The sequence below is a fragment of the Haliotis cracherodii genome, unplaced genomic scaffold (assembly GCF_022045235.1).
Source record: "Haliotis cracherodii isolate W230 unplaced genomic scaffold, xgHalCrac1.p SCAF_16, whole genome shotgun sequence".
NCBI classification, from domain to species: domain Eukaryota; kingdom Metazoa; phylum Mollusca; class Gastropoda; order Lepetellida; family Haliotidae; genus Haliotis; species Haliotis cracherodii.
The window spans coordinates 23,160,504-23,283,090 of NW_027266271.1; the positions used below are offsets into that span (position 1 = coordinate 23,160,504).

General features: G+C 39.0%; 2 protein-coding genes and 1 pseudogene across 3 annotated transcripts; 2 read left to right on the forward strand and 1 right to left on the reverse strand.

The window, feature by feature from the left end:
• The first annotated feature begins 24,278 nt into the window (after positions 1-24,278).
• Positions 24,279-72,069, forward strand: LOC139463627 (protocadherin Fat 4-like). Its single transcript, XM_071244900.1, has 46 exons — positions 24,279-24,386; positions 27,095-27,165; positions 27,491-28,205; positions 28,324-28,392; positions 28,522-29,768; positions 31,996-32,103; positions 33,169-33,291; positions 33,511-34,959; positions 35,721-35,907; positions 36,424-36,512; positions 36,684-36,821; positions 37,743-37,854; positions 38,099-38,404; positions 39,153-39,298; positions 39,591-39,765; positions 40,389-40,615; positions 41,339-41,500; positions 43,725-43,848; positions 44,260-44,384; positions 44,506-44,630; positions 45,235-45,411; positions 45,802-45,949; positions 46,416-46,459; positions 46,675-46,750; positions 57,513-57,807; positions 57,921-57,995; positions 58,124-59,376; positions 59,557-59,664; positions 59,970-60,092; positions 60,328-61,776; positions 62,150-62,336; positions 62,724-62,812; positions 62,960-63,097; positions 64,473-64,584; positions 64,862-65,167; positions 65,551-65,696; positions 65,942-66,107; positions 66,324-66,541; positions 67,223-67,384; positions 68,694-68,820; positions 69,265-69,389; positions 69,692-69,816; positions 70,097-70,264; positions 70,403-70,559; positions 71,036-71,079; positions 71,370-72,069. Exons 3-46 carry the CDS (start codon positions 27,953-27,955, stop codon positions 71,434-71,436), a joined length of 11,250 nt encoding a protein of 3,749 aa, XP_071101001.1. The 5' UTR covers positions 24,279-24,386; positions 27,095-27,165; positions 27,491-27,952; the 3' UTR covers positions 71,437-72,069.
• A 7,937-nt stretch (positions 72,070-80,006) lies between these two features.
• On the forward strand, positions 80,007-98,802 carry LOC139463949 (cadherin EGF LAG seven-pass G-type receptor 2-like). Of its 2 annotated transcripts, XM_071245413.1 has the most exons (20): positions 80,007-80,084; positions 83,211-83,271; positions 83,580-83,759; positions 83,878-83,946; positions 84,069-85,456; positions 85,855-86,041; positions 86,259-86,347; positions 86,495-86,632; positions 88,011-88,122; positions 88,511-88,816; positions 89,218-89,363; positions 90,573-90,738; positions 90,973-91,196; positions 91,532-91,693; positions 92,463-92,589; positions 93,280-93,404; positions 93,717-93,841; positions 94,108-94,284; positions 94,431-94,587; positions 97,495-98,802. In XM_071245413.1, exons 1-20 carry the CDS (start codon positions 80,067-80,069, stop codon positions 97,528-97,530), a joined length of 3,993 nt encoding a protein of 1,330 aa, XP_071101514.1. In that variant the 5' UTR covers positions 80,007-80,066; the 3' UTR covers positions 97,531-98,802. The 2 variants fall into 2 exon arrangements, with proteins under 2 accessions (XP_071101514.1, XP_071101515.1); XM_071245414.1 differs by lacking the exons at positions 92,463-92,589; positions 94,431-94,587; positions 97,495-98,802 and having other exon boundaries at positions 94,108-94,187.
• A 5,162-nt stretch (positions 98,803-103,964) lies between these two features.
• Positions 103,965-106,856, reverse strand: LOC139463628 (uncharacterized; annotated as a pseudogene).
• Positions 106,857-122,587: the final 15,731 nt, after the last annotated feature.

A 122,587-nucleotide genomic window follows, 5' to 3' on the forward strand; every position in this document is an offset into this window, starting at 1 on the left:
TTCAAGGGAACTCACATAGTGAATTTTTCAATTTGTCTAAATGACAATCTAGAAAAATGTAAGCGGTTAGAAATCTAACCTGACACCCCTCTTGACCACTATCAAGGCCACGGATAAGCCGATTGACCAATCACGTGGGTTCATGGACATATTTGATGGAGGCTGTCAAGCTCGTTTACGTCTAAACAAAACACTGTGCGATAACAGACTGTAACGCCTTTCAGCCGTTCCTCAGAATTTAATGACCACCATGATTCGAACATGGGTTTAATGTTTCCAGCAATGTTGATGTGAAAACAAGAAAACTTAAAATACTAAGTGAAAACGTTTGGCTGGAATTTGTTGATATCTTACATCATTTAAAAGAGGAACTGAATTAATATGTCTGGCCTTACAGTTAAATACTTCAATGGGTGGCATTTTGAAGTTGTGCTGAACAAAGGCACGCTGTCATCGGTAAACACCACTGGCTTGATAAAGGTGTTATCTAGAATCTAAACTAAAATGTAGCCTCAATTGTAATGAAGAGGTTGTTTATCCCTAAGGACTTGAACTATACATTAAACAAACACATGTGCCCGTTCCGCAACGCGATCTTATCACTAAGCCATAACTATCGATGGTTTGTTGTTTAAAGCTGCCGCCAGTAATATTCTAGCCATATGACGGGTTATAACTGTCCCATATGGTTTCAGCGAAGGTTATGCAAACCGTTGCGCTTAGTTATCATGAACACTGCTTATATTAATAAGACTTTCTTCAATTATAAAAATAGCGATAATTAATTATATATAATCTGAGGAATGTAACTAGGTTTATGATAAATGTATAAGGTGTTGATCGCTGCAATATTTTAAAGTAAAATCCCATTAACGGACAATTTAAAAAAAAATACTATTAAACTGAAAATCTTACAAATATTTAAATAAAACAGATTTTTGATAATTCTACTCTTGCTTTTGACCTGGAACTGAACATTGGACACGGGTCAAAGCACGCCCCCAATCACTAAAAATTCGAAAGGGGAAAGAAAAATATAAGGAATCAAACGAAAACACAGAACTGCCAAAAACTGAATACACTGACTTCATACCCACGCATGACTGGAAGTATTAAATATTTATCTTAACAAGCTCTAAGCCCGGCAATACAGGCCCCGGTACATTACTGGTCAAGTGAACACAAGCGGACAATAACTAGCGAACACATTACTGGGTATTGTGTAACCCACACTGTAAGGGAACAGGACCGTGAAATCACTCTGTCAGTCTTTCTATACAGTCTTGACATACGCTCACTCAGCCTGACGTGATGGCGAGGTCCTGTCATTTGTCACACGGGGCTGTGAGACTTGGAAAACTAGGATTTGAAATGTTTGACATCCATGTACGTGTAATTTACAGTGACCACGCGTGCATTCGTAAGTTTCTGTTTGGCTATACCATTGCATCAATTGTTGGATGATTTTAATTCCAAAGCCATAGGTGGTAGAAATAAAAAAAAACACACACGCGTTTTGCATATATTCGCTTCTGTGTATTGTGCGTATTGTCACTTATGTCAATTATAAAACAACAACAACTTTTGAAACAATTGTCGCGTCATATGTTATTTCCTTTTATTAAAAACACACTGCTCCCCCACCTCCCCCAAAACAAATGAAAAAAATGTATATGTGAAATAATAATATTGTATTTACGATTTTGTAATATTGGTGTATTATTAGTGAGTGAATGAGTATGGTTTTACGCCGATTTTAGCAATATTCCAGCAATATCACGGCGGGGGACACCAGGAATGGGCTTCACACATTGTACCCATGTCGGGAATCGAATCCGGGTCTTCGGCGTGATGAGCGAACGCTTTAACTACAAGGCTACCCGACCGCCCCTGTATTATTAGTGAAACGTACAAAAACGTATTATTGTGAATGCCACGACTGAGAGTCTGTGCTCGATTTAAAGAACAACATGGCATGTAACTGATAGAGTTATTTAGGTTTTTATCAATAGAAATGGAACAGTGCAGGTAACTAACTGCGCATCTCCTGGTATTGATGCCCCGAAGACAAAGGGACATACTTATACAGCCGTGTTCGGGCACCCCGTGCTTGTTGTAGAAGCGAACTAAAATTTGTTTTGTTGTTGTTTAACGCCGCACCCAGCAATATTCCAGCTATATGACGGCGGTCTGTAAATAATCTGGGTGAGGTGGAATTGGGTTTAACGTAGCGTCCAAGATAATTGCTCTTATATAGAGCATGCGCGCGTGTGTGTGCTGCTGCTTGTACAAGTCCGGACTAATGCCGATTTATAGTGCAAGCCCATTGAGATACCATGCCACAGATGCCACATTGAGATAACATGCATAAATATCCCACTCAGACACAGTATACTGACTCCGAGCCGACCAGTCCTTGTTTTAGCTCCTTAATGCCGAGCGCCAGACAGGATAACAACAAGTAACAACTCTTAACGGATTTGGTATGAATCGGGGTAGCACCCTTGACCGTCCGGTCTCCGCACGGACGCTCTAGATCTACCACTAGACCACGGAGGCGGGCGTTAATAATCTGGACCCTGACCTTCACGCGAGCAGCCATCTAAAAACATGACCTGGGCTGATAGTGTGTCATCGTATTCCTCGATGATCCCCGTGTATCATATCATCATTCCAGTTTGATGAGGCGCCTTGTGGTTAACGCTTTCGCTCGTCATGCCGAAAACCCGGGTTCGATTCCCCACATGGCTGCAATGTGTTAAGCCCGTTTCTGATGTCTCCCGCCGTGATATTGCTGGGATATTGCTGAAAGTAGCGTAAAACCATACTCACTCTCTCCCGATTGTGATCAATACAAGACCCGATTATTTACAGGCCACTGTGATATGGTGGACATACTGTGACACTGGCGTAAAACCATACTCACTCTCTCCCGATTGTGATCAATACAAGACCCGATTATTTACAGGCCACTGTGATATGGTGGACATACTGTGACACTGGCGTAAAACCATACTCACTCTCTCCCGATTGTGATCAATACAAGACCCGATTATTTACAGGCCACTGTGATATGGTGGACATACTGTGACACTGGCGTAAAACAACATTCACTCACTCTCTCCCGATTGTGATCAATACAAGACCCGATTATTTACAGGCCACTGTGATATGGTTGACATACTGTGACATTGGCGTAAAACCATACTCATTCTCTCCCGATTGTGATCAATACAAGACCCGATTATTTACAGGCCACTGTGTTATGGTTGACATACTGTGACACTGGCGTAAAACCATACTCACTCTCTCCCGAATGTGATCAATACAAGACCCGATTATTTACAGGCCACTGTGATATGGTTGACATACTGTGACACTGGCGTAAAACCATACTCACTCTCTCCCGATTGTGATCAATACAAGACCCGATTATTTACAGGCCACTGTGATATGGTGGACATACTGTGACACTGGCGTAAAACAACATTCACTCACTCACTGTTGCAGAGTGTGATTTCTCAGTAAGCTTTGTTGGCGTAGCCGTTGTTGGTGCTGTCAACTACGGGTGTTATGTCATTTCTACATTAGAATAGCAACTAAAGGGATCGGGTGGTCAGACTCGCTGACTTGATTGATGCATGTCATCGTATCCAAATTGCGTGGATCAATGCTCATGATATCAATTACTGGATTGTGTGGTCCAGACTCGATTATTTATACTGCTTAGTGCGGCGTTAAACAACAAACAAGCAAACAAAACTACATTAGAATAATCTCCCATCGGCCATGGTAAAATATATATTTATAGTGTTACCTCGCGATACCTTTTCCGTTCCCTCGCTGAACTATAACGACCAATCGCTATACCTTTTCCGTTCCCTCGCTGAACTATAACGACCAATCGCTATACCTTTTCCGTTCCCTCGCTGAACTATAACGACCAATCGCTATACCTTTTCCGTTCCCTCGCTGAACTATAACGACCAATCGCTATACCTTTTCGCGCTCAGTGTAGATCAAGCACGGAAGGTGAACCGGAAACGAGATACAACGTTTTTAGTATCTTTTAACGTGATCGATTTGCTTGTGATTAAATCTTGGGGCATGTAGGTATCTTGGGGCATTCTCAAATGGACAATGCTAACTAGGGATACACGATTCAGAATTCGACAATACTTTAGAAACTTTCTAATATAACATATGAGACCATGCGATGACACGTTGACTGCATTCTCATCACTAAGCACACTGGTGTAGTAAATATTTATTGCATCTTCAAGAATGGCACATTATCGAAATGCAATGTTCACCTTTGACACGCCACGTAAGCGCACTCAAACTGACATGGATGATGAGATATTTTCAAATGCTTTATATACAATGCCGAACATACATAATAAGACATGTGCATCGCTATGTAATAAAACAGAGCAGCATTGTCATGTATAGGATAGGAGAGCACATTGGTGATAAAGGATGTTACTAAATGATCAGCTGGGGCGGTCGGGTAGCCTAGTGGTTAACGCGTTCGTTCGTCGCCGAAGACCCGGAATCGATTCCCGACATGGGTACAATGTATGAAGCCCATTTCTGGTGTCCCCGTTCTGATATTACTTGAAAATTGCTAAAGGCGACGTAAAACCACACTCACTCACGCACTGTGATCCGCTCAAAGTGTTACTGCTATAGTACAACACCCAGTGCAAGATATCATAAAGAAACTAGCTCTAAGACCGCAGCAGGCCTCTGTACGATCTGAAGGTATTCAGTGGGTATTGATTGATGTATATAATACTCCACACGACTATACGGGCATAGGGTGTCCAGATGAGGATCGAACGTGGCGCCTTGCTTGAAGATGGTGTCGTTTGTAATATTGCCATGGAACTAACATATTAGGGGTCATTTCAAGTTAAAGTAATCATAAGTGTGGGAGTAGCGTTCCTTTACCATTATCATTGTACCCGATTAAGGGTTGAGAAGCACGTTGCATCACGCTCTGCTGAACAGAAACCACTAATTAGACGGAGGGAGTGAATTTGGTTTAACGCCCTTTGGAACAGGTTTTCGTTATTCCACGGCGAATCAGCTTGATGTTGGAGCAAAGACCTATGCAATTCTCAGACGAAACCTGTGAGATGCCAGAAAAGATCAGGGATTCAGGTTAGGTTTGTGGTACTGGAACTAGGAGACGCAATTCTGCACAGCGCCTTAGACGAATGAACAACTTAAGAAAGTATAACGGTGTATACTTTACAGCGTACAATGCTTGGACCGCCCCTCGTTTTACCACCTTGAAGTCTAATATAAGACCTGCAATACTTCTCTACTTATTGCGAGGGAACGAGGTGGTATAGAGAGAGAAGGTGAACATTATTGTGAGGGAACGAGGTGGTATAGAGAGAGAAGGTGAACATTATTGTGAGGGAACGAGGTGGTATAGAGAGAGAAGGTGAACATTATTGTGAGGGAACGTGGTAGTATAGCGAGAGGACATGAAAATTATTGTGAGGCAACGTGGTAGTATAGAGACAGAACGTGAACATTATTGTGAGGGAACGTGGTAGTATAGAGACAGAACGTGTATAGAGACAGAACGTGAACATTATTGTGAGGCAACGTGGTAGTATAGAGACAGAACGTGAACATTATTGTGAGGGAACGTGGTAGTATAGAGACAGAACGTGAACATTATTGTGAGGGAACGTGGTAGTATAGAGACAGAACGTGTATAGAGACAGAACGTGAACATTATTGTGAGGCAACGTGGTAGTATAGAGACAGAACGTGAACATTATTGTGAGGGAACGTGGTAGTATAGAGACAGAACGTGAACATTATTGTGAGGCAACGTGGTAGTATAGAGACAGAACGTGAACATTATTGTGAGGTGAGGTGAAATGGTGTTTAACGTCGCGTCCAAGGTTATTGCACTTATATAGCGACGTGCATGTACGTGTGTGTGTTTGTGTGGCTGCTTGTACTAGTCCGGACTGATGCCGATTTATAGTGCTAGCTCACTGAGATACCATGCCGCAGTTTAACACGAGTACCCCACTCAGACACAGTATACTGACTCCGAGCCGACCAGTCCTTGTTTTAGCCCCTTAATGCCGAACGCCAGACAGGGTTACAACAAGTACCATCTTTTAACGTCTTTTGGTATGACGCGGTCGGGGATGAACATTATTGTGAGGGAACGTGGTAGTATAGAGAGATAGAACGTGAACATTATTGTGAGGGAACGTGGTAGTATAGAGAGAGAGAACGTGAACATTATTGTGAGGCAACGTGGTAGTATAGAGACAGAACGTGAACATTATTGTGCGGGAACACGGTAGTATAGAGAGAGAGAACGTGAACATTATTGTGAGGCAACGTGGTAGTATAGAGACAGAACGTGAACATTATTGTGCGGGAACGCGGTAGTATAGAGAGAGAGAACGTGAACATTATTGTGAGGGAACGTGGTAGTATAGAGACAGAACGTGAACATTATTGTGCGGGAACGCGGTAGTATATAGAGAGAGAACGTGAACATTATTGTGAGGGAACGAAAACAGCAGATCAACTCCGATCACGAAGCTGCTCGCCGTAAAAGGCGACTATGCTTGTCGCCAGAGGCGACTAACGGGATCGGGTGGTCAGGCTCGCTGACTCGGTTGATGTGGATCGATGCTCATGGTGTCAATCACTGGGTGGTCTGATCGATGCTCATGGTGTCAATCACTGGATTGTCTGGCCCAGACCCGATTATTTACAGACCGCCGTCATATAGCTGGAATATTGCTGAGTGTGGCGTAAAACAACAAACAAACAAACGAAGCTGCAGGTGAGGGTGTAATGATAGAAGCACAGTTGTGTCCCTTTGATTCGCATTGATCTGACAATTATCATGAAGCTAGCCGCATCCGCGCTTGACCCCAAAATGATCAATATTCTGTCAGCACCATACCCGGGTTCATGTGATGGACGAACGCGTTTTCGATCTACAGCACATGGAGTTTCTTCTCCCATGGAATGATATGACTGAAATGCTGTTTGCTAAATACTGAAGGAAGTGTCGGTAAATCCCAGTTCATTCACGATGATCAAAGCTTCGCTCTCTGTTTTTTGTTTGTTTATGTGTATATGAGGATACTTTGCTGTTAAAAGGATTATGAAAGCTTCACATATGTATGTCAATAGGCTACCTGGAATGGTTAATTTAGTTTTATTTCCCAGTTATTTTAATGCTGACCAGGAAGATGATTTTGAGATACCGGGTGTTACATATGGTAGTTTTTCCTTAAAAAACATGAGAAAAAGAATAGGGCGGTGGAAGAATCAAAGGAACACTCAAGACGTTTTTCAAGAATTTCTACTCTATCTACTCTACATGTTATTTGCTTCTCCTATTCATAAAGCTAGACTTCAAGGATGAGACACAAACTCTCTCACATCTTTCATCTGGTATGCCTGGCATCTATAACATACACCTTTAACATTTATAAAAAAAAATATGTTTGGTTTTGTCATCATGTACACAATAATGAAATGGAGGGATTTTAAATAATTGTTACCATGAAATTTAACATGATAGTGATAATAATAATATTAACAAAAACATGTCTTTGGGACAAACAAAAATAAATACACCACTTGCAAGAGGGCTGTCAGGTTTTGGGGCTTAGAAATCCCTTGAACAGCGATGATGAGTATCATATTCTTTGTTTGGTGTGTAATGACACATTCAGTAGTATTCAAAATATTTATAATAATTATATTACTGTATATACCCTCCCACATGTATATTGCGAACACCATCGCCTATTGTACAATGTCATGAGTGTATACTCCTATACATTTGTCTTACCCGCGAAGAGCCGGGGTAGAATTGGTCTTCAGCAACCAATGTCAACCGTAAAAGGCGACTATGCTTGTCATAAAAGGCGACTAACGGGATCAGCTGGTCAGGCTCGCTTTTTTAGTTGATGTATGTCATCGTATCCCAACTGTGTGGATCGATGCTGATGATGTCAGTCACTGGATTGTCGGGTCCAGACTCGATTATATACAGACCGCCGTGATATAGCTGGAATATTGCTGAGTGCGGCGTTAAACAACATGAAACAAACAAACAAATAAACAAACAATTTGGTGTCACTTTTGGGAAGTAGGAAGATACCAGAAATGATCTGTTCGTATCTATGGTTATGGCTTGCCTTACACGGGAGAGCATTCATAGAAATCTCATTGGGCCAACTGTTAGTGTATACATGTACTAACATTCGTGACAATTCTGTACCAATCTGTACCAAATACGTTTGAGGAGTGCGGAGTTAAACAACAAATAAACAAACAAAAGAAATGCAAAACATTTTATCGTCACTAAATGTATTTATTACTACTGTGCTGAGGCGAATCACATAGGAGTAGATCTGATACATCTTATTTATATAATGTTTCAAAATAATTATTTCACTTGCCACTGAATTAAGACACACTCTTTCTACTTCTTTGTATGGTTTAATTGTACGCGGTACCGCAAACAAGGTTTAGGTGAAAAGTATATTGGATGAAAGTGTTTTATATTAATAAAGCGTCTAGATGGTACAAACTGAATACCGCTTCATTTAATTATACTGTTCTGAATTCTTTTCGAGCACACCAAATACATAATATACAGAAATTCGACCTGTATGTAGGGGTTGATGTGTGTGTGTATGTGCGTGTGTGTGTGTGTTTGTGTGTGTGTGTGTGTAAAATATACATCACTGTAGATGCAATGTAAGCTTAAAAACATGCTGAGAAGTAACATATCCAAACTGGATGTTGACGATTTTGTATCGAGATTGGATATTTTTCTCAGTTACACTTGTAATACCAGATATCTTTTTTAATTTTTGAAACTGAGAGCCTGTTTTTTTCAAAGAAAAAAACATCATGCAGCAATGTAATTTTTGTGGCAGACTGTTTCGTTTGTTTTCATAAGTACATATATAAAACGTGTATATCAAACGGTCGTTCCTCAGCTAGCCTAAAATCATGATTATCCAAAGACAGTGCAGTGTGTATGTCAATGGTGGACATTCCTGAGAATATACCCACTGATACGCTTGTGGTGTGAGGCGACTATCGATGGACCGGGTGGGCATGCCTGGTGACTTGTTTGATTGTGTGTCATGTACCCCGATATATATACATGTAATCGAGACTGGGCCAGTCAAACGAGTGGTTTTAGTATAACAACTTTCTAGGTCGACAGGTACGATGACTCGCAATCAACCAAATACCGAACTTGACTACCCGAGGCTCTTTTGTCGCCTCTAACGACAAGCACCATTTAGAGGTAACCGATTTTAAGTCCCAGCGCAAGGGTCGATCAAACCTCTGCCACTTTGCATATTGAACACTGTGTATATACTGTATATTTGTGCCTGTACAAAGTGTATCTGAAGTTAATAGTCTTCAATAATCATTGTCATAAATCAAGTGGCACCCTCATTACTGATGTTGACACCATTAACTACCTTAATAGAACTGTAGAAAAGACGCCAATAATTACATGTGTTTATCTGTAAGAACATTTTATGGCCAATATGTAGATCAGCTTCCAAACAACGAGTATCTGAAAAGAGTCTAAAGAGGACTGTAAGGAGAACCACAGGTGTGATGGTCTCAATCTTCAACTTTCTCAAAGCCGGATCTGAAAAAATAAAAGCTTTTATTTGAATAAACAATAGCTCATTCTTAACCAGTCTTGGGAGGTTTTATCATCATTTATCTTTCTCGTGTGGTGTAATCACCTAAGAATTTCTAATTCATCGGGTTACTGTTTCAAAATTAGTCTCTTGATATAAATGGAAAATCAAATTATTGTAAGAGTAAGAAATGTATTGAAAAAATTGAATTTTGTAGTATTTGTACAATTTCTAAGACTTATGTTTTGTAATTATTATGTATTTTTTGGAGGGGAGGGGGAGAGGGAGGGGAGGGAAGATGGCTTGATATTTATTTAAAAGTTTTAAAACTGTCCTTGTAAGTTTTAAAAATAGCTTTAGCAATGTACTGGAGACATGATTGTTGCTTTTCGATATGGAATGTTGTCAGTGTAGTTGGTTGAGGGTTAAAGTCGCATCCAGCTATATAACGGCGGTCTGTAAAGAATCGAGTCTGGATCAGACAATCCAGTGCTTAATATTATGAGCATCGATCCACGCAATTGGGATCGATGACATGCATCAACCAAGTCAGCGGGCCTGACCATCCGATCCCGTTAGTCGCATCTTACGACAAGCACGGGTTGCATTTTCAGACGTTTTCGGTGTAACACAATACATATTGAACATAAACAAACAAATGCGTATCATTATTTCTGAGGAAAATAATTATGAGTGATTACTTTTAAGATGAATGTGTCAAGAATGTTAAGAAAGAAAGAATGTAAACAAATTTATGACAATACAAAATATTTTATGACATGATATATTCGCAGTTTGTTCTATCATGATGACATTCGTATTGACACACAGATTCTAATTTCAGTAATCATCCATTGATATTTTGGGAAATTATTATGATTTCCCTTCTTCTCTATGGTTACTAGATCTTAAATTTGTTCTGTGATCCCTAATATAATATTGCTGAATGCCGCGTTAACAACAATCAAACATCACACAGAATGAGCTGCTGATACGTAACGTGTGTCCCTGGCTATTCCCGCTCCCAACAGCAATTAACTGGTCCCCACTCTAACTTCTACACTTGATCGGTTTACAGGCACCCGTAACTGAACCAGTTAAGTGGCTGGGATGTTACTGGGAGGGTAACGAAAGTGTCCCGCTAGGAAGGAACTTGTGGTGTAACGGTCAAAGGGAGGCAACTCAACGGTTTCACGCACTCATCCCGTGAATGTGGAAGTTATATGCTGAATATATGCATGAAGACACTACAGTGGTGTCATGGGCCGCGCCCAGAAGATTCAGTTTCATTCGGCTTATTCCCTCACCTACATACTTCATTGATACAACTCATTGGATGTGACGAACCTTGTCGTTGATGGTCAAAGGGAAGTAACTGTTGATATTGTTTACAATTTGCTGAACAGACTTATCTCCCTTTGAACAAGGAGCATCAAGCTCATTCCCAGCGCGTGATACCTTCGTTACACTCTTCGCGAACGGGCTATCGCTGTGAGGAGCTTGAAGGAGCATAACTCTTGATTAAGCTGGGCCCCGTCTCCAATATCACAATATAGGAGCCGGTACAGGCCAATGAGACAATGGCTGTGAGCGCCTTCGAAATATTAAACATACACTATGTTATGTAATTTTTCATTGGTCGCTATTTTTAGACGAAGCGCTACCCTTCTACTAAAGCCTCCACTGACAAACGTCACAAACTACTTTAGTCATTTTGTTAGATGTGCCACCATCTGGTGCGGGAAAGACGTTCAAACTTTAAATTGTAATTAATTGTAGGAAATTAAATTTCCAAAATTATTTTCTTCATCTATTTTGCGTACATGATATCAATATGTAAGAGAAATAATAGTGAATATTGTCTAGCGTATCCATTGCATGAACATTTCGCAGGTTTTCGAATACACCCCGAAATTGTGCTATGCGAGAAAAATATTTTTAATACACTTGTCAGAAAACTTTGAGCGAATAAAATATTCTCAGGTATTTGAACGAGATACGCATGTTGGAAATATATATATGTCGACATAATATGTAGAGCCACGCATACACTATAAATGTCGCATTGAAAATATTCCTAACTTTGCCTTTCCATTCCATGACGTCAAAAATGTTTATGTTTACGTGGGTTGTTGTTCAATTTAAGGAATAAGGAATAACTCGTAACATATATATGATGTGACTCTTCCGACAAAATAGAAATGTGTTGTACGACTCGTGTTGGGTTGCAATATATTTATTGGATGATTACGTTAAAATGATGAAACTTCTGTTGAAAACATTGAAATTGGAATAGAATAGCAAAAACCATGAAATAAAGGTGTGAAAAGATGTATAAAAGATATGCAAATAATAATTACAACTGTAAACAGCATGATACAATGATCGTGTTCACTCTCATTCAACATGTTCAAGGACCTTCACCTGAAGGAAATTACCAAATATGTACAACAATGTTGGCGTATGACATCACTACCTGTGACCGACTTTTACAAAATGGCGTGTTCACTGTCAACAGTACGCGGGATTTTAAGATGGGACTCAGGGATCGTATATACATAAATGTGACATGTAAGTAATCAGAAACATTCTGACAATCAGTCTGCTGTTATTTGTTGTGATATTTTTCATTTAAACCAACAGAAATAGTCAGAGATTCCGATAAATACCGTTGTCGTTGTGCGTGATTTTGCGTCAGTCATGGCGTCACACGTACAGGACGGAAACTTTGACAATATCTGTTGAAAATACCAACCATTGCCAGGTATCTATTTTTAGTTCCCTAATTCTTCATACGATTCTCTTCCCTTGCATATTCTGAAATTATTGAGCCAATTATTCAATGAATAGACGAATGGTTAGTTCAAAAAAGGAGAAAATGCTACACTGCGTAAAATCTGAATTTTGCTTTGTTTACATTTTAAACAACTGGAGTTTTTCGAGCACGTGTTGACACCTGATTTATTTTGTTTGATTTCATCTAAACACTTTGTATTGGTGACAAAGACCATGTGTCATTTGATTCTACTCTGTATGAGGAATTCAAGGATGTATGAATGGCAGCTGAGTTTGAAATTAACGTGATGTTACAGGCATCTCATAACCGGTATATGTGAAACGTGATTTTGTAAACACTATCCAATATTGTTCGGAAAGTTCACTTCGTCGTTCGTGTATTTTCAAAGACATTCTAAACGATTCTAGGGCTATTTATAAGACCTAATTTTCAGAGGTCATCTTCCGTAGTTTTGCTTGGCCCAAAATGCCAGTGGATGATATGACCAAACAGGGAATTTCCGACAGTATTCAAAACTGTGAAGTGTATCTATGTGCGTGGTGCAGTTTGAATATTGTATTCGACTTCAAAGTGAGGGTTGAAGAGGAGGGACATATATGACTGTCTGGCAGGTTCTCTACTTCATAACATTTTTAGGAATTGTGTAAGCCTTCTTTATGGACAAGGTGTAAATGGACCTCGTTGCCGAAAATCTATAAAATCTTCAAAGATCAACCATCAATAATGAATCAAACGATTGCAGTATACTATTTATATAATATTTACGTTAACTGTTCTTAGGCCCTTTACATTTTCAAGCAAATACAACATTAAACATATGGGTACCAATAGTTTGGCAACTATCATGAAACGTGGTAGCTTTATATATTATGTCAATGGAACATAGATTATTTCAGAGTTGACTTCGATAATTTAGTTTATAGAGGTATTTGCAAACGAAAAAGTTGGGGAGTGCACACTTTGTGTAAATCCGCAAAAAATATAGACGTGAATTCTTGTAAATAAATATGTCAACAATAATAACTTTGCAGCTCTTTTAACCATTTAGAGGGCATGATCTAATTGTTTTACGTTTATGGGAATATAGAAACGCAAACAAAATTATCGAATATCAGAAATGCATTTTTTATATATTTTCTGTCTTCACTTTAAATTCAACCCATGAACCAATTTTTGTCCGCCGTAGCGCTCCAAAAGATTAGCGATACTGTCAGTTGATTTTGTTTGTCCAGTTTCCACCCTATAAAATTGCCCGCCATCAGATTTTGGTTAACTACAGCAAACGCAAGATGACACGCTTCTCACAGGTGTGTCCCTCCCCTGTATATGGCATTCGCGTAGCCATTTTTGAAAATCACCGGATGTGACGTCAAATAAACACGCTGAGTGTTTTTTATTTTGGCCTGTACCGGCTCCTAGCTTGGCGCAAGTTGACGACGCGCACAGGGAGCCGGGAACCAGCTTAAACTCTTGATGTGTTGTACGCGGTTAGCGCCCTTTGTCAAGCTCCTCGCAGCAATAGCCCGTTCGCGGAGCTCTCTATACTATCGCTACCACCAGTCAAAACTCCCCACTGTGAGAAGATGGTCCCAACCATGCTTGGAGTTGAACTCGCAATCGAATGACCATTATGTTTACAAACAAGTGACGACTGTCTTGACGCCGAATACACTTACTCCTGCTAAATTACTTTTCTTTGTTTGTGAATTTGAATTTCTATTTCATTAAAACTATCGTGTAATTGATATGGTAAGAATGTAAGGGAGAAGTTGGTTGATTTTCCGATTGTCTGCAATCTCGAACCAATCTGATTATACAAACAACGAAGTAGGTATATCTGGAAAACATGGTCAGTCATCAACCCTTTCAAAATGAAATATGATGGCATTCCCAAAGACATAAACAAAAGTATAAACGTTACAACATTTGGGGTTAGAGGGCAAATTTCAAGATTCCTGTAATGGCCGCGCCCACACTGGTGGTTACCGAGACATTCGTCACCACTCGCCACTTTCCGTAACCTGCAAGAAGAATCGGCTTGTCCCGGAATAACACGAGTTGGACACGAATGCTTGACGCCGTGTCATTCGTCACCACTCGCCCCTTTCCGTAACCTGCAAGAAGACTCGTCCCCCTATGCGATGTGCGAAAATACGACAAACTAATCAGAATGCGCTTATCGTTTCAAGTTCTTCGTCAAAGAATCCCTCAGAAATAATATTTGATTTTACATACGTCTTGCATCTAAAAATATACCAAAGACACAGTTAAATGTGTTCCATCATACTGCATAATTCCGCACGTCCCGATGTGCTTTAAGTTGCATCTGAAATATATATAAAATATGGGGAAATGTGTGAACCATTACGCAACGAGTTGACAATGTTGTTTTATGTATGCCCGTTTGCGATAAGACGGAACCCGATCGCTAAAATGGCCACGAGATGGGCACGAGTCGCTATTCGGCTTGTCCCGGAATAACACGAGTTGGTCACGAAAGGATGCCGTGTGTGAAGTTTCAAGACAGACACTGTGTTGAGTTTAAGGCAAGGGAGTTAAACTCCTGTATAAACACGATTACCTCCCTTTGACCATAAATAAACAAGCTCCTTCCCATCGCGTGACACTTTCGTTACACTCTCGGTAACATAGAGATAGAGAGCGCCGCGAAAGGGATATCGCTGTGAGGAGCTTGATAAATAAAATCATCCCCCACGTGGTAGCGTCTTCCGCGAGGTCTTTTGCGAATTTTGTTCTATGCTAAATCCATTTTACGAAGAAAAAGAATCATATAAAGGGGGAAGAATGTTCAAATGTGCCAAGTATGTACCAATTCAGGCGAATATTCGAAACAATATTGCGTGAAGGCGACTGTGCAAGCTTTTCGATGGGGTTTCACAGTTCCAATTACTACATGAAGAAGACCCATCCCACCCCTTTTAAATGACTTGTCGCCTATATATTTTACAGGGTCGTTTCTGTGTGGGCCATTATTTATATCAAAAGTGGGTGTGAGGAGGTAGGAGCTCGGATTGGGGTTGAAACCATTAGCGTCAAAGGGAGTTCGTCAGTGTATATTTACAGGGCCCATTGAACAGAGAAAGTCAGGGATCATAAATATATATAGGAAAATGTGTGCTGTCTTCACTACACAAAACTATCCCCTAAAATAGTCAAGATGCCCAACGTTCTTTGTTCAGTATATATTTAGGAAATAAACGATGAGTGCGCCCCTCATCGTTATTCTCCCTGCAGTGTTTTATTGTACGATAAACAAGGACCATGAGTCTTTTATTTCTTATGTGAGATATATACATTTTGTACAACCTCTTTAATGGTGTTAATGAAACGTACAAGCTTTAAAAAGTGTTACCTGTATTTAAATATGGATGAATACGATCCGACATCGGTCCTTTTTATGTCGATTATCTGTAACCTTTTTTCCCAAGATCGATTATCATATCTCTCCGGCTTTTGAATGCGACCAATCGGTCATTGTGTTCATCTAAATCCGTAGAGGAACATCTCCATTTAAACAGAAGAAGCAAATTCCATTTTAACAGCTCTAAAATATCTAAAAAATAATTCATATTTTCAGATTTTTCATCGTGCCTTGAAATGATTAAAACATGTCACGTTTCAAACACCCACTTGCAAGTGTTAAATTATGTAATGACGTTGCTACTGGCCAATAAGAAATCGTCTTTAGTTGGTTTCCAAGCATCATGATATAGAATCACTGGTACAAGCAGCAAAGGCAGCAGTCAGGAAATCTCTGCCACCACTTCTTCCGCCATACAGTGATTGCAAAAGAAGTAGGGACACCTCCATAAAATTAAACCAACAATCGGTTACCCAGTAAATAATCGAGTTTGGACCAGACAATCCAGTGATTGGCATCATGAGCATCGATCATCGCAATTGGGATATAATGACTTGCTCTAGTACAGAATCTGTCACAAGTCCTCTACTTGTTTAAGAGCTGCAGCCCGTGTATACACATCCAACCATTACATAAATATAGATATCCTCCAAAATCAACTGTATTACACCTCCAGTTTATTATATAAATTCGCCACAAAAGTCTCGTTTCGAAAATGACTTAAACACCTCCATCTATCCTACAGCAACATAGGCTCTGTATTTCTTTCGCTCCCAGGTTTAATTTGATTTGACGGCTTTTTTTCGCGTCGCATATTTTGTAAGAGATTCAAAACGAAGCTATGGAGGCGAATGGGTCCATGGTGTATAGCATATTAGAATGAAATTTCACCAGATTATTGACGACGAATTTGTGTTTGTTAGCGCCACCTTAGAATCCGTTATAAAAGAGTAGCGACTTATTGTATCGATGTCGACATTGGGTTTTCAAGGTGTTAATTTTTTTTTTTATATATGCACACATTTGAAAAAATGAGTGGATAATTAAAGTGTTTTGTTGAACTGCCCTTGGTCGAAAATTGTCAAGCTCATAACTTTAAGAATTTATATGAGGCAGTGTAGAGCTGACGGTATTCATCTATTTCAGCGACCGACCACTCGTGAAAAAACTATTTTAGGCCAATAGTTCAAACTTAAATTATCCGATCACCTATGAAACCTCCACATGTATTTTTCATGCATGCTATTCAAAAACATACTCTGAGTCCACATGACTCTCAACGTCCCTCCCACTGATCAGTCAGATTCCACCTCTCATATCATTTGCATTTGCTTCAAACAAAATGGCGCCCCCAAGTCAATACGATTAAAAACATGAAAATATTTAAAAGTATCGAAAAGTATCTGTGGACGCCCAGTTGACGGCACACATGCTATGCAGATCCTGCAGTCGACCAAAATATGCACGGTAGTCACTATGTTGTTTATGAACCGGATGTGGATTTCGTTTCGCGATTTTGATTGGACTATGCATAGACTTGTAAGTCCAGCAAAAATGTAACTCCATAATTCCAGCCTAGTTCGACAAGTGTGGACTTTAATGGTCAGTTCACTCACTTGCCTCGGTAAGATGAGATTCAGGATACAAGACGTCACAATTCGCTGTACAGAGTTGCGTCCCATGGTCGTGCCAGAAATCTCACATTTGCACCGATTATGACCCTTGGTCTGACCGCCCCATACCTAGCATTGTTACCAAAGTGATAAAGAACTGGGTGACCTGAAGTTTTCCTCACAATTAAGCTGATACTCTGTAATATAACTGCAATCTTCATAAAAGCAATTAAAAACCAACTCTCTCGCTAATTTACTCATTCATGTAACTAATATTTCTACGAGCATTTCTAAAAAAATCATCCCTCAAAAAGTTCATTTCAGTAAATTTAAACTATTTTGAAAAATGGTTACAATACCGCAATGCTTTAACAACTGCAGTCATACAGCGCATAACATTTATATTTCACAAGGTCAAAACAGAAATATGTATTGTTAGCCAGTGAATTTTAGAATTTAGTTTAGAATTATACTAGAAACAACATTTAATAGCATATCATCGGCAACTGGTCTTCTAGTACAGAAGGAACCCCGTGTTTGTCGAAAGTGTACACTTACATGACTTAAATGAGGATTAGGTATAGTTTTCAACGTAAGACTTCGTAATGCAAAAGCATGGTTGTGCTCTTGCTATCAATGACCTGGAATAGGCATTGATAAAGCGCTGCTATGCACGCTTTCGCCAACAACCGCTACTATTCTCCGCCTATTTGCAGTTTATATGTCAGAATGTTGAAATCTCGTGTAATCTCGTGTAAAACTGTGATATTGTCTAATTAATCATTACCTCATTTGGGACAGGTAAGTGAAAACACGGGTTCGATTCTCCACATGGGTACAATGTATAAAGCCCTTTTACGGTTTCCCAATCTTTCCGAGGCAAGGGACTGGTCAGTTTTCACTGGACTTTTATACTCAGTTATCTCCCTTGCTACGGGAAGCTGGGTGTCCCTAGACGTTATATTGCCGGAACACAGCTTAAAGCGGTGTAAAATCAAACTCACCAACTCACTCACTATCACATTATTCTTAATAATTAATATCACGTCATGGGAGACCAGAATATGGGTTTCACACTTTGGTCTTTGGCTCGACGAACGAACGCTTTAACCGCCAGGCTACCACCCCCGCAATAACAATACGCCTGTGACCTAATTGACTTCTAACTGTGTCGGAAGTATCCGCTATTGTGGAAATCTAGTTTCTATGAAAATCTTAGTAACGAATTAATGTAAATTAACTGTCGACCCGTAAAGATCCAGAATAGGTCTTCAGCAACCCATGCTTGCCATAACAGGCGACTATGCTTGTCGTAAGAGGCGACTAACGGGATCGGGTGGTCAGGCTCTCTTAATTGGTTGATGCATATCATCGTATCCCAATTGCCTAGATCGATGTTCATGATGTCAGTCACTGGATTGTGTAGTCCGGACTCGATTATTTACAGACCGCCGTCATATAGCTGGAATATTGCTGAGTGCGGCGTTAAACAACATAAAACAAACAAACAATTAGGTGTAACATTTGGGAAGTAGGAAGATACCAGAAGAGATCTGTTCGTATCTATGGTTATGTCTTGTCTTACACGGGGGAGCACTCTTAGAAGTCACATTGGGCCGACTGTTAGTGTATACTCACATTCGTGACAATTCTGTACAAATCTGTACTAAATACGTTTGTAGGTGGACTTGAGAATGTAGATATACATATTAACAACCCGGAAGCTTGTTTTGGGCGATAAAATATATCAACAAGCTACTTTGCTAATGTTTTTTTCATGTCTGCTATTTTTTTCATACGATCGCGAGGAAAAACGAATTCGACCACCGCCTCTCTCCTCGTTTAGATAGACAGGATGAATGTTGAGTGTTGATTACGAACGAGATTGTATCCCGGTTTCAATTGTATACGCTGTGTATTCAGCTCACTGTGACTGTATCGCAACCCTTCCCATTAACTGATGTGTTTCATATTTTTATCACAAGGATATGTTTTTCGGAACTAGAATAAACATACAGGTGGCAGTCCCATCGTAACATCGTAAATTGGACGACTTTTTGAGAAGGAAGTGTCTGGTGAGTTGTTCTCCACAGATGTAGCTGATTCACGTTGATGAACGCAATGGCCGAATGATCGCATTCAAATGTTGGAGAGATATGACAATCGTATTGGGAAAAAAGGGACAGATAATCGACGTGAAAAATGAAATATCTGGGAAATACCAAACGTAACCCCCCTGTTCTTAAAATGGAGTTGTCCGACATCGCTGAGGTCGGACTGTATTCAGGGAACCATCATTATCTAAATACAGGTAAATATGTTTAAAGCTTTTAGATTTTACATTCTATTAACATCCTTAAAGAGGTTGTACAACATGTTGGTATCTCATATAAGAAATAAAGGTCTTCTTTGTTTGATTAATTGGAACTGTGAACACCCCCCATCCCATCCCCACCCCGCACACACATACACTCCTAACACCCACAACGCCTTCCACCATTCCCAGTCCCTTCGTCCGCTCAAATTGCACAGATCATGTTCGGGGCTTTATACGTTTTGCAACTACGTTACATATGCCCTTGACATTTCAAATTAACGCTAGAAAGAAAATCAGGTCACCTGTCTGTTCCACAGACAGGTAGGAACAATTAGAGGTCCGTCCCCAGCTGAATTACGCATTGCGTGCTCACTGTTGTGAGACACATTTGCTCATGGCTGATCAGGTTTCATGAATGCTGGGTGGTTCTCAATGCTTCGCGTCGAGCTCCAGAATAAAGAGTAAGCCAGTAACATCCTGGTAACACGGATTTATACTCAGGACAAGTATTGAAGGGCCACTAATATACTATAGGACTGAATAACAGGTCATATTGGCTGAATGTACTGTTTTCCAAATTCTTTCATATTCCACCTTGTAACAATAGATTGTTACAGAATCTGTTACAATAGAATCTGCCCTCATCTAAGAACTCTGATGTTGATGACGTCGACATTGTAGCTTAAAGGGGAAGTGTACACGCAAAAATCACTTTCTTTCTTTTTCTAAACAAAACGCAATTTTAGAATTAGTTAGTATCTGTGTTTGAAAATATACAAACATTTTTTTTCACAGTGAAAGTAGGATCTTACAATAGTGTGAAAGTGATATGCCGTTATGAGGCCTTCGTTTTACGAGCGAAATAGGCCTGAGTTATCCCCCTTAGATTATGACGTAATTGGTGCCAATTCAACTGGGTCCCTGTCTATTCTCAACGCAAAAGATATCAAGGACCAGTTTGCGGTAAAACAACATGGTCTACGACACACTCCGGCGCAGTGGTGTCTCAGCATAACACAATTCTGGCTGGCATCTGAGATGCTAGAATCACAAAACTGTACCTACACCACGTGAAGCGGCTCTAACAAAGCATGATGACGTCATAATGTTTATCAATTGGCACCAATGACGTCATATTGCAAGGGGCATAAGCCATGGTGTTTTTGTTATGGAAATAGAACACTTGGTAAATGTGAAAAATATGAATCGTTTTAGTGCAAAAAATATGTTAATTAAATATGATGTTTTTATATTTTTGTCTATGACACTTCTATGTTAACACTTTTAATGTGGAAAAAGTACAAGAAAAAATGGTTCATTTCCGTGTGAACTTGCCCTTTAAGGTGAGGTGAAATGGGGTTTTAAAGTCGCTTATATAATGTGTGTTTATGTGTACGTGCGCGTGTGTGTGCGTTCGTGCGTGTGTGTGTGTGTTTGCGTGTGCGTGTGTGTGTGTGTGTGTGTGACTTACATCTAGTCTCTGGAATGAACATATTTTACAGGAAAAACAGTGTGTCTACTTGTAATAGTCCGGACTAATGCCAATTTGATAGTGCTAGCCAACTGAGATACCAAAGTGTACTGTCTCCGAGCTGACCAGTCCCTGTTTAGCCCCTTAATGTCGAGCGCCAGGTAGGGTAACAACAAGTACCACCTTTTTAACGTCTTTTGGTATGACGCGACCGGGGATCGAACCACCGACCCCTCGAACCACCGAATACCCAGCCTCTCCAACCCCAGAATATCCAAATGGTCGGTCCTACAACGATGACATGTACTGTTCTGTGTCATGGGATATTACACATGTATGACATGTACTGTTCTGTGTCATGGCACATTTCACATGTATGACATGTACTGTTCTGTGTCATGGGGTATTACACATGTATGACATGGGACTTTACACATGTATGACATGTACTGTTCTGTGTCATGGGGCATTACACATGTATGACATGTACTGTTCTGTGTCATGGGGTATTACACATGTATGACATGTGCTGTTCTGTGTCATGGGATATTACACATGTATGACATGTACTGTTCTGTGTCATGGGGTATTACACATGTATGACATGTACTGTTCTGTGTCATGGGATATTACACATGTATGACATGTACTGTTCTGTGTCATGGGGTATAACACATGTATGACATGTACTGTTCTGTGTCATGGGATATTACACATGTATGACATGTACTGTTCTGTGTCATTGGGTATTACACATGTATGACATGTACTGTTCTGTGTCATGGGGTATTACACATGTATGACATGTACTGTTCTGTGTCATGGGGTATTACACATGTATGACATGTACTGTTCTGTGTCATGGGGTATTACACATTTATGACATGTGCTGTTCTGTGTCATGGGGTATTACACATGTATGACATGTACTGTTCTGTGTCATGGGGTATTACACATGTATGACATGTACTGTTCTATGTCATGGGACTTTACACATGTATGACATGTGCTGTTCTGTGTCATGGGACATTACACATGTATGACATGTACTGTTCTGTGTCATGGGGTATTACACATGTATGACATGTACTGTTCTGTGTCATGGGGTATTACACATGTATGACATGTACTGTTCTGTGTCATGGGGTATAACGCATGTATGGCATTTACTGTTCTGTGTCATGGGGTATAACACATGTATGTCATGTACTGTTCTGTGTCATGGGGTATAACACATGTATGTCATGGGGTCATGTTCTGTGTCATGGGGTATTACATCTGCATGACATGTACTGTTCTGTGTCATGGGGTATTACACATGTATGACATGTACTGTTCTGTGTCATGGGGTATAACCCGTGTATGACATATACTGTTCTGTGTCATGGGGTATTACATATGTATGTCATGGGACTTTACACATGTATGACATGTGCTGTTCTGTGTCATGGGATATTACACATGTATGACATGTACTGTTCTGTGTCATGGGGCATTACACATGTATGACATGTATTGTCAAACACACATACAACCCCTGACAAACACACACAGTCCCCTGTCAAACACATATACAGTACCCTGTCAAACACACATACAGTCCCCCTGTCAAACACATATACAGTGCCCTGTCAAACACATATACAGTCCCCTGTCAAACACACATACAGTCCCCTGTCAAACACACATACAGTACCCTGTCAAACACACATACAGTCCCCCTGTCAAACACACTTAAAGGCCCCTGTTAAACACACATACAGTCCCCTGTCAAACACACATACAGTCCCCTGTCAAACACACTTAAAGGCCCCTGTTAAACACATATACAGTCCCCTGTCAAACACACATACAGTCCCCTGTCAAACACACATACAGTCCCCTGTCAAACACACTTAAAGGCCCCTGTTAAACACACATACAGTCTCCTGTCAAACACATATACAGCCCCCCTGTCAAACACACATACAGTCCCCTGTCAAACACACTTAAAGGCCCCTGTTAAACACACATACAGTCTCCTGTCAAACACATATACAGCCCCCTGTGAAACACACATACAGGCCCCCTGTCAAACACACATACAGTCCCCTGTCAAACACACATACAGTCCCCCTGTCAAACACACATACAGTACCCAGTCAAACACATATACAGTCCTCCTGTCAAAACACGCATACAGTCCCCTGCCAAACACACATACAGTCTCCCTGTCAAACACATATACAGTCCCATGTCAAACACACTGAAAGGCCCCTGTTAAACACATATACAGTCTCCTGTCAAACACATATACAGCCCCCCTGTCAAACACACATACAGTCCCCCTGTCAAACACACATACAGTCCCCCTGTCAAACACACATACAGTCCCCTGTCAAACACACATACAGTACCCTGTCAAACACACATACAGTACCCTGTGAAACACACTTAAAGGCCCCTGTTAAACACACATACAGACGCCTATCAAACACTCACAGCCCCCTGTCAAACACATGTACAGTCCCCTGTCAAACACACTCAAAGCCCCCCGTTAAACACACATACAACCCCTGTCAACCACACATACAGACTCCTATCAAACACTCACAGCCCCCTGTCAAACACATGGAACATGTTCATGAAATAGCAAAACCAACTTCATGAAACCAACTTCTACCACAGCCCCTGCATTATTAATCAGGAATGTTATATTAATGTTGGATATTGCGCATATAAAACGCAGTCATGGGGTTTGAAAGCCTATTTGAACCTTGTACACAACTTAATACCTTACAAAATATCGACATGCAAGCTCTGTTGCCACCGGCATTACATTGCACTAACAAGACGCCGATGGAGGCTTACCCGGATAAACGAGGGTCAAGATGGTTAATTGTCAGTAAAATGCTACACAATTAGCGGACAGGGTGTACCCCCCTCAGGACCCTCATATACAGAGACACGTGAGCCTATGGTATTTACTTCCTCGTTCCAGCTATACAAAATCTCAAGCTCTCTCTCCGCGCTGCAATCTATGCAGGGATCAGTTATGTGACTGCTGTCCGTGTAAGCTATCGGGGAAGAGAGATGAAGGTGGGTGTGCCCGAGCTGGATACTTCTGTTCCAATGTCATTGGTAAGTATCTTTTCGTGGATGGAGGCGATATCAAAGACGCTTACTATCTAGTTATGTTATCATCTTACCGACTGTAAGTAATCAAAATGTAAGAGCCTATATATGGCTGTTGGATTCTAAAATCAGATGAAGGCCGTGTTTGTGGATATTTATTACTCTAATGGTAATAATATTTAAAGTCTAATGAAACCAGTTACAGGACAAAGCAAGAAATAATAGCAATATAACATGACTGGGTATCATCTTGTTCGGTAGACCGCCCCCGTTGTCTAATGGTAGAGCGTCCGCCGGAGAGCCGCGTGATACCTAAAGACGTTAAAAGGTGGTACCTGTTGCTCGGCATTAAGGGGTTAAAACAAGGACTGGTCGGCTCGGGGTCAGTATACTGTGGTATTCATGATAATTTGCGGCATTGTGTCTCAGTGAGCTAGCACTATAAATCGGCATAAGTCCGGACTAGTACAAGCAGCCACACACATGTATGCATGTCGCTATATGCGCAAAAATCTTGGACGCGACGTTTATGCATATGAATCGGAATTTCTGCTCGGAATTGCAAAATCAAAACAAGGTAATTTGACCAAGAAGTTTAACTTAAGATTCAGGTATATCGATGATCGGATATCGTTCAATAACCACCAAAGAGCCCTTCCACTGATCTACCCACCTGAACTAGAAATACAGAAGACCAGTGAGACCGCCTCGAGTGTTTCATATTTAGATCTTTGCAAAACACTCTCCACAAGACTGTATGGCAAGAGGGATGATTTCAACTTTCGAATGGTCAACTTCCCCTTCGTGTCAAGCAATATTCCAGCAGCTCCAGCCTTTGGTGTTTACATTTCACAACTTTTGAGAAACATTCAGGCATGCTCTGTCTACCAAGATTTCGAAGAGCGTCATACAACTCCTGCTCAGAAGTTGTTTGATCAAGGTTACAACATTCAAGGCCTCAGTAAAGCTTTTAAAATGTTTTAGTAGACATTTGGAGGACATTTCCAAATTTGACGCACCAGTGACAAAAACGATGTCCAATGCAACTCCCTGTTTTGACATGAACCATATGTTCCCGTGTTTCTTCAGGTGAACAATTGACTTGTCTTTGCATGTGTTTGTGACAGGTGTAACCGGTGGGGCAGGATACGCTCATTTTTTCGCGAACACCTGGTATTATCACTATTTGATAGTGATTCATAACACATGATCATGATATAGTCGGAATTGTACAATCGACCCTGATTTATGCAGAGATTTCTACTTGATATGGAAAGGGTTTTGAGGCTAAGAGTCGCTTTAGAGCCTGCCTGTCCTGTCATAACGTTGCTGAATGCAATCAGATGTACCCACAGCGACAAAACGAAACAGGCATATGACACGCAACAATAGGTAATTCATTTGTATAGAGCAATGCGCCTTACATACTTCAAAACACATTATTCTTACCGTAAATTGAACGTGTGACGTATGAATGGAATGGCATCCGATGTCAGCGTTCACTGTAAAGCAGGATTACAGAAGCGGTGGCTTTAAAATTCACATAATACAAGTTGGATTTACCGCCTTGCCGATGGTTCAGAGAGAGTTATTTTCTTTTGAGGGCTATTTCTAAGAATATGTCCCTAAAATTATTATTGTGTTGAGTGCAGATGCAGTTCACATATTTATACCAAGTAACGGAAGAGCGACGAGTATATACAGAACATGACAGGTCCCCAGTATTGTACCTGTCGACTTGAATGAAGATGCTTTCTTTTCAAGGTATTGCCTCATTGATTGTGTGACATGGTACTCGGTCCAGGAAAACTATTGTGGATAAATATAGAATACTCAACGAACTCCCGTGTAATACCAATTCTATGAAACGAGTGAATAGTTCAAGAGTTTAATAACATTGGTATTACACGGGAGCGAGTTTAGCATTTTATTTATTACTTGCCATTTACAACTTTCTTTAGAATTTCACTGTCGTGTATGAATAGGCAGACACCTACACGATCCACAACGTAACCCAATTGAGTTTAACAGAATAATACTTCAGACGTTGACACGTATTAATTTAATACCACACAACGCCCCACCTTTAGAATTCAGGCGTCCGTTCCACAAAGTTATCGTCGCGCTACTCACATACTTTAATAGAAACTTACGACTGTTGTTGCGCTACAATACAATCGCCTCGTGGAACGGGACCTGCACCACAAAGTGTACAAATCACATCACAATAATCCCTGACGTGATTTGTGGAATTTTGTTGCAAGATCCACCGGCGAAACAATGCCACGTGACGTCATCCTAGGAACGGTCATTGAGTGTACATAAGCTCCTCTCAGTGATCTAGCATCTCCCCACGCAACGTCGTTGCATAAGCCAAAGGATGATGAGATCTTTCAATGTTACTTCGTGTGACTTCTTCCCGCAGTACATAAGCACGCGCTTTGGTATTACACAATGTGTAATACAGCTGTATGTTTATTAAACAGGTGATCTCTTCACGGGCAAGTAATAAAATGAGCAACGAACAACAGCCACGGCACCGTGCCGATTTTAAATTGGTAGGACGTTTGAAGTTGGGTAGAGCTTTTTATGGAGTTTCGAATTATATTCTCTGTCTTGTTGCAGCAAGTGATAAGTCATCACAAACACATCATCACATACAGATCTGTTTAGTTTCTTCGTATGTCTTCATGCATTGATCATTATGTTTTCAGGCGGAGCATAAGATACCTAACAACTTTGATGACCTGTCACAATCCTGGGGGATTACTTGAATATCTTGCAGGTAATATGATAACATTGGGACATATATGCTTTAAGAGGTGTTTTTTTGGTCACACACGACTGGCAATGCAGTGATACTGTGATTTTTACTAGGGCGTAACTTCGATAAAATAGTTTCATTTTTAGTAATGTTTAAGGTAATCATCTAAATCCAAACATAAACTGATTGTTGTACTACCCCCCAAAAAAACAAAAACAAACCCAAACCAAAACAACACAAAACAAACAACAACACCCCCCAAAAAAACAAACAAACAAACAAACAAACAAACAACACAAAAACAACAACAACAAACATTTGTATTATTATCCTGTTTTCGTTTCAGGTTGTAAAGATACCACTGAAGAATCCAGCGTGCGCATGTCGGTATTTTTTTCGCCTACGTATATCAATGAATACTAAATGTTCAAAGTTTAATACCGACAACAATTGTACAAATGTCGATAAATGTTTTAACATAAATCATGTATGCAAAATCATGCATTGCTTTCAGTCGGTGTTGCCAATGTCTAATCTGCAATTGTTTTAGCTCTACTTGTAATTGGTAAGTATAAACGTTTTCACAGTGTGACAGAGCGTGAATGTGGCATGATACCCGGACTGGTCCCCAACACCTTAGGGTAAAAATACCCAAAATATTGCATCAATACATTTGGTAGGGCCTGGAAATGGAAGGATTTGCCTTGTGATAAAACTTTATCAAAACAATAGGTAGGCGTGCTTTAGTATTATTATTATTATTATTATTATTATTATTATTATTATTATTATTATACCATCAATAGTAATGCAATATTACAGTCATGAGGCATATCCTTTCATTTCCACGCCTGATATTGTAGTGAACTATTTACATTTAGCAACAACCACCCCAACGCCATCAACGTGTGGCCCCATGACAGATGCCTCTCTGGACGAGGACTGCTCCAACGCGCGATGTGTGGCCGTCAACAGCTCGTGTGTGACGACGTCAGCGGGAAGCCGCAGATGTGCCTGTGTTAACAAGAACGTGCAGATATCTGCTACAGAATGCTCATTGGGTAAATATGAGTTATAGTGTACATCATAATTGTAAGGATGGAATAAGGAATACGTTTCCTACCCTGGTAACGATGCATAGTACTGTCAACAATCTTCACTGAAGTCTCTGTGTTTCAGGACCAAGTGTTCTGTCAAGTACAACACACTACGTCTTCTCCACAGATCTATCTAGAACGTCAGTAACTGGTAAGTCGCCCTTCGAAGCAATCGCTGTGTTTGACCGACAACTTGAAAAAATGCAACGTTACGTTATCGTCGTGGTCCATTCGTTTATAAAAGTGTTTAGGCGAATGATATTATTATATTTTTTTTCAGTGGGATCAATCATTTTTGATGGGCTTAATACATTCCCCCCAAATTCCTTCTCCATAGAAGGCGAAGTATATCCTGATGAGGGGATACTGGACCTTAAGAGAAACTCGACGCACATTGATGTGGCACTGGTCAAGGAAATAAGCAATGCTAAAACATTTGTGGTGGTGTTACGTGCAACCTCCGGTGAGTTCACTGTGCAGCAGGTTGTGACCGTCAGGATCACATCCTCCTCCTTCACACCTGAAGACGTCACAGTTATGTTGGTGGAGGGAACCAGGAAAGACACGCTGATAGCTGACGTGAGGACTACTGGTAGTTTGGGAGGGTACAGCAACTTCGAAATGGAGACCACAGATGATACAGCAAGGGCCCTGTTCAATGTGACCACATCGGGACAAGTTCTCTGTGGGCAGGATATGATTTTAAGTGACTTTACTAATAACGACACAGTAGCTAAAGAATACATATTCAGTGTCAAAACGAGAGGACAGAGCGCAACAATTGCAACATTTTACATACTGTTATTTAAAGGAAAGTTTACGACAAGATTAAACGAGAACTGGGTGGGTGATATCTTGACCTACAGTATAACCAGCTCTAAGTTCCAGGTCGTCATAAATGACACGCTCCCAGATGGACTAAAAATAACAAAGGACTTGACGAGCGTAAGACTGGTAAACGCAATAGACTTCGATGCTGGTATCAAAAGTATTGATTTTAAACTTGATCTGGTCACAACGGACAGAGCAAGGTCAACTTCAGCAAATGTCCACATAAACATTGAAGACCTCAACGACGAACCTCCGGAACTGAATGAAAATGTATACGAGTTTACGGTACTTGCTGGATCTAAGAGAGATAGTGTAGTCGGTGTTGTTGATGTCACTGATGGAGATACGGTTGGATGGATAACATTTCATTTGGAAGGCGAAAATAAAGACGACTTCAGCATAAACGACGATGGTATTTTGACATCAAAAGTGGATTTAACAAGAGGCCGCTTCCCCTCCGCGATCCCCCTCCGGGTCAAGGCTTATGATGGCGTATCCTACTCTGATGAAGCCATTATCACTGTCTATCTCATCTCCCACACCATTAATGCAGTCAACCTCAACAAGACATTCCTTGGCAGAGTCAGTGAAAACAGTGCCGGAGCATTTGTTGCCAATGTCGCAGTGTCAAACTATACCAGCTACAAATTTAGAAACTCTCGAGCTCACAGATTCTTCAGCCTAAATCCTACATCTGTAAGTATCATAGTAAGAAACACTAGCCGTAACTCCTCTCATTCTCCTATGCCCTGGCCAACTCACGGATTTGCAAACAAATATACTCTTCAAAAAAAGAAAAAGAAACGCAAAGCCAGATTTGTGTGAGGTAGGAAAATGCGTTTATTCGAGGAACCGTACACGGTATTGAGCCACAATGTTGTGGAGAGAACATTTGGTGATTGTAGGCGTTGGTTGGTTGGTTAGTGTGTGGTTTAACGCCGCACGCAGCAATATTCCAGCTATATGACGGCGGTCTGTAAATAATCGAGCCTGGACCAGACAATCCAGTAATTAATATCATGAGCATCGATCCACGCAATTGGGATCGATGACATGCATCAACCAAGTCAGCGAGTCTGACCACCCGATCCCGTTAGTCATCTCTGTTATCGGTACATAGGAAAAGTCCAAGGTGAAGGTCAGCTGTCATAAAAAACGCGCATGTCCCCCGTTGGAATCGATAGCGGCCTGACATCTCCTGCCTATGAAAGAGACGAGTATGCAAATCACATCCTGGGGATTGGTAGCCCACTCGGCCTGCAACGCAAAAGCCAACGGCTGCAACGTCTAGGGTTGTGGTCCACGTCGGCGTAGCCGTCTATTCAATTCATCCCACAGGGCGTTCAAATCCAGGGATCTGGAGGGCCAGGGGAGAACATCCCCTGTTGAAACCATACCCTGTGTTGACAATGCTGTTGACTCAATATGTTGCGTCGAACAGGACTCAATATGATGCGTTGTAGACCTGCTGCTCTGAAACGGTTTCGTACGGTCTGGTCGGAGATTCTGCGCAGTCCGGGTATTTTGGATGCGGTTGAGGTGGCTGTGGTCGTCCTTTCACGTAGGTGGCGCAGTCGGATGTAGCGAGCTTGGGCTGGGATGGCAACCTTGGCCGATCACGTGTTGACCCATGCTGTTGAAACCGATGCCATAGCCTTGTCATGGTGCTGGGCGCTACATTGAAAAACCTGGCTACAGCTGAATGGGATTCCCCTGCCTGCAAGCGGTCTATGACGTTGTTTCTTTGATCTTCTGTTAATCTTGGCATGTTGTTGAATTGTCAATGTTCGATTGACGCAGATGCCAGGCAATCAAAAACCCTGCACTTTAATACCGTTCATAGTGCTGCTGCACGTGCAGTACGTTCAGGTCCATGGCCCTTTTGTTTATGCACTGGGTGCGTTTTTCCGAATCGTACGTGTTTCCCGATTAATGGTTTGCATGTCCTTGTTGCGATCATTTTGATCCAAGCAATTTTTCACTGACGCTAAAACCCATTAAACCTCATCATTTTGCACCTTTGGTCCGCTAAGTTTTCTTGTATGGCCCCAAATATCCGTATTGCGTTTCATTTTTTGAAGAGTATATATGAGCATGTCCGTTTCCGGAGCAGAACTCCTTAACAGTTGAATATTTCTTGCCGCTTTTAACATTTTTCAAGTTATATCACGGCGTGTCAGCTTTCTGGAGGAAAGCACGAAGTAATGCAGGTCTCAGACGTTTACCATTTGGGTGAAACCCACGAGCACGGGTATGGTGCTGACAAACCTAGAAACATAATCGGGGCGAACAGGGATTCGAACCCAATATCATAGGTTTTTGGCGTGCCCAAGGAACGCAACTCTGCACAGCGAATCGCGGCGCCTTAGACGACTGGGCCCCCGTGCCCCCTCGTAGAAGACGGTAGAAAAGGTGATCGCATGCTTGTACTCATATAAAGAATGAGTTATTGATTGTTGCTTTACGTCGCAGCGAGCAATATCCCAGCCACATCTATCAATACTCGAATTTGGGTCAGACAAGGAAGTTGTCTTGCTCGAGTAACGTTCCATACCATCAGGGTACGATGACAGTCAAGATCCTCCGTTTAAGCGGCTCTTGCGTCTTGCGTGGAATGCACGGGACCTATTTTGATATATTTACACCTGGATGAGGTTTTATCTGTGCCCTTGAACGAAATACTTGCGTGGTTGAGTTCTCGTTTATTCACAGGCGGCATTCGTATATTTATCACACTGTCGACATGCATGACTGGAGGAAGGAAGTGTTTTTCACGTACAAAGCGACGGCCATCACATGCAGCAAACATGACTAAAGGGTGGGTAGGGTGGGGGTGGGGGGTGGCACTTGTCATCTGATGGCTTGAGTAAAGAGTTGATGTGCAAGTAAAACACATACTACGAATAACATTCTCTCTGTCAAGGGGATCGCCACAACAGCTATTGGTCTAGACCGAGAGAACGACGACCAGGCATACACTGAATTCACCATTCAGGCTTACATGGGTAGTGACGACCAATGCTCACCTTTGGTAAGTAACAATTTGAGGAACCTTTATGTATGTGTTAGGATATATACATCTAAGACTTTATGCTTGCAATATATCAGTGCAGTCGAACTTTGATGTGTCGTATTTCCGATTGTCTCGAACTCACCTTCCGGTCCCTACAAATTCCTTCTATATATATATCATCATTTATACTGAGATCCCGGTTGTCTCGAACTCACCTTCCGGTCCCTGCAAATTCCTTCTATATATATCATCATTTATACTGAGATCTAGTTTGTCTCGAACAAACCTTCCAGTCTCCACGAATTTCTTCTATGTATACATATCATCATTTATACTGAGATCCAGGTTGTCTCGAACTCACCTTCCGGTCCCTGCGAATTTCTTCTATATATACATATCATCATTTATACCCAGATCCAGGTTGTCTCGAACTCACCTTCCGGTCGCTGCGAATTTCTTCTATATATACATATCATCATTTATACCCAGATCCAGGTTGTCTCGAACTCACCTTCCGGTCGCTGCGAATTTCTTCTTTATACATATCATCATTTATACTCCGATCCAGGTTGTCTCGAACTCACCTTCTGGTCCCTGCGAATTCCTAACAGGTGGTGCAAGCTGATTACTGTGTGATCATAATTCGAACTTTTTTCCAGGACCTCTCGAGTTCGACACACCGAAGTTCGACTGTCTATGCTACCTAGGTGATATGTGTCTTAGTATATATAGCCACGTTTGATACATGTTACTTGAAAGACATGTGTCTTGGGGATATATACAGACACGTTCAGTACAAGTTACGTGAAACATATGTGTCAAAGGATATATACATTCACATTCGGTACATGGTACCTGAGAGTTGTGTGTCTTAGGATATATACAACCGAAACCTTACCATGACGACTACATTATATCCGTATAGGTGTTTGTGTTAGATAAAATGTCTTTTTATCCATACATATGAATATTAAGAGTCATGAACTGATTTCAGACAAAGGAATGTAGCCAATTTAATTGCTCCATCACAATTGCGATTCACACCTTAATGGACACAATAGCATTTAACATTCTGTCCCACAGACGATTGGTCAACTCATTACGAATATAATGGACTTGAACGACAATGCGCCAGAATTTTCCAGACGTTCTTACACAGGCAGAGTAAAAGAAAACTCCATTCCGGGAACCCTGGTTGATGATTTGGTGAGTGAGATAATCGAGATCTTGAATTAACCGAGAGAGAGAGAGAGAGAGAGAGAGAGAGAGAGAGAGAGAGAGAGAGAGAGAGAGAGAGAGAGAGAGAGAGAGAGAGAGATATTGCAAATTAGCTTGTAGCTGTGGTGTAATGCTAAGTCATGCGGAATGTAACGGCCCACAGTTCCTTCGTCAACTATGTACTTAGGATCATATTCTATTGAGCAGGTGGACATAGCTGTTGCCGACGAAGACGTTGGAGTGAATGGTTCTGTAAACTTCGCTTTGACGGGACCTGGGAAGACCAATTTTGCTGTTGAGAAATTAAACCATAACAAATTCACCATAAAAACCAGCGGAACCCCGATTGATAGGGAAGTAACTCCATACGTAGTCCTGACATTAACTGGAACAGACAATCCATCTAATCCTAACACAGGCACCACTACACTCAACATCACAATCATGGATGTCAACGACAATGCACCAAAGTTCATCGGCAGTTCGAACGTATTTTGGGTGGATGAAAACGTTGGACCAAAGACTATCACTACGTTAACAGCCACAGACAAGGATGAAGGCCTCAATGCAAAGGTATCATACTCATTGAAAGATGGGGGATTTGGTTTATTCCAAGTTGACGCAAGCACTGGCGAAGTATCGACAATCAAGGCAATTGACAGAGAAAACAGGAAAGTCTTCAACCTGATCATCGAAGCAAGGGACCAAGGATCTCCTTCTCAAGAATCCGTGTTGACAATTACAGTCAATATTCGTGATGTAAATGATGAAAAGCCTACATTTATGGAGAACTCCTACAAAAGTAATTATAAGGAAAATAGCCCATGTGACAGAAACATCCTAACAGTGACAGCAACAGACAAGGACGAAGGCAGCTATGCCAACATCAGGTTCTCAACATCAAGTTCCAACTTTACAGTCGATACAATATCTGGCGCCATTAGATGTGTGATTCCTCTTGACTATGAAGAAATGCAGCAACATCTGATAGAAATAAAAGCAGAGAACCCAGGGATTCCCACAATGAGCGACACAGTAATAGTTGAGATAAACGTTGAAGATGAAAATGACAACAGTCCACGTTTTGATAAACCCAACTATCAGTCTGAGATAACAACTTTTGAGTGGGTAACCAACAACCCTGTCGATGTTTTCGAAGTCACAGACTATGATTCTGGAACGAATGGCCAATTTAGGTTCTCCATGGGCGGGGAGACGGACAAATTCTACATTGATGGAGACAATGTAGGTGTATTACGTATCAAAGAAGGCGCAAGTCAACCCGTTGCTTCCACAACATATAACTTTGACGTTACAGCTACAGATAAAGGTTCTCCGTCGCAAAGTGTCCCAGTCCCAGTATCAGTTGATGTGAAGAAACTACAAGGCAATAGTACTGTACGGTTCAGTTCTAAAGACTATAGGTTTTCAATTGTGGAGAACCGATTATATACCACATCGTTCGGAAGAGCAAATGCTGCTCATGATGCCAGCGTGTCAGTTCGCTATACCTTATTCCGTGGGGATGATTTCCGTATTGATCCAAGTAGTGGAGCGCTGACTTGCAGTAAGCCACAAGATCGTGAGGCAGCACAAAACCACACCATGGTCGTCCGCGTCAGAGATCTCGCCACTAACGCCTCGGAACTGGCTGTTGTAAGTGCGAGTTTTCCAATTGATGTACCACTTGTAGTTCGTATAGAACAGACATCTGGTATGATTACTGTTCAATAGTGATTCACAAACACATGCTCGTGATATATTCAGTACGATGGACTTGTAGCGATAATTGGTTGTGATTATAGTTTTGTCGTTTTTACTTTAATTTGACTATATTATGTTTGTTGTCATATAGGCTTCCATAATACATCAAGGAACTGCATTTAAATTTACATACATGACGAATATACAGTGAAAGTATTTGGATTCTTGCTTTTGGCTTGTTCATGTTTGGACCTGATTGTTATTTTCACATTATTGTGCATCTAAATAAAAGCAACAAAGCAACCGACTATATCATACGCATGTGTCTCTGAATCACTATTGAATAGTGATGATACCAGATCGGAGCTGCTGGAATGTTGCTCGATATAACGGAAAAATTGAACATTTAAACTCATCTCTCGTGTCATATAGTTTTGTGGATGTTTTTGGTCTCTCTGAATATTTATACATTATTCTAAATATGAAACAGATGAGGCAGTTTCACTGGTCTTTTATTTCAAGCTCATATGGGTAAATCAGTGGAAAGGAACTGGCTATTTGACCATTATTAAATGATATCAGATTACCTAAAGCATTAATTATACTTTTTGGCCACATTAAACACTAACCTATTTTACGATTGTCATAAAATGAAAACTGTAAGTGGGATTGTCTTGTATAACTTTTAAAAGTATTTGCTTGAATTGTTTCAGATAACAATAACTGTTGAAGATGAAAATGACAACGGACCTACATTTCTGACAATACCCGAACAGCACGTGTTCAGTGTTAAAGAAAACTCTGTGGACACGTTCATTGCACGCATCGTGGCACAAGATAAGGATGCAGGTGACAATGGAACAATAACATACAGCATTGAGTTGCAGACACCTCGTATACGTAAGTTGCAGTCTGTCTTTGAATGGATATACTGAAATCTAATTATTTTTTAGACGAAACAATATGGTTAATCAATTTTGTTTATGGAAAAAGCGCATTCTATTCAGTGAAGAATAGTTACAATTTAAAATATATTTGAATTAAGTGGTGCCTTTTGCTATTTTGATTATTTTGGGTTGTCATTGTTATAGAGGAAAATTATTCACATAATAAGTCTCATTAAAACGTCTTCATACATCCATACAACTGTCTGATAGAATCTATGTAAATAATGGCTTTTTATATCCGATAACATCAAGCGTCAACATCATGAAACACGAGTACAATACATTAAGTACCCACTGTTACGGACATATGGTCTAGCATAGTATATCCATATAGACCATAACTTGTGATAGTTGCACTATGCCAAGGGGCAACATGTCACAGCCGATCATCAACGTCGGTCAGATTACCGCATTCATTTCAATGTTTCATTGCTTATTTGGAGTTTTGAATTTATGTTACGATTCACAGATTTCTCCATACATCCTGGAACCGGACGTATCACTGTTTCGGGAGATCTAGACAGAGAAGCTTTTGACGAATACAACTTAACAATAAAGGTAACATTAGAATAATTCACATTTCATCTTGTGTAATAACTCATTTCTTTACAAGCCAACAGTGCCATCTATTGTCACCAATGGAGTTCAGGAATGAACTCGATTTTATCACCGTTTCATCCACTTGTTTATGGTTACTGAAATATGTTACGTTTCATTCTTAATTTCAAGGCGGCAGACAATGCTGATGTTCCAAAATCTGCAATAACACAGGCTCGGATCCTTATCTTGGATATCAACGACAATCCCCCCACATTCCAAACACCGAATGCAGTAACAGTGAAGGAAGACAGATCCTTGTTAACATCAGTATGTATATGAAACAATGTGTTTGATAATCAGTGATATATGTGTTAAACATTTGTTTGATAATCACTGATACAAGTGTTAAACATTTGTTTGATAATCAGTGATATAAGTGTTAAACATTTGTTTGATAATCAGTGATATGTGTGTTAAAACATTTGTTTCATAATCAGAGATATATGTGATAAACATTTGTTTGATATTCAGTGATACAAGAGTTAAACATTTGTTTAATAATCAGTGATACGTGTGTTAAAACATTTGTTTCATAATCAGAGATATATGTGTTAAACATTCGTTTGATATTCAGTGATATAAGTTTTAAATATTTGTTTGATAATCAGTGATATATGTGCTAAAACATTTGATTGATAATCAGTGATATACTAGTATGATAATCAGTGATATACTAGTATGTGTTAAACATTTGTTTGATTTTCAGTGATACAAGTGTTAAACATTTGTTTAATAATCAGTGATATGTGTGTTAAACCATTTGTTTCATAATCAGAGATATATGTGTTAAACATTCGTTTGATAATCAGAGATATAAGTGTTAAACATCTGTTTGATAATCAGAGACATAAGTGGTAAACATTTGATTGATAATCAGTGATATAAGTGTTAAACATTTGTTTGATAATCAGAGATATAAGTGGTAAACATTTGTTTGATAATCAGAAATATAAGTGGTAAACATTTGATTGATAATCAGTGATATAAGTGTTAAACATTTGTTTGATAATCAGTGATATAAGTGTTAAACATTTGATTGATTGAAACGACAGAAAAACAGATGAGGCGTCAACCAAGGTAGATAATCCAGGGAATGATAAGAATCACACTGCTTCTTTTCCAATATACCTGATTTCCGTTGCAGCATATTGTTTGCACTTTGATAATAAATATTGCGTCTACGTTCAGGTGGCGACAGTGAGTGCGACTGACAGGGACTTGTCGCAGTATGGTAAAGTAACCTATTTCCCTGACACGGTAATGGTGAACGGAACTGTCTGTCCATTCAAAGTGTCAGTGGGTAAGTGTCTTCTGACGTATACTTAAAGAATCATAAGTTGCGAAGGCAATAGCCTTCAGTGGAGCCATCGTCACAGTACAGTTGCCACTGTATTACTATGATATCAATCAACAACAAAACATATAACGTTGCTTATCGTTGTGGTGACAAATGTGTTGTTTTTTCAAATTTTCAAGAATATTTTTATAATAATGATGACATCTAGTCTTTATTAGTCTTATTATGTATAATCCCCCTTCTTTAGAGACTGGAGTCGTGAAAGTGAGCGGCGACCTCGATTATGAGACGACTTCAACATATGAATGCATTGTGACTGCCGTGGACATGAAGGGATGCAGCAGTTGCACTGGACGTCTCACTGGATCGACAACTATGTCCGTCACCATCCTGGATTTCAACGACAACCCGCCGGTGTTTCAGGGGGCGCCGTACCGCGCCAACATATCAAGAGACGCTAACATCAACACTCTCGTCACTGACGTCATCACCGCAACTGACAGGGACGGCACCAGGGACGGCAATGGAGTTGTTAAATACCATATTTTATCAAGTATGTTGTGTACATGAAATGTCAGAAAATATTCATAGCAAACACACATGCATTATGTCATTTGCACCCTGAAACGAAGAGGTTACATGACGTTTGTGGTATGTTTTGCACATAATCTATAATGTGTCCGCTGTTCTTGTCTGAGGTTCCTGTCTGTCTTAATAGCATACTTATATTTTGTCTGTCCATGGTTAGGAGGATGTTACCGGGTATGATAAACAAAGAGATGCAATCAACAAAGTCTCTGAGCCTGATCGCTCGATCTTGTTTGTTTGTTTGTTGTTTAACGCCGCACTCAGCAATATTCCAGCTATATGACGGCGGTCTGTGAAAAATCCAGTCTGGACCAGACAATCCAGTGATTGACATCACTGATCCACGCGATTAGGATACGATGACATGCATCAACTATGCCTGACCACCCGATCCCGTTAGTCGCCTCTCACGACAAGCATAGTGGCCTTTTACGGAAAGCATAGGTTGCTGAAGACCTATTCTACCCCGGATCTTTAGGGGTCTATTTGGTCGTCCCTTATGACCAGTATAGGATGCTGGGGACCTATACTCCGGAATCCCAGCTTGGCAAATAAATGAACAGATGTATATATTGCTGCGTTCCTGTGTTGACTCCACACAACCTGCCAGGATGGTGTATGTAAACCCAGAAACTAGAGACACTGAGTTGAGTTGTCCGTATGTCAAATGTCGTTGACATATTAGTGTAAATATTTCTGAATATATATTCCAGACATAGACTACTTCAAGATTGACCGTGACTCGGGGAACATATTCGTGGCTACGACCCTAGATTCGGTGGACGAGGATGAGGTCACTCTGAGGATCAAGGCAACAGACTTACCTCAAGCAGACCCTGCTATGGAAGCAATCACAAACGTAATGTAGCTGTTTTACATTCTTCATTATTTTGATGGTAACACAAACAGTGTTTCATCATTTTCCTTAGTTCATCGTATCTGAAGGTCCTAAGAGGGAAAATGTGAATCTTGAAAGTAGGTTTATGGGTAATGCATAATTATATGTAGTCTGGTTTTAGGTGCACTCATCAGAGGTTAGAAGTAGGACTTTTTTCTTCTGTATTTATAACTATGTGTAATTGGATAATAATACTCGCTTCCAGCTCATTGGTTCTATTGTTTATGAATTATAACGGGTTTACTACTTACAGGTTACCATTTCCATCATGACTGACAAACCAAGACCATTCTTCAAAAAGGAATACACTTTCAAGCTGACGGAGAACGAGAAGCCTGATGAGGATAAACGTGTGCCCATTCGAGCTTATGTGCGAAAGGAGAGTGACGAATTTGCGTGTAACTGCACCTATGAAATACTAGGTATAGGTTTGTTCTTGTTAAGCTAAGAATTTGGTTTCAACGTTTTCATGCACTCATTAAATAAACGTGAAAAAAAACTTTCCATGATCACAAGGAGTCCATTTAACGATTCCAACTGTATCATACACTCTTTTCCTTACTTTATCGATATTTTCCAATGCTCAACTTTTGTACTCAACCAAGTGCTGCCATAATTTTAATATTCCCTATATTTCCTTTAATGCCACCGAGGGGGTAGGAGGGGTAGGCATGGGCAGGTTACGCTTCCCTTTTCGCGAACACCCGGGTATCATAACTATTTCATAGTGAATCATATACACATGCCCACGATCGTACAATCGACTCTGCGTTTATGGAAAGGTAACAACTGTTATATTTGGGATAACACTTTCTTAGTAAAGTACAAATTGTAGTACTTTTTCGGATCAAACCCACACTCTCAGATTGGGGCACCTAATCACCAACACACAAAGTCAGCAATCGAAGCCACTCAGCCACCGATGCTTCCACAAATGTTATATTTGGGATAACATTTTCTTGGTTAGGTGTTTTGCTGTTTTTCTTTTTAAGAAAACAATTTCTATAACAATATGCTTACCGTATGAACTATGTCTTAATGGATCTTTCAGTTACAGATTATTCGGAGAGTTTTTATGTAGACGGTATGACTGGCGACTTGAGACAAAAGGATCCAATTGACCGCGAAGAAACAGGCAGCCACTTTTATGTGACAGTGAAGGCGACTGACGGTGGCAGTGGTCTTTATAGGACAAAACAAGTTGCAATAATTGTGGCGGATGTTAACGATAACTTCCCCTACTTCTCAAAAACACAGCAGAACTTCGCCGTACGTCAGGTAGGTAGTTACTCCTCGCACACCATCTCTTTAATTCCAACAATACTAATTAACGTCACGTCAATCCGCTGTTTCATTACATACTTCATGGCATTGCAGAAGCTACTGGCACACAATGTTAAAACTGCACATTCACAGGTAAGAATAATATAAAAAGTCAACGCAAGAGAATAACCTGTCTCGATTGTCTATGCCATTATCTATGCTTCTAAGTCACGAAAGAGTTATGGGTATCCTTAAACTATCAATGGTAGTATTACTTCTAGAAGCAGTATTAGTAGTAGAACGGATGAAGGAAAGCAAGGGTCCCAGGAAAGCTTATTTGTATATTGTTGTGTCCTTCTGGAGATAATTACCTCCCTTAGATAGTTAACAGTGTCAACCCCCAAGCATGAATAATCTAATACTGGTTCAAATTCGTGATTCTTAAACAACTTTTATATGGGAAGTAACATACAAATAAAGTATTGCAACAGCGTATGCTGGAACAATTCACTACATATTCTCATCAGAAAAATAGAAACAGTTTCAGTGGAACCTTTCTATTGGATGAGAAATACCCTGCTAGTTACCTCCCTTGAAGAATTAATTTACAATTTTATGTGCCATTTTCTTTTGCTTTGTTATGTGTTTGATGTGTATTTTTTCACTATGGTAAATAAATAATTCAAGCAATAAACGTTAAGGAATATGAAAGTATGTTTAAATATATCCACATTTCAGAGTGCTCCAGCTGGGTATGTGATCGGGAGAGTGATGTCGGTAGACGCTGATGAACTCAGTCGCCCCATATACACAGCCTTTACTGATGTTGGGGGAATCGAACTGCTGCGTGATGGAACTCTGGTAGTGAGGGCTTCTCTGCTGAACTACACCTACGTTCGTGTAAGCTCAACACATGGCAAATGTCCTTTATAATAATATGTCCAGTAATATATATACTGAACAACAAATGTCCCTGTGACATTGAATAAGATTTAATGCAAAGTTATGTTTTTTACCAAATCTGAAACAATTTCGGTTTGCCACAGATAAAAGGCTCCTGTAAATGTTCAAATGGTTTAATTTGCCATACTGACTTCAGAAAAGATAAACATGCCAAAATGTCAATTTACAAATCAATAGCTTGTGTGTCCACCTCCTGTGGGATATCTATCCATATCTGCTGGAGCATGTTTCGAAGCTCCTGGAGTGTCTGTGGAACACGTGGTTGACGTCGAAGGCGCCGATCCATCTCATCCCACATGTGCTCGATTGGTGAGAGATCAGGAGAGCGAGCAGGTCAGGGGATCACATTCACGTTGTTTTGTTGAAGAGATCCTGAAAAAGTCGAGCAATATGAGGCCGGGTGTTGAAAGGTAATGCCTCGGCCATGACGTTGCTAAAACGGTAGAACAACAGGGCCGATGATCTCGTCGCGGTAGCGCTGTCCATTGAGATTTCCCTCTTCCACTATCAAACGTGTCATCTGTCTTGCTGTAATGCAACCCTATTCCATGACGCTGCCTCCCCCTTACCGATCTTCTTCCATGACAACAATGATTGACGTAACTTTCACCGCGACGTCGGTACACTCGAATCCGTCCATCGCTGTGGCTGAGGTGAAAACGAGACTCGTCAGTGAATAGAACTTGTCCCCACTGCATGGCCGTCCAGCGTAGGTGCTGTCTGCATCACTGTAGTCGTGCTTGACGGTGCTTTCCTGTCAAAATGGGACGTCTGGAGGGTCTTCTGGCGACAATCCCTGCACATCTGAGGCGGCGACGTACGGTTTGTGAGAATATTCGTCGAAGGCCAGGGATGCTTCTTGCAGTCACTGTTGCTGGCTGGAATCGATTTCGTAGGCGTGTTGTTCGAATCCAGTTGTCTTGTCGATTATTGGTTACGCGTGGCCTGCCACTCCGAGGATGGTCTCTGACTGCATTCGTCCGTTGCCAACGTTGCCATTAGCACCAAATGGTGTTTCTGTGGACGTTAAATTGTCTTGCAACATCACGTTGAGTCGATCTTGCTTAAGCATACCAATGGCTCGCAGACGCTCATTTTCGGATAAATCGGTAATTTTGTTGTTTTTCTGAGTGGTTGTTGTCAGCACGATGCTAAACAATGCATATGGAATCCCGTTAAGGCACATGTTTTTATACCCATTCCTGGGTAGTGAAATGCATGGGGCTTGCATAAATGTCAACTTTTGCATGGAATGAATGCTTTTCTGTAGCAGTTGCGTTTTTGTGACTTGATTCCATACATGTACTACAATATTGAAAACCAAACTTTACTTGTTTGAAAACAACACTAAAATACTGGTGTAACAGGCACTTTTGTTGTTGAGTATATCTTGCCCTCCTACTCAGTCTAACAGATCGTATAGTCACTTTAGATGGCTAAACATGGTTATGTATTGAAATTAAACAAGAAACTGCTTATTATTTCTTAAAATCCAAGTATCAAATCAGAGGATGAATTTGTAAGTATTCTTTTTATCTGTCTTGCATGACTGTTTTCAAACACTGACAGATATTATCTTGTGGCAATTGTTTCTTTTGTGGCAATTGTTGCAATAGAAAATAAGGATTGAGGGTTAGATATTGCATATTTTGGGTGTTTCGATGTTTCTGAATTTCTGTGATTGAAATCGGACAAGGAAGTACCTAAATGCACCTAAGAGACTGCGGCCAGGAAATCATTTGGCCATCAATAATTCTTGTTTTCCATCTTCGACCCTTCCTAAATCTTTTATTCGGTTATAGGGTACACTCGGCCCCAGTTCCGCATTTTTAGAGTTACTTGTAACTCAAAGTTTTACTGAAGATCGCTTCTGGCGATCAGAAATGCCGTTTGGTGAACTTGGAGTGTTTGCCATAAGGCAACCGGAGAAGTAACTACAGCGTAGATCTCCCTCAAAATAAAGGGGGAATTGGGATAGTCAAGTGATTAAACGTTTGCTCTTTGGCCCGGTTTCGAATCAACAGATTGGTATAATATGTGAGCCTCGTTTCTGCAGTTCGGCCGCTATTGTATTGCTGAAATATTACAAAAGATAAATCGGCGTTGAGCCATACTTTCTTACTAAATACCATTAAAGCCTAAAAACTTTGCTTCTTACCAGATGGTTGTCAATGTGAAAGAGGATCACTTTAAAGGGACATTCAACGTATTAGCAAGTACCAATGCGAATGTCTATATAAACGTCCGACCCGACGACAATGATCATGCTCCAACATTTGGAAAAGGTAAACTATTTTGACTCCAGAAACTGAACGATACACTAGCTTATTAATTCGCGAAAGCACATCTTGTGAACCACGTATTATACCAGAAGGACATAATTGTCTTCTGGGCGTTTGTCCGTATATTTACCAACAAACGTTACCATTTAAAAGAGACGATTAAGGAGAAGGAATTTATTCAGCAAAATTATATATAATATTCAGAAATGACCAGTTGCATACATCATCAGTATTTATGAATATTAGTCATCTGATAAAGTTACTTTTTATAACATAGCACTTTCATTTTTAATGGATTGGTGTTCGAAGTTATACCTGAGTATACTTTCAGAAACACCTATGTTGAGGGAAACTATTTGTCATTGTTCTGTTCCTCTTTTCCTAATGTAACAAAGCCGTATTCACATGTTTCAGATACCTATGAAGCCTCATTGATGTTTTTATCTCGAAAAGGCACAGAGGTTAAAATTAACAACTTCCGAGCAACGGATGCTGATGGCCACAGCGTTACATACGCCATACACAGGGGAAATCATAGGGTGGGTAATATTTTACATTGCTCCAACACCCTCTTTCTGATTGGTTACTGAATGGGCAATATTTCTAGTTTACATTCAGCTATGATTATGAGGCACGCTTGAGTCGTATATTATTTTACAGGATACTTTCAAGATCGACAGCCAGACGGGGAAGATATCTGTGCAGTATACATTGGACGACACAGTACCCCGAGTCCTTGAGTTAGTAGTAATCGCCACCGATTCAAGCCGTAATCGGAGGACTGGGTAGGTTTATACTGAAGCGTTTTCGCCGATTTGGGTTATACCCAGTCAATATCAGAGTTAGCTCCCTTACGTAAATGTTTGTGTATTATGTCATCGAGTGACGTCATCTATTATTGTGTGTTGAATGGACGCCATCCTGACTCTCGCATGTATTTCTCCGGTTATTAAACGTGTTCAAACGAACCCCAATATATGTGTTAAAATAACACAACATACACCACAGGGGCATAACCACCGTTGACTTATGCTGATACTGATCTATATTGACACATATATGACGTGACAACATCACTATATACTCGAAGCACTGGCAAGTTACGAGACATATTCAATAAAAAACAACCAAACTTATTATCCTGTAAACACTTAACTTTTTTTATACAAATTGTGTGAATGGGTGGTGCTACCGGGTAGGCAGGACATGCTTACGTTTTTCGTGAACACGTCTTTCGTGTCATCACTGATTTTCAGTGGTCCATTCATATAGTTATTTTGCCCTTTACGCCAAATGGAATCTGTTTCGGTGGATACTCTAGACTGGTTATTCTCTTCTATTGACAATTTATATAATTTTCTGTTGAATAATTAGTGATATTTGTTTCAGATCATGTACCGTTATTATATCCTTAAGGGACTTTACCGCTACTGAATGTATAGCTGAAAACGCATATTCAGAGCTGCAACAGAGCGCACAACAGAGAGTATTATTCCTTGGGCTATTCATAGCTATGGCAGCCCTACTTGCGGTGATCAGCCTCATTGCAGTACTTGCTGTATACAAGTAAGTGTTGGTTTGTTGTTTAACGCTGTAATATACCCACTACATGACAAAAATAATCGTGTCTGGGCCAGTCAATCAAGTGATTGACATCATGAGCATCGATCCACGCAATTGGGATACGATGACATGAATCAACCAAGTCAGCGAGCTTGACAACCCGATCCCGTTAGAGGACAGATAGCCACAGTCATCCAGTTGCCATCGAGGATTAATTCAACTAATTTATGCATTCTTTATGTGTATTAAGTCTAATCCAGATAGTTTTTGCATTCTACCGCTCTTTTGCATTATACGCCGAATGGTATCTTTTTCGCCGGATAATCGATACTTGTTATTCACTGGCGTGGACGTTTTATATTAATGTATTTAGCAAACCACGACTGTGTTTAGGTGGAGGACGTCAGCACAAGCAAAACAAAAATCGGATGACCTTAAAACAGCTCAGGAAATGCAGACAGTACCAACCGAATATGACCTACTTGCTGCAAACAGGACTGAAGAAGAAAGATCTTACTACAGACTCAGGGACAGAGATACGGTAAGACTTGAACCTTTCATTCTTGACGCCATGTGTATGGTAAGTGTGTCAGCCTGTGCTATATCTAATTGTATAGACGTGAATACAATTTAGCATTTTCCAACTCAACAATATTCATTCACTTAAAAGAGGCGGCCGGGTAGCCTAGTGGTTAAAGCGTTCGCTCATCACGCAGAAAACCAGTGTTCGATTCCCGACATGGTACAATGTATGAAGCCCATTTCTGGTGTCCCCCGCCGTGATATTGCTGGAATATTGCTAAAAGCGGCGTAAAACCATACTCGCTCACTCACTCAATCATTCACCTAAAAGTTTGACATCTGCCGAAACTTTCGGTCCATGACATTAAAGAGTTATTCCCCTTTCCTATCTGATCACTCTGGTGAAGCACAACATTTTGACTTTGATTTATAAATTATATTCTGTAAGTGTCTAAATGGAGTGTATAACTTTCTCGCCTTTGCAGCCGCCCGGTGTTCCAAATGAAGCATATGTGTCTGCAAATTCAAGGTAAGATAAACATACGTTAACATGTCACAACTAATATGTGTCAGGGGCGGTCGGGTAGCCCCTGGTTAAGTGGTTAAAGCGTTCGCTCGTCACGCCGAAGACCCGGGTTCGATTCCCGACATGGGTACAATTTGTTTGGATCTTCCACAATTGTATTATGTCATAGACTGTCTATTAAATATATGTTGAGAACTAATATTTTTGCCCTGTTCCAGGCCAACATCCTACATACATCCAGTAGAGGGCAGTCCTTACTATGATGATGCTGATGCTTACGCCATTGAGCTGCAGGCATGAAGAACTCCTCATCTACTCTCGGTCCTGGCGAGACAATATAATCATTGTCGGGAAATGCCCGTCTTCAGTAGTGTCTTATATAAAAATTGGAAACAAATTAAATATGAATCACCGAACTACACCCAACCCATTATCTTATTAATCGTTCAGCTTTCCAAACTCACAGGATTGTATGGTTAGTGTGCATGTATGTCACATGGCAATGGATGAAAATGACAGATGTGTTCAATATATATTGTCACGAAGCAGTTGTCATCGTGTGCCTCATCGGTACATTATTTGAATACAAGTATTTGAAATGTACGTGCGGACATGGTAAATATCATGTGCAAGTCTAAGAATAATATTGCTTTTCGGTTGTAAATAAACTATACACACTTTTGAATATATTTTAACATACATTAAATTACTATTTTGTACTCATGGACTTTTATCCATTGCTTTTAAAGTGTGAACTGCTTTCATTATTATTTTCAAATGTATAACTCTTAAACATACAAACATATATCACTATAAGTTTTCCATGTAAAAATATGACGAATAAATGCTTGTTTGGTTATTAATACTACATGTTTTCGTTTAATATTTTCTGTTAAATATTAGGACGTTAATTATGCTATCAACCACAAGTTTGCCTGACCAAGACGTGTCTAGAACACACAATGGCATAGCTGGAATATTGCTGACCGTGACATAAAAATAGCAACTAAATAAAATGTACACATGTCAATATGGGAAAAGGGAAGTTCGTTTGACTCAATGTGTGAATGCTTTTATGGAAAACATTTGCCACGAAGACCTGAATAAGTTTAAGTCAATGGGTCGGTCTCCACGAAGCTTCAGCTTCTAAATGTTGTATTTACAGAGGAATAGGAATTGAAAATGAACATGCCAACCGCATCCTGCAGAGTAACAGTTCTCCACGGCCAGGGGTCTCTTCTCAGTTTATAGGTCTAGGTATTATATACATCGTAATGTTATTCTCTTATAAGTTTTCAAAACATTAGTGTTAATCTTTAAAGTAGACAACCAATTTGACGTTGAATAAATTGAATAAAATGAAGCAGGACTTCAAATTGACATGAGGTTTGAGGTTAACAATAGGCATTAATTGTAGCTGACCCTTGAGCTGAAAACGGAGCAACTTTGACTTTTATCATTTTACGTATTGACAAAGTAGCAATACTTTATGTAACATAGGGTTCAGATTATGTACATATGGCGGGTGCACATAGTTACACCATCGTGGAAAGACATTGGACGTCAGTTTCTCCTATTAAATAGTATATATACAGATGTAGTCTGACCGCCTCCGTGGTCCAGTGGTAGAGCGTCCGCCCGGAGAGCGGAAGGTCCGGGGTTCGATCCCCGACCGCGTCATACCAAAAGACGTTAAAAGATGGTACTTGTTGTTACCCTGTCTGGCACTCGGCATTAAGGAGCTAAAGCAAGGACTGGTCGACTCGGAGTCAGTATACTGTGTCTGAGTGGGGTATTCATGTTAAACTGCGGCATGGTATCTCTGTGAGCTAGCACTATAAATCGGCATCAGTCCGGACTAGTATAAGCAGCCGCACAAACACACACACGTACAAGCACGTCGCTTTATAAGTACAATAGTCTTGGGCGCGACGTTAAACCCCATTTCACCTCACCTCTACACTTGTGTGTCACTAACACTTAGTTGAGCGTTAACTGTGTTGAAAATAACGGGTATGCTCTTATGCTACTTTTATTGGACATATGTAATTTAAAACAGGAATTGATCTCTGTGAAATATCACGAATAGTAATTGTGTGCCAGTTCAGGGACGTATGAATAAAACGGAAGCTTTCAGTTCCTGTCTGTAGGTTTAGCTTACCATTTCAAGGGAGAGCACTCTTAGACGTCTCATTGCGCCCACTGAGAGGAGGCACGGAATGGTGTACACTCGGCGTAGTGTGGACATTCGTGACTACTCGGGTCATTCCGGCAATGCATTCTTGTCGGTTACGCGAATGGCGACCAGGGGTTTTGTAGATTAGAGAAAGACATACCAGCTTAGATATACATTGTCATTGTATACGATTGCATATTCAACCCAATGTTACTGTATCCCAATCATTTGTATTGACGATAAATTTAACATTATTATCACACGGAAATGTTGCCGGACAGAACCAGGATACACATATTGTTCACACACGCTCAACATTCGCTCGCAACAGCTATTAAAGCGCCCCCTGTAGAATGTGCTCATGGAAAGTGTCCGCTGCAGAACGTGTTGCAAGCAAATGTAAATACCGCCCTTCTATCAAGACACGCTCCAGTGGCAGATCTTGGTTGTGGGTAGTGGGACTGGCTAGTTGGGATGAGGCTGTTTTGATTCATTGGGTTCGATCTCCCATCCCCCACACAGCCACTCCTACCTTTTGTTAAAATCGCTTTTGACATGACCCCTCAACAACGGACCAGAATACATTCAAATTGATTTTACATTTATTTCTGTAGTCAGGTCACGAAGGCCCTTTGTAAGGTTTTGTATTAACATAACATGTCTTGATATTTCGAAAAAAAACAAGGGAAATTTGTAATTGGATTTGTAAACAAAGCGACTTTGAGGATGAAAAAACCTATTGCAACCCGGTTTGGTTGTCCCGATAGAGGTTATCAAAGCTTGCTCAGCGTTGCATAAACAGCCTGGCATCTTTAGGTGTGGCTGATCAGGTTACATAGGTAGCTGTCAATGCACCGAGGGGAGCTCCACTACAAAAGGGATATGCGTGTTACTTCCTGGTATACACGGAGTCTGGATACATATTAGAAGACCATATCTATTCAATCAAGAAACATTCACTGCTGGAACGGCCAAAGAAATTAACTTGCACATACATAACGTTCATTTATATAGCAGACATCGATGTCAAGATTCATTCATGTCTACATTCATGTTCACAGAAAACAAATTGTTTTCTGATTCTGTTTGGGTTTGATATGTCATGACATGATGCAAAGGGAGTATTACTTTGGGTCACCCTAACATCTTTTATTTCCAAATCTATTAAAGGGTGACTACTGAGGACAGTTGTTAGTCCAAGCAAGTTTGAAGTAATTTCAAAACTTATGTTTGATGAAATAGAAAAATTAGCAGTAATTGTATTAATCCAAATACACATCGACCATGTATCAGTTTGAAACAGGTCACCAATGTCAACTTCTGGGCGTACACCGGTAAACTGGCAAAAGTATTTTCTTTCATGTGTCAATATACAAATATATGGGATTTTAGGCAAACAAGCCTTTACATGGTGATTGAGTGAGTGAATACTATTTCCAGCTCTTTCACGGCGACCTGTAAGTTATCGCGCAACTATTCACGCAATCTGGACTACAGCCAAGTCACAGAGCCTTGCCACCTGATCAATTTTGTATTAAGTTAAGGAGTAGCGTTGGGGTAATCCCAACATGCTCCTGTAATGAAGCGGTACTGCATGATAACACTGATAACCGCATACCGACATATCTCTCCACATGTAGTTCATGCACCAGACCATCGATTTTGAAAAGGTGTATTTAATAGAAAACTGACATTACAAGTTTTTATCGAGTGACATATATACAAGAGGCACAACTGCAGCTAGATTATGTTCTGTAATATGACAGTCACTTGAACTGGTGAAACTAGCGACTCAGGTTTCAATGAATATTCCTCCCATTGTTGACCGATGGGATTGAGTTGAGCTGAGTGTATATACTGAACCGCAAAAGAAACGTCACCATGTATGAGAAGCCTTATTTGTCCAAACACTGTAAATATACTTTGAGACATATTACAAAAAATCAAACTTGGCAAAACTGATCATCAAGGTTGAAATTAAAGTGTCAAATGTTCTGAAAGTGAAACACAACACTAGTTTCTGAGAAAACGGCATCACAAGTCAGTATCTCATGTGTCCACCATGTGCATTGATGACTGCCGTGAACGTCGATACATGGAATGGATGAGGCGTTTGATAACGGCCAAAGGCACTTGAGCCCACACTCTGAGGAACGCCTGACGCAGTTCAGCTGCAGTTGTTAGCCGTCTTAAAATCTCGTCCCACATGTGCTCAGTGGGATTTAAATCGGGACTGACGGCAGGCCACTGCATGTTTCTGATGCCATTCTGCTGGAGGAAGTCTTTTGTTGCTCCCACAGTGTGGGCACGGGCGTTATCATGTTTAAACTCGTGGTTGCGGCGACGTGCCAAATAAGTTTTGGCGTGTGGTCTCAAAACTTGTTCAATGTAGCGAGCTGCTGTGACACCATTGCCTCTCCCTGGACCGATGTTCTGGAAGACCACAGGGCCGACCCTCTATGCAAGACCAATTCCACCCCACACCATGATGCTCGGACCACCCAACGAATCTCTCTCAACAACTCAAGCATCCGAATAACATTCCCCACGGCGTCGCCAGACTCTCTGCCATCTGCTGTTGAGATACAGTAACGACTCTCGTCTGAGGACTCTTCTCCACTGCTGGTGACGTTCCCGGCTATGACGTGGTGTCTGAATGGGTCCTCGATGCGGCCTGTGACAGTGGAGGTGTCTACTCGTCAATCGTCGACGCACGGTGTCCGCACTGATGTGTCGCTAGTGTGTCCCCATGGTCTGTCGAGCAGTTTCCGCAGCAGTAACCAAGCGATCTTGAAGATGCTGACGAAGAATCTGACGATCCTGACGTCGGGTGGTGACCCTTGGTCTTCCGCTACGTGGTTGGTCATCTGTAGTGTTGGTGGTCTGGTACCGTTGCTGGAGCCTGTGTATGGTCCTTACGTGGACATGAAATGTATTGGCTACGTGCCGGGCGGTTTGTCCAGCTTGCAATCGTCCAAGGGCTTGGTGTCGCTGATTTCTTGTCAATCTTGGCATGTGGTAGCAATTCAATAATGAATGAATGTTATCCGATATGGGTGGATTTTTATAGGGCAAGAAATGGGGGAACGCATGTGCATTTCAATTTGCACGGAACTCACGTGCATCGGGTTATCATGGCCGTTGCCGTGATGCGTTTGGGCGATCGGTTTTATTGTCATCTGCTTTGTTTTTTTTAATCATCAAATTTCATTTTTCCGGACATGGTAATGTTAGATTTGAGAAACTTTGACAAAAAATACCCAGATTTTTAAATGACAACTTTTCATGCAATGTTACTTGGGGTGACGTTTCTTTTGAGGTTCAGTATCTACATTACATGCAAATTGCATTTTCCCCACTGCGACATTGACATGGTATGCATTTCTCAAGCAATAACTTCACAGTCATCAGTGGAAAACGCAATAAATAGAACACATGTTAAGATTCCTTTGAAGCACATAGTCAACACATAATACGGATCCATTACACTAGAATTACTTCAATGGGAGTATGTTAAACTTAGCGTCACGAGATGTATTGAAATCGTTATCGTGTTTTGTAACAGCACAGTAGCTTAACTTACATGTTGTAACATTCAGACTTGACTGTCTCGTTTGTACTAAGTCTAGTTTGTACTAAATAGAAGTTTGTTACAAGGTATTTCACAGGAGAAATTTAAACCAGTGATGCTTAATAACCTATCTTGCCCTTTATTGGCAAACGAGCGTGTAAGGACCTATGTTAGTGGGTTCGCCCTGACTATATTTCTAGGTTTGTCAGCGTGTTGGTTTCACGTGGTAAACGTGTATGACATGCATCACTTGGCTTTCCTCTCATATGTAGCTGACACACCATGACACAACTGAACTAGTTTCCAAAGCGACCACTCTCAGTCATGTTCATGTATGTACATGATTCAACATGTGATAGCACCCATACAAACATTGCTATGAGGAAAGTTTAGTCATGTAATGGAATTTGGATAAAGGAGAATACAATCTCCTTGTATGAGCAGATATCTTTATCAAAGCGTTTACATTGCTGACTGTCGGATCACGTGTTGTCAGGAACAGCATGTTGTAGCTCTATCTTGCATAATGATACTTCGTAACGAGTATGTTCTAACATTGATGAAGTTGTTTGCTCGCCTATTGTTCACATGTAGAACAAGGTTGCCCTACCCATTAATGAGTGTTACGGATAGCACATGTGGCCATTGATATTAACACGGGTCGGGGAGAGGTTTAACTCCAAGGCTTTATATTGATATTTCATCAACAGGCTTGATATGACATTCAAAGACATGAAAGAGGCAATGTGTCAAAAGAATATCCACTTAGTATGGACTAAAAAAGTTTATTCTTATTTTGATATATTAGACTTTTCAGTTATTGAAAGGGTCCATCAAAGTACACAACATCCCGAAACATTACCCAGTAGAATTTGTTTGTTTGTTGTTTAACGCCGCACTCAGCAATATTCCAGCTATATGACGGCGGTCGGTAACTAATCGACCAGACAATCCAGTGATTGACATCCTGAGCTTCGATATACGCAATAGGGATGGCTGACATGCGTCAACCAAGTCAGCGAGCGAGACAGGTTGACCGAAATAATGTGAAGCGACTACTTAATATTATATATATATATTTTGGTGTTTGTACAAGATACAGATTGCAAATAGACTTGGAGAGTAAGTGATAACCGCCAGTGATAAGGAGCTCGAGCTGTATTATCTTTGTCCTGGCATCACCTTTTAAAACTGGCGTTATAAAAAATGTTTGCAAATACAGATGGCATTGGAAAAAAAATATTTGATACTCCACTAAACCGGGCAGTTCAGTATTGTCACTTTACGTCTATCATTGTATGGTCTGAATATCGTTGTAGTCATTGTATCGATTTACTTTGACCAATATCTTCTTATTGTTGTCGCTTTTGATGCGTTTTATAACACATGAGAGACGCTGTACAATTGCTAATCTCTACCAGGGGTAAAGGGTTGGACCTGAAATTATTTACATTCTTTATTCTCAATTCAACATCGATCGTAGACGAGTGAGTCAGGGAGTTGGGTTTAGCGCCGCTTTTAACAGTATCCCAGTTATATCACGGCGTGTGAGCTTAATGTGGGAGGAAAGTCCGACATGATGCAGGTCTCAGGCGTTTACCACTCCGGTGAGACCTACGAGCACGGGTATGGTGCTGACAAACCTAGAAACATAATCGGGGCGAACAGGGATTCGAACCCAATATCATAGGCTTGCCCAAAGAACGCAACTCTGCACAGTGAATCGCGGCGCCTTAGACGACTGGGCCCCCGTGCCCCCTCGTAGAAGACGGTACAAAAGGAGATCGCATGCTTGTACTCATATAAAGAATGAGTTATTGATTGTTGCTTTACGTCGCAGCGAGCAATATCCCAGCCACATCTATCAATCCTCGAATTTGGGTCAGACAAGGCAGTTGATTTGCTCGAGGAACGTTCCATACTATCAGGGTACGATGACAGTCAAGATGCTCCGTTTAATCGGCTCTTGCGTCTAGCGTGGAATGCACGGGATCTATTTTGATATAATTACACCTGGATGAGGTTTTATCTGTGCCCTTGAACGAAATACATGTACTTGCTTGTTTAGTTCTCGTTTATTCACTGGCGGCATTGGTATACTTATCACACTGTCGACATGCATGGCTGGAGGAAGGAAGTGTTTTTCACGTACAAAGCGAAGGCCATCACGTGGAGCAAACATGACTTAAGGGTCCCTGGGAATAATGTATGCAGGCTCATGTGGACCAGGAAGATGTTTACTTGATAAAGGTATAACAAACGATGAAGGATATCAACGTGGCACATTCAATATATCTTTATAATTTAACTGCAGTTTCGGGATGTTATGCCCAAAACTAAATGTGTCCACTACCATGGACATTATCTGGACGTTACCCCCCCCTCCCCCCTCCCCTCCCCCCTCCCCTCCCCCCTACACTCATATGCAGACAGGCAAGTATGGTTGAAAGGACTAAAAGCCTGTAGCTGCTCAACACCCGGCAATTTAGCCTTACCCATGCTTTGCGACAGCCTGCATGGACACCGACCTCGGTAGGCGTTAAAGCTGTCTCTGAAAGCATAAAACTATTATTTACTCTGTGTACGTTTATATATCCCAATATTCGACCAAAGCCATCCCTTATATGGAGAGACACATGAGCTATGAGATTTACTTCCTCATTGTAGTTATACAAGAGCTGAAGCCCTCTCCCCGCGCTGCACTCGTTGATTGGATCAGGTGCATATAAACTTCGTGTGAAACATCGGGAGAGACGAAGGGACCCAAGTTACTGATGGTGCGCCCCAGAATGGTATGTTCATACAAACATTGTTACTTTTGTATATTCCATTGCCATAGATAAATATATATTGCCATCATGTTTTAGACAAAGGGATGTCTATAGATACCTGTTTTCATACGTGGAGAAACAGATGATCATTTAACACTCGCTGTTGATATAACAGTTGGATATTCGAGATTTTCGTCTTATCCCGAAGCGCAAGTAGGATAAACATCAGTTGCACTGATTTGCGGTTATAGACACATTGACGACGTTCTGCTACTCCCTGTAGTGAGGGTGTCATCGGAACATATTAATCTATAAGGTGTAGCAACAACGAAAATGTCCTCCTGACATTAGTCGTCCGTTACACATGTACAAAAAAGAATTCTTGTATTTGGGATTTATTCCTTTACATACACATATTCAAAAGATACAGTTTATGAAAACTATTTGTAAATTTGTAAAGTATTCCCTTATTTCACAATTTCCCGTTCTTAATATGTGTCATTTTAAGTGATGAAATATTTGTCAAGCTTTGTTCATTTTCTCCATGTTAATATTTGCAACAGAACGGTCTATGTGCATGTAGATGTAGCGCTTAAACACAGGTACAAACTGAACTTAGCCTAAAGACGAAACTTGTTATGGTGTTATGGAAACTGATGAAGGTGTAATGATAAATGTCTGTAAAATTGATTTCGGGCGAGTATACCAATATCTGGTGTTCCCACCATGTTGGACGAAACATGCACGACACCTTGATGGCAACTGACGTATGGTTGCTCTTGGTATTGCCATCCTCCATTATCCGACGATACAGAATCCATTCAGCGTAAAAGGCAAAATAGTGGTGAAAAGTAAATGCATGGATCACTGACAATCAGCAATGACACCAGGTGTTCGCGAAAAGGAAAAAACAAGCCCTGCCCTACCGGTAGCACCCACCACTCAATCTGCAAAATGAATATATATGTTTGTAGCATAACACCAAACAGCGGTACTCCTGCCATGTGACGGTAAACAAATCGACAAGGAAGTATATTGCTGTTCAAAAGAATTAGTCAAGCTTATTGCACACTGGCTCTAGATATATGTGTAGCCTAGTTTGACACACAATATGATTATTTTAAACAGATATGCTTGACAGCAGCGAAAGCTTTAGGAAATTCATTTGGATAGAATAACGCAACTTACATAGAACATACTGTTAAAGGTAATCACGTGACACGAAAGCCCATTTACTGCTTTTGTTGAGACTGAAAACGACATGTTAATTTTGAACTACGTCTCTGCTGTGTACAAGTGCAGAGATTCTTATGTAATTATGTAATTTAAAAGAAACTGGTAGTAAACATTTAGTGTGTGTTGCCTAACGCCACACAGCTGTATTCAGGTAGGGTTATCATGTTATGTGGTCATTGTGTTTGAGTATATGTAGATGCAGTTAATATGTTTCCTGTAGGCGGCGTTAAACAACAAACAAACAAAAAATCCCGGAGGCAACGCAATAGTTACATCCTGGACATGATAGGTTCCAGGTATTGTTGTTGCTGTCTATCATAAGTATGGACTGACTATGCTGCTAAACCCAATTTTCCCAGACACATTTTGCAGACACAAATAATATCCACTGGAAGTCCAAAAGAGCTAATATATTGATTATTGAAACTAATTAAACCGATTATCCACATACTTTATCTGATATGTCATTGTTCGGATAGTCCATATCCTCAGGTCTCCAAGCATGGACTAAGGCAAAATCTAAATGTGCTATGAATCAAACGATGTATAGTAGTTTTTAATGCTCACTTTGAGTTAATATAATCATCTAAATCCGGACATGAACAGATTGATTACAAGTATATGACATCCCGGAGAGCCGACGGTCGGTGGTTCGATCCTCGACGCCGCTTTACCAACAGACGCTCAAAAAGGTTACCATACCTTTTCTCACCCTGACTGATTGGCTAGGAAACACACACACACACACACACACACACACACACACACACACACACACACACACGACGTTGACTTGGTGGGAGGTAGTAAAGTAACGCATAACATTTGTACTGTTGTTCTCTTTTCGTTTTAGGATATGAAGAAAACACTGGTGGATAGAACTTGCCAATGTCGGTATTGTTTTAACTTATGTATATAAATGATAAATACTTTTTGTTCAAGCTAAAAAAGACCTATTTCAATTTTCCAAGATTGCTTGTAACATTATACTATGGTAATCTGATATCAAATATTTCATAACTTAACCCATGTATTGCTCTTTCTTCTGTGCTTTTTCTCATTTGCACTTCTTGAGCACGTCGTCTAAGGATGAGGTAAGTATAAGCGAATTGCTGGAACTAACATGCTTTTTGTGGTAAGTTTTTACGCTTTGTGTGAATCGGGAGTGAGGTGTGCAAGGGAATGAATGTGTCATGATGTCCGGATTTGTCATCAAAACTGTAGGGTAAATGTCACAAATATATGAAGCAATACACTTAGTGGAGCTGGCAAATGAAAGGACTTGCCTTGTGACTTTTACTAAAACAGATCGGGGTGCTTTATCGTTATTTATCATCGACTTATATGCAATATAAAAGTCATAAGGCATATCCTTTCATACCCACGCCTGATATTGTAGTGAACTATTTACATTTAGCAACAACCACTCCAACGCCACCAACGTGTGGCCCCATGACAGATGCCTCTCTGGACGAGGACTGCTCCAACGCGCGATGTGTGGCCGTCAACAGCTCGTGTGTGACGACGTCAGCGGGAAGCCGCAGATGTGCCTGTGTTAACAAGAACGTGCAGATATCAGCTACAGAATGCTCATTGGGTAAATATGAGTTATTGTGTACATAATAATTGTAAGAATGGAACATGGAATACGTTTACTACCCTAGTAACGATGCATAGTACTGTCAACAATCTTCAGTCTCTGTGTTTCAGGACCAAGTGTTCTGTCAAATACAACAAACTACGTCTTCTCCACAGATCTATCTAGAACGTCAGTAACAGTAACTGGTAAGTCGCCCTTTGAAGCAATCGTCGTGTTTGACCGACAACTTAAAAAATGCAATTGTTACGTTATCGTTGTGGTCCATTCGTTATTAAAAGAGTTTTGTCGCATGATATTATTATATTTGTTTCAGTGGGATCAATCATTTTTGAGGGGCTTAGTAAATTCCCCACAAATACCTTCTCCATAGAAGGCGAAGTATATCCTGATGAGGGAATCCTGAACCTTAAGAGAAACTCGACGCACATTGATGTGGCACTGGTCAAGGAAATAAGCAATGCTAAAACATTTGTGGTGGTGTTACGTGCAACCTCCGGTGAGTTCACTGTGCAGCAGGTTGTGACCGTCAGGATCACATCCTCCTCATTCACACCTGAAGACGTCACAGTTATGTTGGTGGAGGGAACCAGGAAAGGCACGCTGATAGCTGACGTGATGAATATTGGTAGTTTGGGAGGGTACAGCAACTTCGAAATGGAGACCACAGATCAGACAGCAAGGGCCCTGTTCAATGTGACCACATCGGGGCAGGTTCTGTGTGGACAAGATATGTTTTTGAGTGACTTTACCAATAACGACAAAGTAGCTAAGGAATATTATTTCACTGTCAAAGCGACAAAGGGAGGACAGAGAGAAACAATTGCACCCTTTTACATCTTGTTATTCAAGAGTACTTTTACGACAACGTTAAGAGAAAATTGGAAAGGCAATATCTTGAGCTATACAATAACAAGCTCTAAGTTCCAGGTCGCTATTAATGACACGCTCCCAGATAGACTAAAATTATCAAAGGACTTGATGACAATTAGTTTGGTAAAAGAAATTGACTACGATGCTGGTATCACAAGTATACATTTTAAAATTGATCTTGTCACGACGAACAGTACAAAGTCAACTACAGTAGATGTCCACATAAACATTGAAGACCAAAATGACGAACGCCCCAAATTTAAAAAAGCAGTTTACGAATTTTCGCTGCTTGCTGGATCTAAGGGGAATAGTGTAGTCGGCGTTGTTGATGTTACTGATGGAGATACAGTTGGGCAGACATCATTTAGTCTGGAAGGCAACAATAAAGACGACTTCAGCATAAACGACGATGGTGTTTTGACATCAAAAGTGGATTTAACAAAAGACCGTTTCCCCTCCGCGATCCCCCTCCGGGTCAAGGCTTATGATGGCGTATCCTACTCTGAGGAAGCCAACATCACTGTCTATCTCATCTCCAACACCATAAATGCAGTCAACCTCAACAAGACATTCCTTGGCAGAGTCAGTGAAAATAGTCCCGGAGCATTTGTGGCCAATGTCGCAGTGTCAAATTATACCAGCTACAAATTTGCAAATCCTCAGGCTGACAGATTCTTCAACCTAAATTCTACATCTGTAAGTACCACGGCATGCACCAGTGTTGTCCTCCAATCTTGTCCACTAAAATATATGCATGATAAAATATTGTTGTGTGGCTTCAAGTATAATGGACAGAGTTATTACCCTTGTAATATCCTTATAGCCGAGTCAGTGTTTAAAATACATATTAAAATAATCTCTCTCTAATCTATCAAGGGGCTCGTCACAACAGCTATTGGTCTAGACCGAGAGAACGACGACCAGGCATATACTGCATTCACCATACAGGCTTACATGGATAGTGGCGACCAGTGCTCCCCTGTGGTGAGTAGCAATTTGAGGAAGTTGTATGTGTGTATGTGTTAGGATTTACAACAACGACTGGTACATAATATCTGAAAGATATGTGTTTAGTGTTTGGTTACATGCATATTTCATCACTATATATATTTAACAGTCATGACCCATACTTACGTATGTAGATATATTTGGTGAAAGTTCATAATTAATTAACTGATTTCGGACGCTCAAATGAAAAGTAGTTAAAGAAGATTAAACTGAAGACATTTCTCATTGAAAATAACCTTTACTTAAAGAATAAGTATATTATTTAACATTCTATCCCACAGACGATTGGTCAACTCATTACGAATATAACGGACTTGAACGACAATGCGCCAGAATTTTCCAGACGTTCTTACACAGGCAGAGTAAAAGAAAACTCCATTCCAGGAACTCTGGTTGTTGGTTTGGTGAGTGTGATAATCGTGATTTTGATTTAACAGAGTGCGAGAGAGAGTTGTTTATAAACATACAAATATACACATATAACTATACATATGTAAAAATATAGATAACACTGAAAGGCATTCATTCGGCCAGATTGCAAATTAGCTTGCAGCAGTGGTGTATTGCTAAGTCATGTATAATGTGATGACCTTAAGAACCTTAATCAACATGTAATGAAGTTCATATTCTATTGAGCAGGTGGACATAGCTGTTACCGACGAAGACACTGGAGTGAATGGTTTTGTAAACTTCGCTTTAACGGGAACTGGGAAGACCTATTTTGCTGTTGAGAAATTGAATCACAACCAATTCACCATAAAAACCAGCGGAACCCAGATTGATAGGGAAGTAACTTCATACGTAGTCCTGACATTAACTGGAACAGACAATCCATCTAATCCTAACACAGGCACCACTGCACTCAACATCACAATCATGGATGTCAACGACAATGCACCACTGTTCAACGGCGGGTCGAAAGTATTTTGGGTGGAAGAAAACGTTGGACCAAAGACTATCACTACGTTAACAGCCACAGACAAGGATGTAGGCCTCAATGCAAAGGTATCATACTCATTGAAAGATGGGGGATTTGGTTTATTCCAAGTTGACAAAAGCACTGGCGAAGTATCGACAATCAAGGCAATAGACAGAGAAAACAGGAAAGTCTTCAACCTGATCATCGAAGCAAAGGACCAAGGGTCGCCTTCTCTAGAATCAGAATGGAATATTACCGTCAATATTCGTGATGTAAACGATGAAAAGCCTACATTTACGGAGAAATACTACAAGGGTTCTTATATGGAAAATAGTCCATGTGACAGAAGCATCCTAACAGTGTCGGCAACAGACCACGACGAAGGAAGCAATGCCAACATCAGGTTCTCAACAACAAGTTCTAACTTTACAGTCAATAACACCACTGGCGCAATTGGATGTGTGATTCCTCTTGACTATGAAGAAATGCAGCAACATCTGATAGAAATAAAAGCAGAGAACCCAGGGTTTCCCACAATGAGCAACACAGTAAAAGTTGAGATAAACGTTGAAGACGAAAATGACAACAGTCCACGTTTTGATAAACCCAACTATCAGTCTGAGATAACAACTTGGGAGTGGGTAACCAACAACCCTGTTGATGTTTTTGAAGTCACGGACGATGACTCTGGAACGAATGGCCTAATTATACTCTCCATGAGTGGGGAGACGGACAAATTCTACATTGATGGCGACACTGTAGGTGTGTTACGCATCAAAGAGGGCGCAAGTCCACCCGTTGCTTCCACAACATATAACTTTGACGTTACAGCCACAGATAAAGGTTCTCAATCGCTAAGTGTCACAGTCCCAGTATCAGTTGATGTGAAGAAAATACAAGGCAATAGTACTGTACGGTTCAGTTCTAAAGACTATAGGTTTTCAATTGTGGAGAACCGATTATATACCACATCGTTCGGAAGAGCAAATGCTGCTCATGACGCCAACGTGTCAGTTCGCTATACCTTAATCCATGGCGGGGATTTCCGTATTGATCCAAGTAGTGGAGCGTTGACTTGCAGTAAAGCACAGGATCGAGAGACAGCAGCAAATCATACCATGGTCGTTCGTGCCAGGGATATCGCCACTAACGCCTCGGACGTGGCTGTTGTAAGTGCGGGTTTCACCATAGATCAATCACTTATAGCTCGTATAGAACGAATTTCGAAAAATTGTCTCGCTCCAAACGATACTCTCTCTTTGGCGTCATGTAGGTTTCGACTTATTCCCCGATTCTCTATTTTTCTACAGAACAGGAAACTGCACTTGAATATAAAGTTTTGAAGGAGGAATAGATGACATAGGGAACACACAACAAGACAGAGAAGTGATAAAGCAATGACAAGGACTTAAGAGTGTAATTGTTTGCTCGCTTTGGACATGTAATAAAGCTACATCTAAAACGTTGATATTTTTATGGATTAACATAAAAACAGTATGTGAGCCGTTGTAACATTTTAAAGATTTGATGTGATTGTTTCAGGTAACAGTTCAAATTTTGGATGTAAATGACAATGGACCAATATTTCTGGCATCTTCTGGACAGCTCGTCTTTCAAGTTGCGGAAAATTCTACTGGCAACGTGATCGGACGCATCATTGCCAAAGATGGGGATGCAGATGAAAATGGAACAATAACGTACAGCATTGCATTGCAGACACCTCGTGCACGTAAGTTGTTAAATGTTATTGATGACACTGCGTTTAAGGAAGGTGTAGATATTGATGCCAAACGTTGCTGTTTGTCTTAACATGAATATGCTAGTAATATCTTCAATTCAGTAAGTTGTGATTGTAATTGTGAACATAACTGGAGCAAGTAGTGCCTTGTGCAAATTAATTAGGATTGTTTCCCGGGGTTTCAAGTTTGTTAAACAATAATATATATTTAGTTTACAAAACATATACTTATTATGCTCAGGGTTAGCATTTTCGGGTGTTATTATATATCTTGTCCTGTTCATGTTCACTGTGTTTGTTGTACTTTTTCGTTTTACCTTTTTCAATTCAATGTTTCATTTCGTATTTACAGTATTGAATGTGTTGTACGGTTTGCAGATTTCTCGATAAATCCTGGAACCGGCATTGTCACTGTTTCGGGAGATCTAGACAGAGAAGATTATGATACATACAACTTAACCATCAAGGTAACACAAAAACTAAACACTAAACTGTGGCTTGACTACACAACGAAACACCAACGTATTCAAGTCATTGGTGATTTATTTCACAGTTTCTTGACTGATTTTATGGCGACTGAAATATGCATCTAACATTCCATGCTTAATTTTAAGGCGACAGACAATGCAGATGCTCCGAGAACTGCAACAACAAGTGCGACGATCCTTGTCCTGGATATCAACGACAATCCCCCGATATTCCAAACAACGTATGCAGTGACAGTAAAGGAAGATAGTGCCATTTCCGCATCGGTATGTACATAAAATAATATACATAGTTAACTAATGGATACACAACGGTTAGGATTGGGACATTGACACCAATCAATGTGTCCAGTTTTATATATCGAAGGTATCACGCGAGTGTGATTGGGGATGGTAAATATCCCCGTTTATGGAATAAACATTGTATTTCAGAGCCTTTGCGCTAAATACATACTGTCTATTCATAATACAGAACATTTACGATCCCAAATCACACAAGCATCACAACCTCTTAATCTTGTAATGTCATTCTTGAATTCTTTTGAAAAATGATATTCTTTTCTCTCACAAATGGTGCCTGAACGGAGCCAGGAATGTGTGTATTGATATATTATAAGGTCACAAACAAGGTCAGTGATAAGTCAGTTGGAAAACGACAGCAAGCAATATTGTTCCAATCGTGGCATAACTGTGGCATCAGTGGCGTCACGACGACACAGGCAAAAAGACAACTGGCAACACAAAATTTCCAAGGTATTTTTAAAGCGCAAAAATAATTTTGTCAGTCCAAGCCCTTCGTGGCAGTAAATCTGTTTGCCCGCTAGAGTAACTTCCCTTTGTCAAAAGGAGCTGCTCTTATCTTTTATATGTCACGTTTGTTTAGAATTCGTCTGGTTTGCTTAGTCATTACATTATCATGACGATAAGAAATGCTGTCAGATGTCCAAAACAGCGACAAAATGAAACAAAGTAAATGTTTGGCCATAATTGGGCCAATCAAACTGTTTCTAAATTCGGGAAAAAAAAACAAGCCGCAGAGGTCCACAAACACAGCTCCGCAAATTGTATCTCTTAATGGTGCCCAAAAATTAAAAGACCTCAGCTACACCCCTGTGAAACATCTGTAAGTATCTTAGACTGTTATTTTGATAATGATGACAAGTATCCGAACAATTTGTCCTGATTCCCGATAGTCAATATTTTGAATCGATTGCCGATCGACGCCGCGTTTGTTTGTAATCGCTGAAAGTGATACCCACCTGACCTTATGATTTGCATATTTATCCGTAAATGGATAACATTTATATCCGTTGGGTTTATCCTTCCGAGAATCCTACACATTATATGATACATGAATTTATGACCAGTAATTAAAGAAGGAGTAAGTAGGGTTTGATGATTATTTCAGTTATATCATGGGTTATGTTGGATTGAAGAAAGCACTGAATAACGTGAACCACCTCATGAAACATCAGAGCGTGCCATTCGAGGGAGATAAGGCTGGGATCGATAAGAATCATAGTGGTTGTTCCAGAAGTGTTAATCACTACCATACTCACACACTAACTCTTATCCATTGTATCTGATTTTATTTGCAGCATATCGTTAGTACACTGACCAATAATGTTGCTTCTAATTTCAGGTGGAGACAGTGAGTGCAACTGACAGGGACTTGGCGCAGCATGGTGCAATTGTATATACTTCTAACACCGTAATGGTGAACGGAACTTTCTGTCCATTCAATGTGTCAGTGGGTAAGAATAGTCTGACGTATCCTTTAAGCATTCTAAATAAACGTGAAACACCTTATAGTCAATAGCCTTCAGTGTAGCCATCTTGGCAGTGATTGTCACTGGTTCACCACAGTATAACTACTACAAAAAATGAAATGACCTTTGACAAGGGTAGTCGACTCTCTGTTTCTCTGTGCACACATATCAAACACATTAAAAAGTGAATATACTTTAGGCAGCGATTTATTTTTCCTTTGTACAACATATAATCCCATGTGATATAATCCCTATTCTTTAGAGACTGGAGTCGTGAAAGTGAGCGGCGACCTCGACTATGAGACGACTTCAACATATGAATGCATTGTGACTGCGGTGGACATGAAGGGATGCAGCAGTTGCACAGGGCGTCTCACTGGATCGACAACAATGTCCGTCACCATCCTTGATTTCAACGACAACCCACCGGTGTTTCAGGGGGCGCCGTACCGCGCCAACATATCAAGAGACGCTAACATCAACACTCTCGTCACTGACGTCATCACCGCAACTGACAGGGACGGCACCATGGATGGCAATGCAGTCGTTAAATACCATATGTTTTCAAGTATGTTGTGTACATGAAATATTAGAAATTATTTATTATTTACATGCATTGTATGATTGTCAACATGCATGAATTGTATCATTGTTACACCTAGAAGGGGAGGTTACCTGACGTGATAGAAGGTATCTATAAATTGTCCAGTGTTATTGTCTTGATACTGCATAAATAGGATGACATATCAAAGCCCAGTGAATAGGGATGCTGAGTGGAAACAATTTTGAAAAGGAAAACAATTTTCTCAACAAACCTAATACAATATTTAGGGAATGGAAGTTTCTGTTGATTCACGTCTTTTCACCTTTCGAAGCACAATATAGACCTGATCAATCAGTATGTCGAATTTCACGACCATGCAAGTGATAATATTTCTCCATGTTTTCTAGACATCAGCTACTTCAGGATTGATCGTGATTCAGGAAGAATATTCGTGGCTTCAACGCTAGACAAAGTGAATGATGATGAGGTCACTCTGAGGATCAAAGCGACAGATATACCCCAAAAAGACCCTGCTATGGAAGCAATCACAAACGTAATGTAGCTGTTATATATACTGTAGTATTAAGATCATACCAAAAAACGGTTGTCCATGATGTTCCTTCAGTCCATCGGGACGTGTCTGATATAAGTGGCAACCGAAAGACACACAAGGGCAATTGTTCCCAGCTTCTCGCATTTAAACCAAACGCATTATAATTGTCAAATTACCAATTGGTTGGATTTGCGTTTTGCCATGGTACTAGTATTTATATATTGTAACGGGTTTGCTGCCAACAGATTACTATTTCCATCCTGACTGATCAGCCGCGACCATTCTTCAATAAAACATACACCTTCCTGCTGACGGAGAATGAGAAGCCTGATGAAGATAAACCAGTGTCCATTAGAGCCTATGTGCGAAGGTCGAGTGAAGAAGCGTGTAACTGCACCTATGATTTAATAGGTACCCCTTGCTTAGTTCATGTGTGCAAATGTCTTCAAAGTTTACATGCTGTTATTCTTAAGATCCTCGCTTCTGGACATTTTCTAGTGTTCTTATAATGTTCATCAGTTTACAGGCTTTAAATTGAATTCATACAAATCAATGGAAAAAAATCAATCCTCTTTCATAATGGCAATAGGTTTTAGATTTTAATTATGTACTAACGGGTATTTTCAGATAATTCGAGCTTTTACATAGACAGTATGACTGGAGACCTAAGGCAAAAGGACCCAATAGACCGCGAAAAAACAGGCAGTCGCTTTTATCTAAGAGTGAAGGCGACAGACCGACGCAGCCTTCTTTATAGGACAACAGATGTTGAAGTGAACGTTAAAGATGTTAACGACAACTTACCCTACTTCAACAACACCCAGCAGAACTTCATAGTAAATCAGGTATGTATTTATTGGGTTAAAAGCCAACAGAACTGATTCACTTCATGCCCATCATTATGATCAGTATAATATTTGTTTCCTGCTGTAATATATAGTTAAAACGGACGTGAAACCATACTCATTCAATATCTCATATATAATTCCAAAATAATATAATAGGAGCATTGTTATTATCATTATTATTATGATCATTTTTATGATCAGTAGTAGTAGAAATAGTAGTAGTTGTCGTGATAGTAGTACTAGGAGTAGAAGTAGTAGTAGTTGTAGTAGCAGTAGTAGCAATAGTAGTAGTATTAGTAGTATACGTAGTAGGGTCGTAAGTATACATATTTGTACTCAGTCGCTCAACTTGTCTGTCATCGTCCAAGAATGATATATCACTGGGTAAGGAAATAACATATAAATAAAGGACTGAATCAGTCTCTGCCGGAATATATTATTATATGTCCTATAGAGAAGCCATTTAACGCCAACGTACAATTGGATGAAAGATACCCTGCAAAGTTATGTCCCTTGAACTCTTTTTACTTTTTACACTTTTTTTCTGCTGTTTCGTTTGTCTATAATTGAGTATATTAGCAACTGGGGTAAATGTTATCGTAAGTAAATACTAGAATAAACAATTCAAGCATTAAACGTTAAGGAATATGAAAGTATGTTTAAATATTCACATTTCAGAGTGCTCGAGCTGGGCATGTGATCGGGAGAGTGATGTCGGTAGACGCTGATGAACTCAGTCACCCCAAATACACAAACCTTACTCATGTTGAGGGAATCGAATTGCTGGATGATGGAACTCTAGAAGTGAGGGCTTCTCTGTCGAACTACACAGAGGTTGATGTAAGCAGAGATTTTGGAAAAGGACCGTTATTGCACCATGTGCGGTAATCAATATGTTGCCATAAGTTCAGTTCAATAGATCATGTAGTTCATTTAGACAGATATTGAGGCTTACGACACAAAGTAATCAAACTATGCCACATAATATAATTGCATATTATTATTTGATAAATGTTCTTAAATTGATTCTTTCCAAAGACTGACGGATATTTTCTTTGGCAATATATGCAAACGTGATGAAATAAGTTATTATGGCCGAAACACTATTTTGGCAAAAGGTATTTTATAACAGAAACTTGGTGAATAGGTTGGTTATAATAATTCATCAGGCCACATAAGAACAAATTCTAAAAAACGTCGTTCCAACCCTAGATCTAAAGATACAATTTGTTTTGAAGCTAGTTATGTAGTTGGTGATTTTATAATAAGGTAGTTTTCTTTTTCGAGTTCACCTTTTTTGAGAACGCCTGGTATCTCATTTTGATAGTGATTCGTAAACACATGTTTATAATACAGTCGGAATCTACTTTTACTACAGATCTCTTACGATTACAGCAACGCTTTTTTCGCTTTTTGATTGATACCATGGCTATCATTTAGAACAATGGTAAATTTAGTCTAGAGTGGTTGAAAATTGAAATTAAAATTAAAATATACACATACCTACGCATTTTGTTGTCAAAATGTGACGAGAAATATTATTGTTTATGTGGCATTACCAAAGGTATATGAAATAGAGTCACACACCATGTCGAAGGTGAAGGGACCCATGTAAACACTTCTAGTTATCCGAGGTTCGACACAACCGAAAATGATAAATAAAAAAGGAATACGCAGTCCAAGCTTTAACTTCGATACAACCGTAAGTTCGACACGTCAAAGTTCGACAAAACGGTGTTTGACTGTATTAATAAAAAAACCCACAGGCTTAATTATTTGTGGCTCATAACCATAAGCTAAAGTAATAAACACAACAAGTGTATCGGCATGCATATGATAAAGTCGCCATGGTACTCTATGTTTGGTAGAGATTTCCCTAAAAAATGTGAAATTGCTTTCATTTAGAATAATGCTAAATTTTCGTCGGAGTTGGTTAAATTTAAAATAAAATTCAATATACTTTCCCTTTTTGTTTTCAAAGGTGACGAGAGATATTATTGTTTATGTAACCTTACCAAAGAAACATCAAAATATTCTAAAGATTCAATTTGTTTTGGCCACATTACCATCAGCATCAAGTAGTATATACAACAAGTGTATCGGCTTCAATTTGCTTATCTTCAAGGCAAATATGCTGTATCTTTACCAGATGCTAGTCAGTGTGACAGAGGGAAACTTTAACGGACCAATCAATATATCGGCAGTAACTACAACAAAGGCCTCGATAGAAGTGCGACCAGACGATTATAATGAACATCCTCCCGTATTTGGAAAAGGTAAACTGGTTTGAGACCAGTTGAACATACATCAGATTCTGTTATCCTGACAACATTATCTTGCACACGATATACTCTGCAGTCATGACATTACATTTTACAGGACGTTTGTCTGTATAATGACAAATCGAATATGTTGAACCTAAAATAAGTAATGCAACGTCGATTCAAATGCACTTCGATGGGTTTGTACTGATAATTCAGGCGTTTTAGAGACGTACGATTTGATGATAAATGGGTGTTACACTTGATTATAATTACAGAAGACTTTTGACTTTTTATCATTGTTTGGTTATGTTTAACCTTAATGTGACGAATATGTATTCATATGTTTCAGAGGCTTATGGATACATATTGGGGTTTAAATCTGAATCTGGTACAATAGTTAATACTGACATAAATCAATGTTGTATAAATTAACGGAAACGTATTCAAATGTTTCAGATGCTTATGAAGCGTCCTTGGAGTTTTCATCTGAAACTGGTACAGAAGTTAAGATTACCAACTTCCGGGCAACGGACGCCGACGGCCACAATGTTACATACGCCATACAAACAAGGAATGATAGGGTGCGGAATTAAAACTATTCACTTGTCTTGAAGTCATGTCACATTATTCCATCACCCCGGATCTAATGGCCTCCTACATCTGTGTGAATGTATAGTGTTTCCCGATTAGTCATAGTTTAAAAAGGTTCTTGTAGATAGTCTTATGTCAGTTTAAACTAGAAGCCTTTATTTCCCCCACATTCCAGTTACTATTTATCCTGGTCCCAGTTGCCTCAGATTTTGTTTCTCCTTATCTTATCATCTACTTAACTGACGTTGTATGTGACTATATATACATGCTCGAGTTGACCATTATTCTTCAGGAAAATCTCAAGATCGACGGCCAGACTGGGAAAATATCTGTTCACATTAAATTTGACGACACAGTGCCCGAAGTGATAAAATTAGTAATAATCGCCACCGACGAAAGTCCTTATCCGAAGACTGGGTAAGTTTTTTATCATACTGGCATGACCACTTTTGATTTAGGCTGATATTGATAAAGCTGCTACTGCTGCTGATAGAGTATATGTTTGAAACCAATGGCATGATGTATTGGCAACAAATACCGCGCAGGAACAAGGCAGTTGATCAATGGTTTGGTATGCCTGTTACAAGCATTGTCCAAACTATGTGGTCCACTTCCGAATCACTGTTTGGCTTCTCTTTGCAGTAAAACAAAGCATTTCTTGAAGCAGCGGTCAAATGATTTGTGATATTTGTTTCAGATCGTGTACAGTTACGATAACCCTACAGGGATATACACAAACAAAATGTGTAGCTGAAAACGCATATTCACAGCTACAACAACAGAGAGAATTATTCCTTGGGTTATTCATAGCTATGGCAGCCCTACTTGCAGTGATCAGCATTGCTGCAGTATTTGCTATATACAAGTAAGTACTCAAAAGACTCCAGCCTTTCAATTATCGAGGATGAAACTCATTAACATTAATAACAAAATCTCCCGTGTAAATGCGCAGAGTTTTGGAGTTTCAGTTTCCAATTACTTTTTCAAACATTTTTTCGTTTAGGTGGAGGACTGTAAGACGAAGAACACAATATCAGGAGAATATCAACCCGGATCATGGTAAAACAGGAAAAGCATCAGAACAAGCTGGATATGATTCACTAGCTGCGGGCAGCAAAGATGAAGAAAGAGCATACAACAAACTCAAAGACAGAGATTTCGTAAGTCTATAGCATATCATTCTTGACACACCATTTTATAAGCTGTCGGGCAGTTGTGATCATGTGGGACTGAAAATAACATTCACAGACTGCTGAACTGCATGTTGAACTCTCTTCTCGTACCAACATTACACAATAGATCACTGACTGTTACAAAACATTCACTTTAACTCACATGAGCCTCTTCACCAAAATGTAGGTACCTGTCTGCATGACAGTGAAGAGTTACTTCCCTTTTTCTATCGGACCACACTCGTTCTGTGAAGTGTTTTCATTTGGATTTATTAAGTGTCTGAAATCCAACCATGACAAGTGTTGACAACATAACTGATCTTATGAATGGTACACACAATTACACCTAACTGATTATGAAAAGTGATTGTTCTGTATGCAGTATTTACATTACAGTATTCTTTTAAAATGAGCTGGTAATAAAGACTACAGCTGTCTAAATGTAAACTCTCTCGTCTTTGCAGTCATCCGGTGTTCCAAACCCAGCATATGTGTCTACAGGTCCAAGGTAAACTAAATATGAATACACATTTGGCCGTTGATATTTCTCACATACATATTTCTCAAGAAATATGAATACATCAAGTGGAACATAATGTCATCAATATTTGATTTAACATTATGAGGGTTGGAATGAAACCACTTCTATTGTGGCTTATATTTGAAAATACTGATTTTCATTTAATGACCAAGTTTTGAAATATCATTATTTGATAATGTCTCGATCGTCGATAGTAGTTTAATATCATGATCTATTTATCAAATTAGTCGCAATTTATTATATTTACCATGTTCCAGGCCTACATGCACACCTCCCACAGATCCCCTTCCTGACTATGATGATGAAGACGACAATAGGATGTGAAAAACGCCTTCACCTACTCTCAGCTACGGGGATGAAAATATAATCATTCGCAAAAAGTGCGGTTATTGGTTGTATCATACATAAACATGTAAAAGATGAATAAATCAACGAACTACACGTGCCAAAGCAGTGATAATGCTTTAGATCATTCCTAAACAATAACCGGTTTTGCATATGAGAAACACTATGTCTCTTAAACGAAAGTAATAATGAGTATATTTGTATTATACACCAGTTATTTGTATTTCATATAGCAGCGTTGATACATTTTAATGCTTTGTAATAATTGCATGCGTTTTACTAGTAATTTCATAATCATGTATTTAATAACGTCTTAGTCAAGACGCCAGTAATCATAATCGATGTATTTAGTCATCGTCTCCTCAGTGCTGGAACTGATTCTCGTAGCAGTTTGAATACAACTGTCCTAATAAACACGTTTCAGCTGTTTGACTCTTATATGTATGTTTGATACTCAAAGATTATATGCTCAAGGATTATGTTTCCATTGCTCTGCACATTCACCTGTTACAAGCATCATTGTCAACTGTATATAGAGTAAATTATGTCAACTTTTAAACCTTGAAGCATGTATCACGTTTAGTTCATATTGTTTGGCACTGAATAAAGCATACCGTTTCGTTTCGCATTCTTTTGTTAACAATGGGGCGTAAGTCTTTTTAGCAGCAACAAATTCGCGTGGACCAGATTCTCCTATTTAGAATTATTATATGTCAATCACAATAACATATGATATATTTATATTGTTGACTTGATGTATACCAATTAAGCAAATATGAAAATCACTCTACCTGAAAGTGACAAATGCCTTTCCATATTCATTCGTTGTGTCGACTAAGCATATGGTAGAAGACAAACTCTACAAAGACATACATGTATGTATGTATGTATGTATGTATGTATGTATGTATGTATGTATGTATGTATATATGTATGTATGTATGTATGTATGTATGTATGAATGAATGTGTGTCGCTAATACATTAAACCAGGTTGTATATTTTCTTATATACTCACCAACTTCTAGAACGCCACTCAAACAGACACCCTGGAGTTATTTCGGCTGAAAGTATTTTAACCCTCAGCGTCGAGAGTGCTGACATAAAATCTTACTGAGAGAGTTATGTTATACAGTCAGTGTTTTACATGCTTTGCAAAAGTTCGCAGGGATAATTTTCTGTGTCTAGGGTGCGCACATAAAATCGGTTATGTCGTCAAGCTGAAGTAAGTTGCGATATATTTTTGATGACGGATGGCCGAAACGTGAGGAACCAAATTTTACTTTTATGGATCGCTTAAAGCATATACGAAAACAGCAGTACATTACATATGTAGCTACTCTCTGAAGATATCGAAGACTGATGTACATACAGCCAAGTTAACTAATTACGAAACCGATACCAGTGACGTGAAGGTGTATTGTGCACTGAAAGTTTACTGTTGAAGGGAATTATACACTCAACTTGAACTGTCTTGGGACCATCTCTCTGATTACAATTTAACGGTAATGTACTGCTACATTTCAGTGCAAGTCAATATCAAGAAGGCTTAAAGTAAGAAAATGGAGCGCCTCGTATGTGATAAAACTTAAACTGGAACATTGCGTTCACAGTGAGTGAGTTGAGCTTAACCTTATGTTGCTTGGTTAAGGAAATGAACGAGTGGTGACGAGTGACGATTTGTCATATTCGTGTCGTAATAGATAGACATAAATATGAACACCCTTGTGTGTGTATGTTTCTGGTGTGAGTGTATATGCTTACTGTATATCAACTGCTCTTTTGAGAACCAACACAAATTGGAGTGTTTAATCAGGGTTGCTTTTTCGGCCTGGCCAGTTTAATGAAATAAGGATGATATCAACTTGCACTACAGGCCGAGTGGCCTAACTTTACCCAACGTGTGATACGTACTCTCCTTTCGTCCATCGACAACAGCGCCAGGCAGAACTTGACGCTAAATTCACCAACTTCATATCCTCATCAATAATACTTAAATGAAGATAAAACTATGTTGAGGCTATGGCAAAGTGTCGTTAGGCTGGATAAACAACTGGTTGCAGTTTTTTGTGTGACGGTAACGTACATACTTAAATACCTCTGCATCAACGGCCGTTTGAATTCTGTGGCGGTGATCGCCCCCGCCCTTATCGAAACAGTCTCGCGTCGCTTAGCTAAGCGTATCATAAATGCTAAACAATCATTCACGTCTGGACTTGAGTTGTTTATAACATCACTACAGGTTACATTTCAAAAGGCCTATTGGAAAGAATTGAAAGCACTGAATCTATGAACACCCAACAATAACATTTCTCAGGCTCTATATATAAGCCGGGAGAAGGCTGTCGCTGACAGATTAAAGGCAACATTATGTACTCAGTGTGAACTTCCTGAATCTAGCTGCACAAAAGTTTCAATTCGCCTCTCGGGGAGTAGTAGTAACAGTTATGGGTACAAGAGGATCGGGAGAGAGAAAATATTGGTAACACTCTCTACTGGTGAGGTGCTTCAGATGTGGTGCCAGAAAATAAACATTCCTTCTACTTTTTATCCATTGTCAATGGTACATATTTTTCAATTACAAATCTTCCAAAACCATCCAGGCCAAATGTGGTTTCCGGATGTTCAGGATTTTTGGATATACTCAAATATCTTGATGTCTATTGTAATCAGTGTACATGACAATTCTTACTTGTCTAATACAGAGCAGAATTTATCATTATTAGGAATGGGCATATGAGATTACAGGTAGTAAGAAATGTTTCACCCCGTATAACATCTATGCGAATCTGGTCTACCAATGTGAAATATAATAAACATCCACCTTGTGTCTTTGAATGCCTGGAGTTCCATCTTCAGACCTTTGTTAGCTTCATATAATTCGTCTTTGTCTCTACACATTTGAAGAGTGCACTCAAATTAAACTGACCACAAAAGGTTTAACTTCTAGACAAATGGGTTTCAGATAAATAATCCAAAGATGGTATAAACTACATGTTGTTTAACACATACGTACAATGGGGGTAGTAAATATTATGGTGTTAGACTATAGAAGCGCAGATTTAAAAGGTCACTTGATAGCTTACAAAAAGAAACCACAGTGTGCTTCAGGCTATGTACACAATGAAATCTGACACTAACTAACAAGGGCAAAATACACTACATTTCATAAGTAACTTCCCCTATTTTCTCCATATTTTTGCTAAACTTTCCCGCCACTGTTGCGGCACTAACGCGGAATTATTGCGCCACATTTGAGGCATTAACGTAAAACTATTGCACGATTTTCGTGTCACTTTTGCGATACTTTCACGGCACTATGGCGAACGTATCACGAAACGGGAAGGAACTTTTGACGTGTAGTGTATCTACTCAGGCCTTCGTAGGAATCATGATTGACTATCTCGGGCGGTCAGCGAATCTTGGATACATCGATCGATCTTAACACAATCAACAATTTGTGTATTTGTGACATTTCAAGAAAGAAAGTTTATTTCATACGCTTTGTCAGCCAGATGACAGCCACTATCAATCATGTAACTATACATGTATGTACAAAAGTTATATGATTCAACATCATTGATATACCATCTATACAAACATTCCAGTGAGGAACGTCTAGTCATGTAATGACGTTTTAATAAAGGCGAATAAAGCTCCTAGTATTGTATGGACAGGTGTCTTTTTCAAAGCGTTTACATTTCTAACTGGCGGATCACAACACGCTGTACCTCTCTTATGTATCACGATACTTAGTAAAAACAACATCTTGTGCAGTGTTGCAGCTGGTTAGGAATAATCATAAACATAACTAAAGCAAAAAAGGTATGCACTAAAACATTGAAGAAGTTGTTTGAAACCTTAACAGGGAGAAGAAGGCTTCCTTTCATCTTAGCGAGTGTTTCGGGTAGGACATGTCGTCATTGCTATTAACACAGGTATATTGCAAAGGACTTTTTATGTCCTGGTATTTTAAGATTGGCGTTATAATTCAATGTCTGAAATGCCTAGACGGTATTGGAATAGATATTTGAGACACCACTTCACCTAACCATTTAGATCGTCACCTTGTCAGATTAAATTTAAGGAAGGTCTTTGTAAAAACATGAAGTAATAACACAAATTTCAAATTCTAGATCATACAGACTGAGTCTTTGCCTCATTTAGCGGAACATGTTTCTGGTTTGGCCAAAAGTTTTAAATCAATGATAGCAAATATACTCTCCAGCCGTTAATGTTGGCTTTAACTGTTTGTCGACCCATCCATCAGCAAAGGCTGCTGGAGTAGTTTGATTTCTTTAAGTGACACAGAGTATAGTCTTACTTGATGTCATGATTTTACATTCAAATACATATAAAAAATGACAATCATGAAGTTGATAGTTATGATCTCATGCCCAGTGTTTGTTAGTAGTCCTAATCCAAGCACTTATTCATGACAAACAACATACACATCCAGTATTGACAGTATTTCCCGCAATGTTATACATGAATTAATAGCATTAACGAATATATTCCTTATCTCATGCACGCATCTATGTTGAAACGGATAAAGTGAAAATGATCGAGGAATGTCCTGACGTGCGTGGGTTGTTGCAATTTTAAAAGTTGTAAAGATAGTTCAGGATGATCATTTACACTGATTATTCAATCAGTATTCTTGCCTAACTCATGAGATTGTCATTTATAGAATTTCAATGTGATCGACCGAATATATCGAACTCACCATGCCACTTGATACATCGCTCAGACACAGAATACTGATTCCGAGTCGACCAGTATTTGTTTTATCCCCTTCATGCCGAGCGCAAGGAAGGATACACTGAGTACCATCTTTAAACGAATTTTGGTATTACGCAGCCGGGGATCGAACCACCGACCTACACCTCTCCGGGCAGACGCTCTATCCACAAGATCACGGAAGCGTAAAAGTAAATTGCAAATTCAAAACGTCACAGCCAGAGAAAAACCAGTACTGATTATCCACCGAAACGGATTCCATAGGGCGTAAAAGACAAAGTAGTGATAAAAATGATGTGAATGGATCACTGAAAGTAAATGACACCAGGTGTTCGCGAAAAGGGTAAGAATGTCCTGTCCTATTGGTATCTTCATTGAACAACATTTCCCTACACCATTAGACGTTTCTTTAGAGAGATATATGGCAGGGTCCAGTAAATGTACCTCCAAATCCTTGTCAAACCTTCCAACTATAATCATTATACTCAAGCTCGACTCTTTAAATACTGTCAGAGAATACTCGACTCTTTAAATACTGTCAGAGAATACATCAGACCAGCTGGGATAATCACATGTGGATCTTGAACTATTCATATGAATGACTTTTACAGTGATAATGTCTCATACCTCGGCACAATTTTTAACGTTGTAAACTTTCGATGTTTCATTTGTATAATAATGTGTAATGGGTGTAGACTGTTTGTTAAAACAGAAAGTAACTACACTCAGAAATATTCAGATACCCATGTGTAGCAGGGGTGGAGTCATCCCACAGATGACGTCCTTACCTTGTCAGATTGCTGACGGGTTTAACCTCTTTGGTCATGTGGACAAAGCGTCCGACCTCTGATCAGGTCCGTGGTTCGAATCCCATCACGGGACTCGGAAATTTTATGGCCGCTACATTGGCGCCCAATGTGTGGCTGAGCACGTTTATATTAAATTTGAGCAAAATAAGCCTCATTATCACCCACGTTTTTGAAGATACAGGTGGTAAGATACTAAATCCGTACGTCACACGTATGTCGTACAAGGTTGACCTTGTTTTGTTCGTTTTGATTGGATAACCGTGACCTCTGTCACACCGGGACTACTTTTTTCATTCATAAAGAATCGCGAGATGTCATTTATTTTGCAACCACAAGGCAGAACTGACGAAATTAATGAGAACGAGTGATATTTACAAACATTTTATTAAACCAAACAAAATAGTCACACGCATCAAATTCGGTTTGCATTATATATAAGTTATGGATAGAGCTTCTACAGACATTATATAATCGAGCTATATCCGTTTACAACGTACGACTACCGATCAATAGAGCGAGGGCCCCCATAAGCGTGACGCACTCGACCACTTTCGCAACTTTCAATTTGATTTAACGTAAAGGGATAAGCGTGGTGAAATGAAGTATGTTTAAACTATCTGGACAGATTTTTAGACTTACTTTGGATGATCCGGTTGTGCCATCAGTGTCCCCTTCGAAGTGTGGCGCTGTTTCGGGGGGTGTTGTTCATGAATATTGAATGTAGATGCCCCTCAGTATGCATGCAGTTTGAAATGTTCATGATTTGCTGTAGGCAGCCTTCTCAGTGAACCCCAAAAGAAACGTTTGCATAGCTAGCCTTTAATATTATCTGGGACGTTATGGCACTGCGATACTTCCATGGCGTATGGAGAACATTGCTGGGCTTTGATCTGACTGCACCCTATATTGTCGGGCAGTCATGGTTGTAAGATCTGAAAGCCTGTAGCTCTGCTACAAGCGGCACGAACCCCGACTTGGGTAAATATTAAATCTGTCCCGGATTGTATAACAATATTGCTAACTCTGTGTGCTTTTGTATTGTACAATACACGACCAAATCCATTCCTTATACTGGGAGACACCTGAGCCATTGATATTTACTCCTCGTTCTTGCCATACAAAATCTGAAGCTCTCTCTCCGCGTTGCACTCTGTCTGGATCAGGTGTATCTGTTGTCCGTGTGAAACGTCGGGAGAGACGAAGGGATCCCAATTGCTAATGGTGTGCCCCAGAATGGAAAATTCATACCAACATTCTTACATTTGTACTTTCCATTGCCATTGGCAACTGTCAATTCGTGAATATAAGTGCAAATGGCATGTTATTGTCAATGAATAGGTATGTCTACACCCATTTTTATATGGGGAGAAAGTGATGATAAATCCATTTAAAATTCGCTGTTGATATAACTAGACACTGGTTAATTTCGTCTAAATCTTGCTGAGTTTCACTGCGTAATCTGAACATTTTAACACCGTAACTATCCTTTTGATATTATTCGTCAGAAATAAATGCGCCACAAACATATTATTTCATACGGTAAACATTTGATTAAATAAGAAACTTGCATATCATGATCCAAATATCCTACCTATAAGTTTCTGGTTTCCATATTAATATTGAATAGAACTGAAATAAATAAAACAAAACTCGAAATTAACATCACCTTCATATAGTTTATTTTCATTGTATCATTTTGTATGTTGTGTATTGAGCAAGAATGCACATTTATCTGGCCTCAAAACTTTATTTTTAACATGTCATTTTAGACTTCAAATGAAACAAATACTGACTGGAAAAAGGTGCTGAACACTTATGTACGGATGCAGACAACCCAACAACGCGTTCACGTAAATAGGACTCAGTGGTGTTACGCCGAATTGCAAAATCAATCACGAAATACGCTATTATGATCAATTGTACTTGACACTCGTAAAATGAATCATAAAAGGCTGTCTGCCACAAAAGTTACATAGGTGGAAGGTGTTGATTGGTGCATTAACATCTGGTTTGGCAGTTGTACCTATGATTGTTCGGATGAAAAGTCGTTCTGACGTGACCCGTAATGGGACCTTTGTTTAGCGATAGCGAGAACAAAGTTTTAATTTTAATAAGATTGAATTGAAATCTCTTGTGTTTGAGGACCAAGTGTTCTATCAAGTACAAAAGACTACGTCTTCTCCACCGAACTATCCAGAATGTCAGATATTGGTAAGTCTCTCTTCGAAGCAATAATCATGTTTAAAATACAACTTTAAAAAGTTCAATAGTTACATTATCATCGAGATTTCCATTCGTTTATAACACAGTTATAAAGCAATCACCATAGTAAGTTTTAAAGACATCCATCTAGGCTGAAACATCGTGCTGTCCTTATGCGCCTTACATGTAGGAAATCGAGCCTGATCCACAATTCTCTCTCTCTCTCTCTCTCTCTCTCTCTCTCTCTCTCTCTCTCTCTCTCTCTCTCTCAACAGCAAAATAGGTCTTCCCATGTCCCGTCAATGCGAAGTTTACAGAACCATTCACTCCAGTGTCGTCGTCGGTAACAGCTATGTCCACCTGCTCAATAGAATATGAACTTTATTACATATTTGATCAAGGTTCGTAAGGTCATCACATTATACATGACTTAGCAATACAATACTGCTACAAGCTAATTTGCTCTCTCTTTCTCTCTCTCTCTCTCCCTCTCTCTCCCTTCGCACATATACAGACAGGCAAGTATGGTTGAAAGGACTAAAAGTCTGTAGCTGCTCAACACCCGGCAATTTAGCCTTACCTATGCTTTGCGACAGCCTGCATGAACACCGACCTGAGTAGGCGTTAACGCTGCCCCTGAGAGCATAAAACTATTATTTACTCTGTGTACGTTTGTATATCCCAATACACGACCAAAGCCATCCCTTATATGGAGAGACACGTGAGCTATGAGATTTACTTCCTCGTTGTAGCTATACAAAAGCTGAAGCCCTCTCCCCGCGCTGCACTCGTTGATTGGATCAGGTGCATATAGACTTCGTGTGAAACATCGGGAGAGACGAAGGGACCCAAGTTACTGATGGTGCGCCCCAGAATGGTATGTTCATACGAACATTGTTACTTCTGTATTTTCCATTGCCACTAATAAATATATATGGCCATCATGTTTTAGACAATGATAAGGGATGTCTATAGATACCTGTTTTCATACATGGAGAAAAAGATGATACAATCATCTAAAACTCGCTGTTGATATAACAGTTGGATATTCATGAATTTCGTCTGTATCCCGAACCGCAAGTTGGATAAACATCAGTCACACTGATTTGCGATTATAGACACATTGACGACGTTCTGCTACTCCCTGTAGTGAGGATGTAATCGGAACATATTAATCTATAATGTGCAGCAACAACGTTAATATCCTTCTGACATTAGTCGTCCGTTATCATGGTAATACATGTATAAAAAGGTATTCTTGCATTCGGGATTTATTCCTTTTCATACACATATTCTAAATATGCAGTTTATGAAAAATATTTGACAATATTTAGGTTTTATGAGTAAATTCCCATCAAGACTGTGACATGAATGTTTTTCCAAAACTAATTTTAGTATCATATGTAATATTGCATTATTAAATGCATTGGTCTGGTCTCAACACATTATTTGGAATTTGGGTTAGAATGAAATCAATAACGCCTCATCCCTGACGTACATGTGCAGGAAATGCAGCTACGTATTTAAGCAAGGGTGTTACACAGATTTTGCAAAATGAACCACAAACAAGATATGTTTAATTTGACCATATATGTCAAACAAGTTAAACTCATTCATATTAAGATATGTCGTAGTTAACATTGTATCAGTATTTGAATTATAATGTGGTTAAGATTTATCTCGATAAAAGTTGAGATATATAATGTAAGGGATCAAGATAATATTTCTATGTGTGTATTGCACACTGGCATTCCTTTACGTTGTTTGCAACAGAACGGTCAATGTGCATTTAGATGTATCGCTTCAACACAGGTACAAATTGAACTTACTGGAGCAGTATCTGCGCCTAAAGACTAAACTCGTTATGGTTTTCATGTAAAAATGGTGTTGGATCGAAACCGGAGTACTCTACTACCGACAAAAATTAAGGAAACTGATTAAGGTGTAATGATAAATGTCTGTAAAATTGATTTCGGGCGAGTATATCAATATCTGGTGTTCCCACCATGTTGGGCGAAACATGCACGACACCTTGATGGCAACTGACGTATGGTTACTCTTGGTATTGCCCGCCAAGAGCTGACCCAAGGTAGGCCTCATTGGTCGGTGCTTGGTCTGGCCATAGAATAGCAAGTCTCGATTATTCGACGAAACAGAATCCAGTTAGCATAAAAGGCAAACTCGTGGTGAACAATATATGCATGGATCACTTACAATCAACGATGACACCAGCTGTTCGCGAAAAGGGAAAAACAAGCCCTGCCCTACGCCCTACCCGCAACTCAATCTGCAAAAAGAATGTTTATGTTTGTAGCATAACACAACACAGCAGTACTCCTGCCATGTGACTGTAAACAAATCGACAAGGAAGTATATTACTGTTGAAAAGAATTAGTCAAGCACACTGGCTCTAGATATATGTGTAGCCTAGTGTGACACACAATATGATAAATTATAAACTGTGATGCTAGACAGCGGCGAAAAGTATAGGAAATTCATTTAGACAGAATAACGCAAGTTACATGGAACATACTGTTTAAGGTAAAAGTAGTATGAATTGAATGATATTAAATGTGATCATTCATGGTTGAGTAAGCATAGCAGGCTTCCAATCGGCTCTAAAATGTTAGGTAGATTAGCCTCTTGAAAGCGGTTAAAATAAAGATATTTCTTTTGTATGGACTCTAACTACTAAAAAGTGTACGAGTAAATATAACACGTCAACGTCAGGTAATAATCTGTCTCGATTATCTGCCGAAACAGATTCCACTGAAAATCAGTGAAGACACCAGGTGTTTCCGACGGTGGCCTGTACACGAACTAGACAATGAGGTGATGGATCAGAAAATCAAGTGACACGAAAGCCTTTTTACGGCTTTTGTTGAGACCAAAAACATGTTAATTTTGAACTACGTCTCTTTTGTATACAAGTGCAGAGATTCTTATGCATGCATATACGTAATTTGAAGGAAACCAGTAGCGCCGACCACTCCCACACATTGCTTAAAACAGTAAGTGTTTGGTGCCTAACGCCGCACAGCTGTACACCCCATAGGGTAATTATGTTAAATGGTCGCTGTGTATATGTTGATACAGTTAATATGTTTCCTGTAGGCGGCGTTAAACAACAAACAACCAAAAAATACGGCAAATCCAAAAGAGCTAGGATATTGATTAGTGAAACTGATAAAACCGATTTATCTAAATGCTTTATCTGATATTTCAATGTTCGGATAGTCCATTTCCTCAGGTCTCCAAGCACGGACTAAGGCAAATCTAAATGTGCTATGAATAAAACGATGTATAGTAGTTCATAATTTCTATTAAATTTGCCTAGTAGTTATGTTTACACCTTGGTCAATAGTAATTATGTTTTTACCTTGGTCAATAGTAGTTATGTTTATACTTTGGTCAATGGTAGTTATGTTTATACTTTGGTCAATGGTAGTTATGATTATACCTTAGTCAATAGTAGTTATATTTAAACCTTGGTCAATAGTATTTATGTTTATACCTTGGTCAAAAGTAGTTGTGTTTATAACTTGGTCAATAGCTATATATGACATTGTGATCAGATGTACGTTTTGATGTTTGCAGAATGAACTAGATACCAATGATACCAATCAACCTTATTAAGGTGCATCTGAAAAATGTACTTTTAAATGATTACTTTGAGTTAATATAATCATCTAAATCCGGATATGAACAGATTGATTACAAGTAGATCGCATCCGTGGTCTAGTGGATAGGGCATCTGCCCGGAGAGGAGGGCGGACGCTCGGTGGGTCGATCCTCGCCCCGTCATACCAAAAGACGTTAAAAAATGGTACCTGTTGTTACCCTATATGATTGGCAAAGAGTCCCCCCCCCCCCCCCCCCCCAACCCCACCCCCCACCCCCACTCCAAACCACCACCACACACACACATACACACGACGTTGACTTGGTGGGAGGTAATAAAGTAACGCATAACATTTGCACTATTCTTCTGTTTTCGTTTTAGGATATGAAGAAGATACTACATGTATTGCTCTTTCTTCTGTGCTTTTTCTCATTTGCACTAGGTAAGTATGAGCGAATTGCTGGAACTAACATGCTTTTTGTGGTAAATATTTACGCTTTGTGTGAATCGGGAGTGAGGTGTGCAAGGGGATGAATGTGTCATGATGTCCGGACTTGTTATCAAAACTGTAGGGTAAATGGCACAAATATATGAAGCAGTGGAGCTGACATATGAAAGGATTTGCCTTGTGACTTTAACTAAATCATGTCGGGGTGCTTTATCGTTAATTATCATCGAGTAATATGCAATATAAAAAGTCATATTCTTTCATATCCACGCCTGATATTGTAGAGAACAATTAACATTTAGCAACAACCACTCCAACGCCACCAACGTGCGGTCCCATGACAGATGCCTCTCTGGACGAGGACTGCACCAACGCGCGATGTGTGGCCGTCAACAGCTCGTGTGTGACGACGTCAGCGGGAAGCCGCAGATGTGCCTGTGTTAACAAGAACGTGCAGATCTCTGCTACAGAATGCGCATTGGGTAAATATGAGTTATTGTGTACATCATGATTGTAAGGATGGAATAAGGAATATGCTTTCTACCCTACTGACGATGCATAGTACTATCAACAATCTTCATCCAAGCCTTTGTGTTTCAGGACCAAGTATTCTGTCAAGTACAACCAACTACGTATTCTCCACAGATCTATCTAGAACGTCAGTAACTGGTAAGTCGCCCTTCGAAGCAATCGTTGTGTTTGATTGACAACTTATTGCAACAGTTACATTATCGTCGTGGTCCATTCGTTTATAAAAGAGTTAAGTCGAATGATGTTATTATATTTTTCAGTGGGATCAATCATGTTTGATGGGCTTAGTACATTCCCCACAAATACCTTCTCCATAGAAGGCAAAGTTTATCCTGATGAGGGAATCCTGGACCTTAAGAGAAACTCGACGCACATTGATGTGGCACTGGTCAAGGAAATAAGCAATGCTAAAACATTTGTGGTAGCGTTACGTGCAACCTCTGGTGAGTTCACTGTGCAGCAGGTTGTGACCGTCAGGATCACATCCTCCTCCTTCACACCAGAAGACGTCACAGTTATGTTGGTGGAGGGAACCAGTAAAGGCACGCTGATAGCTGACGTGAGGACTACTGGTAGTTTGGGAGGGTACAGCAACTTCGAAATGGAGACCACAGATCAGACAGCAAGGGCCCTGTTCAATGTGACCACATCCGGGCAGGTTCTTTGTGGACAAGATATGTTTTTGAGTGACTTTACCAATAACGACACAGTAGCTAAAGAATATATATTCAGTGTCAAAGCGACAAATGGAGGACAGAGAGCAACAACTGCAACCTTTTACATCTTGTTATTCAAGAGTACTTTCACAACAACGTTAAGAGAAAATTGGACAGGCAATATCTTGAGCTATACTATAACAAGCACTAAGTTCCAGGTCGCTATAAATGACACGCTCCCAGATAGACTAAAATTATCAAAAGATTTGATGACAATTAGTCTAGTAAAAGAAATTGACTACGATGCTGGTATCACAAGTATACATTTTAAACTTGATCTTGTCACGACAACCAGTACAAAGTCAACTTCAGTAGATGTCCACATAAACATTGAAGACCAAAATGACCACAGTCCACGTTTTGATAAACCCAACTATCAGTCTGAGATAACAACTTGGGAGTGGGTAACCAACAACCCTGTTGATGTTTTTGACGTCACGGACGATGATTCTGGAACGAATGGCCTATTTATACTCTCTATGAGTGGGGAGACGGACAAATTCTACATTGATGGAGACACTGTAGGTGTGTTACGCATCAAAGAGGGCGCAAGTCAACCCGTTGCTTCCACAACATACAACTTTGACATTACAGCCACAGATAAAGGTTCTCCGTCGCAAAGTGTCACAGTCCCAGTATCAGTTGATGTGAAGAAAATACAAGGCACCAGTTCTTTACGGTTCAGTTCTAAAGACTTTAGGTTTTCAATTGTGGAGAACCGATTATATACCACATCGTTCGGAAGAGCAAATGCTGCTCATGACGCCAACGTGTCAGTTCGCTATACCTTAATCCATGGCGGGGATTTCCGTATTGATCCAAGTAGTGGAGCGTTGACTTGCAGTACAGCACAGGATCGAGAGACAGCAGCAAATCATACCATGGTCGTTCGTGCCAGGGATATCGCCACTAACGCCTCGGACGTGGCTGTTGTAAGTGCGGGTTTCTCCCGCAGATGAATCACGTATAGCTCACACAGAATGAATTTCGAAAAGTTGTCTCTCTCCAAACGATACTTTCTTTTTGGCGTCATGTAGGTTTCGACTTGTTCCCCGATTCTCTATGTTTTAACAGAACTGGGAACTGCACTTGAATATAAACTTTTGAAGGAGGAATAGATTACATACGGAACACACAACGAGACAGAGAAGTGATAAAGCAATGACAAGGACTTAAGAGTGAAAGTATTTGCATTTTTGCGGTGTTATTTTTTCCTCTGGTTTGGACATGTAATGAAGCTACATCTGAATCGTTTATATTTTTAAGGATTAACATGAAAACAGTATTTGAGCCGTTGTAACATTTTAAAGATTTGATGTGATTGTTTCAGGTAACAGTACAAATTTTGGATGTAAATGACAATGGACCAATATTTCTGGCATCTTCTGGACAGCACGTCTTTCAAGTTAAGGAATATTCTACTGGCAAGGAGATCGGACGCATCATTGCCAAAGATGGGGATGCAGATGAAAATGGAAGAATAACGTACAGCATTGTATCACAGACACCTCGGGCACGTAAGTTGTTGAATGTTATTGATGACACTGCGTTTAAGGAAGGTGCAGATATTGATGCCAAACGTTGCATTTTGTCTTGACATGAATATTCGGACGGTTTTTTTTATATCTAACTAGTCCTATTGATGTTCACTGTGTTGTCCTTTTTAGTTTCACATTATTCATTTCAATATTTCAGTGCGTATTTAGAGTATTGAATGTTATGTACGATTTGCAGATTTCTCGATAAATCCTGGAACCGGCATTGTCACTGTTTCGGGAGATCTAGACAGAGAAGATTATGATACATACAACTTAATCATCAAGGTAACACAACAACTAAACACTAAACTGTGGCTTGACCACACAACGAAACACGAACTTATTCAAATTATTGGTGATTTATTTCACAAATTCTTGATTGTTTTTATGGCGACTGAAATATGCATCTAACATTCCATGCTTAATTTCAAGGCGACAGACAATGCAGATGCTCCGAGAACTGCAACAACAAGTGCGACGATCCTTGTCGATGATATCAACGACAATCCCCCGACATTCCAGACAACGTATGCAGTGACAGTAAAGGAAGATAGTGCCATTTCCGCATCGGTATGTACATAAAACAATAAGTGTCTGCAGTGGTGTACATAGAACGTAGCACGCTAGTATGTTTGAGGATGGTAAATATCCTATATATGGAGTAAACATTGTACTTTCCGAGCCTTGGCGAAGTAGTTATATACAGGGTATCACGTGAGAGTGTTTGGATATGGTATATATCCTGTATTTTGAATAAACATTGTATTTCAGTGTTTATTCATAATACAGGATATTTTTACGATAATTATTTTTGTGAAAAACACCTGCGTCAAAACCTCTTTATCATGTAATGTCCTTCTTGAAATATATTGTCGAAAAATATATTTTTTATCTCTCTCAAACGGTACCTGAACGGAACCTGGAATGTGCGCATTTATATGTTACAAGGTCTGAAGGTCGGTGATTGGTCAGTCAGACAGCGACCAAAATCAATATATTTCAAACATTGCCATAACTATCAGTGACGAAATTACCACATTAGCAAAAAGAGAATTGGCAACACAAAATGTCCAAGTTAATTTTAAAGCACAGAAATAACTTTGTCATTCTTAGCCCTTTGTGGCAGTCCATCTGTCTGCCCGCTAGAGTAACTTCCCTTTGTCAGAAGGAGCTACTCTAATCTTTGATATGTCACATTTGTTTAGAATCTGTCTGGTTTGCTTAGTCACTACATTATCATAATGTTAAGAAATGCAGTCACATGTCCAAAACAGCGACAAAATAAACAATGTAAAAGTTTGGCTACATCGAGGCCAAATCCAAGTGTTCTGAACCCAAGTGGCATAGGCCTATTAGCACAGCTTCGCAATTATCATCTCTCAATGCTGCCTAAACTTTAAGGTCTCTGAGGTCTCAGCTACACCCCCATTAGATATTTTTATGAAATTCTTTTTATAAGTTTCCGAGTACTTGTCCAGATGCCCGACGGTCAAGGTCGACACCTGGCTTGTTTGTAATCACTGGACTTGATACCCCTGACCATTTTAATATTCATATTTCCCCGTAAATTACGTCGGTTTTAGCCTTCCAAGAAACCTACACATGATATCAAACATGTCTTTATCACAAGTAATTTAAGAATGAGTTGGTGGGGTTTGAACATTATTTCAGTTATGTCATGGCGTCTATGGGAGGGAAGAAAGCACTTCATTAGACGAACCACCTTATGATACGGCAGAGCACAGACACGGTGGCATCCAAGGGAGATAATATTGGGATCGATAAGAATCATGTTCCAGAAATGTTTAACACTTGATTGATAATCAATGATGACATAAATAAGAGGCGACAATGATATCTACTTTGCAGTGCTTCTTTTTGAAATGTATCTGATTTCTTTTGCAGCATATTGTTTGCACTTTGACAACAAATACTGCATCTACTTCAGGTGGCGATAGTGAGTGCGACTGACAGGGACTTGTCGCAGCATGGTGCAGTTACCTATTTCCCTGACACCGTAATGGTGAACGGAACTGTCTGTCCATTCAAAGTGTCAGTTGGTGAGTGTCTTCTGACGTTTTCTTTGAACATTACAAATAAACGTTTATTGTACTAAAGTCAGTAGCCTTCAATGTAACCATCATGGTAGTAATTTTCACTGTTTAACTACAGTATAGGTACTATTAAAATTGAAATGACCTTTGACAAGGGTTGTTGACTGTCTGTTTCCATGTGTACAAATATCATACACATCGAACAGTGAATAATGTATACTCCAAAGGAGACGATTCATTGATCTCCTTTGATAAACATAAACATGTATTGGATGTTTCATAAATAGCATATTCGCAAAAGATAATTCAGTGTATAAAATTCACTTGAACTATCCTTAAGGACATACAATCTTCAATATTCATTACTAAGTGTGGTATAATCCCTCTTCTTTAGAGACTGGAGTCGTGAAAGTGAGCGGCGACCTCGACTATGAGACGACTTCAACATATGAATGCACTGTGACTGCTGTGGACATGAAGGGATGCAGCAATTGCACAGGGCGTCTCACTGGATCGACAACAATGTCCGTCACCATCCTGGATTTCAACGACAACCCGCCGGTGTTTCAGGGGGCGCCGTACCGAGCCAACATATCAAGAGACGCTAACATCAACACTCTCGTCACTGACGTCATCACTGCAACTGACAGGGACGACACCAAGGACGGCAATGGAGTCGTTAAATACCATATTTTATCAAGTATGTAGTGTACATAAATTATCAGAAAATATTCAAAGCAAACTCACATGCATTGTAACACTTAAACGGGAGGTTACATGACAGGATAGACGGTATGATTTGCACAATGATGTATTATCTGTTCAGTGTTATGGTCCCGACACTGCACAAATATCCTTGATGACATTTCAAAGCCCAGTGAATAGAAATGCCGAGTGCAAACCATGTTGAATAGAAAAAACATTTCACAACAAACCTCATAGAACATTATCAAAAAAAGGGGATTTTGTGTTGATTCACGTCTTTGCAGTTAATCTGGAAATAAAGCGACAAAACCCTGAGGCAACACATAGATCTCATGAATCAATGTGTCGAATGTCAGTAACATGCAAATGTAAATATTTTTTTTCCATATTTTCTAGGCATAGATTACTTCAGAATTGATCGTGATTCAGGAAGTATATACGTGGCTTCAACCCTAGACAAAGTGAATGATGATGTGGTTACTCTGATGATCAAGGCAACAGATCTACCCCAAAATGACCCTGCGATGGAAGCAATCACAAACGTAATGTAGCTGTTATATATACTGCAGTAGTAAGATGTTTTCACCATGTTCATTTAGTCCTGGAAACGTATCTGATATAATGGGGCACCTAAAATACCCACAAGGGACTTGCTGCCAGCTTCTTGCGTTTGACCAAATAGAATATGATGGTCAACTTGTTATTTTAGGATAATGCTTTAGCAGAAGTTGATGCTTCACCATTGCAAGAAAAAACACAAAGACTTGAGTTGGATGTAAGGCCACAAGTTTATATACAGAAGAGTACAAGGACTGGAGAACACTCCTGGCCTGGGAAACGCTAAACACGGCTGACTGTCAACCCGAAGGTGCCCGGACAGAACAGCAAACGCGGCTCCGAGGGTACAAACCATACAGAGCCAAATGATGGGACCCCCAGGGAAAAGCGCATAGGGGTTCTGCTGTAGGCTCTACAACCACCATTAAACAAGAGGGCCCAGAGGGTATGCTTCAAAGACCCTCAAAACACCAAAATCACTACTCCCAGCCCGAAAGTGTTACGCGATGATACAAACCAATTGTCGTGCGATGTAATGTGTAGAATGTGCTATTCCAGGATCTTCATCTGTTGTGCACATACAAACCCCTGTGACTTGTTCGACGCATGTTTATGACAGAACACCTCTTGCCTCGCATATACTGAACTGTCCAAAACTTGCCACAACTACAATATAAAGGAAAACAAGCAGCAGTACATGTTCCTGATACATACAAATACTTGAAATTAGATTAACTATCAACTAAGGAAATGTTATGCAGATATATACGTTTGAAATGAGAAGTAATGGGTGGAATAGGAGGGAAAAACGTGTTACCGGTGTGATTGTGTGGATGAAAAGAGGATGTAGAAATTAAATTCAGCTGCAACATGGGTTACTTCCCTTTGTTTAGAGCATGTGAAGAACAATTCCTGAATAATACACTGATAAGGTGCCTTGCACTATTAAACCAGGAAGAGTAGCTTCCCTTGCCCTAGTAAACCAGGAAGAGTAGTTTCACTTGCACTAGTAAACCAGGAAGAGTAGATTCCCTTTGACCGTTGAACATAAATGCAGGGGGAGAAAGCCCCTTGAATTGGAATAATGTAAGATTACCAAAATAATGCATTTTATTAATTAATAATAAAATTAATTAATTGTGATTTGTCACGGTATTTGTGTTTATATATTGTAACGGTTTTGCTGCCAACAGATTACTATTTCCATCCTGACTGAGCAGCCGCGACCATTCTTCAGAAGAACATACACCTTCCTGCTGACGGAGAATGAGAAGCCTGATGACAATAAAGTGGTGTCCATTAGAGCTTATGTGCGAAGGGCGAGTGAAGAAGTGTGTGACTGCACCTATGATTTAATAGGTACACCTTGCTTAGTTCCTGTTTGGAAATGTCTTCATAAGTTTACATGTTTTTCGAGATGTTATAGTACTCTCATAACGTTTCAACTCAACAGTTGCTGTTATAAGTTGTATTAGTTTTCAAAACAATAGTTCATGGGCGTTACATTGAATTCATGCAAATCAGTCGAAAAATTCACTTTCATTATAGCAATAGGTTTTACGATTTTAATTATGTTTTAACGGATCTTTTCAGGTTCAGATAATTCGAGCTTATACATAGACAGTATGACTGGAGACTTAAGACAAAAGGACCCAATAGACCGCGAAAAAACAGGCAGTCGCTTTTATGTGAGAGTGAAGGCGACAGACCGACACAGCCTTCTTTATAACACAACAGATGTTGAAGTGAACGTTAAAGATGTTAACGACAACGTACCGTACTTCAACAACACCCAGCAGAACTTCATTGTAAATCAGGTATGTATGTATTGCATGTGCATCATATTTGAACTCTGGCCTGATTCACTTTAATTCCTTCTTCTAATTCATTATAAGCTGTTTATTTCATAGCGTTTGTGGTAACTGCAGAGATACAGATCACTTCGCACTGACGTTAAAATATACGTTATATATACACATACATTATCAAGTATCAATTACTATACCCTTTCCTCTACATTAGGACCGGAGACCATTGATGAAGCTCAAATGTTAAAACGACAAATTGATAACTTAAAGACTAAACATTTTAACCATGAACTTTGTATTACGATTATCAGAGTGTGTTTAAATGGAGCATATTCTCATTTCAGAATGTTTTGGTTGGCCATGTGATCGGGAGAGTGATATCGGTAGACGCTGATGAACTCAGTCACCCCATATACACAGCCTTTACTGATGTTGAGGGAATCGAACTGCTGGGTGATGGAACTCTGGTAGTGAGGGCTTCTCTGTCGAAATACACTGTGGTTGACGTAAGTGGGTAGTGAGTGAGTGAGTTGGGTTTAACAGTATTCCAGTTATATCACGACGTCTCAGCTTAATGTGGGAGGAACGTCCGAAGTGATGCAGGCCTAAGACGTTTACCACTTCGGAGAAACCAACGAACACGGGACAAACCTAGAAACTTAATCGGGGCGAACCGGTATCCGAACCCTCAATCATGGGTTTCTGGCGAGCCCAAGGGACGCAACTCTGCACAGCAAATCGCGGCGCCTTAGACGACTGGGCCCCCCGTGTCCCCAATATTTTACCACTGATTGAAATATATGCAATTAATCAATGCGCCGTAGCCTTCCCAAAGGAACATGAGAACATTCTAAAGAGACATAATTTGTCGTGGTGTTTGGTATGACTTTATTACCATAAACGGCAAGTAGTAAATGCATCAGGTGTATCGCCTACAGTTTACTTGTTTTCAGTGAATTAGTCAATTAACTTTGTCTTCTTACCAGAGATATTATTGTTTATGTAACCTTACCAAAGAAATATGAAAATATTTTAAAGAACCTAGATTCAACTTGTTTTGGTCTCATTACCATCAGCATCAAGTAGTATATACAACAAGTGTATCCTCAAGGGAAATATGCTGTCTCTTTACCAGATGATAGTCAGTGTCACAGGGGGCAACTTTACAGGACCAATCAATTTATCTGCAGTAACGAGTGCATCAAGTGTATCGCCTACAGTTTACTTGTTTTCAGTGAATTACCATAAAGTCAATTAACTTTGTCTTCTAACTAGATGTTTGTCAGTGTCAAAGAGGAGAACTTCAGAGGATCAATCAGCATATTTCGAGCAACTACAACAAAGGTCCACATTGAAGTGCTACCAGACGATTATAACGAACATACTCCCGTATTTGGAAACGGTAAACTAGTTTGAGTTTAGTGCCTGGAAGACACTATTATCCCGACAATCTTATGTGTAAGATAAATTCGACCATAATGCTACCATTTTCTACTTGAAACTTGTCGGTATTGTCCAGAAGCTGTTATAAGTGAGATGAAATTGGGTTTAACGTCGCGTCCAAGATTATTTTACTTATATAGCGACGTGCATGTACGTGCATGTACGTGCGTGTGTGTGTGTGTGTGTGTGTGTGTGTGTGTGTGTGTGTGTGTGTGTGTGTGTGTGTGGCTGCTTGTATTAGGCCGGACTGATGCCGAGTTATAGTTCTAGCACATGCCACAGTTTAATTTGGATACCCCACTCAGACACAGTATACTGAATCCGAGCCGACCAGTCCTTGTTTTAGCCCTTAAATGCCGAGCGCCAGATAGGGTAACAACAAGTACCATCTTTTAACGTCTTTTGGTATGACGCAGCCGGGGATCGAGCCCCGGACCTTCCGCTCTCCCACTAGACCACGGAGGCGGTCCTGTTACAAGTAATACAACCTCAAATCATTAGAAATATGCAGTTTGATGCATGTTTACCTTCTTATACATATGATTAATTCTTATACATATTATTCATCTGGTAAAACTGCTTTGTTAAGGATATTTATATTATAAATCAATGTTGTATACAGTAACTAATACGAATTCAAATGTTTCAGATGCATATGAAGCGTCATTGGAGTTTTTATCTGAAACTGGTACTGAAGTTAAGATTACCAACTTCAGGGCAACGGACGTCGACGGCCACAATGTTACATACGCCATACAAACAAGAAATGATAGGGTGCGCACTTTAAGCTATTCACTTATCTTGAAGTCATGTCACATTTTTCCATCATCCCGGATCTGATGGCATCCTAAGTGGTTTCCCATTATCCACAGCTTAAAACGTTTGCATATAGTCTTATGTCAGTTTAAATTGGAAACCTTCATTTCTCCCACATTCCAGTAAATATTCATCCTCGGGAAGAAACTGAAACTGAAAGGTGATTAGCAATGGACAAAAGATTCTTCTATGTTCCAAGTTTTCTTATTATCATCTTAACTGACAGTGGTATGACTATGATACATACTTGAGTTATACATTATGTTACAGAATAACCTCAAGATCGACAGTCAGACCGGGAAAATATCTGTTCACATTAAACTTGACGACACAGTGCCCCGAGTCTTAGAACTAGTTGTAATCGCCATCGACAGAAGTCTTCACCCAAAGACTGGGTAAGTTTGTACATATCGGCATAGTTATTTTAAAAAAAATAGGATGATACTGGCATAATGTATGTTTGACATCGATGGCATGATTTATTGGTTACACATACGTTCATGAAAAATACAGTAGAACAAATGTCTCGAAACATTCTAGGCATGTCTGTTACATTAAATTGTCCGAACAAAGTTGTCAAGCTCAAAATTTGGCTCCTTATTACAGTGAACAAATGCATTTCTTGAAGCAGCGATCGAATGATGTGTAATATTTGTTTCAGATCGTGTACAGTTATGATAACCTTACATGGATATACAGAAACAGAATGTGTAGCTAAACACGAATATTCACGTCTAGAACAGGACTCAAATCAGAGAAAGGTGTTCCTTGGGTTATTCATAGCTATGGCAATCCTACTTGCAGTGGTCAGCATTAGTGCAGTTTTTGCTGTTTACAAGTAAGTACACAAATGACTCAAGTCTTTCAATTAAAGAGGATGAGACTGATTAACATCAATAACAAAAACTGCTGTGCATTTTCATTATGTTCAAAAAGGGAAATGCACAGAGTTTCCAATTTCTTTTTTCACATTTTTTCGTTAAGGTTGACGACAGTAAAACGTAGAACACAGTATCAGGAGAATATCAACCTGGCTCATGGTAAAACAACAAAAGCATCAGACCAATCTGGATATGACTCACTAGCTGCGGGCAGCAAAGATGAAGAAACAGCATACAACAACCTCAAAGACAGAGATTTCGTAAGTCTACAGCATATCATTCTTGACACACCATAAGGTAAGCTGCTGGGCAGTTTTGATAATGTGGGACTGTATGGAGGGAGGCTGTTATGTATATTTACCAAGTTAGTTTTGGGCACATGGTATTCACAGAATGTTGGACTGCATGTACGACTCTCTTACCACCTTCAGACCACAGTCCAGTGACACTGAGTTTTAAAATAGCAATTAATCAAAATGAGAGTCCGCCTGTTTTATGTCTAGACGTGTGAAAAATACAGAACATAAGATTTCATAAGATTATACTTTCCACAAATCCTTTCATCAAAATGTGTGTTCCTGTCGAACTACTCGAGGTTGCATGACAATGAGGTTAGGTGACGTGAACTTGAACGTAACGAAGTTACTAATTTACATGTATGATACTGGTCTAGATAGGCGATAATTATCCATAGCCAAATTATCGATGGCAAAATATATGATGGTGAGGTGAAATGGGTTTAACGTCGCGTCCATAATTATTGCACTTATATAGCGAGGTACATGCACGCGCGTGCGTGCGTGCGTGCGTGTGCTGGTCCGGAGTGATTCCGATTTATAGTGCTCGCCCACTGAGATACCATGCCTCAGTTTAACACTCAGACACAGTTTACTTACTCCGAGCCGACCAGTCCTTGTTTTAGCCCCTTAATGCCGAGCGCCAGACAGGGTAACAACTGTGCCATCTTTTAACGTCTTTTGGTATGACGTCAAACCCCGGATCTTCCGCTCTCCGTACGGACGCTCTACCACTAGACCACGGAGGCGGTTTGCATGACAAAGAGGGATTATTACTTCACATTTCATTATATCACAGTCGTGTTGTAAAGAGTTTTGATTTAGATTTATTGAATATCTTAAATACAATCAAGACTGATTCATAAGTGATTATGAGTGAGGGAATGAGTGAGTGAGTGAGTGAGTGAGTATGGTTTTACGCTGCATTTAGCAAAATTCCAGCAATATCACGGCGGGGGACACCAGGAATGGACTTCACACATTGTGTCCATGTCGGAAACCAAACCCGGGCCTTCGGTGTAACAAGCAAACCTTTAACCACTAGGCTACCAGACCGCCCAAAGTGATTATGAATAGTGATATTTCCGTATATAATATTCAGCTGGTATTCTTTCAAATTGGACCCGAGAAAATCCGGGGTAGAATATGTCTTCAGCAACCCATGCTAGCCGTAAAAGGCGACAATGCTTGTCGTAAGAGGCGACAAACGGGATCGGGTGGTCAGGCTCACTGACTTGGTTGATGCATGTCATCAAATCCTAATTGCGTGGATCGATGCTCATGATATTTATCCAAGGGTTGTCTGGTCCAGACTCGATCATTTACAGACCACCTTCATATAGCTGGACTATTACTGAGTGCAGCGTAAAACAACAAACCAACCAGGAAACAAATCTTTCAAAATGAGTTGGTTATTATGACAAACAGCTGTCCAAATGTAAATGTATCACTTTCTCGTCTTTGCAGTCATCCGGTGTTCCACACCCAGCATATGTGTCGTCAGTTCCAAGGTCAACAAAACAAAATATACATTTGTCTATTGCTATTTGTCACAAACATATTAATCAAGAAATAATAATAATAAGAAGAAATATATATTTCAACAATATTTAATTTCATTTGACATTACGAGAGTTTAGATTAAACTTCTGAGTTATATTTGATCGTCTGATTTTCATTTAATTACCAAGTTTTGATCGACGAGACAAATCATTATGTGATAATGTCTTCATATATTTTTATTACAGCATAATCTCATCATAGTTAGAGTCTCGTGGGTGAGAGCTTCCCAATATCGCACCACCTCGCGCTTCATGTCATCAACTTTTGTCAATCCCTTTTGGTTCACCGAGTCCTTCATGAGTCCCCACACATTTTCTATAGGATTTAAGTCCGGACTGTAGCTAGGTCAGTCCAAAATGGTCACATTGTTGTCCACAAGCCACTGCCGCGCATGTCTTGCGGTGTGTTTGGGGTAATTATCCTGTTGCAAAATCAAGTATTTCCATAAAAAAACATCTGCATTTGGGATCAGGTGAGCTTCCAAAATGTCTGTATACCTTTCACTTGTTAAATTACCCCCAAAGACACACATGGGCGTCGTTCCAAGTGAAGATATCCCTCCCCAAACATGAAACTTCGGACTGTACTTTGGTCTCTGGTACAATGGAACGGAATGACATTTTGTCCACATTTTAACATTGTTAGGATACACCAATACAGAGCTTTCATCTGTGAAAATAACGCTGTTCCAGTCAAAGTTTTCATGCGCCAAACATCACTCTACACGTTACACGTAGAGGCAATTTTTTTCCCATCCAAGTTAATCAAATTTCTTCTTACTGTAGATTTGGATACATTTACTGTCCCTCTATCTACCATTTCATGTTGGATATTTGAACTCGCCCTTCTGTTTTTAGAAGCCAAATTACCCAGTCTCACACGATCACCAAATACCAGTTTTCGAGGTCTCCCCGCTCCTTTTCTGTGCTCAATTCCTGAACCATTCTCAATATTCTTCTTAACTCTATACACTGTAGAAAGAGGAGTATCTGTGCTCTTTGCTAATGTAGCAGCATCAGTGATGCCTACATCATGGAGCTGTAGAATCAACCTTTTCTCTCCTCTGCACTCATTTCTGACATATATAAGGAAAAGTCGTCTGCTCCATAGTCAAGGGAGATAACTCTAATTTGCAACTTCTAAAATTGACGAAGAGTTGCTTCCCTTTGACCATACCTCAATTTTAAACACTTGTCAATATTGATATTTCATGTATGCTTAATCGAATATGACATTAAAATTCTCAATAATTTTGAACCAGACTATATTTATCACGTTTAAAGAATGTATATTTTTCCTATGTTTCAGGCCTATTTGCACGCCCCCAGCAGTGCCCGTTACTGACTTTAATGCTGCTGAAGACATTCAGATATGAAATACACCTTTATTCCCTCTGGAGCAATTGGCTCAAAGGTGGGTCTTGATGGTATTGCTGTTGGAAGAGATGACCTCTATGCTGGCTTTTTATATACATATATTTATATCCTCTCTGAATCCTATTATTTATTCACCTGAAAAAGGAGTTATATAGGCATATATTCCGAAACGTTGTGTTATTCATAATAAAGGCGTTGATATCCATATAATCATCTCTTATGTGTATCACTTCTAAATGCCATTCAAAGACTAAAACATGAATGAATCACTGAACAACACGTTTCAAAGCAGTGATACATGTTAAGGTCTTCCATAAACATAACCAGTTTTAGCATATGAGAAACATTGTTTTCCACAAAAGAAAGGAGTAATGTCTATACTTGTTATAATCACCATTTAACAATGAACCAATATGCCTTAAACGTGTATGTGCTTTGTTCTTTTTATATATGGTAATGCATTGTAGTGGTTTCAGGTGTTTTTTTCTGTTTACAGTAAATAGTTTCATAATCACTCTTGGAACTTCACAACTGTAATTTTAATAGAAATATTGAGACATCGTCTCCTCGGTGCTGGAACCGATTTTCGTAGCGGTTTGAAAACACAACCGTCCAGATAAAAAAACGTTTCATTTGTTTGACTCTTACATGTATATTTGATACGCACTTTTTTTCACAAAATTGTTATGTTATATTCATTGATCATGTGTCCATCGCTCTTCACATTTGAACTGTTTTAAGTACCATTGCCAACTGCATACAGTGTGACTTGAGTTAGCATTTTCAACATGGAACGTGTATCAGTTTTAGTTCATGTTGTTTGGTATTGAATAAAACATACATTTTCGTTTACCATCCTTTTGTCGAACATTGGGGCGTTAATCATCACCCACAACTTTTCCTGGCCTAGAATGTAATATTTAGAATAATTATCTGTCGATTATTATAACATACTTGAATCAGTATTGCTGACTTTGGGTATAACAACGAAGAACATATATAAAGTGACTCTATCTGTCTTTGTTAATATTGACTTCGGGTTTTCCTCCCACATTAAGCTGAAAGACCGTGATTTAACTGGAATACTGTTGAAAGCGGCGTTAAACCCAACTCACTCACTCACTTTGTCAGTAAGGTTCAAATTAACTCCAGTTAATTAACTTGAGATATAAAAATAGTTAATATACTTAATACAGCCGGGTCAATAAATAATTAAAAGTATACTACAAGCGATAAGGCCCATTTCATATTTCCTAATGCTCGGTAAAAATTAGGAACCGACCATTAGGTATTCTGAGTTTGGGACTTTCAAAATAGTAGATAATTTGCTCCTGCAAAAACTCGGGAAATTATTGTGCTGCAGGCAAAGCTGGAGATCTTGTCGAACGCGTTGTGCAACCAAACTTGTTCGGCTCCTCCTTACAAAGAAAAGAAATGTATTTCTTGAAGTAGGAGTGAGTGAGTGAGTTAAATTTTAAGTCACATCGGCACTATTTCAATAGTTAAACATAATACATATATTGAAACTTGTATAAAAACCTGTCCACGAAGGACAGTAAAATTACTAGATTCATCACAGAAAAAGATATAAAACTAGTACAGATCTTGAAGTAGGAGACATAATCTGTCTCTACCAAAAAGTACAGAACATTGAGTGGTGGGTCTCTCTATCCCTTATGTAAAAATACTTTAAGCGTCGAGAGTGCTTACATAAAATCTCAGACAGGGAGTTCTATTATACAAAGTCAGTGTTTACATCGTTTGCGAAAGTTCATATCGTCTCAAAGATTGTCAGTGTCTAGGTTGCGCAAATAAAATCTGTTATACCGTCAAAGCTGATGTTAAAGTACTCATGGAAATGAAAAAAATCCTGCCTGTTTTGCTGGATTTAATAATCGACACAAAGATGTAAATACGAAATAACAAAACAACTGGAAAAGTACTAGTCTGGATTTGCTAGTTTTATCTCAGTGCTCAATACAAAATGTACTTTACAGGAGGAAATTTGTAGGCACTCTCAACATTCAAAAATTTGCTATATTTTGTGACAAAACGCAAGGGCCCAGATCACATTTCGCGTTGATAAGAATTTGTACAAAAGCTGCAAAAACATTTTTACCCTCTTAGTAAGTGGATCTGACCATACCCCTTCAAAAAAGGTCAAACTTACTCACAAACATAAGTAGTCAGTACACCCATTCTTGTGACTTGTGATTGTACAGAAACTATTAGAAATCTATCAATGTTCATTTATCATGCCATGAAACTAAGAAAATGTATGAATTTGTAACATGCCCCACACATTGTACTATAGGCCTTTGGCCTCATAAGTACCATGAATAAAGATTGATTGATTGATACGTTTCAAATCTTATTTCGTTTAACGATTGCTCTTTTACATATTACCTAGATCAGCGACGCTTGTAAAGGACCACTTTGACCAATCGGACCAATCTTTCTAATCAATATGAAAAAATCTCGCAACGTTTTCATAAATATTATTTTATTATGTTTCATGATAAACAGCCAGTAAAATACGCGATGTGCAAGTCTCTGATTTAAACAAGCCGACAGCATGCCGAAAGATAAGTGACCAATCCATAATGGCGGATATCGTATCCCGAACATTAAAATCTTGCATTGGTATACGGAAACGAAATTGACATTGAATAAATCATGCAAGTGCCTTTTCTGTACAGGCAGTTCCATTTCTAAATGAAAATCCTTTGTTTGCTTTCAGATTCTTTGAAGTTTGAAATTAAACATATGAGGTCATTCTTCCAGGATCATTCATGTAAAGTTTGTGTGTCTTTTTATAAAATTTGTTTCAAACCAAAGTAGATAGTATTAAATGAAGATATATCAAACTTTTCTTCTTTTTCTCTTATGCTATTTGTTGCTTCTAATATGATATTTATTGCCATATTTTAAACAAATATTGACCTAACCTCGTCGTCCAGTGGACATTCGAATTCCTTTTGAAGTTATCTCATGAGAAACCTCGCAGACAATTTAACATGTCCTATTTTTGTTTGGATTTTATTATATATTGTATGTTCTTATTTCACGTGGTTTTTTTTTTTTATTACTCTTAACTTTACTGACGGGCGGGAACGCTTCTCTTGGCTGACCCGTACCCATGTTTCAATAACCCGGTCTCAGTTGCCTTGAAAAAAAGACCGCCTCCGTGATCTAGTGGTAGAGCGTCCGCCCGGAGAGCGGAAGGTCCGGGGTTCGATCCCCGGCCGCGTCATACCAAAGGACGTTAAAAGATGGTACTTGTTGTTACCCTGTCTGGCGCTCGGCATGAAGGGGCTAAAACAAGGACTGGTCGGCTCGGAGTCAGTATACTGTATTCATGTTAAACTGCGGCATGGTATCGGCATCAGTCCGGACTAGTACAAGCGCCCGCCCGCCCGCCCGCACGCACGCACGCACGCACCCACACCCACACACACACACACACACACACACACGCCGCTATATAAGTGCAATAATCTTAGAAGCGACCCAATTTCACCTCACCTTGCCTTGAAAAAGCTTACCCAATAGAAATTGATATTATTAATACTAATATTCAACACAAAGACGTAGTTTTATCTAACATCGACATGACCCTTAAGAGTCTTGACCCAATATGCTTAAATAAAAGCGTGAAGTTGACTTAAATGACCGAGCCAATTTGTAAAACACTCATAATTTGAGATTTTTTAAATAAAACGCTAAACTTTTGATAATCTGAAAACTGCCATGTTTAGTTAACTGAATGAAAAGCATGCTAATGACCGAATAACAATGGCTACGTTCAAGGCAGTCGGAATTACTGAAAACATCCGACATATTTCACAAACTGGTCACTTGGACGGAAGTTAGTATAAATATGATGTTGTTTAGGTCAGATCGATCACATTCACCGAGACTGAAGTATAAATTTGAATGAATTGAATAAAACTGAATGGATATGTGCATCAAACACTTTTTTGTATGTTTTCCTTTGTCTCTTCTGGTTGTCTCTTCTCCGCCACTTTGTTTTCTAATAACAAACACGTCTATAGGGTACGGTTCAGCCAAATGTATAGGGTACGTTCAGCCAAATGTATAGGTACGGATCAGCCAATTTTAGACACCGGTTAACCGAATTTGGGGACGGGTCAGCCCATTTTAGGTACGGGTCGTCCAAATGTAGGTATAGGTAAGCCAAAATCTCAGGTAAGGGTTACGGGTTGTTGAAAGTACGGGTTGACTAGTCCCCTTCTCCAATATCGCTTCACATTTTTTTAAGATGAAGGAAACTAAGACAAACTAAAAATGTTTTTGAATATTACACACATTGTTAACTTTTTTTATGAAGTCCCTGTCTAAACAGTGATAGACAAAAGGTCACGTTAATATATATGTGGTGACTTTATCATTGTAACTTTCATGTAATATGCAAAGTTAGCGATGTTTTCTTCTTTCTGAAGAGTGCTCCATCCTGTTTCAAGTATGTGTTTTGGTAATCCTGTAACTATGAGTACAACTTCAAACGGACAGTATTTACTGCGAATGTGTGTTCAGTTTTCTCAAAGCACATCGGTATATCGTGTTTGCAGTAGATTTTATCACGTTCTTGAAAAGAGAATACCATTTACCGCCAGAAGTAATGACACAAGTTTTGTTTTTCGGTCTTAGATTTTGACATAAATAATATGACTCACATAGAAATTACAGTTTATTCGTAGATATACAACATATAAGGAATCTAACAATAACTTATAATAATCAATCAGAAAAGTTAATTTGAACACAGACCGAATATTACAATTACATCTATATAAAATTTCTCTTTTACTGTTTATTCACCAGGCAATGATTGCAACACCGAGCAAAACACACACAAAAACAACCATTTCGTTCTCCATACTCATTCTGTATTGTAGCCATGTAGTTTTATGATTTGGTTTTAGGCATCAAATGAATAGGAAAATGTGGGAAAGTTAAATGTGCCATCATTATTTCGAATGAGTAATTTGGACAAGGCATTCATTTGGGAAAGTTTAGTCTGTAGTTCAGTCTGTCACTCAGCCGTTCAGTCTGATGATAGGTAATTAGCCAGGGAATAAACAGATAAGAAAGGGCAAATAATATACACTGTCCTGAAATCATCAATGTACGGGGATTCAGCCATTTGGTCCAAATTCAGTGTTGGAATATATCAGTTAATGGGACTTTAGCCAATTTGGTCCAGATTCAATATTGTGGGAAAATCTTTAAAATTCAGTCCAAATTTGAAATTTCAATCAGTTAAGGAGCCTTTACGTCTAACCATATACTTGAAGGCAAGCAACAAATAGAAACAAAGAATAAAACTAATATCCTTTGAAATCATCTCATTACTGGACTTTAGCCAATTTGGTCCAGTTTCAGTAATTTGGAAAAAATCTATAAAATTCAATCAAAATTTAAAAATTCATTCTGGGATGTTGCCATTTTCTCTGGTTATGTGTATTTAGTCAAGGCATAAATATAAAAGAATAAAAAAATATATCCTTTGAAATCATCAGTTTATGGGACTTTAGCCAATTTGGTCCAATTTCAATACTGTGGAAAAAAATCTTCAAAATTCAAAACTTGAAAATTTAATCTGTTAAGGAGCCTTTAAGTCTAACGATATGTTTGAAGGCAAGGAATAAATAGTAAAAAGTGGAAAAATGATATCATTTAAAATCATTAATTCATGGTACTTTATCCAGTTTGGTCCAATTTCAGTAATTTAGAGGGGAGGGCATGGTTAGCTCAGTGGTTAGAGAGCCTGCCTTCAGCCACTAGTTTCATCAGGGCGCTCACTGAAGGTCCAACGTTTGATTTCCATCAGCAGCAGTGTTGAAATTAGGGTGCAATGCTACATTGCGAATGCATAATGCATGCTGCATAACACCCTTGGACAGACAGATACCGTCATTGTCCTCCAAGTTTTACTACATCACTTAACCACCATGGTGGTGTTGGTTCATTAAATCTGGACGTCGTGAGATCAGTGAAATATTCTGGAAAGCCACATTTAAACCCAACTCACTCATTCCCTCACTATATTTTCAATAATTTGGAAAATCTTATGAAATGATATCCTTTGAAATAATCAAATCAGGTAGTTTTGAGAAGTCATTGAAAGTGAGTTAAAATTTGAAACTTCATGCACGTTTGCTCTTAAACCCATCAGGCAATAAACCTACATGTATTCATGCCACTGCTGTGCATATATGCATGTGGACCTCCAACCTGATATGTGAGACTTACAATAGATTACCTTTCTATGTCATTTAAGAAACAAAGACAAATTTCAATTATATTTTTTATTACTTCACAAGAAATATAATAGGTTGAAAAGTTGTCACTAGCATTTTTGTGACGTTAAAGAAACATTTACATTCTCTTACCATTAACGCTTACAGCACACTTGCAGACACTTAGGGTCAGGTGGCAAGTTCTGCACTTCTGGACTAAAGAATAGAAAGATTATTTGAAAGATAAAATATGAAACAATACTACATATTTAATTTTTTGATTGATCTCAAATTAGGGGGGAAACTGGAATAAATCTGTGGAACGTAGCCTCATTTTATTTAAAATCTACTAATAATATTATTTATCACGTTCACCTTCACACTATTTTAACCCATGAACCCAGTATCTACATTGGGTTTTAAAATTATATGACGGGACACACTGAGGACCCAGATTATCGGGAATAGTTTAAACTAGTCTAAGTGATCTATCTACATGATACGACTATAAGCAAAGGGAAATATAGATGATAGCAGTTAACTCTTAATAGTTTGCACTCACTGCTTACAAGAATTCTCAACGCTAATGTACCTTTTTTCCGAGCCGACGTAATGAAACCGCCAGATGACCTAGACATAGTGTTCTGAGCCCGGCCATTTCCCCCTGGGTTTGATGACTATAGGCTCATCTGACCATGTGCTAATAACTGTAATTGTTACTTCTAGGACGTCTGCCGCTCCCGTCAGCATGAGATTATCTCCCCATGTCCCTTTCTCCAGCATCTCGTGCAGATACTTGCTCCACGCCTTTTTTCCGAAACAAAGTTCTTCAGATGTGTTCCATCAATTTGAAATAATACTTTATTTACATCAAATTGCCTATCCCACCAGTCAAATACTTTTTTATACAGGCCAGAATTAATATTCACTTAACCATGTTAACCTAACAAAAGATAAGAATTTAACTGCATATACACACATCATGGTAAAAAAAAATAGTAGGAACTCAAAGTCTTTGGAATAAAGTCATGGTTATTGTCTTTCAATTTTAGTTAATCATTACCAAAACCATTTTTGCTTTTTCTTCAAGATTACACAATATTGATCAAGCTTTGGACATCAACTAAACTGGTCAGGCTTGTAACTCTTTACAGCTTACAAAATAATGTCAACATATATGCTAAACATCTTTTTAAACATACTTTCAAATAGTATAAACCTCTAGAGTAAGTCATATTAATGCCCTATACAAAATTATCAGTATAAGTCGTTATAATATAATAGCTATAACAGTGGCATTAATAAGGACTAAATCTGCTGCTTTCCCTACATGTCATTATTGCATCTACCACACTTTTTTCTGCAGATGGTCAACCACCATGTCCCTAAGTTCAAGTGCATTGACCTCTAAATCCAGCTAATGATATCTGTTGGCTTATTGCAAGAAACATGCAGTCACCACCTCCTAAGTTGTGTCTTACAGTATAACCTCACTTGCCAGCCATCTTTTCCAGTTTTTCCCAACTATTTGGTGTAGCTCGGGAACTGCTGAATCTTTTCAGCTTTTCTCGGATTTCTATAAATTCAGCTGAAAGAGAAAGACAGGTTTAAGTTCCTTATAAACCTAGATGGTGTCAAATTCAAAACCATGAAGGATTAAGCTCGAAGTACATGACACATGATACCTAAGTAGATAACTTTGCATGTTTACTCAGCCCTGCTTTAAATACCACTCACCATCATAGCATGCTTTACAATTGATATCATCAGGTCAGTTAATGGCAAATTGTTGCTCTTAAAGGGTATTTACATGGTATACACTCTCATGCTATTCAGGTCTTATTGTTATTCGTTCAAAGTTGACATCGTGTAATACCAGACCAATGTACGTCTCTATGTATAAAAACTATATATTTCATTCATTTCTTCTCAATTTTCCACTTCACAATAATGATGGGCAATAATAATAACAGCCCCATTAACAGTTATAAAGATTATAAATTGCTCTATGAAGTCCTAACGTTCCCTTCCTATATTTCTCCTGAGAAGGATTTGTTACACAATTATCATAACGTTACTTAACAGCATTCAATCCTTGCTAAAATTAACATCATATCACATAACTGAGGTTATCAGTCGTTGCACAAATAGAATATAAAAGGGCATCTTTGTGAGTTAAATTGACTGATCATTATGCCCTAATAAAATCAGACTGTAAAGAATTACCTTCACTTGAACACTCATCTGAAGTAAAGGCAGGTGTAAATGTCTTCTTAACACCTGCAACAAAAACGTTTTTTTTAGTTTACCTCCTGTTGTATGGTGTATAGTTTTGAAGTCATGCTACATATATGTCAAACCAACATCTGCCTTCCTTAATTTTTTATCAAGATATTTAAAAAAAACCAACAATAATAGTAAAATATCCAACATGATGTGAACACATCGTCACCTTCCATTGTTTCTGTTACTGGAGACGACATTCTCAGGAAGGCGACATGCATTAAGGGTAATTTTGTTTTTACAAGCCTAAAACTTTCGCCTTTGTGAGAATGAACTGGAAAGTAAGACGTATTGGATTGTCGGAGAGACTAATATTTGGGAATTTATTGAAATGATGCATGGGGTTTGCTGTTCTGCTTTTGTGAGTATCAAAAATGAAATAAAACCTACTTTGACGAGGGGTTTGATGACGGGTTTGATGAGGGGTGCCACAGAGGGTCTTCACCTGCCTTTGTATTCACCCCCTTGATCTGTTTGGGTGATTTTAGGGGTGCCCCACTGATTGTCTTAAGTCTCAGTCAACGATTTTTCTACTGTTTCTGAAGACTTATCCGTTATTGGGACAAGCCACATAAATCTGGAAAAGTTATCCAAAATAGACAGCACATATTTGTACGTTTTCCCGTTTTGTTTCTTCTGCTACTGCAGACAGGTCCACAATGTCTATCTGGTGTCTCTCCATGGGAGCAACGGAATCCTCTTGTTTCAATTGTGCTTTATTGGAAAATTTTGGCCGGAGCTTTGTCATGGATTTACTTTCCTTTAGCCAGTCAAGAATTTGCGATCTCCTTACGCCATGAAAGTACTTTGAAATGATGTCATACAACCGTTTTAAGCTAGCACCTTTTGTTTCCTTGCTGAAACTTCTTATGATGTTTTTAATTTCACCCCTTTTGGCATCTATTTTGCTTTTCGAAACAATCCTCTTTTTCCTGCTTCCCAGATGCAGGGTTTTGCATAATCTTCAATTCCAGTTTATATAGGCTGATCTTTTTGTATGCTACTATCTGTAGCTGAGTTCGTTCTTTAACTGGAACATTTGTTCCACTGAGAAGTAATTCAATGGCTTCATACAATGTCTGTCCTAAGGCTGCTGGAGGCATGATGATTTCTAAAAATATAAAATGTAAATCAGAATTCTTAGTAAGGATAAGAGTTTATGGATGAACAACTTCTTTATTTCAATTAAGAGCGACGTTTCGGTGTAGGTTCTAACACCGTTATCAAGCAAGTGACTTGCTTAATAACAGTATTAGAACCTACACTGAAACGTCGCTCTTAATTGTAATACAGAAGTTATTCATGACTTGCTTGATAACGGTGTTAGAACCTACACCGAAACCTCGCTCTTAATTGTAATAAAGAAGTTGTTCATCCATCACTTGCTTGATAACGGTGTTAGAACCTACACCGAAACGTCGCTCTTAATTGTAATAAAGAAGTTGTTCATCCATAAACTATTATCCGTACTTAGTACTCCAACTGCTAAATCCCTATCAAAGAAGTTACAGAATTCTTAGTCTTAAGACACCAGGATAAGTTAATGTAAGGAAATAGGTACGTATTACTGTAAAATATGCAAAGGAAACTAAAACAGGAATGTTAGAAAACTATAACAGTAACTTTACAAATATAGAACAAAATTAGTTTTGCCAATTCCTTTCAGCGTTTTCAGCCGAGGGACAAGTCAACTCGGCTTTCGGATTACCTGCTCACTGGAACTCCCATTTTGCTCGACTGATAGCTTGACCAGCAAAGAATGTGTTGGCATATCGTTTTTCTATTGATTATAATCACTGAGCATGGCGGTGTCTGTGATGTAACTGCATATGGTAAGATTGTTGACTGATAGTAATCCAACAGGAAAGTAAGGCATTCTGTTGGTTACTGTTACATAAATAGTACACAACATTAGAACTCCAGCCTGTTCTTCAGGAGGAACCGCCATCATAAAGCTTCAATATTGCTGAGTGCGGCAGAAAACAACCAACCAACCAACCAACTCTTCAGGAGGACCTCCTTCAAAATCCCTGACTTGACTCCGCCTTAAATACTGTTACTTCAGTTTACTTCATACTCAAGTAACAGTATTAAAGGCCAAGTGGGTGGCTGAAGATTGGGTGCATGATTAAGAAGTTCAAAACTAAAAGTGATATTTTCATTTGGAAAATGGAAGTCAGATTGGAGATTCTAAGGTTTTGATAAGGAACATCTTACATCATGGCAGGCAACAAGTCTGAAGAATATGTCATAAGACAGCGACACATGAACATTGAGAATACTACACGAGTTATGTATACCATAATTCTTTTCTTCTTCTTTATGCCCGAAAATCATGCAAATGCCATCAGGTTGCATTGTAAACAAAACACTGTACCAATTATGTGACAAGATCAGACCGGAAAGGAGAAAATGTGGCTAAATTCAGTCAAAAACATGTTCAAAATGGCAGATATTTCCTGACTTTGAAGCTAAAGTTAGCATTGTCAGATAATTTTCAAGTAACAAGGCATACTCTTATACTAAAGTTCAATTGTTTATCTCTCTGTATCTATGGCATTTATCATTATTCCAAACCCAGTGTTGGTGTGGGAATGTTTTTAACGAGGTCTAGTTTGGGATCGTCAACGCTCTGCCCAGGAGCCTTGATGTTCTGGTCATTAAACACAGTCTTTGACATATCATTATCTGCAGATATTTTCTGATTTTGCCTTAAAAAAGAAACTGAAATGGGAAATCCAGTATAAAGTACAAAGTTTGGGCAACACTAAAATCATGAATTGGCTCTGATTATTTTGCAAAATGGGCTATGATATAGCCAAACTGTATGAAATTTAACAAAACAGGAAGTGACAATCAGTGGGAGTGTGGACGCTCCCAAAGTAGAATTTCTTTTAATCATTCCCACACCAACACTGAGTTTGGAACCATGATAAACACCATTGAAACAATGAGAAAAAAGGTCGAAAAGTGTCTGATTGTGCTTACTTTAGCTTTGAAGTTGGCCAATTTTGGCCTTTTTAGGCTAATTTTGTACCGCATTTTCTCCTTAAAAGACTAATCTAGTCACATAATTGGCATGATTTTATGTTTACAATGCAACCAGATGACATTTGCTTGGATGTCCATCATGTTTCTGTAAATAGCTGCAGACATAACAAAGATTGGGCTTTAAGCAAAGATTCTGTAAATACCTGCAGAAATAACAAAGGTTGGGCTTTAAGCAAAGACTTGAACTGGGAGGGGGGGGGGGGGGCTCCACAATCCGATCTATGACTGTTAACAATGAAGAAATAATTCATGGATTTTTAAGATATGTGGTTACAAAGGATACATTATATAACTACAATAACAACATGACTACAATAGACAAAGAAGGCAGATTGAACACTTATTTCGAATTTAGTAATAAGCAACTACTGCAAATTCATACAACAAACTTAATAAAAAAATATTTTACATTTTTATCACTGCTTATCATGTAATTCAAATTGTTAAATAACTTGCTAGATGTAACACTTTTAGACACCAGTCATGGAATACCAACATTTACTGTCTAATTCTACAGCATCCATTTTTTGTAATACTTGTCTTGTTTGCATTTGTCATGTTTTCTGTACACAACATTTCTTTCAATAATAAAACATAACATTGATAGTGTTTAAAATCTAAGATTAACCAGCAGCAACAATACCTTAACTACATCTCAGCGCATGTGTTCTTCTTTAAACCAAAGAAATAAGCTAAATTTCAACATTATCAAGTTTCATATTTTGGAAATATGAACATTTTCTTTGAGTAAGCACAACAGTAACTGACAGAAATCTGTAGGGGCTTACTCGGGCTACTCTCCTATGGTACCCATCCTTACAACGACCCTTTACGCATAACTTATCCCATTCATGATCAGCCAACAAACATTCCTCTGACTTATAAACACCTTTCACATAAGGTGATTTAACCGTCTCTAGACCGTTTCTAAAGTAACTCTGTGACAGTTACCATTTCACATTAGCGCTTGTCTCGCTTGTCTCACAAGTTACCACCTCTCAAGAGACGGTTTACCTTTAGAGTCGGCGCTGGTCTGCCTAAATATTGTGACAGTAATTTCCTGACACTGACATTTCCGTTATCATCTAATTGGTCAAAAGATGTTGGTCTTTCATGATATTGATCACTTTTGAAAACCCATGATAATATCGAAAGTTGACAAGAAGTTCAAAAGTGTTTGGACTTTGTTTCTGTGAGGTTTGATAAGATCTTGAATTTGGCCTACACCAAATACAGACAAATGTTTGACTAAAGGAAAAGAAGCAAAAAAGAGCATTTTTCATCTTAACTCATTGATAATGTCCAACAACTTTCTCAAGCAAGATAGTTTTAGAGAATTGACCAGTGAAAAGAAATCAATCATACCAAAGCTTCTCCTTTTACATTAGCTCTTTAATCGTATCGGACTTTCCTTTCCAAAGAAACTTAAATAACATTTTATTTAACTCCTTAAGAAAATTCCCATAAATGATTGGGCAGTAATAAACAATACCAATAAATTCAATTTGAAAATTAGTAAGGCCTCAATAATGGCAATTGAACCAAGAGATGTTATAGTTCTGTTCATTTCAAGTCTGTTGAAAATATAACACGAGGCAGCCTGAAATCATCTGGGTTTCATTCAATTCTTTATAATAGGCAAATACGAAACTTATTATTCTTAGTTATTCTTCTTTGTGCCTATCAATATTACTTGGGACTTATCAAATACCCACTGTAGCTTCAACAGATTTTTCTGACCTGTCAAACGGAACTCTGTATTATCAGCATGTTGTGTTAAATATTTTTCATTTTTTAACTGAAATGTCATTGACATTAACATATTCTTCGTAACTAGCCCAGCCAGAATTTCAAGAGCGTAGGAAGATAAAGGGAGAAATATCATGACCTTGTCTACAATCACTTTCAACCAAAGACCAAGGAGACAGTGTGTGATTTATTACTAATTATGATTATGCGAACATATGATATTGAATCATTTCTAGATATCCTTACCAAGGTGAAAGAAAACTGAAGTAATATCAAGAAACAGAATCAAAACCTGAGTAATTCATTAAATCATATACCTATAATCTGTCTGAAATTGTCACCAAAATATATCTTCCAGGCACAAAGTCAGTACTGTTGATAAGTTAGACTAATTTCATCAATCCAAATCATTCACTGAACCTAAAGACCTTGCTGTGTTTAATTACCATACATTCAAACATAATACTGAAGAAGAAGAAGAACTTTTATTTGCATGAAGGCCTCGGGCCCATATACAATTACAGTTCACAAAATACCAATTGTTCACAGATGCAACGGTAAAGTAACGTGACACATGACTTATGTCATAATTGAATTGTACTACTTGTTCTTTTTGCATAAGCGTAATATAGGAAACGTGATAAACTATCTAAGACTGCTTCATTGTTATTACACATAATAGATTTCAAATGGTTCAAGCTAGGATATCGGCAAAGTTGTGCCGGTAAGTATTCTTTTCTGAGATCATTATAACATGGACAAATGAGTTACAAATAAAAGTCATCCTCTATACCATTATTACAGACTGGACATATTCGAAGAGACTTTTCTATGGACAGATATCTGCCTTCATTATTCTTCAATTTTAAAAGACCTGCTCTAAATCTTACAATTATGTTTCTTAAATTTCTTTCATACAAAACTGAAAGATATTTTTCAGGTTCTAAAAGACTTTTAAACTCTGCATATAAATGATATCTTGAACTAGAGTTTAAGACCGATCTCAAGTTTTGGTAAAACATGTTTACACAAGTATCCTTAAAAAGTCGTAAAAATGAAAGCTGTTTGAGATATCCATACAAAACCATGAGAAAAAAGAAGTAAACGAATGTTAGAATGCGTCCACAGTTATCTAAATACAATAACATATTATAAGCCTTTTTGGCCATCTGTTTTCATTCATATGAATTAATTTAAGCCAAAACTTAAGTGTTCTAACATAGGAGTTGATGTACAGTGGAAAGCGACCCGTTTCCCCGTAGATTATAGCATTTGGGGTTTGTTGTCCTACTTGCAGGAATTTCTTACAGGCTAATAGATGAACTTTTTCCAATTTGTCATATTGCTGAAATCCCCACACTTCAAGCCATAAAAAGTATAGGTTGTATTTGCGAATCAAATATCTGAAAGAACACTGACTTTGAAATAAGATCAATTTTACTTAAAGTTAGAACCAATTCGACCAAAGCTCTTTTTGCTTTTAGTGCTAGATCAGATATACTATTACTGAATTTTTCTGATGAATAAAAAAGTAAACCAAGAGATTTGTAGCTTGACACTACCCACCTCAACCTTTCCCCTCTATAATACCAAATATCCTTTTTTGAAAGCACCCCACCTCGTCTGAATACAAAAACTTTTGTTTTTTTCCAGATTCCATTTTTCTGTGTGGGTTTCTAGAATATTCAAATGAGTGTAGCCCCGTGACACTATCTGATGTTAAAATAACCTCGTCGGCAAACAACAATATCAGTATCTCTATTAAATCAGGGAATAACTTACACCATGCTTTCCATTTGAAATAACTTCATTTGATAATTCGCTTATGAAAAGTGAAAACAGTAATCGACTCAAAATACATCCTTGTCGTAGACCAGGAGGGCAGTCAAAATACTCTGTGAAACCTAGATCACATTTTACACACGATTTTACACTTTTATATAAACTTCTTAAAGCTTTTAACATTTTACTACTTATACCATAAGACATTAAGAGATTCCACAACTTATCATGGTTAACAAAATCAAAAGCCTTTCTAAAATCTACAAATGCTGCTTAAAGTTTTGATTTCTTTTTACATAAAAATTTCTGAATAATAGCATACAGAGTAAATATGTGGTCAGTGGTTACATAACCCTTTCTGAAACCGGCCTGTGTTTCTGGTATTCTGTTCTTGATGTTTGCCCATATAATTATTCGTTTACTTAAAACAGATGTGTAAACTTAAGTGAAATACCACGATAGTTAGGATTACGTTTCTCTCCTTTTTATGAACAGGAATGATAATAGCTTTTGACCAAACATCAGGAAAAACACCAGCCTCAAATATTTTATTAAATAACACATTCAGAAAGGGCATGACAACATTTTGAGAGACTTTTAACATTTCAATTACCACATCATCTATACCTGAAGCTTTGCCATCTTTCAAAGAGATATAGCATTATGTATCTCTTCATCTGTTAGAGTGGAGTCCAATATATACACATTTGGGTTCTAAATTTACTTCGTTGTCTACGTTCGATGAGGAGACATTCTGTTGACATTGGTTGAACCAAGCATCACTGCTTATATAATTTTGTTCACTACACGGCTTAGATATACCTCTGAGAAGTTTCCCAAACTGTTTTTGATTGGATATAACTGTTGTCAACGCCTGTGCAGTCTTTGTCTTAAATTCAAATTTTGACTTTCGTCAGACAAATTTATATCTATTCCTCAAAGTACAGTATTGTCTTCTGAATAAGTTTGATTTATATCTCTGAAATAGTCTAAGATATTTCTTAGCTTTACGCTCAGCTATCCTACACTCATAACTGTAAAATCCATTTCTAACACTTTTAGGGTAAACTGTTTTTTTTTCATACAACTTGCAGCATCTAGCAAAGTGGAAACAAAAATATCAAGAGCTGAATTGATGTTGACATTAACGCTAGCCATGAGATTAGCAGAAGTTGCAAAATAGATCTAGATTGGCTAAAGTCAATAATGAGATAATTTCAAAGGATATTATTTTTTCTTCTTTTATATTTAATCCTTGGCCAAATACACATCACCAGTCTAAACGACAACAACCCAGATTGATTTTTTAAATTTTGACTGAATTTTGAAGATTTTTTCCAAATTACTGAAATTGGACCAAAATGGCTAAAGTCCAATAAACTGATGATTTCAAAAGATATTATTTTTTTGGTCTTTTTTTCTATTTGTTCCTTACCTTAAAATACATCATAATACTAAGCTGCTCCAAATTTAAATGAAATTTCAAATTTGGACTAAATTTTGAAGATATTTTTCCAAATTACTGAAATTGGACCAAATTGGCTAAAGTCCCATCAACTGATGATTTCAAAGGATATTATTTTTTGTCTTTTTTCGTTTTGTTCCTTACCTTATATACATCTAAACTAGGACTAAACTGCCCCAACATAAAATGAAATTTCAAATTTGGACTGAATGTGAAAATTTTTCCACAGTATTGAAAATGAACAAAAATGGCTAAAGACCCATAAACTGATGATTTATAAGGATATAATTTTTTTCTTCTTATATAATTATTCCTTGCCTAAAAACACATCACCAGACTAAACGACAACATCCCAGATTGATTTTATTGTATTTTGAAGATTTTTTCCACATTACTGAAATTACAGAAATTGGCTAAAGTTCCATACACTGATCATTTCAATGGATATTAATTTTTCTTCTTTGATATTCATTCCTTGCCTAAATACACATAACCAGACTAAATAGTAACATCCCAAAAATAATTTTTAATTTTTGACTGAAAGTGAAGATTTTTCCACAGTATTGAAATTGGACCAAATTGGCTAAAGTCCAATATTGAGATGATTTCAAAGCATATTATTTTGTGTTTTTTTCTATTTGTTCCTTGCCTTAAAATACATTGTAAGACTAAACTGATCCATCATAAAATGAAATTTCAAATTTGGACTGAATTTAAAGATCTTATTCAAATTACTGAACTGAATTGGCTAAAGTCCCATTAATCGGTGATTTCAAAGGATATTATTTTTCCATTTTTTTCTCTTCATTTGTTTCCTTAAAACACATCAGACATAACAGCTACATCACAAATTGAATTATCAAATTTTGACTGAATTTAAAGATCTTTTCCAAATTTCTGAAATTGGATCAAATTGGCTAACGTCCCATTAATTGGTGATTTCAAGGGAAATTATTTTTCCTTCTTTTATATATACTTGCCTAAATACACATCACCAGACAAAACAGCAACATCTGAATAATTGCATTTTAAAAAAAAATTAACTGAATTTTAAATAGTGGACCAAATTGGCGAAAGTCCAATAATGGAATGATTTATAATGGATATTTTTCTTTTTTCTTTTTGTTACTTGCCTTAAAATACATCATCAGGCTAAACTGCTCCATCCTAAAATGAAAGGTTTTGTCTTCATTTTACAGGTTTTTCTAGGGTACTTGCTACTATGTTATCAAATATTGAATGATAGAAACATTTTTGAAACTGAATGGGGGTATAGTTTTGTATTGTTACAACATTTATTTCATCAAAACAAAAATTTAATGGATAAATGTAGGATCAAACATCAAATCCGTTTTCAGCAGTTTGTGCTCAGTGATGATGAGAGGGACTTGCTAAAAAGCTGCTTTTGGAAAATATAAATATTACAGCGGTATTCTGGTCGTCTCAAAGATAAGGGAGTACTTGTTGGGTCAAGAGGGATTTATTTTGAATGAGCGTCGAGTGAGAACTATACGGTAGTCCGGATCCGCCCTAAAACATACATAATTTGATATAAATATCATGGGTATGTACAGTATAAAGGCACTAGATAACAACAATACTAACAACACATTTAGATCTATAGCTCCTTACTTTTGGCATCCATATTTAAACAAATCCTTCCAGATAAAACAAATTACACTCTCTATATAGTTAATCATGCATAATTAATAAAATATAAATAGCATACCTCATCTCAGGGACGCAGGCTGGATGAAAAGTGAATAGCCCTGCACAAATAAGTATACTACATATAAATATATTACATAGCCACCGTTACACTAGTATGTACGAAATACATGCATTTTTTAAAATACATATATCAATATTATATATAAAATGTACACTTGGCTATTATCTCAGTCAAATACACAGTTAGGTTGAATTAAGAACACATTACAATGCAATAATACAATGCCAGCTAAAATACTATGTACAACACTGCTTAAAATACATAGAAACCCAAGCTTCCAGATAAATTAAGTAATAATTGAATGAACTTACCCTATATGATACAGTGAAGAGAACGTGAAGAGAAATATTTGCTGACTGACCAGTAGAAGTTGTCATCAGGGTGTCCACATGATTGCAGAGAACATGCAAAATTAGAGAACAATAAACACCTAATTACAGGGCAAGCCTGTGACCGACACAGTGACAATAGCCATGAACCTAGCTTATCTGTAAATTAGTAGATTTGTGCAAGTGCTGAAACACAAGTATTTAGGAAAATAAATGTTAAATGTTTAGCTTATTAATTTAATTCATGTAAGGTTACTGTAATGATACTTTAAAATCAATATTCTATTTACAAGCATACTGCTACATAAATTTTAAAACAACGGATGGACGGACGAACAGACGACGGACGAAGCTTATATTGACATTGTCAAGGTGAGTATAAAACAGAGTTTTGGTGTGTGACACTACCCAGGGTTGTCCTTGTTTTGGGGTTGATTTCACAAATTCTACATGTAGCCGGGTGTGGTGTGATGTGTCCAGCCACTGGGCTGCTAGTCAAAACATGAGGCAGTTCTTGGATGATGATGATGATGATATTTATTCCTTTGGAGTAGATGGTGGGAGGGAAGCTGTAAAGAAGAGTCCTCCCTCCATAAAGAGTTCATGCAGAATTGTTATAATTTAATTTAAGCCAAAAGGAAACAGATTAATTTATAAGGATATGTTGGGTAGCACATGGTTGAAGCACATGGTTGAAGACCATGTGCTCAATTTATGTAACACAAAATGTGTGAGCTGGCAAATATTTAGATATAACAAATTAAATAATAATTCAATTAAATATATTTTACTTTAATGAAATGGTGTGATACCCTTTGTATGAATATATTTGTTTCCAAAGTAGGATGGAAAGAGATAAGAATATTGAAATGTTTCTCACCTGTAAAGAAGAGTCCTCCCTCCATAAAGAGTTCATGCAGAATGCATGAGGAGGGCAGGTGAGAAAGGAAGTTAAAGAAGTGGACCAAAGGGCCAATCAAAAGAAAGTTAGCATCTGACAGGTATTAAAAGAAGTCAAGATGCTTCAGTCACATGAAGTGGTGGACATATCTAAAAATAGATAGGGGGATGTCCAGGTGAAGGTGGAGAAATTACAGAGGCTGCAAAAGGGTATCAGGGTTGGTGTTAGGTGGCTGACATTCATTTGCAGACAAGGAAACATATAATGAACATATAATCAACACAGAATGAAGTGATGGTGATAATAGATGAACATGTATATAATCTTAGGGGGTTATAAGTGGGTGGTACATTAGTGGCTATAACTCATTCAGAGTTAGCACCACCACCCGTCTACATACACATAATACAGTGACATTCAATATGTTTGTGAACAAATTTGAAAACCCCAATGAAATCCATGTTTTTTCAGTGTATTGAACGCCAAATACCAACATTTGACATGAAGTGGCAGAATCATAAGCGGAAAACTGTCATCATAATTAAAATTTCCATTTAAATAATATGTTTGATATATCTCCTGTTCTAACAAAAACAGCGCTTCCTTCAACATGTTCAATGTTATCACATAATCTTTGCTGTAACTGGTAAAATAATTGAATACATGTTGGTTATTTTTGGCCATTTTGTAAATAATTATCATATCAAAACACACACAAATATGTCTAAGTTGCTTAGATTATATCCCATCATCATGATCAAAGTTTGAGTCAAAACCGATGAAAATTAAGAACATGAAAATAATTAGACCTACGCCATTGTCATATTAAAATAACATGGAGTTCAATGAGATTTTTCAATTTTGTTCATAAACATACCATGGTTACGGCACACCGCTGTACATGCGTGTGCAATGTACTGATGTCATTAACCAGTAGTTATTTATATATTCCTGAGTAAAAATTTGGATTTTGTCACAAAGGGTCAAAAGTAAATAGAAAACTTCCCTCAAAGAAAAAGCCGTGAGATTATTTGTCGTATATAGATCTAACCATTGCAGGTCAGAAGTGTAATGATGAATTTGTGTGGTATTCTTGTCTTCCTTACCTTCCTTGCACAAAATAAGCCAATAGCACAATATGCCTACTGAACTGAAAACACTCACATGTCTAATGTTACACAAAGAACAATGTTATTAACTCTGAACAGACAAGCTATGTTAGGTCTACTTAGCTAAGGGAAATGGCTATAGAACATTTCTTGGAAAATCTCTGATGTTCAGAATTTTCAAAAGGACATTCCCATAGACTACTGTATAATTTCTACAAAATCAATAAGACATTTGTGACAATGGGTAGGCAAATATCCTAAAAATTGGACGATCTGTATCACTGGTAACGTTACTTGAAGGCTTGTTGCAAGCAAGATTTCGTACAGTTCAAACATCGTGACCATTGTGGATCGGATACAGGTGGTTAGTCAAAACGGGCCATTACAGACGCTTACACACAGCTCCACTTTCAGGTTTTCAAGTGAATTACTCCGAAATACTTAATTATGGTGCACGTTTTTGGTTGGTGATTGTTCAGTAATGTCATGTGTGTTTGTTGCATCAATAATATGTAGGTATGATCGCCGATAATGAAGTAATTAGCCAATTTTGGCCCGTCTTGGCCCGGCCCGGCCCGATTTTTAGGCAATGCCGTCCGCTGCAGAACGTGTTGCAAGCAAATGTAAATACCGCCCTCCTACCAAAACACGGTCCAGTGGTAGATCTTGGAGGTGGGTTGTGGGAAATGGTAGAGGTTAGTTGGGATGGGGCTGTTTGGAGTCATTGGGTTCGATCTCCCATCCCCCACTCAGCCACTGCTACCCTCTGTTAAAATTGCTTTTGACATGACCCCTGAACAACGGACCAGTATACATTCAAATTGATTTTACATGACTTTCTGTAGTCAGGCCTAGAAGGCCATATTTAAGGTTTTGTATTAACATAACATGTCTTGATAGTTCGAAAAAAAACCAAGGGTAAATACGTAATTTGATTTGTAAACACAGCAACTAGGAGGATGAAAAACCCTATTGCAACCCGGTTTTGGTGTCCCAAGGGAGGTAAACAAAGCTTGCTCAACGTTGCATAAACAGCCTGGCATGTTTATGTGTGGCTGATCAGGTTTCGTAGGTAGCTGTCAATGCATTGAGGGGAGCTCCACAACAAAAGGGATATGCGTGTAACTTCGTTGTATACACGAAGTCTGGATATAGATGAGAAGACCATATCTATTCGATCAAGACTCATTCACTGCTGGAAAGGCCACCGAAATTAACTTACGCGTACATAACGTTCATTTATATAGTAGACATCGATGTCACGATCCAGATCTTAATATTTCACAGAAAACAAATTGTATTCTGATTCTGTTTTGGTTTGATATATCATGACATGATGCAAAGGGATTATTACTTTGGGTAACCCTAACATCTTTTATTTCCTAATCTATTAAAGGGGTACTATTGAGGACAGTTCTTAGTTCAAGCAAGTTTGAAGTAATTTCGAAACTTATGTTTGATAAAATGGGAAAATTTACCAGTAATTGTATTAATCCAAATACACATCGACCATGTATCAGTTTGAAACAGGTCACCAATTTCAACTTCTAGTCGTACACTGGTAAATTGGCAAAAGTATTTTCTTTCATGTGTCAATAAACAAATATATGGGATTTTAGGCAAACAAGCCTTTACATGGTGATTTAGTGAGTGAATACCATTTCCAGCTCTTTCACGGCGACCTGTAAGTTATCGCGCAACTATTCACGCAATCTGGACTACAGCCAAATGACAGAGACTTGTCACCTGATCAAGCTTTGTATTACGCTAATGATTAGCGTTGGGATAATCCCAATATGCTCCTGTACATGGTAGGTAATGGACGCCAATGTGGTCAGTTTTGATTAGGTACATTAGTTGCCCCACAGCATTTTTTTTATAAGCCACTAACATCTGATGGTGATGGGTTTAGCCCCTCTGATTAGAGCACTCGCTAGTCACGCTTGAGATTCAGGTTTAAATCCCTGCTGGTTAGGTTGTCAATCGCTAGTGTCCTCTGACACGATTACCTTGACATATTGTTAAAAGCAGCTTCAAACCTCTCCAAATCTCTGGTGCATGGGCTCTCTTGTTACTGATTCTGGACAACCCTAAGAGAACTGACCAGGTGTTCTGTCGCAATAACTGACCTTCAACCTGGGATTTCTGATACATTTAGTGGCATGAGCATGAATGCATTTCTTTTCAGTTTAAAACCAACTAAATCGTACTGCTGTTCCTGCAGGTATCTACTAGTATTTGTCGGGGAAGAAAATCCCATCCCAATGACAGTGTATGATTAGGTCCATTCCACTTACCTTATTTAATTACCTGCATACCCTCTAGGGTAGCGATAGTGTAGCAGCACTTCATGATAACCGCATACCGACATATCTCTCCACATGTAGTTAATGCATCAGACCATCGATTTTGAGAAAGGTGTATTTAATAGAAAACTGACATTAAAAGTTTTTATCGAGTGACATTTATACAAGAGGCACAAATGCAGACAGTTTATGTTCTGTAATGTGATAGTCAGTTGAGCTGGTGAAACCAGCGACTCCAGTTTCAATGAATATTCCTCCCATTGTTGACCGATGGGATTGAGTTGAGCTGAGGATATATACTGAACCGCAAAAGAAACGTCACCATTGATAGATATTTGAGAAGCCTTATTTGTCCAAACACTGTAAACATACCTTGAGACATATTAAAAAGATAAAACTTGGCAAAACTGATCATCAAGGTTGAAGTTAAAGTGTCAAATGTTCTCAAAGTGAAACACAACACTAGCCTCTGAGAAAATGGCATCAGAAGTCAGTATCTCGTGTGTCCGGCATTTGCATTGATGACTGCCCTGCAGCGTCGATATATGGAATGGATGAGGCGGTTGATGAAGGTCAAAGGCACTTGAGCCCACACTCTGAGGAACGTCTTACGCAGTTCAGCTGCAGTTGTCAGCCGTCTTCTGATCTCGCCCCACGGGTGCTCAATGGGATTTAAATCGGGACTGAGGGCAGGCCACTGCATGGTTCTGATGCCATTCTGCTGGAGGAGGCATCTTGTTGCTCTCACAGTGTGGGTACGGGCGTTATCAGGCTGAAGTACGTGTTTGCGGCGACGTGCCAAATGAGGTATGGCGTGTGGTCTCAAAACTTGTTCAATGTACCGAGCTACTGTGACACTATTGTCTCACCCTGGACCGATGTTCCGGAGCACCACAGGGCCGACCCTCTATGCAAGACCAATTCCACCCGACACCATGATGCTCGGACCACCCCACGTATCTCTTTCAACAACCCAAGCATCCGAATAACATTCCCCACGGCGTCGCCAGACTCTCTCTCTGCCATCTGCTGTTGAGATACAGTAACGGCTCTCGTCTGAGAAGAGGACTCTTCTCCACTGCTGGTGACGGTCCCGGCGATGACGTGGTGTCAGAATAGGTCCTCGGTATGGCCTGTGGCAGTGGAGATGTCTGCTCGTCATTCGTCGACGCACGGTGTCCGCACTGGTGTGTCCCGGTGGTCTGACGAGCAGCTTCCGCAGAAGTAACAAAGCGATCTTGAAGATGCTGTCGCACAGTCTGACAATCCTGACGTCGGGTGGTGACCCTTGGTCTCCCACTACGTGGTCGGTCATTTGTAGTGTTGGTGGTCTGGTACCGTTGCTGGAGCCTGTATATGGTCCTTACGTTTCTTGTCAATCTAAGCATGTGGTAACAATTCAATAATCAATGAATATTATCCGATCTGGGTGGATTTCTATAGGGCAAGAAATGGGGGAACGCATGTGCATTTCAATTTGCAGGGAACTCACGTGCATCGGGTTACCATGGCCGTTGCCGTGATGCGTTTGGTCGATCGGTTTTATTGTCATCTGCTTTGTTTTTTTTAATCATCAAATTTAATTTTTCCGGACAAGGTAATGTTAAATTTGAGAAACTTTGACAAAAATTACTCAGATATTTAAATGACAACTTTTCAAGCAATGTAACTTGGGGTGACGTTTCTTTTGCGGTTCAGTATACTTTGTGATTACATGCAAACTGCATTTTCCCGACTCTTACATTGACGTGGTATGCATTTCTCAAGCAATAACTTCACAGTTGTCACTGGGAAACGCAATAAATAGAACACATGTTAAGATTCCTTGTTTGCAGTACATAGTCAACACATAATACGGATCCATTACACCAGACATACTTCAATGGGAGTATGTTACACTGGCGTCACGAGACGTATTGTAATCGTTATTGTGTTTTTCACAGCACAGTAGCTTAACTTACATGTTGTAATATTCAAACTTTACTGTCTCGTTGGAACAAGGTAGAAGTTTGTTACAAGGTATTTCACAGAAGGCAATTAAACCCAGTGACGCGT

Bases quoted from the DNA above. Each gene is read 5' to 3' on its own strand.
- LOC139463627 (XM_071244900.1), top strand. From the start codon at position 27,953: ATGCAATATTACAGTCATGAGGCATATCCTTTCATTTCCACGCCTGAT. The intron at 35,908-36,423 runs GTAAGTTGCAGT...TACGATTCACAG, and splicing joins GTTGCAGACACCTCGTATAC to ATTTCTCCATACATCCTGGA. The intron at 69,817-70,096 runs GTAAGTTTTTTA...TATTTGTTTCAG, and splicing joins AGTCCTTATCCGAAGACTGG to ATCGTGTACAGTTACGATAA.
- LOC139463949 (XM_071245413.1), top strand. The intron at 83,272-83,579 runs GTAAGTATGAGC...ATTAACATTTAG, and splicing joins CTTTTTCTCATTTGCACTAG to CAACAACCACTCCAACGCCA. The intron at 85,457-85,854 runs GTAAGTGCGGGT...TGATTGTTTCAG, and splicing joins ACGCCTCGGACGTGGCTGTT to GTAACAGTACAAATTTTGGA.